The 117,500-nt window shown below is 40.5% G+C and overlaps 1 protein-coding gene across 4 annotated transcripts; it reads right to left on the reverse strand.

The window, feature by feature from the left end:
- Positions 1–36,882: 36,882 nt before the first annotated feature.
- LOC120302338 (single-strand selective monofunctional uracil DNA glycosylase-like) lies at positions 36,883–66,749 on the reverse strand. Of its 4 annotated transcripts, XM_039330547.1 has the most exons (6): positions 66,111–66,726; positions 52,771–52,904; positions 48,839–48,960; positions 48,168–48,323; positions 47,773–48,038; positions 36,883–38,932 (listed from the first exon to the last, which is right to left on the reverse strand). In XM_039330547.1, the coding sequence occupies exons 5-6, from the start codon at positions 48,022–48,024 to the stop codon at positions 38,405–38,407; spliced, it is 780 nt and encodes a 259-aa protein (XP_039186481.1). In that variant the 5' UTR covers positions 48,025–48,038; positions 48,168–48,323; positions 48,839–48,960; positions 52,771–52,904; positions 66,111–66,726; the 3' UTR covers positions 36,883–38,404. The 4 variants fall into 4 exon arrangements, with proteins under 4 accessions (XP_039186481.1, XP_039186483.1, XP_039186480.1 ...); XM_039330549.1 differs by lacking the exon at positions 52,771–52,904 and having other exon boundaries at positions 47,854–48,038; positions 66,111–66,749; XM_039330546.1 differs by lacking the exon at positions 52,771–52,904.
- Positions 66,750–117,500: the final 50,751 nt, after the last annotated feature.

Consider the following 117,500-nt stretch of genomic DNA (forward strand, 5'->3'; position numbering starts at 1 on the left):
AGCAAAATGGACATCGCCAACAAACTCGGAGTCCTTGGGTGTGGTTAGGATGGGAGTACTGAAATTTCTAGGCTGCCCTATCTATGTTTCCTGGTAAAATACATGGGAAAATCCCATTGGTGGAAAATTGCACTTAGGGGTTAGGGTTAAGTCACCATGAAGTCAGAGAGAAGAATGGACATCGCCAAAAAACTCGAAATGCTTGGGTATGCTTAGGAGAGCACTGACTTTTCTGCCCTGCCCTATGTATGTTTCCTGGTAAAATATATGAGAAAATACCATTGGGGGAAAACTGAACTTAGGGTTAGGGTTAGGTCACAGTGAATTTGGATAGAAAAAGGGATATCGCCAACAAACTCGTATTGATTGGGTATAGTTGGAGGTCACTGACCTTTCTAGGCTGCCCTATCTATGTTTCCTGATAACCTAAATAGGAAAATCCCATTGGGGTAAAATTGCACTTAAGGTTAGGGTTAGGTCACCATGAAGTCAGAGAGAAAAATGGACATTGCCAACAAACTCGAAGTGCTTAGGTATGGTTAGGAGGGCACTGACATTTCTAGGCTGCCTTATCTCTGTTTCCTGGTAAAATATATGGGAAAATACCATTGGGGGAAAATTGCACTTAGGGTTAGGGTTAGGTCACCCTGAACTCATAGAGCAAAATGGACATCGCCAACAAACTCGGAGTCCTTGGGTGTGGTTAGGAGGGCACTGACCTTTCAAGGCTGCCCTATCTATGTTTCCTGGTAAAATACACGGGAAAATCCCATTGGGGGAAAATTCCACTTAGAGTTACGGTTAGGTCACCAGGAACTGGGAGAGCAAAATGGACATCACCAACAAACTAGCAGTGATTGGGTATAGTTAGAGGTCACTTACCTTTCTAGGCTGCCCTATCTATGTTTCCTGGAAAAATACATGGGAAAATACCATTGGGGGACAATTCCACTTAGGGTTAGTGTTAGGTCACCATGAACTCAGAGAGCAAAATGGACCTCGCCAAAAAACTCGAAGTGCTTGGGTATGGTTAGGAGAGTACTGACTTTTCTGTCCTGCCCTATGTATGTTTCCTGGTAAAATATATGGGAAAATACCATTGGGGGAAAATCCACTTAGGGGTAGGGTTAGCTCACACTGAATTTGGATAGAAAAATGGATATCGCCAACAAACCCGGAGAGCTTGGCTATAGTTAGGAGGGCACTGACTTTTCTAGGCTGCCCTATCTATGTTTCCTGATAAAATACATAGGAAAATCCCATTGGGGGAAAATTGTACTTAGTGTTAGGGTTAAGTCACCATGAAGTAAGAGAGCAAAATGGACATCGCCAACAAACTCAGAGTGCTTGGGTATGGTTAGCAGGGCACGGATATATCTAGGCTGCCCTATCTATGTTTCCTTGTTAAATAAATGGTAAAATAACATTGGGGGAAAATTCCACTTAGAGTTAGGGTTAGGTCACCAGGAACTCAGAGAGCAAAATGGACATCACCAACAAACTCGGAGTGATTGGGTATAGTTAGAGGTCACTGACCTTTCTGGGCTGCCCTATCTATGTTTCCTGATAAAATACATAGGAAAATCCCATTGGGGGAAAATTGCACTTAGGGTTAGGTTTGGGTCACCATGAACTCATAGAGCAAAATGGACATCGCAAGCAATCTCAGAATGCTTGAGTATGATAAGGAAGGCATTGAACTATCTACACTGCATAATCTAGTGGTAGGTCACCAGGAACTCAGAGAGCAAAATGGACATCACCAACAAACTCGGAGTGATTGGGTATAGTTAGAGGGCACTGACATTTGTAGGCTGCCCTACCTATGTTTTCTGATAAACGACATAGGAAAATCCCATTGGGGGAAAATTGCACTTAGGGTTAGGGTTAAGTCACCATGAAGTCATAGAGGAAAATGGACATCGCCAACAAACTCGGAGTGGGTATGGTTAGGAGAGCACTGACTTTGCTGTGGTCCCCTATTTATATTTCCTGGTAAAATATATTGGAAAATACCATTTGGGCAAATTGAACTTAGGTTTACGGTTAGGTCAAAGTGAACTTGGATAGAAAATGGACATCGCCAACAAACTCGGAGTGCTTCGGTATGCTTAGGAGGGAACTTACTTTTCTAGGCTACCCTTTTTTTCCTGGTAAAATACATGGGAAAATCCCATAGGAGGAAAATTCCACTTAGGGTTAGGTCACTATGAACTCATAGAGAAAAATGGACACTGCCAACACACTCAGAGTGCTCTGGTATGGTTAGGAGGGCACTTACTTTTCTAGGCTGCCCTCTATATTTCCGGATAAAATACATGGGGAAATCCCATAGGAGAAAAATTCCACTTAGGGTTAGGTTTAGGTCACCATGAACTCTCAGAGCAAAATGGACACAGCCAGCAAACTCGGAGTGCTTGGGTATGGTTAGGAGGGCACTTACTTTTCTATGCTGCCCTATCTAAGTTTCCTGGTAAAATACATGGGAAAATCCTATTGGAGGAAAATTCCACTTAGGGTTAGGGTTAGGTCACCCTGAATTCACAGAGGAAAATGGACACCGATAGCAAACTCAGAGTGGTTGGTTATGGTTAGGAGGGCACTTAGTTTTCTAGGTTGCCATATATATGTTTCTTGATAAAATACATGGGAAAATCCCATAGGAGGAAAATTCCACTTAGGGATATGGTTAGGTGACCAGGAACTCATAGAGGAAAATGGAGATTGCCAACAAACTCGGAGTGCTTGGGTATGGTTAGGAGGACACTTACTTTTCTAGGCTGCCCTATCTTTGTGTCCTGGTAAAATACATGGGAAAATCCCATAGACAGCAAACTCGGAGTGCCTTGGTATGGTTAGGAGGACACTTACTTTTCTAGGCTGCCCTATCTTTGTTTCCTGGTAAAATATATGGGAAAATCCCAACTGAGGAAAATTCCACTTAGGGTTAGGGTTAGGTCACCCTGAACTGAAAGAGGAAAATGGACTCAGACAGCAAACTCGGAGTGCTTGGGTATGGTTAGGAGGGCACTTAATTTCTAGGCTGCCCTATCTTGGTTTCCTGATAAAATATATGGGAAAATCCCATAGGAAAAAAATTCCACTTAGGTTTAGGGTTAGGTCACTATGAACCTATTGAGCAAAATGGACACTGCCAACACACTCAGAGCGCTTGGGTATGGTTAGGAGGGCACTTACGTTTCTAGGCTGCCCTACCTATGTTTCCTGATAAAATACATGGAAAATCCCAGAGGAGGAAAATTCAATTTAGAGTTCTGGTTAGATCACCATGAACTGATAGACAAAATGGACACCGCGAACAAATTCGGAGTGCTTGGGTATGGTTAGGAGGGCACTTATTTTTCTAGGCTGCCCTATCTATATTTCCAGATAAAATATATGGGAAAATCCCATAGGAGGAAAATTCCACTTAGGGTTAGGGTTAGGTCACCATGAACTCAAAGAGCAAAATGGAAACCCCGAACAAACTCAGAGTGCTTGAGTATGGTTAGGAGGGCACTTACTTTTCTAGGCTGCCCTCTATATTTCCTGATAAAATACTTGGGAAAAACATACGGGCTTGCTTAGAGAAGATGAAAATCTTTTTAAACAAGTAAAAGATCAAAGGCGAACCCATATTAAGAGAATTTATGGGCTTCTAGTAGAACTGGATTCAGAATCAGAACTAATCAAAGACTGTATGATTAAATGGGCACAAAATTTTGGTGAACCAGTTCTATTGGATACCTGGGAAACTATCTGGGTGAGGAATGTTAAATTTACACAAGCCCAGAACTTAAGGGAGAATTTTTACAAGATGTTTTATAGATGGCACCTTGATCCACAAAAAATGTCTCTTATGTATCCTGACCTACAGCCTAAATGTTGGAGATGTGGTTGTTTGGATGCTACTTATTATCATATTTGGTGGTCGTGTAAAAATATAAAAGTCTTTTGGATTAAGATATGGTGGAATATTCAAAGAATTTTTAGAAAGAGGGTAAAATTTACCCACAATTGTTTTTGTTAGGTATTGTTACTGATTGTGATGCTAAGGAAGTTATATTGATGTTAAATTTGATTACGGCCGCTAGGCTGTTAGTAGGGCAATATTGGAAGAAGGAATCTTTGCCTACCTTGCAAGAGTGGTTTTTTAAAGTTTCTTATTTGGCGGAAATGGCAAAGATTTCAGCTTTCTTAAAGGAGTAATCGCAAGAGAAATTCTTTGCGGTATGGGAAAAATGGATAAATTTTATACAATATAAATTGGATATAAAAAATATCATTTAGCTTTTTAATAACTTGTATATAAACTTTAATATTTTATAGATTGTATTTTTTATATCTCTTTTCTTCTTTCTCTTTTCTTTTTTTTATTATCTGTTTTTCTTTCAAGTACTTTTTCTTTTTAATACTTATGCTTTTTTCTTACATATATTTTATTGTTAATTACTTTATAAGTTGTTTATGTAAGGTATTTAGATATATTTATGATTTATACTTTTTCAATCTTTTTAAGATTCTTAAAAATTTTAATTAAGCCTATATTCAGCTCTGGGAAGGTCGGGGGGGACGGAGAGGGAGGGTTGGGGTGGGTGGGTTAGGGTTGTTTTTTTTTTGTTTTTTGCTTTTTGTAAAAATATTTTAAAAATTTCAATAAAAAAAATACTTGGGAAAACACCATAGGAGGAAAATTCCACTTAGGGTTAGGGTTAGGTCACTATGAATTGACAGAGCAAAATGGACATCGCCAACAAACTTGGAGTGCTTGGGTATGGTTAGGAGGGCCCTTACTGTTCTAGGCTGCCCTATCTATATTTCCTGGTAAAATACATGGGAAAGTCCCATAGAAGGAAAATTACACTTAGGGTTAGGGTTAGGTCACCATGAAATCATAGAGTAAAATGGACACCGCCAACAAACTTGGAGTGCTTGGGTATGGTTAGGAGGGAACTTACTTTTCTAGGCTACCCTATCAATTTTTCCTGGTAGAATACATGGGGAAATCCCATAAGAGGAAAATTCCACTTAGGGTTAGGTCTCCATGAACTCATAGAGCAAAATAGATGCCTCCAACACACTGAGAGTTCTTGTGTATGGTTAGGAGGGGACTTTCTTTTCTAGGCTGCACTATCTATGTTTCCTGGTAAAATACATGGGGAAATCCCATAGGAGAAAAATTCCACTTAGGGTTAGGGTTAGGTCACCCTGAACTCACAGAGGAAAATGGACACCGACAGCAAACTCGGAGTGCTTGGGTATGGTTAGGAGGGCACTCATTTTCTACAGTGCCCTATATATGTTTCCTGATAAAATACAAGGGAAAATCCCATAGGAGGAAAATTCCACTTAGGGATAGGGTTAGGTCACTATGAACTTATAGAGCAAAATGGACACTGCCAACACACTCAGACCGCTTGGGTATGGTTAGGAGGGCACTTACATTTCTAGGCTGCCCTACCTATATTTCCGGATAAAATACATGGGGAAATCCCATAGGAGAAAAATTCCACTTAGGGTTAGGGTTAGGTCACCCTGAACTCACAGAGGAAAATGGACACCGACAGCAAAGTCGGAGTGGTTGGGTATGGTTAGGAGGGCATTTAGTTTTCTAGGTTGCCCTATATATGTTTCCTGATAAAATACATGGGAAAATCCCATAGGAGGAAAATTATGTGACCAGGTACTCATAGAGCAAAATGGAGATTGCCAAGAAACTCAGAGTGCTTGGTTATGGTTAGGAGGGCACTTACTTTTCTAGGCTGCCTTATCTATGTTTCCTGGTAAAATACATGGGAAAATCCCATACACAGCAAACTCGGAGTGCCTTGGTATGGTTAGGAGGGCACTTACTTTTCTAGGGATCCCTATCTCTGTTTCCTGGTAAAATACATGGGAAAAACCCATAGGAGGAAAATTCCACTTAGGGTTAGGGTTAGGTCACTATGAATTGACAGAGCAAAATGGACATCGCCAACAAACTCGTAGTGCTTGGGTATGGTTAGGAGGGCCCCTACTGTTCTAGGCTGCCCTATCTATATTTCCTGGTAAAATACATGGGAAAGTCCCATAGGAGGAAAATTCCACTTAGGGTTAGGGTTAGGTCACCATGAAATCATAGAGCAAAATTGACACCACCAACAAACTTGGAGTGCTTGGGTATGGTTAGGAGGGAACTTACTTTTCTAGGCTACCCTATCAATTTTTCCTGGTAAAATACATGGGAAAATCCCATAGGAGGAAAATTCCACTTAGGGTTAGATCTCCATGAACTCATAGAGCAAAATAGATGTCTCCAACACACTGAGAGTTCTTGATTATGGTTAGGAGGGGCCTTTCTTTTCTAGGTTGCACTATGTATGTTTCCTGGTAAAATACATGGGGAAATCCCATAGGAGAAAAATTCCACTTAGGGTTAGGGTTAGGTCACCATGAACTCTCAGAGAAAAATGGACACCGCCAGCAAACTCGGAGTGCTTGGGTATGGTTAGGAGGACACTTACTTTTCTAGGCTGTCCTATCTATGTTTCCTGGTAAAATACATAGGAAAATCCCATAGGAGAAAAGTTCCACTTAGGGTTAGGGTTAGGTCACCATGAAGTCATAGAGCAAAATGGACATCGCCAACAAACTCGGAGTGCTTGGGTATGGATAGGAGAGCACTGACTTTGCTGTGCTACCCTATGTATGTTTAATGGTAAAATACCATTGGGGGAAAATTGAACTTAGGGTTAGGGTTAGGTCAAAGTGAACTTGGAAAGCAAAATGGACATCGCCAACAAACTCGGAGGGCTTGGGTATAGTTAGGAGGGCACTGACTTTTCTAGGCTGCCCTATCTATGTTTCCTGGTAAAATCTATGGGAAAATACCATTGGGGGAAAACTGCACTTAGGGTTAGGGTTAGGTCACCAGGAACTCGGAGAGCAAAATGGACATCACCAACAAACTAGCAGTGATTCGGTGTAGTTAGGAGGTCACTGACCTTTCTATGCTTCCCTATCTATGTTTCCTGATAAAATACATAGGAAAATCCCATTGGGGGAAAATTGCACTTAGGGTTAGGGTTAAGTCACCATGAAGTCAGAGAGCAAAATGGACATCGCCAAAAAACTTGAAGTGCTTGGGTATGCTTAGGAGAGCACTGACTTTTCTGCCCAGCTCTATGTATGTTTCCTGGTAAAATATATGAGAAAATACCATTGGGGGAAAACTGAACTTAGGGTTAGGGTTAGGTCACAGTGAATTTGGATAGAAAAATGGATATCGCCAACAAACCCGTATTGATTGGGTATAGTTGGAGGTCACTGACCTTTCTAGGCTGCCCTATCTATGTTTCCTGATAAACTACATAGGAAAATCCCGTTGGGGTAAAATTGCCCTTAGGGTTAGGGTTAGGTCACCATGAAGACAAGGAGAAAAATGGACATTGCCAACAAACTCGAAGTGCGTAGGTATGGTTAGGAGGGCACTGACATTTGTAGGCTGCCCTTTCTATCTTTCAAGGTAAAATCTATAGAAAATTCCCATTGGGGGAAAATTCCACTTAGGGTTAGGGTTACGTCACAATGAACTTGGATAGCAAAATGGACATTGCCAACAAACTCGAAGTGCGTAGGTATGGTTAGGAGGGCACTGACATTTGTAGGCTGCCCTTTCTATCTTTCAAGGTAAAATCTATAGAAAATTCCCATTGGGGGAAAATTCCACTTAGGGTTAGGGTTAGGTCACCATGAAGTCAGAGAGAAAAATGGACATCGCCAACAAACTTGGAGTGCTTCAGTATGGTTAGCAGGGCACGGATATTTCTAGGCTGCCCTATCTATGTCTCCTGGTTAAATAAATGGGAAAATACCATTGGGGGCAAATTCCACTTAGGGTTAGGGTTGGGTCACCATGAACTAATAGAGCAAAATGGACATCGCAAGCAATCTCAGAGTACTTGAGTATGGTAAGGAAGGCATTGAACTATCTAGACTGTGTAATCTATCTTTCCAGGTAAAATCCATAGGAAAATCCCATTAGGGGAGAATTCCACTTAGGGTTAGGGTTAGGTCAAAATGAACTTGGATAGCAAAATGGACATCGCCAACAAACTTGGAGTGCTTGGGTATAGTTTGGAGGTCACTGACTTTTCTAGGCTGCCCTATCTATGTTTCCTGATAAAATATATAGGAAAATCCCATTGAGGGAAAATTGCACATAGGGTTAGGATTAGGTCAGCATGAAGTCAGAGACCAAAATGGACATCGCGAACAAACTCGGAGTGCTTGGGTATGGTTAGGAGGGCACTGACATTTGTAGGCTGCCCTACCTATGTTTTCTGATAAACTACATAGGAAAATCCCATTGGGGGAAAATTGCACTTAGTGTTAGGGTTAGGTCAGCATGAAGTCAGAGAGAAAAATGGACATCGCCAACAAACTTGGAGTGCTTGGGTATGGTTAGAAAGGCACTGACCTTTCAAGGCTGCCCTACCTATGTTTCCTGGTAAAATACACGGGAAACTCCCATTGAGGGAAAATTCCACTTAGAGTTAGGGTTAGGTCACCAGGAACTGGGAGAGCAAAATGAACATCACCAACAAACTCGGAGTGATTGGGTATAGTTAGAGGTCACTTACCTTTCTAGGCTGCCCTATCTATGTTTCCTGGAAAAATACATGGGAAAATACCATTGGGGGCAATTCCACTTAGAGTTAGGGTTAGGTCACCAGGAAACCGGAGAGAAAAATGGACATCACCAACAAACTCGGAGTGATTGGGTATAGTTAGAGGTCACTGACTTTTCTAGGCTCCCCTATCTATGCTTCCTGATAAAATACATAGGAAAATCCCATTGAGGGAAAATTGCACATAGGGTTAGTATTAGGTCAGCATGAAGTCAGAGAGCAAAATGGACATCGCGAACAAACTCGGAGTGCTTGGGTATGGTTAGGAGGGCACTGACATTTGTAGGTTGCCCTACCTATGTTTTCTGATAAACTACATAGGAAAATCCCATTGGGGGAAAATTGCACTTAGGGTTAGGGTTAGGTCAGCATGAAATCAGAGAGCAAAATGGACATTACCAACAAACTCGGAGTGCTTGGGTATAGTTCTGAAGGCACTGACCTTTCTAGGCTGCCCTATCTATGTTTCCTGGTTAAATAAATGGGAAAATACCATTGGGGGCAATTCCACTTAGAGTTAGGGTTAGGTCACCAGGAAATCGGAGAGCAAAATGGACATCACCAACAAACTCGGAGTGATTGGGTATAGTTAGAGGTCACTGACTTTTCTAGGCTCCCCTATCTATGCTTCCTGATAAAATACATAGGAAAATCCCATTGAGGGAAAATTGCACATAGGGTTAGTATTAGGTCAGCATGAAGTCAGAGAGCAAAATGGACATCGCGAACAAACTCGGAGTGCTTGGGTATGGTTAGGAGGGCACTGACATTTGTAGGTTGCCCTACCTATGTTTTCTGATAAACTACATAGGAAAATCCCATTGGGGGAAAATTGCACTTAGGGTTAGGGTTAGGTCAGCATGAAATCAGAGAGCAAAATGGACATTACCAACAAACTCGGAGTGCTTGGGTATAGTTCTGAAGGCACTGACCTTTCTAGGCTGCCCTATCTATGTTTCCTGGTAAAATACATGGGAAAATACCATTGGGGGAAAATTCCACTTAGGGTTAGGGTTAGGTCACCATGAACTCATAGAGCAAAATGGACATTGCCAAAAAACTCGGAGTGCTTGCGTATGGTTAGGAGAGCACTGACTTTGCTGTGGTGCCCTATTTATGTTTCCTGGTAAAATATACTGGAAAATACCATTGGGGGAAAATTGAACTTAGGTTTACGGTTAGGTCAAAGTGAACTTGGATAGCAAAATGGACATCGCCAACAAACTCGGAGTGCTTGGGTATGGTTAGGAGAGCACTAACTTTGCTGTGGTGCCCTATGTATGTTTCCTGGTAAAATATATGGGAAAATACCATTGGGGGAAAATTTCACTTAGGGTGAGGATTAGGTCACAGTGAATTTGGATAGAAAAATGGATATCGCCAACAAACCCGGAGTGCTTGGGTATAGTTAGGAGGGCACTGACTTTTCTAGGCTGCCCTATCTATGTTTCCTGATAAAATAAATAGGAAAATCCCATTGGGGAAAATTGCACTTAGGGTTAGGGTTAAGTCACCATGAAGTCAGAGAGCAAAATGGACATCGCCAACAAACCCGGAGTGCTTGGGTATGGTTAGAAGGGCACCGATATTTCTAGGCTGCCCTATCTATGTTTCCTGGTAAAATACATAGGAAAATCCCATTAGGGGAAAATTGCACTTAGGGTTAGGGTTAGGTCACCAGGAACTCGGAGAGCAAAATGGACATCACCAACAAACATGGAGAGATTGGGTATAGTTAGGAGGTCACTGACCTTTCTAGGCAGCCCTATCTATGTTTCCTGATAAAATACATAGGAAAATCCCATTGGGGGAAAATTGCACTTAGGGTTAGGGTTGGGTCACCATGAACTCATAGAGCAAAATGGACATCGCCAGCAATCTCAGAATGTTTGAGTATGATAAGTAGGGCAATGAACTATCTAGACTGTGTTATCTATCTTTCCAGGTAAAATACATGGAAAAATCACTTTGGGGGAAAATTCCACTTACGGTTCAGGTGAGGTCAAAATGAACTTGGATAGCAAAATGGACATCGCCAACAAACTCGGAGTGCTTGGGTATAGTTAGGAGGGCACTGACTTTTCTAGGCTTCCCTATCTATGTCTTCTGATAAAATACATGGGAAAATCCCATTGGTGGGAAACTGCACTTAGGGTTAGGGTTAAGTCACCATGAAGTCATAGAGCAAAATGAACATCACGAACAAACTCGGAGTGCTTGGGTATGGTTAGGAGAGCACTTTCTTTGCTGTGCTGCCCTATGTATATTTCCTGGTAAAATATATGGGAAAATACCATTGGGGGAAAATTGAACTTAGTGTTAGGTTTAGGTCAAAGTGAACCTGGATAGCAAAATGGACATCACCAACAAACACGGAGTGATTAGGTATAGTTAGGAGGGAACTGACTTTTCTAGGCTGCCCTATCTATGTTTTCTGATAAAATACATAGGAAAATCCCATTGGGGGAAAATTCCACATAGGTTTAAGGTTAGGTCACCATGAACTCATAGAGCAAAATGGACATCGCCAGCAATCTCGGAGTGCTTGAGTATGATAAGGAAGGCATTGAACTATCTATAATGCGTTATCTATCTTTCCAGGTAAAATACATGAAAAAATCCCATTGGGGGAAAATTCCACTTAGGGTTAGGGTTAGATCACAATGAACCTGGATAGCAAAATGGACATCGCCAACAAACTCGGAGTGCTTGGGTATGGTTAGGGGAGCACTGACCTTTCTAGGCTGCCCTATCTATGTTTCCTGATAAAATACATAGGAAAATCCCACTGAGGGAAAATTGCACATAGGGTTAGGATTAGGTCAGCATGAAGTCAGAGAGCAAAATGGACATCGCTAACAAACTCGGAGGGCTTGGGTATGGTTAGGAGGGCACTGACATTTGTAGGCTGCCCTACCTATGTTTTCTGATAAACTACATAGGAAAATCCCATTGGGGGAAAATTGCACTTAGGATTAGGGTTAAGTCACCATGAAGTCATAGAGCAAAATGGACATCGCCAACAAATTCGGAGTGCTTGGGTATGGTTAGGAGAGCACTGACTTTGCTGTTGTGCCCTATTTATGTTTCCTGGTTAAATATACTGGAAAATACCATTGGGGGAAAATTGAACTTAGGTTTACGGTTAGGTCAAAGTGAACTTGGATAGCAAAATGGACATCGCCAACAAACTTGGAGTGCTTCAGTATGGTTAGGAGGGAACTTACTTTTCTAGGCTACCCTATTTTTCCTGGTAAAATACATGGGAAAATCCCATAGGAGGAAAATTCCACTTAAGGTTAGGTCTCCATTAACTCATAGAGCAAAATAGATGCCTCCAACACACTGAGAGTTCTTGAGTATGGTAAGGAGGGGACTTTCTTTTCTAGGCTGAACTATCTATGTTTTCTCTTAAAATACATGGGAAAATCCAATAGGAGGAAATTCCACTTAGGATTAGGGTTAGATCACCATGAACTTATGGAGCAAAATGGACATCGCCAGCGAACACGGAGTGCTTGGGTATAGTTAGGAGGGCACTTACTTTTTTAAGCTGCCCTATCTATGTTTCCTGATAAAAAACATCGGAAAATCCCATAAGAGGAAAATTCCACTTAGGGTTAGGGTTAGGTCATCATGAACTCAAAGAGCAAAATGGACACCGACAGCAAACCCGGAGTGGTTGGGTATGGTTAGGAGGGCACTTACTTTTCTAGGCTGCCTTATCTATGTTTCCTGATAAAATACATGGGAAAACCATGAACTGATAAAATACATGGGAAAATACCATAGGAGGAAAATTCCACTTAGGGTTAGGGTTAGGTCACCCTGAACTCATATAGCAAAATCAATACCACCAACAAACTCGGAGTTCTTGGGTATGTTTAGGAGGGCACTCATTTTCTAGAGTGCCCTATCTATATTTACTGGTAAAATACATGGGAAAATCCTATAAAAGGAAAATTCCACTTAGGGTTAGGGTTAGGTCACTAGGAACACATAGAGCAAAATGGACACTGCCAACACACTCACAGTGCTTGGGTATGGTTAGGAGGGGACTTATTTTCTAGGCTGCCCTCCCTATGTTTCCTGATAAAATACATAGGAAAATCCCATAGAAGGAAAATTCAACTTAGAGTTAGGGTTAGATCACCATGAACTGATAGACAAAATGGACATCACCAACGAACTCGGAGTGCTTGGGTATGGTTAGGAGAGCACTGACTTTGCTGTGGTGCCCTATTTATGTTTCCTGGTAAAATATATTGGAAAATACCATTGGGGGAAAATTGAACTTAGGGTTATGGTTAGGTCAAAGTGAACTTGGATAGAAAATGGACATCACCAACAAACTCGGAGTGCTTCGGTATGGTTAGGAGGGAACTTACTTTTCTAGGCTACCCTATTTTTCCTGGTAAAATACATGGGAAAATCCCATAGGAGGAAAATTCCACTTAAGGTTAGGTCTCCATTAACTCATAGAGCAAAATAGATGCCTCCAACACACTGAGAGTTCTTGAGTATGGTAAGGAGGGGACTTTCTTTTCTAGGCTGAACTATCTATGTTTTCTCTTAAAATACATGGGAAAATCCAATAGGAGGAAATTCCACTTAGGATTAGGGTTAGATCACCATGAACTTATGGAGCAAAATGGACATCGCCAGCGAACACGGAGTGCTTGGGTATAGTTAGGAGGGCACTTACCTTTTTAAGCTGCCCTATCTATGTTTCCTGATAAAAAACATCGGAAAATCCCATAAGAGGAAAATTCCACTTAGGGTTAGGGTTAGGTCATCATGAACTCAAAGAGCAAAATGGACACCGACAGCAAACCCGGAGTGGTTGGGTATGGTTAGGAGGGCACTTACTTTTCTAGGCTGCCTTATCTATGTTTCCTGATAAAATACATGGGAAAACCATGAACTGATAAAATACATGGGAAAATACCATAGGAGGAAAATTCCACTTAGGGTTAGGGTTAGGTCACCCTGAACTCATATAGCAAAATCAATACCACCAACAAACTCGGAGTTCTTGGGTATGTTTAGGAGGGCACTCATTTTCTAGAGTGCCCTATCTATATTTACTGGTAAAATACATGGGAAAATCCTATAAAAGGAAAATTCCACTTAGGGTTAGGGTTAGGTCACTAGGAACACATAGAGCAAAATGGACACTGCCAACACACTCACAGTGCTTGGGTATGGTTAGGAGGGGACTTATTTTCTAGGCTGCCCTCCCTATGTTTCCTGATAAAATACATAGGAAAATCCCATAGAAGGAAAATTCAACTTAGAGTTAGGGTTAGATCACCATGAACTGATAGACAAAATGGACATCACCAACGAACTCGGAGTGCTTGGGTATGGTTAGGAGAGCACTGACTTTGCTGTGGTGCCCTATTTATGTTTCCTGGTAAAATATATTGGAAAATACCATTGGGGGAAAATTGAACTTAGGGTTATGGTTAGGTCAAAGTGAACTTGGATAGAAAATGGACATCACCAACAAACTCGGAGTGCTTCGGTATGGTTAGGAGGGAACTTACTTTTCTAGGCTACCCTATTTTTCCTGGTAAAATACATGGGAAAATCCCATAGGAGGAAAATTCCACTTAGGGTTAGGTCTCCATGAACTCATAGAGCAAAATAGATGCCTCCAAGACACTGAGAGTTCTTGAGTATGGTTAGGGGGGGACTTTCTTTTCTAGGCTGCACTATCTATCTTTCCTGTTAAAATACATGGGAAAATCCAATAGGAGGAAAATTCCACTTAGGATTAGGGTTAGATCACCGTGAACTTATAGAGCAAAATGGACACCGCCAGCAAACACGGAGTGCTTGGTTATAATTAGGAGGGCACTTACTTTTTTAAGCTGCCCTATTTATTTATTTATTTATTTATTTATTTATGAGACTTATATACCGCTTTAAGTGCAAGCACTCTCTAAGCGGTGTACACCAGTAAGCAATGTATATATATATTTACATTGTCCCCAACAATCTGGGTCCTCATTTTACCTACCCTGGAAGGATGGAAGGCTGAGTCAACCTTGAGTCGGTGAGATTTGTACCGCTGACCTGCTGAACACAGTCAGCTAAAGTGGCCTTCAGTACTGCACTCTAAGAGCAAAATGGACACCGCGAACAAACTCGGAGTGTTTGGGTATTGTTAGGAGGGCACTTAGTTTTCAAGGGTGCCCTATCTATCTTTCCTGGTAAAATACATTGTGAAATCCAATAGGAGAAAAATTCGACTTAGGTTTAGGGTTAGGTCCCCATGAATTCATAGAGCAAAATGGACACCGTCAACAAACTCGGAGTGCTTAGGTATGGTTAGGAGGGAACTTACTTTTCTAGGCTGCCCTCTATATTTCCTGATAAAATACATGGGGAAATCCCAAAGGAAAAAAAATTCCACTTAGGGTTAGGGCTTGGTCACCCTGAACTCACAGAGGAAAATGGACACCGACAGCGAACCCGGAGTGGTTGGGTATGGTTAGGAGGGCACTTACTGCCCTATCTATGTTTCCTGATAAAATACATGGGAAAATCCCATAGGAGGAAAATTCCACTTAGGGTTAGGGTTAGGTCACTATGAACACATAGAGCAAAATGGACACTGCCAACACACTCATAGTGCTTGGGTATGGTTAGGAGGGCACTTATTTTCTAGGCTGCTCTCCCTATGTTTCCTGATAAAATACATGGGAAAATCCCATAGGGGGAAAATTCAACTTAGAGTTAGGGTTAGATCACCATGAACTGATAGACCAAATGGACACCGCGAAAAAATTCGGAGTGCTTGAGTATGTTAGGAGGGCACTTACTTTTCTAGGCTGCCCTCTATATTTCCTGATAAAGTACATGGGAAAAACCCATAGGAGGAAAATTCCACTTAGGGTTAGGGTTAGGTCACTATGAACTCATAGAGCAAAATGGACACTGCCAACACACTCAGAGTCCTCTGGTATGGTTAGGAGGGCACTTACTTTTCTATGCTGCCCTATCTATGTTTCCTGGTAAAATACATGGGAAAATCCTATTGGAGGAAAATTCCACTTAGTGTTAGGGTTGGGTCACCATGAACTCATAGAGCAAAATGGACATCGCCAGCAATCTCAGAATGCTTGAGTATGATAAGGAAGGCATTGAACTATCTATACTGCGTTATCTATCTTTCCAGGTAAAATATATGGAAAAATCCCATTGGGGGGAAATTCCACTTAGGGTTAGATCACAATGAACCTGGATAGCAAAATGGAAATCGCCAACAAACTCGGAGTGCTTGGGTATAGTTAGGAGGACACTGACTTTTCTAGGCTGCCCTATCTATGTTTCCTGATAAAATACATAGGAAAATCCCATTGGGGGAAAATTGCACTTAGGGTTAGGGTTAGGTCAGCATGAAATCAGAGAGCAAAATGGACATCGCCAACAAACTCGGAGTGCTTGGGTATGGTTAGGAGAGTACTGACCTTTCTAGGCTGCCCTATCTATGTTTCCTGGTAAAATACCTGGGAAAATCCCATTGGGGGAAAATTCAACTTAGGGTTTGGGTTAAGTCACCATGAACACATAGAGTAAAATGGACATTGCCAACAAACTCGGAGTGCTTGGGTATGGTTAGGAGAGCTCTGACTTTGCTGTGCTTCCCTATGTATGTTTCCTGGTAAAATATATAGGAAAATACCATTGGGGGAAAATTGAACTTAGGGTTAGGGTTAGGTCACAGTGAACTTGGATAGCAAAATGGACATCACCAACAAACTCGGAGTGCTTGGGGATAGTTAGGAGAGCTCTGACTTTTCTAGGCTGCCCTATCTATGTTTCCTGGTAAAATCTATGGGAAAATACCATTGGGGGAAAACTGCACTTAGGGTTAGGGTTAGGTCACCAGGAACTCGGAGAGCAAAATGGACATCACCAACAAACTAGCAGTGATTCGGTGTAGTTAGGAGGTCACTGACCTTTCTATGCTTCCCTATCTATGTTTCCTGATAAAATACATAGGAAAATCCCATTGGGGGAAAATTGCACTTAGGGTTAGGGTTAAGTCACCATGAAGTCAGAGAGCAAAATGGACATCGCCAAAAAACTTGAAGTGCTTGGGTATGCTTAGGAGAGCACTGACTTTTCTGCCCAGCTCTATGTATGTTTCCTGGTAAAATATATGAGAAAATACCATTGGGGGAAAACTGAACTTAGGGTTAGGGTTAGGTCACAGTGAATTTGGATAGAAAAATGGATATCGCCAACAAACCCGTATTGATTGGGTATAGTTGGAGGTCACTGACCTTTCTAGGCTGCCCTATCTATGTTTCCTGATAAACTACATAGGAAAATCCCGTTGGGGTAAAATTGCCCTTAGGGTTAGGGTTAGGTCACCATGAAGTCAAGGAGAAAAATGGACATTGCCAACAAACTCGAAGTGCGTAGGTATGGTTAGGAGGGCACTGACATTTGTAGGCTGCCCTTTCTATCTTTCAAGGTAAAATCTATAGAAAATTCCCATTGGGGGAAAATTCCACTTAGGGTTAGGGTTACGTCACAATGAACTTGGATAGCAAAATGGACATCGCCAACAAACTCTGAGTTCTTGGGTATAGTTAGGACGGCACTAACTTTTCTAGGCTGCCCTATCTATGTTTCCTGATAAAATACATAGGAAAATCCCACTGGGGAAAATTGCACTTAGGGTTAGGGTTAGGTCACCATGAAGTCAGAGAGAAAAATGGACATCGCCAACAAACTTGGAGTGCTTCAGTATGGTTAGCAGGGCACGGATATTTCTAGGCTGCCCTATCTATGTCTCCTGGTTAAATAAATGGGAAAATACCATTGGGGGCAAATTCCACTTAGGGTTAGGGTTGGGTCACCATGAACTAATAGAGCAAAATGGACATCGCAAGCAATCTCAGAGTACTTGAGTATGGTAAGGAAGGCATTGAACTATCTAGACTGTGTAATCTATCTTTCCAGGTAAAATCCATAGGAAAATCCCATTAGGGGAGAATTCCACTTAGGGTTAGGGTTAGGTCAAAATGAACTTGGATAGCAAAATGGACATCGCCAACAAACTTGGAGTGCTTGGGTATAGTTTGGAGGTCACTGACTTTTCTAGGCTGCCCTATCTATGTTTCCTGATAAAATATATAGGAAAATCCCATTGAGGGAAAATTGCACATAGGGTTAGGATTAGGTCAGCATGAAGTCAGAGACCAAAATGGACATCGCGAACAAACTCGGAGTGCTTGGGTATGGTTAGGAGGGCACTGACATTTGTAGGCTGCCCTACCTATGTTTTCTGATAAACTACATAGGAAAATCCCATTGGGGGAAAATTGCACTTAGTGTTAGGGTTAGGTCAGCATGAAGTCAGAGAGAAAAATGGACATCGCCAACAAACTTGGAGTGCTTGGGTATGGTTAGAAAGGCACTGACCTTTCAAGGCTGCCCTACCTATGTTTCCTGGTAAAATACACGGGAAACTCCCATTGAGGGAAAATTCCACTTAGAGTTAGGGTTAGGTCACCAGGAACTGGGAGAGCAAAATGAACATCACCAACAAACTCGGAGTGATTGGGTATAGTTAGAGGTCACTTACCTTTCTAGGCTGCCCTATCTATGTTTCCTGGAAAAATACATGGGAAAATACCATTGGGGGCAATTCCACTTAGAGTTAGGGTTAGGTCACCAGGAAATCGGAGAGAAAAATGGACATCACCAACAAACTCGGAGTGATTGGGTATAGTTAGAGGTCACTGACTTTTCTAGGCTCCCCTATCTATGCTTCCTGATAAAATACATAGGAAAATCCCATTGAGGGAAAATTGCACATAGGGTTAGTATTAGGTCAGCATGAAGTCAGAGAACAAAATGGACATCGCGAACAAACTCGGAGTGCTTGGGTATGGTTAGGAGGGCACTGACATTTGTAGGTTGCCCTACCTATGTTTTCTGATAAACTACATAGGAAAATCCCATTGGGGGAAAATTGCACTTAGGGTTAGGGTTAGGTCAGCATGAAATCAGAGAGCAAAATGGACATTACCAACAAACTCGGAGTGCTTGGGTATAGTTCTGAAGGCACTGACCTTTCTAGGCTGCCCTATCTATGTTTCCTGGTTAAATAAATGGGAAAATACCATTGGGGGAAATTCCACTTAGAGTTAGGGTTAGGTCACCAGGAAATCGGAGAGCAAAATGGACATCACCAACAAACTCGGAGTGATTGGGTATAGTTAGAGGTCACTGACTTTTCTAGGCTCCCCTATCTATGCTTCCTGATAAAATACATAGGAAAATCCCATTGAGGGAAAATTGCACATAGGGTTAGTATTAGGTCAGCATGAAGTCAGAGAACAAAATGGACATCGCGAACAAACTCGGAGTGCTTGGGTATGGTTAGGAGGGCACTGACATTTGTAGGTTGCCCTACCTATGTTTTCTGATAAACTACATAGGAAAATCCCATTGGGGGAAAATTGCACTTAGGGTTAGGGTTAGGTCAGCATGAAATCAGAGAGCAAAATGGACATTACCAACAAACTCGGAGTGCTTGGGTATAGTTCTGAAGGCACTGACCTTTCTAGGCTGCCCTATCTATGTTTCCTGGTAAAATACATGGGAAAATACCATTGGGGGAAAATTCCACTTAGGGTTAGGGTTAGGTCACCATGAACTCATAGAGCAAAATGGACATTGCCAAAAAACTGAAAGTGCTTGCGTATGGTTAGGAGAGCACTGACTTTGCTGTGGTGCCCTATTTATGTTTCCTGGTAAAATATACTGGAAAATACCATTGGGGGAAAATTGAACTTAGGTTTACGGTTAGGTCAAAGTGAACTTGGATAGCAAAATGGACATCGCCAACAAACTCGGAGTGCTTGGGTATGGTTAGGAGAGCACTAACTTTGCTGTGGTGCCCTATGTATGTTTCCTGGTAAAATATATGGGAAAATACCATTGGGGGAAAATTTCACTTAGGGTGAGGATTAGGTCACAGTGAATTTGGATAGAAAAATGGATATCGCCAACAAACCCGGAGTGCTTGGGTATAGTTAGGAGGGCACTGACTTTTCTAGGCTGCCCTATCTATGTTTCCTGATAAAATAAATAGGAAAATCCCATTGGGGAAAATTGCACTTAGGGTTAGGGTTAAGTCACCATGAAGTCAGAGAGCAAAATGGACATCGCCAACAAACCCGGAGTGCTTGGGTATGGTTAGAAGGGCACCGATATTTCTAGGCTGCCCTATCTATGTTTCCTGGTAAAATACATAGGAAAATCCCATTAGGGGAAAATTGCACTTAGGGTTAGGGTTAGGTCACCAGGAACTCGGAGAGCAAAATGGACATCACCAACAAACATGGAGAGATTGGGTATAGTTAGGAGGTCACTGACCTTTCTAGGCAGCCCTATCTATGTTTCCTGATAAAATACATAGGAAAATCCCATTGGGGGAAAATTGCACTTAGGGTTAGGGTTGGGTCACCATGAACTCATAGAGCAAAATGGACATCGCCAGCAATCTCAGAATGTTTGAGTATGATAAGTAGGGCAATGAACTATCTAGACTGTGTTATCTATCTTTCCAGGTAAAATACATGGAAAAATCACTTTGGGGGAAAATTCCACTTACGGTTCAGGTGAGGTCAAAATGAACTTGGATAGCAAAATGGACATCGCCAACAAACTCGGAGTGCTTGGGTATAGTTAGGAGGGCACTGACTTTTCTAGGCTTCCCTATCTATGTCTTCTGATAAAATACATGGGAAAATCCCATTGGTGGGAAACTGCACTTAGGGTTAGGGTTAAGTCACCATGAAGTCATAGAGCAAAATGAACATCACGAACAAACTCGGAGTGCTTGGGTATGGTTAGGAGAGCACTTTCTTTGCTGTGCTGCCCTATGTATATTTCCTGGTAAAATATATGGGAAAATACCATTGGGGGAAAATTGAACTTAGTGTTAGGTTTAGGTCAAAGTGAACCTGGATAGCAAAATGGACATCACCAACAAACACGGAGTGATTAGGTATAGTTAGGAGGGAACTGACTTTTCTAGGCTGCCCTATCTATGTTTTCTGATAAAATACATAGGAAAATCCCATTGGGGGAAAATTCCACATAGGTTTAAGGTTAGGTCACCATGAACTCATAGAGCAAAATGGACATCGCCAGCAATCTCGGAGTGCTTGAGTATGATAAGGAAGGCATTGAACTATCTATAATGCGTTATCTATCTTTCCAGGTAAAATACATGAAAAAATCCCATTGGGGGAAAATTCCACTTAGGGTTAGGGTTAGATCACAATGAACCTGGATAGCAAAATGGACATCGCCAACAAACTCGGAGTGCTTGGGTATGGTTAGGGGAGCACTGACCTTTCTAGGCTGCCCTATCTATGTTTCCTGATAAAATACATAGGAAAATCCCACTGAGGGAAAATTGCACATAGGGTTAGGATTAGGTCAGCATGAAGTCAGAGAGCAAAATGGACATCGCTAACAAACTCGGAGGGCTTGGGTATGGTTAGGAGGGCACTGACATTTGTAGGCTGCCCTACCTATGTTTTCTGATAAACTACATAGGAAAATCCCATTGGGGGAAAATTGCACTTAGGATTAGGGTTAAGTCACCATGAAGTCATAGAGCAAAATGGACATCGCCAACAAATTCGGAGTGCTTGGGTATGGTTAGGAGAGCACTGACTTTGCTGTTGTGCCCTATTTATGTTTCCTGGTTAAATATACTGGAAAATACCATTGGGGGAAAATTGAACTTAGGTTTACGGTTAGGTCAAAGTGAACTTGGATAGCAAAATGGACATCGCCAACAAACTTGGAGTGCTTCAGTATGGTTAGGAGGGAACTTACTTTTCTAGGCTACCCTATTTTTCCTGGTAAAATACATGGGAAAATCCCATAGGAGGAAAATTCCACTTAAGGTTAGGTCTCCATTAACTCATAGAGCAAAATAGATGCCTCCAACACACTGAGAGTTCTTGAGTATGGTAAGGAGGGGACTTTCTTTTCTAGGCTGAACTATCTATGTTTTCTCTTAAAATACATGGGAAAATCCAATAGGAGGAAATTCCACTTAGGATTAGGGTTAGATCACCATGAACTTATGGAGCAAAATGGACATCGCCAGCGAACACGGAGTGCTTGGGTATAGTTAGGAGGGCACTTACTTTTTTAAGCTGCCCTATCTATGTTTCCTGATAAAAAACATCGGAAAATCCCATAAGAGGAAAATTCCACTTAGGGTTAGGGTTAGGTCATCATGAACTCAAAGAGCAAAATGGACACCGACAGCAAACCCGGAGTGGTTGGGTATGGTTAGGAGGGCACTTACTTTTCTAGGCTGCCTTATCTATGTTTCCTGATAAAATACATGGGAAAACCATGAACTGATAAAATACATGGGAAAATACCATAGGAGGAAAATTCCACTTAGGGTTAGGGTTAGGTCACCCTGAACTCATATAGCAAAATCAATACCACCAACAAACTCGGAGTTCTTGGGTATGTTTAGGAGGGCACTCATTTTCTAGAGTGCCCTATCTATATTTACTGGTAAAATACATGGGAAAATCCTATAAAAGGAAAATTCCACTTAGGGTTAGGGTTAGGTCACTAGGAACACATAGAGCAAAATGGACACTGCCAACACACTCACAGTGCTTGGGTATGGTTAGGAGGGGACTTATTTTCTAGGCTGCCCTCCCTATGTTTCCTGATAAAATACATAGGAAAATCCCATAGAAGGAAAATTCAACTTAGAGTTAGGGTTAGATCACCATGAACTGATAGACAAAATGGACATCACCAACGAACTCGGAGTGCTTGGGTATGGTTAGGAGAGCACTGACTTTGCTGTGGTGCCCTATTTATGTTTCCTGGTAAAATATATTGGAAAATACCATTGGGGGAAAATTGAACTTAGGGTTATGGTTAGGTCAAAGTGAACTTGGATAGAAAATGGACATCACCAACAAACTCGGAGTGCTTCGGTATGGTTAGGAGGGAACTTACTTTTCTAGGCTACCCTATTTTTCCTGGTAAAATACATGGGAAAATCCCATAGGAGGAAAATTCCACTTAGGGTTAGGTCTCCATGAACTCATAGAGCAAAATAGATGCCTCCAACACACTGAGAGTTCTTGAGTATGGTTAGGGGGGGACTTTCTTTTCTAGGCTGCACTATCTATCTTTCCTGTTAAAATACATGGGAAAATCCAATAGGAGGAAAATTCCACTTAGGATTAGGGTTAGATCACCGTGAACTTATAGAGCAAAATGGACACCGCCAGCAAACACGGAGTGCTTGGTTATAATTAGGAGGGCACTTACTTTTTTAAGCTGCCCTATTTATTTATTTATTTATTTATTTATTTATGAGACTTATATACCGCTTTAAGTGCAAGCACTCTCTAAGCGGTGTACACCAGTAAGCAATGTATATATATATTTACATTGTCCCCAACAATCTGGGTCCTCATTTTACCTACCCTGGAAGGATGGAAGGCTGAGTCAACCTTGAGTCGGTGAGATTTGTACCGCTGACCTGCTCAACACAGTCAGCTAAAGTGGCCTTCAGTACTGCACTCTAAGAGCAAAATGGACACCGCGAACAAACTCGGAGTGTTTGGGTATTGTTAGGAGGGCACTTAGTTTTCAAGGGTGCCCTATCTATCTTTCCTGGTAAAATACATTGTGAAATCCAATAGGAGAAAAATTCGACTTAGGTTTAGGGTTAGGTCCCCATGAATTCATAGAGCAAAATGGACACCGTCAACAAACTCGGAGTGCTTAGGTATGGTTAGGAGGGAACTTACTTTTCTAGGCTGCCCTCTATATTTCCTGATAAAATACATGGGGAAATCCCAAAGGAAAAAAAATTCCACTTAGGGTTAGGGCTTGGTCACCCTGAACTCACAGAGGAAAATGGACACCGACAGCAAACCCGGAGTGGTTGGGTATGGTTAGGAGGGCACTTACTGCCCTATCTATGTTTCCTGATAAAATACATGGGAAAATCCCATAGGAGGAAAATTCCACTTAGGGTTAGGGTTAGGTCACTATGAACACATAGAGCAAAATGGACACTGCCAACACACTCATAGTGCTTGGGTATGGTTAGGAGGGCACTTATTTTCTAGGCTGCTCTCCCTATGTTTCCTGATAAAATACATGGGAAAATCCCATAGGGGGAAAATTCAACTTAGAGTTAGGGTTAGATCACCATGAACTGATAGACCAAATGGACACCGCGAAAAAATTCGGAGTGCTTGAGTATGTTAGGAGGGCACTTACTTTTCTAGGCTGCCCTCTATATTTCCTGATAAAGTACATGGGAAAAACCCATAGGAGGAAAATTCCACTTAGGGTTAGGGTTAGGTCACTATGAACTCATAGAGCAAAATGGACACTGCCAACACACTCAGAGTCCTCTGGTATGGTTAGGAGGGCACTTACTTTTCTATGCTGCCCTATCTATGTTTCCTGGTAAAATACATGGGAAAATCCTATTGGAGGAAAATTCCACTTAGTGTTAGGGTTGGGTCACCATGAACTCATAGAGCAAAATGGACATCGCCAGCAATCTCAGAATGCTTGAGTATGATAAGGAAGGCATTGAACTATCTATACTGCGTTATCTATCTTTCCAGGTAAAATATATGGAAAAATCCCATTGGGGGGAAATTCCACTTAGGGTTAGATCACAATGAACCTGGATAGCAAAATGGAAATCGCCAACAAACTCGGAGTGCTTGGGTATAGTTAGGAGGACACTGACTTTTCTAGGCTGCCCTATCTATGTTTCCTGATAAAATACATAGGAAAATCCCATTGGGGGGAAATTGCACTTAGGGTTAGGGTTAGGTCAGCATGAAATCAGAGAGCAAAATGGACATCGCCAACAAACTCGGAGTGCTTGGGTATGGTTAGGAGAGTACTGACCTTTCTAGGCTGCCCTATCTATGTTTCCTGGTAAAATACCTGGGAAAATCCCATTGGGGGAAAATTCAACTTAGGGTTTGGGTTAAGTCACCATGAACACATAGAGTAAAATGGACATTGCCAACAAACTCGGAGTGCTTGGGTATGGTTAGGAGAGCTCTGACTTTGCTGTGCTTCCCTATGTATGTTTCCTGGTAAAATATATAGGAAAATACCATTGGGGGAAAATTGAACTTAGGGTTAGGGTTAGGTCACAGTGAACTTGGATAGCAAAATGGACATCACCAACAAACTCGGAGTGCTTGGGGATAGTTAGGAGAGCTCTGACTTTTCTAGGCTGCCCTATGTATGTTTCCTGATAAAATACATAGGAAAATCCCATTGGGGGAAAATTGCACTTAGGGTTAGGGTTAGGTCACCATGAACTCATAGAGCAAAATGGACATCACCAGCCATCTCAGAGTGCTTGAGTATGATAAGGAAGGCATTGAACTATCTAGACTGCGTTATCTATCTTTCCAGGTAAAATCCATAGAAAAATCCCATTGGGGGAAAATTCCACTTAGGGTTAGGGTTAGGGTTAGGTCACAATGAACTTGGATAGCAAAATGGACATCGCCAATAATTTCAGAGTGCTTGGGTATGGTTAGGAAGGCACTGACCTTTCTATGTTGCCCTATCTGTTTCCTGGTAAAATACAAGGGAAAATCCCATTGGGGGAATATGCCACTTAGGATTAGGTTTAGGTCACCGTGAACTCATTGAGCAAAATGGACATTGCGAACAAACTCGGATTGCTTGGGTATGATTAGGAAGGCTCTGAACTATCTAGCCTGCGTTATCTATCTTTCCTGGTAAAATAAATGGAAAAATCCCATTGGGGGAAATTTCCACTTAGGGTTAGGGTTCGGTCTCCATGAACTCGGATAGCAAAATGGACATCGCCAACAAACCGGAGTGCTTGGGTATAGTTAGGAAGGCAGTGACCTTTCTAGGCCGCCCTATCTATGTGTTCTGGTAACGTACATGGGAAAATCCCATTGGAAGCAAATTGCACTTAGGGTTAGCGTTAGGTCACCATGAACTCGCATAGCAAAATGGACATCGCCTTCAAACTCAGAGTGCTTCGTTATGGTTAGGAGGGCACTGACATTTCTAGGCTGCATTATCTGTCTTTCCTGGTAAAATATATGGGAAACTCCCATTGGGTAAAATTCCACTTAGGGTTAAGGTTAGGTCACCGTGAACTCGGAGAGGAAAATGGAGCAGTCTACAAAGTTCAGTGCCCTCCAACCACACCCAAGCACTCCGAATTTGTTGGCAATGTCCATTTTTCTTTCCAAGTTCATGGTTACCTAACCCTATCCCTATGTGGAATATTCCTCCAATTGGATTCTTCTATGTATTTTACCAGGAAACCTAGATAGGCAATCTAGAAATTTCCTTGCCATCCTAACCCTATCCAAGTACTCTGAATTTATTGGCGATGTCCAGTCCTTTTTTTTAAAGAAAATACGTGCCGGAACTAACATCTTGTTCATTTTTTATTTTAAAAAAAATACATTCTGTACTGAATATAAATTTGCCTTTCGCACGTAGTCAATCACTGTGCACACACACATCCACGTTAGTTGTGTAACAAAACATAATGGTCGTCATGCACAGTGAGCACTCACTGTGTTACCACACGACCAATGACAAGCCAAGCAGTGCCACAAGCCGAGCAGCGTCATCCCAAACTGTGCGGACAGAAGTACACATATATCGGACTCGACACATACACAGACCGCATACCCCATCTCAATGATTTTGCCACTGATGTACTATGCTGAACAGGGTGATTCAAGTTCACGTGGACCAAACAGCAAATTTTCAAAAGTTACCGTATTTTCCGGCATATTAGACGACTCGGCATATAAGACGACCCCCAACTTCAGAGCCGATTTTCATGCTTAGAAAGTCGTCTTATACGCCGGAAACTACCGTAATTTCCGGCGTAGAAGATGACTCGGTGTTTAAGACAACCCCCGACTTTGGAGCCAATTTGCATGCTTTAGAAGGTCGTCTTATACGCCGGAAAATACAGTACTTTTAAAACTTGGAAAATCCGGAGAAAAAAGGTGCATTCTATGACAAAAAAAAGCACTGCATATCTCCTAATATTTATTTCTCTGGACCATCAACCTAGCAGTCCCAAAATTCCTTCAAACATTGTGATGTTAATTAGTCAGTTTTAGATCAATCTCATTTCTAATTCAGTTCAACTCTATTTCACAGAGTTGTTTCGAGGGTAACATGCAGCACCTGATTAGGCTTCAATGGAGAAAGGAAGACAAAAGGGTGTAAAGAATAACCTAGCATGGGGTAGGACAGGAACATCTGGGAACATTCCTTCCCAATCTTTCTCCTTCTCTTGTTTGTCCTTCCTGACACTTCTGGACTTTTGGCGGGAGGAGTTACTATCTTTAATATTTTTTTCCATATATGTAGTCCCAGCCAAAAATCAGGAGTATGATAGCACCTCTGATAGCAATGGATGGAAACTAATCAAGGAGAAAAGCAGCCTAGAACTAAGGAGAAATTTCCTGACAATTAGAACAACTAATCAGTGGAACGACTTGCCTCCAGAAGTTGTTGATGCTCCAACCCTGGAAGTTTTTAAGAAGAGACTGGACAGCCATTTGTCTGAAATGTTATTGGGTTTCCTGCCTGAGCAGAGGATTGGACTAGAAGACCTCCAAGGTTCCTTCCAACTCTGTTATTGTTATTCTTTTCTAATAAATTTTATTAAAAGGTATAATGCATAAAATGGTTAGGCTAAAGTAGGATTCAAATTGGGGTGATATTTAGAGAAGGGGGGAGAAAGTTTGATTATGCAAATATAGACTGGACATGAGACAGATTACGAGGACCAATAGACTATCTTAGCTCTTCTTTTGCACGATATCAGCTAGATAAATTCCAAAATCAACATGATGATTTTATAGTGTGGCAGAAGCAAAAAGATTTGGCTTTATAACACTGCTTCATAATCCTTTTAATTTTTTTAATCCTGCCTTTAATATTTTTTTATAAATAATTCAAGGCAGTGTCATGCTGTCCGTCGTCATCCCGATGAAAGAAAGACAGGAACGCAGGAACGAAGTGCAAGTCAGGTATTTTAATCCCTAACAAACAAAGTCAGCACTGGGAGTGGTTTGCTCCCAGTGCTTCATATAATAGTGCTACACCCAAAACCCCACCCTCCACCCAGTAACCACCATCCACCCAGCTGCCTTTAAAAGTCCGTTTCTCCGGCCCAGGCCCTCCCCCTGCTGAACTCCACCCCTTTGTCCTGCCTCCTGGTTGTTCGAGATGGAGCCTTCCGCTGCCGCACAGCTTTCTGGCTCCTCTGGTAATGGTGAGTATGTTTGTGTCCTGCAGCTCTCCACATAGAGCAGTCAGCTCCCCAGCTGGCTCACCCCCCCCCCTTCGTTCAGCCGTCATACAGAATGTCCGTGTCATTGGCTTCTCGCCAGTCTGTGCACGTTGCCCAGGCTTTGCCACGGTCCTCTTCCGCCCAACGGCCAGTTGAGCGATGGGCTGGCAAGGCTTGGGGCTTCCGGACGCCGCCCAGCTGAGTTCAATGGTGTCTTGCTGGTTTCTGACGCCCAGCTGGTTGGTGGGGCGTCGAGGCTTGGGTTGCGCTGCAGCCAGTTGAAGCGAAGGGCCGTGCAGCTTCGCGGCCTGGGACAGCGGCGGTGAGCTATCTTCCAACTTCCCCCCACCAGTGAATGGCAAGCCCCGTAGGGCTTGACAATATCTAATTCCCCCATCTCTTCCTAGTTTCCCCAAAACAACAACCCTGTGGGATGGGATGGGCTAAAAGAGAGTGAACGGCCCAAAATCTCCCAGCCAGTTTTCATGGCTGAGGTGGGATTAGAACTCAGAGTCTCCCGGTTCCTAACCACTAATGCTTTTTGCCATTACTCACATTGATTGAAAACTTTGGACCATTTAACTGCATAATAATAAATAAGTTATTAAAATGAAAATAAATTGGATTATACAAAGTGTTCCCATTTTTCTTCAGCTGTGGTAATTAAAAAAGAGTTGTCATATGAATTTGCTGACAAAACTATTCCCCTAACACTGTGAAGACTCACAATGATCAAATAGTGTGTTGATCTTAAATGTCCTGCAGAATTTGTGTGATTTTATGAATTCCATGAAATCAGAGTAATTGAATTAACAGTGAAAAGACAAGGCTATGTAAAACCATACCAGTAATAACTTTCAGTAGCATTCTAAGACAGTAAACTCAAACAAACCATCTCTAACAATTATCTTTTACAATGGCACTGAAAGCCTGCATACCAGAATCAATTTACAACACTTCCTGAATCTTGTAGGGTCAAGTTTAAATGGAATCCTTTCAGCATGGAGTTTCATAGTGTTATCTAAGGACAACCAATCACATGTTCAAAACATGAGTCTTCTAGCAAAGGGTTCTCCCAAAACCAGTTTTTATTTTTTTTAAAAAAATTGTACTAAACTGAGAGAATTAAAACCAGAGAGAATGAAAAGAAGAACACACATTGTGGAAAATTCAGACAGGTTTCCAGAAATGGGTGAGGCTAACAGTGGTTTATGTGTCTGAAAAGGAGGAAACCCACTGTTCCAAAAAAATAGCACGGAAAACAACTCTTTTGCCATACTTTCTATGTGGCTTTTCCAACGTTTTTGTCCTCCAAATGGAAGACTTGCCTGCTGCATCAATCTCAAATTTCTCTATTTTGGTTAGGCCAGAACAGTGAATTCTTTCATCACCTCAGCAGTTAGAAGTCAATTTTTCTTGATCCCCAAAAGTGATTCTCACCGGATGCTGAAAAAAGGCAGACAATTCCATACAAAGTGATTTTTGATGCAAGTGAGAGGTAGGGAATTGCTTTGATTGCTTCCCACCCTCCATCAACAAGCCTGAGGCTTCCCCTCCAGCTTTCAGAACCATCTTTTCATTCCGAAGTAAAATCTCAGATTCCAGGTTAATGCAGCAAGAGATCGAAAGCTGGATGGGACAGGTTGGTTGGGACGGAGAAGATGGATGAGGTGATGATGTCAGACTCCAAGAAAGGAATGCCTTGGAACTTAGAGGACCAACAGGAAATAGCCACACCTGACAGCCACTTTCTGGAAGCAAGCTGGGGCAGTTTTAGTGGCCCATCACTGGCCAGGGAGGAAAGAGACTTGCATTATTCCAAACTCCTTTATTTACAAATATACAAAGCAAAGCGGCATCCACTCTTCAAAGAAAACAGTGCATTCTTAAAGTTTTTAATTTTTTATTACAACTTCTCATCAGTCAGCTACAAAAATCTGGACTTTTACTACTATGGGTAGCTGCGCTGCAACTGTTATTTTCCGTTTGCTTGTGGACGACATAACCAGGAGCTTCCATCTATCAGGAATGTCAACACGTCTTTTAGTGTCTGCTATTTTTAACATCCCTTCATCTATTATTCTTTGTTTTGGTTTGGTGTTTATACTTTTTAATGTATTTATTAGCTGTTTTTAACTCTGTTGCGTGCTGCCCAGAGTCACTTGTTTGTGACAAGGGGTGGTTATATAAATTGGTTTAATAAACAGTGCTAGTGGAATGCTATTAGTCATTAAAAAAAGTTGTATTTCAACTTTTCCTAAAAATCAGCTGGGGGGGGTTAATGTATCAAACGTGTTTCAATTTTAAGAACCCCAGTACATAAGCCAGCTATCTAAGTTAGGGCAAAGGCTATAGCTTTCACATCTTCTTCAGGCTCTCAACTATATGAAACTAGACTCTAGTGGTTAAGGCACCAGGCTAGAAAGCAATAGACCGTGAGTTCAAGTCCCACCTTAGCCACAAAAGCCAACTGGGTGGTCTTGGGCCTATCCTTCTTTTCAGCCAAACTCTGAGTGGTTGTGGGGGAAACAGAGGAGGAAAGAGGATTAGATGTATTCGCCACCCTTGAATTATTTGTAAATGTAATAAAGGTGGGATATCCTAACTAAACCTGATTGCATCTTAGCTTATGTCAAGCTTCTCTTGAAGCCATTTTGGCAGTAGCATGTTACTAACTCTGTACCAGCTGGAGTGAAATGTCATTTCTATACCCACTGCTTTTGTGAGAATCGTCTGAAGCATTTTTACAAATGCTTTAATAAAAAATGTAAAGGTAGTAAATATATTTTTCTTGAAAAAATTAGTCTTACACTCAGTGGTGGGATTCAAATATGTGAACAACCGGTTCTCTGTGTGGATGCCTCTTCCAGAAGTCCATTCTGGGCCTGGGCAACAAAAAATTAGCTACCGGTTCTGCCGAACTGGTGCAACTGGCTGAATCCCATCACTGCTTACACTGAAATGTATTCAGAATTAATTTCTTATTTATTAGAATGTGTGGCAACATCTTTCTTTCTCCAAAACCTCTGTGGGGTATTTTATGTGGATGAGAATCTGTACAGAAGGCTTGTGAAAGAAGACTATATATGCTCATATATAGTGGAAGACACGAGGGGAGTTACTTTGAATAGATGTTGATTCCCTTTCAGCCATAAATAAAATCAAGAGGGTTTCCATTTGGAAAGATACTTGGAGATACAGTTGGCCATCTGTATTTTAGAATAATTCTGGAAAGGTTCTACCAGTATGAATCCATAGTGATATTAGAATATCAAATTTATTATTATTAGGTTGGTGGCTCAGTCAGCCAAGTGTTTAAACTGGATCTGGCACTTTTTGTCCACCTATTAAATCCTTTCCAAGGACTTGGGATAGGCAGATGTTGTTTAATAATATTAAAGGTATTGTTGTAGGATATAAGCTGTTCTGCCTTTTGCAATTGACTGATGGTGATTTTATCAAAGCCGATGGTGTTCAAGTAGTGCTCCATCTTCCTGAATTGGTCCCTTTTACTTATTGGTACTACCTAAGCTTTCTTCTGCCAGAATTGTTCTACTTCTATTTGCAGGTTTTTATATTTTGTGATTTCTCTCCAGCCCTTTTGTGATTTCTTCCCAGCTCCAGCTCTCCAGTTCTACTCTGTCTCCAGGTATTGCAATGTACATTATCATATACACAACAGGGTGAAATCACAGCTGCCAATTTTTTGTACATTGAGTTCTTCCTAAAGATATCCTTAGCTTCTTGTAATATGTCGGCATAGTGTGTTCGTGGATCCAGTGTGGCTTTTTGTAATTGACAGATGGAAATGTTGTCAATGTACAGATATACTAAGTATTGTCCAAGATATTTTCAAAGGTATCCAGTTTGCTGCTAACCATGGGACTATTACTGCTGTAATCTTTCGACTTCAATTTTCAGACCTTGATACTTTATGATCTTCTCCAATTCTTTGTCTTCTGTTCTACTATTCCCTGGTTTTGCCATATCATTTATCCACACTTTCTTCTTTTCAACTACAGTTAAACCCCTATATTCATGGAGGGTTCTCCACAATTTATGGAGTGGTGTTACCCAACCAACAATGAGGATTATAAACTTTCTCTTGTTATTATATGAAAGCTTAGGTTCAGAGGAATCCATCACAAAATTTTGGAGTGATTAAAATAAAACTGTATTCTGGGTGCCATTCTGACAAACTGAAAGATGAGTATTGTTCATGGGTGCCCATTTCTAAATAGGGTGCCAAAATGACATTGTGATATCACACTACTTCTTTCCTATTTGTGTTGCAGCATTGCACACTAGTACTTAATGGGTGGAGTTTGTATTACAAGATATTTCGCCATTTGCTCTCTAGCACAGATGCCTATAGTTCTGTTGCGGAGAATATCCCCAATGAAATTCTTCTTTCCCTACGAGCACAAAGGCAATGTGGGTTCCCCAGGCCTTCTGATGATATGTAACAAGCTGATAAGAGATAGTAACAGCTGTTCTTGGAGCTGGGGATTGAGTTACAAGGAAGCCCAGACTTCTGTGCTGGTGATCTGATGGCAGTTAGACCAGTGTTTCTCAACCTTGACAATTTTAAGGCATGTGGACTTCAACTCCCAGAATTCCACAGCCAGCAATGCTGGCTGTGGAATTCTGGGAGTTGAAGTCCACATGCCTTAAAATTGTCAAGGTTGAGAAACACTGAGTTAGACCATCAAGAGTACAATGAGCATTGGGTTAGCGGCCACATTACATCTAAAAGCAAAGGATTGTGGTGCCTGTCTGATGGCAGAAACTTCAAAGTTAGAGAGAGGCAGGAGAGCTCTCTGACACCTCTTTATGTCACCAAGGTATAGAAGCACTGAGGCAACAGAGGTTATAAACCACAATCTTTTAATGTTGGGGTTTTTTTTATGTTAACATGAGGATGGAAGTCATGAAGAGTTCTTCCCACTTCCTTTAAAAAGAAAAGAGAACCTCACCAAATAGAAAGGAATTTACCGCTCAAAACCAACCCACCTGTTGGACAGATGCCATAGTAGGCATACCTGCAAGCTATTATAAAGAATGTTTATTCTTTCAGTACTGGCTATTTATCTAAATTTCAGCTCCTCTGGCTCAGTACCTCTAAGCATATGCAGATTTCTTTCTGTCCTATAGGAAAATAAGATAGACTTACCATCCATTTTTTTTTATTTTTCACTAATGGCAGGCAAGCTTCCATTAAAAAAAAAATGTTACAAGGCTTATACTATCTCAAGCAATACACACTAGAAGGCAAAGATGGCACAGCTGGATTGGTTAAAGCTGTTCTAACTCTGCATTTTTCAATGTGACAGGTGGCTGAAAGGATAAAATGAGAGTCAGGACTGTCCGCTATGGGTTGCACAAGCTTGCTTCCTGCTGATTATGGCTCAAAATCTGTAACAGATGCAAGACAATCTCAGCATGAAACATAGGAAGGGGATGGCACAAGATCATCCCAGTTGCCAAGCAAAAGCAGGGTAGAATCTTGACCTAAACGTGGAACTCTTGAGTTGTTGGCTAAAGCGACCCATTGCTCTAGGCCAGGAGTGTCCAACCTTGGCAACTTTAAGACCTAGTGACTTCAATTCCCAGAATTCCTCAGCCTGTCATGGCTCTTAGGGTGCTCTGGATTGCCAAACTCCATCTTGGTCTCTCTCTCTCTCTCTCTCTCTCTCTCTCTCTCTCTCTCTCTCTCTCTCTCTCTCTCTCTCTCTCTCTCTCTCTCTCTCTCTCTCTCGTGTGTATGTGTGTGTAACCTGCTGATTTTTAGAATACGCTTTTCTGCCCTTTCCTCTTCAGATGCTCACAATATTCAGCAACACTTAGCCCTGGATGCAGCCCCATCCAGGGAGGATACAATTAAATCCTCCTTCTGTGTAGCAGAAAGACTTGTTGGAAAACATGGGTGCCTGCTTTCAAACCACCATGTAACATCCATCCTCACCTGACTCCATCAAAGTAGGCAGAAAACAGTCCTTCCCCCCACATACATATACATTAATTTGTGCTGAATTTTTACCCTCTGCAAGACAAAGAAATCAAAGAAAATATGAGCTACAAAAAAAGGCAACAATTTGTTTTAAAAATGCACAACTATGAAATCGTGCAATACAGCTAAGTAGTTCTGGGCAGTGGAGGAAGACCAAGGGACAAGTTGGGGTGAAGTAGGATTTTCACCCCAATGGAAAAACCTGTCCTCAAGTGTCAGTGCTGTAACAACACTGGTAGCCATCTCCTCTGCACCGCAGCAGATCCGGGCCTGAATGGCTTCTGTTCCACAATGGAGACAGCTGCATTTTATCAGCTGTCAATCACTCCTCCTGCCCCCCAAAATAAGACTCTTAGCTGGTTACATCAATGTTAGAAATAAAATGGGTGCATTATTAATTAACCATAATACATTCCAGTAAACAGTAAATGAGTATAATTTTTCTTTTTGAGTAGGTAATCACTACCTACTAATAGTTAAGAGAAGCAAATACCATTCAGGGTTCCAAAGTAGCATCTTATTTGACATTTTTCATCATAGCAATGCATAATTCACAATAATAATGCAGATTATTCCTCCCCACAGTAACCCGCTAATATTCTCCATCGTAGGAATGTGCCAAAAGTAATCTGGACTGAAAATAGCATGAAAAAAACCCCAGCAGTTCTACAGAAGATCCAGATGCTTAAGTTATTAAGCATCTTAACTCTTAAGATTCTTAAGTTACGATTGTTATTCCTAGTAGAGAAGCCATATTGATTAGCTACAGATACAAATGGGAAGACCTCAAATCTGTGTGCAATGCAGTGTTTAGAATCAGTATTACTGTTAGTTAGAAGAAAGATAGGGAAACAGTGGCCTTTCCCAAATCTTGTTGGCCAATGCTAAATAAAGGTTATTGAATCAGTATTCAGCCGGATCTGAAGGAGGACAGGTAGGAGAGAACAAATGCAAAAGCTAAAATAAATGCAGATGGAATTCAGTAGTTTCAACTGAAAAGGAAGTATATCTTCAAACAGACCACTAAATACTACTCTATTAATTTAGTACATTTGGAAGCCATTGGCAATATCTCAGTAAAAGCAATGTCTTCTTCTTTCCTAAGGTCAAATAAATACAGTAACAGCAGATCTTTATTTAAACCTAGGTTGCCCTTCTGATATGGCACAAGATTTTTTTATACAGAGGGTAATAACTGCTTGGGTAAAGGAAGCAAGGGTTCCATAGCTTCTCCAATCATTTTTGTCCAACTGAGTTCACTGTAAGTACAGATACACCTCAACTTACAACAGTTCATTTAGTGACCATTTGAAATTACAACAGTACTGAAAAAAGTGACTAATGACTGTTTTACACACTTAGGACCATTGCAGCATGTTCACATGATCAACATTCAGTTGCTTTGCAACTGGTTCATATTTATAACAGTGATCCCCTTTCACAATCTTCTGACAAGCAAAGTCAATGGGGAAGCCAGATTCGCTTAACCGGGTACCTAATTTCATAGCTGCAGTGATTCACTTAACAACCATGGCAAGAAAGGTTGTAAAATGGGGCAAGACTCGCTTAACAACCATCTCACTTGGTTGTGGTTGTAAGTCAAGGACTATCTATTTTTCTGTTCATTTGAGGCAAGGGTGAGATGTTATTTCATCCCACGAGTGTTCTTTTCTTGATTAAGAATACCTTCTTTACTTTAAATGTGATCCAGATTTTGAGTGGGCGGCCCTGCTGCTAGTGCATCTAGCCTGGCTAACATCATCTCCCTGGACCTGCCCCAAATGATATCAGGATCCTTTCATTCACAATACATATGCCCTACCACTCACTTCTCAAATCAGCAAAATCACTAGTACTGTAATCCATTCTATTGGCTATGTGATAGCACTATCATCGTATTTTTGACTTGGAGGCTACTAAAGGAAAAGGGCTCAAAAATAATGCACCAATTACTAGCTTAAATATGAGATAGTAGATATTAAAAAGAGAGGAAGTATTAAATGTTGAAATAAGAGAAATTTTGATTACTAAATTTAAGATATTTGGAAATTACCAGAAAATAAGAATGTTATATTGTATTATTAATTAGTTGATGTAAGATGGTGAGAATTCAAATAGATAAGACATGTATCCTGAACATTAGATCTTGTGATGAATTGTGATAAAGGGAATTGGGGCTATTTAAAACTTGGAAATTATAAATGTTAAATTTAAATATTAATGGGAAACTAAAATTGGGAAAAACTAACTAGGACATTGATTGTCTAAAAGACTGAATGTTAAAATAACTAAGATATGTATAAACTAAAAATTATTGATAAACGTAAGAAAGTTATTTTTATTTAATCGATATAATAAGAATTGTATTAGTTTAAAATATGAGACAGTAAATACCAAGGGGAAAAGAGAGGAAATATTTAATGTAATAGTTTGAGACCTGTACTAAAGATATTTGTTTGTTATTGAATTATTGATCAATTCAGCCACCATATTGCTTTTCAAATATTTAAATGTAAAACTAGAAAATCAATAAAATTTTCTTTAAAAAAATAAATAATACACCATTATTTTAAATATTCCAGACTGGCCTAAAATAATGCATTCTTATCTATTTATATGGCTCCTCAAAGCCACAGATGGATTGTTGTATTGCGGATATGCCCAGCTTTTAAATAATAAACACCTAAAGTCACGGCAGATAGCAATACCTAGTGAAATTGCTAATTGAGAAAGAACCAAATAAACCTAAATAGAAATGAACTAAGATTAGTAGCTGGCTAAGAGGTGACATGAAAATCGAAGGATGTCAGACTAGGATTTTTTTTTTTTTTAATCCTGGAAGAAAACAAAGAAAAACTGCTTGTGCGTTATTACAAAGAAAACTAGAAGTCAAGCTTGATATAAGGAAATATGTAACTTACACAGAATAGCACAAGAAATGTAGGTTGAGTGGCAGAGTTGGCTTGCTTCTGAACCAAGTTCAACTCCGTAATGATCAAATTCCATTCACATGCTCAACATATCCATTTTGTTGGGCTTTAGTGATGGGGCTACACGCAAAAGCAGAGTAGCCACATTGAGGCAGTATGGATAGAAGAGAATATTTGTAGCTTACGGTTGAACTGTGATATCCTTGGTACTTTCTGAGCTTGGTTGGATTTATTTTTTGTAAACATTTCATTACCCAATTACCCTACCAGGTAACATCATCAGTGCACTGATAATGTTACCTAGTTGAATAATTGGTAATGAACTGTCTGCAAGAAAACTCAGAAAGCACCAAAACTCCCATGTTCAGACAGTGTTTAATCCAAGCCTACTTCATACAGCAACAGTAAAGGAGTGTTTCTACAATTAGTTTCCCCCATACACATCGTATTGCAGGCAGTTGAGAAGACTGCAAGATAACTTGGTCTACATGGAATACACCTGCATTGTTCCTTCCACTTCCTGAATAGATATTTTCAGAAACGCTGCTGCTTCTTACTCAGCAGTTGGCTAAGAGTAGCTAGTTGCAATTTTTAATTAAAAACAAAACAAAACCAAGAACTGAAGAGAAGGAGGGGAGCATTCTTTCCTTACCCTTTCCTTTTCTTTGTTCCTTTCCCAAAAATCCACAGATCAAAAGATAGAAAGGAACCAGATGTGAACTGCTCATGTCAAAGGATACAGTAATGCAGAAACATACAGAATCACAGTTCTTATTCCTCCTACTTCTAATTAGAACTTTCCTAGTGTTCTAGAACCCACTTAGTTCTTCCTCTGATATGCAACGGTGAATTACAGCAGCATTAAAAGCAATGAGGAGAAGGTAGTTCTCACAGTTGCCATGAGGCACACTTTGGCTCTGGGTCAGAGCTTCTGCTCTGTATATAAAAAAACTGAGCATATCTAGGCTTTAAAGAGATGTAAGTGGAATAGACAATACTGGGCTAACTCAATTGGTAGCCCATCAGCATAAGTAGTGTTAAGGAGCCATGCCATTCCAAAAGGGCAAAGATCTAGGCAAAATCTCAACTGGAATATTGTTGCACAAAACTGCAACATGAATAGCTACTGTGAAGTATACGAAGACACAGATAGCCAGCTGAATACAGCTGCCTAAACAAGTGTTAGCACCAAGGAAAATATGTGTATGTGTGTGTATGTATGTATGTATGTATGTATATAAGAGTAGTGAAAGTAAAAGCGTAAAAAATATGTAGATCTAAGGCTAGAAGATTCTTAAGCCAAATCAACGAGCCCAGTAGAAGAATTAATGCTTCCGATCCATTATCCAGAAGTCATGAGAACCCAAGCAAGAGCTCTTTGCTTTCTTGAACATGGAATTCTCAGTTAGTCCGCGATGAGAGCCATCAAGCCTAGCTCTTCCAGTTTTGCTCGGATGATGGCATCCCAGCCTTTGTTCGCTTTGGGATTGCGAGGGGACGGATGCATCACCCCCTCCACGCATACCGGAATACCAGCGGCTGACAGAGCCTTGCGGGCACGCTGTTCAGCAAAGCGTCCAATCCCAATGACTGTTGCAACACCCAATAATTTCACAGCTTCACACAGGGCATCATCACATATCTGAAGAAGCTGTTCACGCTGAGCAGCCGGCAGGTCAGCCGGTGTCAGATTGCGCCCGCTTTGATTGATAAAGAGCAGCGGGCAATGGTTGTGTACAAAGCAGCGTTGGAAGAACTTTTCAGGCTTGGTGCACACAGAGCGGAAGAAGCCCCAGAAGCGGGCTCCGCTCACCTCCATATGGGGGCACTCCAAGCCACGGATGGGCCTCTTTGGGTGTTCGCACGCTGGCCGAGACACCTGTCCGCTTATCTGCAGCCAGTCTCGAACAAGCTGCACTGCTCCAAAGGGCACCTGGAGGAGAAAGAGATGCTGTTATGAGAAAGGTTTCTTGGTGTGGGCATGAGGTGAGGTCTGAATTTGCTTCACGACATTTGCAGTGGACATTTAACCCCCAAGTTGGAAAAAAATCATCCTCCTGAAAGTGGAGAGGGGAAAAAACACATTGGAAACATATTTTCCTCTCAAAATATTCCACCCTTCAATAGGGAGAGATTCCTCCATCAGGGTGCCACTCTATTCCCTCTTGCTTAGCTCCTTAGTATCCTTTCAGAAAACAGTTCAGGCAACTCACATGCCAAGAAGGTCTCAATACAGCCCAGTGCAGATGAGAACTCCCTAGGGGTTGCTTTGAAATTCACAATGGAAAGAAAATGGAAAAATGTGAGGAAAAGGAAGGAAGGAAGGAAGGAAGGAAGGAAGGAAGGAAGGAAGGAAGGAAGGAAGGAAGGAAGGAAGGAAGGAAGGAAGGAAGGAAAGAAATGGAGCTTGAAGCTCCAAGTCAGAGGACTACTGAGGAATGCACTTTATCTACCCCATGCTTCAAAAACAGTTGTGATCTCACCAAATACAGTGTAGCTTAATATTGTAGCTCAGCTTTAACATGCAAAACACGTTGGACTATCATTTCTCAACATCTCACACAATATTCTATTTTTCTTTATTCAACACTTTTGGTTGTTGTTTCCCATTTAAACATCTCAAGAACATTTATGTGTGCTGTCCAGGTATTTCAACAGCTGCTGTCCTAACACACTTGGAGTTCACCAGCTTGGGTAGTCAGCATCATCGTATCTAAGTAAAAAGACCTATACATCCTGTGAACGTCAGCATATTGTTCTCGCATTTACATTTCTCAGTTTGGGTCTGTAAAGATGGCCCAGAACGGACTGAAAAATGGACAATGCCTAGTGGACTCTCCTATCTCACTCTAGAGCAGTTTGAAAAACACCAGCTATAGAGGTCTATGGAGGTTCTCAAATTCTCTGTGGAAGTCGTGGTTGTCCCAAAGGTGCTTTTTCAGGAGGCAACTGGACTTCCTTTTTTCTCTTTGAAGACGTTTCACTTCTCATCCAAGAAGCTTCTTCCACTGAAGAAGCTGAAGAAGCTTCTTGGATGACAAGCGAAACGTCTTCAAAGGAAAAAAGAGAAAGTGCAGTTGCCTCCTGAAAAAGCACCTTTGGACAACTAGCTATAGAGGTTTGTTGGAAACAATGAAATAGCTGAGGTCCGGCCAACGGCTGTGTTTGGCTAAGCAGCTCAGATTCCACAGAGCTAATTAAGGCTCCAGAGTGGTGCTTGCTAAACTAAATGGAAGCTTTTTGGGGGGGGGGACTCAATTCATCCAAGCTCTTAGTGGACATGTCTGATGTTGCAAAGAACAGATATACCCACCGAGGATCTCAGTTCTATAGCAAAGTGTTTTGTTTTTTTTTCACTTTGCACTTTTGTTGCAACCGGTTTCGGACAATGTTCACTATTTTTCTTTTTTAAAAAAAGAAAGGTTCAGAACAGCAGTTATAATAAAATAATAAATAAATAACAATAGAAAGACAGGAATCCTAGGCGAAGTTGAGAGATGCCCTTTCCATGCCTCTCTGAAGCATTAGCAAATGGTTCCAAGTGCACCTCTCTGAGCCCCCAACTATTATTATGTCTCAAGAGAACTCCCAGGTCTCAATTAGCATGGAGACAATAGGCTTAATGTGTTATTGATGTGGTTGTACATTAATGTTGCTGCTCCCTCTGACTTTGATCCGGGGATAATGGTTTCACTGAAGCTCTTCTCTCAGGGCCCTCATCATCCACAGGGAGCCTGGTGGGGACTGGAATAAGAGCCATTTTTCAGTGGAGTGCCCCACCTTTCAAAGTCCTCTTCCAGGAAACCCCATTTAATGTCTACCATTAACCTTTCAGCATTTGCCAAAGTTCTCCCAGGCCTTTACAGTCTTGTTCCCTTTTGGCTTAAATTTCCTCTGTTATTGTGAGGTTTGTTTTTGCTGTTTCGCGGCACTATTTCTGTTTTAGGTTTGCAGACTACATGGAGAACGCTGTTGTTGAAAGTGAGCTGTATACTTTTCTAAATGATCATTAAAACCAAAATAGGAGCATATGGAGAGGAGATATAGGGTGTTTCTATGCCTACAATGCACGGAGCCTCCAGAGGTTCCTGTAATACAAGACCCTTCATCTCCATAACCTTTCTCACATATAATTAAAGATGACATGTACTAGGATGCTAGCCAAGGAATATCTATGCTCCAGCATTTATATTGGACTCAAACCAATTTAGCTGTCATGACTTCCCCTAAACAATGTGGGAATTCTAAGGAAGGCCTTAAGGTTTTATCATTGGCGGCTACAAGCAAGGCTGGGACTCTTCCCTGTCTGAACCCCTGGAAACAGCGGCCAATCAGCCTGCAGTGTTGAACTAGATCAGGGTGCCATCCTTTGGAGGGGGGGCAGTTGAACTCATTTCAGACTTTTAAGATAATCAAAGAAAATGTCTCCTGTGAGGAATTTATCATTCATAAAATAACTGCTATGGCATCTGATTTGCTAAATGGCAAATGGACGGAACTGCTCACTGCTATTCTTGCTCCAACTTACCTTCTCCACAGACTTTGTCTATGAACTCCTCACTTACTCCCAGTCTTTGTGCAAAGGTTAGATGATGTGCGTTTAAAACAGTCCAACTGCTACGGAGTCTATGTGAAAACCACAGGCATTCTTAGAAAGCATTCTGGATTGTGTTTTCTCTTACAGAATGCTAAATTCTTTTTTTTTTTTTAAATTAAAAAGAAGGTAGTCTTTAAACTAGAGAGCCAGTCTGGTGTAGTGGTTAAGGCATCAGGTTAGAAACTGGGAGACAGTGAAGGAGGCAAGGGCAAACCACTTCTGAAAAACCTTGACAAGAAAACTACGGGGATTTCTCATGATAGCCTTCCAAAAGGACACATTTAAAGTAAGAGGAAAAAAATATATATTTTTTTTAAAAAAATTATATTTAAATATTTTTGGAGTAAGAATTCTCTCAGATACACTGGCGTAAAGGAGTGTCAAGGTGGGAATCCCAGTACTAAATGGATCTAGATACAGGAAACAAATATGTTTAGTTCACATTTTATTGTGAACTCATCTAACATACTTTCTTAACTAAGCAAACCTCGAAAGGTTATCTGGAAGTATCAGCTCTTCTGTGAATTTTACTTCCCTACCAATAAAAAGGTAGACCCTGTAGAAACAATGCAGTGCATACAAAAGGGTTTTATTGCAAATATTATACTAGGGGAAGAAAACATTGCACAATTCGTCTGAAAATATATGCTTCAGTAAATAATCCTAAAACCAAGTAAGGAATTTGGAGAGGACTTCTTAAAAGACAAGATTACAAACTGATGTTGAATTAGAACAAGACAAATGGATGTTTGGAAAATAAAACTGTAGCTGAAAGAAATCTAAATTGGTAGATGAGTCAGTCCCCAGTGATACAAAATATGCTTATCTGCATAGATTGAGTGTGTGTCTTTAAACTGAATGCACAAAGCACATATGCAGGGTTTTGGGGTGTTGAACTATGAGCACCTAAGTTCTGATAACAAGAGCTAACGTGAGTTCATAGCACCTCTGAGAAATTAGAATCACAAAATCAGATATTAAATTCCATATGTGGGAAGGCTTTGCCACTGTAATGATGGCTTGATTTGAAACAGGAACTTCTTTTAGATTGTAATTTCAACTGATACACACGCAAAGAGATCCTAACACCTCTTGTAATTCTATTTTTGGAACAGACTGAAGAATTTCAGATGCAATTCTTAGTAATAAGCAAGGACCCCAAGGTAACTCTTGCTGTTGCACAGTTTGTTTTCTTAGCTTGTAACATTCGTATATTGCTGATGGCAAAATAGTGCAAATATGAATATAAATCCTTTACCCTGTAGCTTTTTTTTTTGTTCCACCTTGTAGCTCTAATCTGTAGATTTTATTTAGTAAGTTTTATTTAGTCTGGATCATTGATCTGTAATGAAGAATTTGATTTGATTTGAAATTCAGATGTTACTTGATCCAGAAATTTGCATTTGAGAAAAGGTTTGGCTAGAAAATAATGTATTTTCCACTTGTAGCAAAGATACCTATCTGTCTCCTTTTAAAAATGAGGGGGTTTATGGAAAAGAATAGCAAAGCCAAGGTCTGTTTGGTTTCTGCAAAAGATGAAAAAAAGACAACTATTTGAAATTAGGTTATTTAAGAATAACCTAAAAACAGAATTAGCAATAATTCCTATGCTCCTATACAACACTGGATGCAAATTTCATGAACACTGAAAAGGTGGGTTTGTGAATCTCCCATTGGTTTTTAGCTGCATTGTATAGACTACACTTTGGGGGCTAAATGCTTATATATATATATTTAAAATGAAGATAAAACTAATATAAAGAAAGGGAAAAAAGGAAAAGAAATTGAAGAGAAAGTTAAAAGTGCAAGAAAAGAGAAAAAGAAAATAGAAAAGAAAGAAAAAAGATACGAAGAAGTTAACAGAAAAGAAATGTTAACAGTATTGTAAGAGAAATGGAAATAAAAATGAATTGTGTAAAGGAAAAAAAGTTGAGTTTGCAAATAAATCAGGGAAAGGATTGGCATATAAATTACAGAAAGGAAAAGAAAGGAGGAAAGGAAAGGAAAGGAGAAACTAATATTGAAATTATAAGAGAGAGATACCCTATTAATGGATATCCCATTAATATAAATGCTAAACAAAAATATTTCATCAATATTATTTCAACAATATTATTTCAACTTGTATAAAAGAAATAACATTTCTTTGGAAAAAAATAGATGAATATTTAAAGAAATAAAATTTATTGAGGGTTACAGAGAAATAGAGACAGATCGTGAATGGACCTATAATTATAAGGAAAGTTTCTGAAGCTATAAGAAATATTAAACCAAGGTGGAAGGACCAGATGCATTATCAGGCTCTTATTATAAATGTTCTGAGGATTAACTTTTACAAGTTTTATAAAAGGCAATGACATAATCTTACAGGGACAAACCATGCTAAAGAGTTGAAAAGACGCCAGTATAGCACTAATGCTTAAAGAGGGACAAGATCTGATTTTAACAAGAAATGATAGATTATTGTTATTGAATAATGATAGCAAGTTGTGATTCTAGCTTATAGACTGAAAATACTTTTGCAAGAATTTATGCTTGTGGATCAAGTGTGGCTTCTTACCTAAAAAGTTAGTTAAAGGGCAATCTTAGAAATGTGCTGAACATTTTGGAATATTTGGAGCAACATAATGAAAAACAAGCTACGTTGATCTTCATGCATGCAGAGAAGGCCTTGGACATTTTGAATTGGGCTTTCTTGTTCAAAATTTGCAAGATAAGGATTTTGGAGAGGGTAAAATGGGTAAAATCAATTTACACTTCATGGAAAGCACAAATCATAAAAAAGGAACATGACAGGGATGCCCACTGTCTCCTCTCTCCTTTATTTTGGTTCTTGAAATACTGAAGAGTTATAAAACAAGATGAGAGGACTGTGGGAGTAAAGTTTTAAAAAAAGCTTATAAGTTAAATTTTGCAGATGAGTTTATGTTTGTTTTGGAAGATCCTTTAAAGGGAAATAAAACATTAATGGGCAAATTCAAATAATTGTATGCTTTAGCAAGTTTCAAGATTACAAGACAAACACGTTAACAAAAATAATAAAATGGAAAATCAAACAGAACTAATGAATAAAGCAGGTTTTAAAACCGAGAAGAATGTAAAATATCTGGATTATCATCATGACAGATCGAACTGCGTTGTTTCAAAACAACTACATTATGGAATTAAGTTTAAAAAGACAGGTTAACACCACAAAAACTACAACTGCCATTGCTGGGGAGAATTTCTGTGGTAAAAATAAATGTCTTAACTAGAATGGTATTCTTGTTTCAGAAAATATCTGTTTTGAAAACCAATGTACCATTTAAACAGTGGCAGAAGGATATATCTAAACTTGTGTGGCAGGACAAAAAAACCCCACAAGTTAAATATAAGGTGTTAGAAGATGTAAAGGAAAGAGGAAGATTGGGCCTACTTGACTTGAAACTGTATCTTGCAGCTTGCTGTTTGGTTTGGATGAAAGAGTGGGTGCTATTGAGAAATAGAAGGACATGACCTGAAATTTGAGTGGCACGGATACTTGTCGTATGACAAAGTCAAGGTTAACGTGGATTTTAAAAATCCTTACATTAGATATGCTATACTGAGAATATGGGATAGATACAAACTCAGGGAAAACACTTTTGTGGCTCTCATCACAAGACACATTTTATATGAAAAATATAATAGGCAAACATGAATGGCCAACTTACTGTGAGTTACTAGAATTTTTTCAATGGGGGGTATAAAATAAAATCAAGAGAAGAATTGGTAGCAGAGGGATCTAGTTGCTAATGGTTTTCCTATCTAGCCATGCTGGCTCAGGAATTCTGGGAGTTGAGGTCCACAAGTCATAAAAGAGCCAAGGTTGCCTACCCCTGTGACCTATCTACAGTTGTTAGAAAAATTTAAAGTGGACCAAAGAATTTATGGTTTTGAACATTGTAAGACTGAATTTGAAATAGAATTGTGTACAAATGATGAACATGCAATTGCTAAACATATTTTATTGAAATTTGAAACAGAAGAGCAAGTGGAAAAATGTATGGACTAAAATGTTGGTTATAATATACAGTATAGCTGAAGTGGGAAAAAAGTGGTTGAAAGGACTGAAATTTACAATCTTAAAGAGAATGTTTATAAAATGATTTACTACTAATATACATCATGAGAGAATTTTTCCAGAATGTGGAAAGGCACTTCATGTTTCTATTGGAAATGTGAACACCAAGAAGGGGCATTTTATCCTATTCGGTGGAGGTGTAAAAATAACTGGAAAAACTTGGATTCAAATACACACTCTGATTCAGAGGAATTTAAAGATTAATATAACATTGAGACCAGAAGGGGTTTTTTGGGGGGAGGGAGTGTTTGACAGAAAAAAGTCATAGAACTTTGTTTTTGTATAGGACAACTGCAGTGAGATTATTATGCGCACACAGATGGGATGATTTGGCATCACCCACAATGGAGGTGAAGATGACGAAACTTGCTGAGATGGCTAAAATGACTTCTTCATTCAAGGAAAAGACAGTATCTATGTTTATTGCTGACTGAAAACCCCTTATGGACTTAGGGCAGGGGTAGGCAACCTTGGCTCTTTTATGACTCGTGGACTTCAACTCCCAAAATTCCTGAGTCAGTGCTGGCTCAGGAATTCTGGGAGTTGAAGTCCACGAGTCATAGAAGAGCCAAGGTTGCCTACCCTTGACTTAGGGCAAACTTAAGGTTTTATGGTTTTGATGATTAGATAGAGTAGATTATAAAAAGAAGAGAATTACATTGTAACCATAGAATAAGGGGTAAATTTACAATTGTACTTAAAACTGCTTTGTAAAGAAAATCAGAAGGCATTTCTTTGGCGCTAAATGCTTCTGACATTCAGAGAACAATCAGTCAATTTACACGTACACTCACACATGTTTAAATCACAGTATCTCAACAAGCACTCTGCCATACTTATCAACTCTCTACCCATTTCCTTTCCTGGCATAGCATCAAAGCAGAAACTGAATTATCTGTCTAGGTGCTAACCAGTGGGAGGAGACAATAAATGCAGATACATGTCACATATAGTAAATTGGGGAGACAAGAAAAACCCACTTAGCCAGAAATATGGACAGGTACAGACCTTCTGCAGAAAAAAATATATAGCAAAATATCTTCTGTATGAGATGTTTTACTACAATAACCTCACTACAATAAAGATACTTTTCAGGACTCAGTAATCTGTGAGAGAGGGTCTAAACTTTTTATGTTACTACATACTATATACACCTACTTGGAGTATTTCCTATAAGAATGAACAAAGTAGGGCTGAGACTATTGTGAATGGGAGAAAAGTAGAGCCATACTTGACTCTCTCACCCATTCACGTTCATCGACTTGCTCCTGCTAGTACAGCCATGCAAAAAGGACTACAAAAGGTACTAGCCTATTGCACCTCTGTGCTAGACACAGAGAGGAACACAGTACTAACTCAGTATGCATATAATTCTTTCTCATCTGAGTTTATTTGATTAGCACTCAAAGAGAATGGTAGATCCCAAGAGTTGGACTACAATTAATATCAGTCCCAACTTCAAGGAAGAAAAGATTACTGTAAAGAAGGATCCCAGCAAGTTTCTTTTTAACCTCTACTTCTTCCTTGTTGGCCCTTCCTTCTGCTCATTCCAATAAACTACCTGTGCTTTACACAGATACATTACAAATTACATTTCCATTAGAAATTGAGAAAACAAAGATAGGTAAAAAGATTTTAAGGAAAAGTTGAAAGAGTTGGCTACCTTTAGTATCTTAAAGAAGGAAATTTTAAAGGTTCCCACTGCCATTTTCAACTATTTAAATAGCTATCCTGAAGAAAGTGGAGCAAATTTATTTCCAGTAGAAATAAATTTGTAAAAAATCAAATCAATCAATTCAAACTGCAAGGGGGGGGGAATAGACTAAAAATTATTGTGCAAGAACTGGACAATGAAAGAGACCCCTTTGAAGGCAATAATCTTTTTTTCTTAAGGAGTTTTCTTTAAGAAGAGGCAGATTAGGGTAGATTAGCTGAATCTGAGCTCCATCTGAGCTGAAGGCATATACAGGGGCATTCGGTATACATGCACAATCCTAATCCATCTTTTGCTGCATATTCAGTTCTATTTTTGTAACCCTTATCTTCCCAGCCCCAGACTTGGTTGTTTGCTTACCCCAGTCTGAGCCATGCCAAAAGGCCCGGGATTCATCCCGAGAAAGAGCACCTCCTTCTGGGAATGGCAATATTTACGTACATAGTCCTGATGGGGCTCCCAGGCATAATCCAAAGGGTTGTAAACATAGTGGACAGGATCAAGAAAGCTGAGAGCATTCAGGCGGACTATCTGCTCTCGCTCAATGTGAAGAAACTGTTCAGCCAATCCACCTTCTTCCAGAAAGTTCATGGGAGCCTCACAGGAGTTCATTGGTGCTGTTCCACCTGGCACAGGAGAAAAGCAGCATCAGTTCCCGAGATGTATGTATGTATATAAATATACCTCTCTCTTTGAGGGAGATGGGCAGTTCAGAAATATGATAGATAGACAGATAGGCAAACAGACAGACAGACCGTTAGATGGATGTAAATGATGATGTTATCCATTCAGTCCTGTCCAATTCTGGGTGATTCTATCGGCCAGGTCTCTCCATATCTTGTGATCTTGCATAGATCAATCATTAGACAAATAGGCAGGCAGGCAGCCAGTCTGTGTATGTTAAGGTAAATCTGATATGAAGAAAGGAAAAAGACCTGTTCATGAGTAAACCTAAGCCACACCACATTCTCACTTTTGCTGTTTATTTCTGATGTTCTCCAACCTCCATACCTTAAACAGGGACTAGTTTATACATGTATAACGTCAACACTAAGTGGATTCCTGCTTAATTCATCTGCTGGCTATAATTTTCCTTTTCTCCAAAATAAACATGTAAACATTCTTTATACTAAAAGAGTGTGGAAAAAGCAAGACTGCGCACACAAAACATCAACTCATTTTTCTCAGCATAATTTGAATGCAAATATTGCATTTGGACCTTAAGCTTGATTAAACCTCCTCAGAAAAAGCAGGATGCTAAGATAGTTGTGTTCACACAAGCCCACATGCTAATCATGGAAGACATGGCAGCGCAGACTGGTGCAAATCTTGGCCTGAAAAATATTTGAACTTTCTCAAGGAAAATGAATAAGGCACGGCAGACTTCAGATATAATTTTTATGGTGAACTTTTATTTCTTTCTTACCAGACTGATTCTTTTGCTGAAATGTCCGAAAGTATTTCTAATATCCCACGTAATATTGCCTTTCTACAGCCAGCCTGTAGTGATAATGCAGCTTTTCTTACAGCCTTAGGAAGCACAGCTTGCTGAAATGAAAGGAAAAAAATCATAATGTAATTATGGAAACTATTTTGGTTCAGACACTTTAATCTATGCCCTAATTGAAAAATCTAAATTCACAAAAGCAATGTGGGTTACCCAGGAATTGCTAAACATGGGCACTGATGATTTTGCTATGATAAAAAATGTTTTTTTTCCAAAGCCAGACAGATTATCAGTTACAAAATTGAACATATTTTCCTGCAAAATTTCAGTAGTTTGACATCCAAAAATTCAACAGGAGGCATGTTTTCTCACAGCAGGCGAGCCTTCACCAGTTGAATTTCTGTTCACCATGTAGGCAGCAACTACCTGAGAGGAAAAAATTGGTTGCTTTCATTGGGCTTACATTTTCACTAAGACCTCTCAGAGACTGAGTGATACTAGGCCACTTTCCAACCATTTGAGGGTCTTGGCCAGGGGTAGGTAACCTTGGCTCTTTTATGACTCGTGAACTTCAACTCCCAGAATTCCTGAGCCAGCATGGTTCAGCTTGGAAACCTCTCCCTTTCCCCTTAGCATGGCTGGCTCAGGAATTCTGGGAGTTGAAGTCCACAAATCATAAAAGAGCCAAGGTTGCCTACCCCTGGTCTTGGCTATCCTACAAAAAAATAATAATAAATAGCAGCGCTTGCAAAGCTGTTTAAGACCCAATGTCACTACAGGTAATCCTTGACTTACAACCTCAACTGAGCCCCAAATTTCTGTTGCTAAGTGAGACATTAGTTAAGTGAATTTTGCCCCATTTTGTGACTTTTCTTGCCACAGCTGTTAAATGAATCACTGCAGTTGTTATGTTAGTAACATGACTCCCCCCCCCCATTGACTTTGCTTGTCAGAAGGCCGCACAAGGTGATCATGTGACCCCGGGACTCTACAACTGTCATAAATGTGAACCAGTTGCCAAGCATCTGAATTTTGATCACATGACCCTGGGTATGCTGCAATGGTTGTAAGTGTGAAAAATGGTTATAAGTCACTTTTTTCAGTGCTGTTGTAACTCTGAACTGTGACTAAATGAACTGTTGTAAGTCTACCTGTACAGGCAGTCCTGGACTTACAATCATTCATTTAGCAATCATTCGGAGTTATAACGGCACTGCAAAATGTGACTTACAACCGTTCCTTAAACTTATTGACCATCACATCACCCCCACAGATATTGCAAACCGGCTTTGCTTAACAGGAAAAGCCAGATTTACTTCACTAATAACTGCATGCTTAACAACTGTGGCAAAAAAGGATTTAAAATCGCATGCAACTCACTTAACAATCACATTACTTAGCAGTGGAAATTCTGGTCCCAGTTGAAATCTTAAGGTGAGGACTGTCTGTATTTTTAAAACGAAAATGAAAAAAAAAAAAAAAATCCAGTGCTTAAGATTAGATCCTGCTTTGTGCACAAGGACCAGGCCAAACACCCTCCTAATCCCCCCCCCTGCTTAGCTATATCTTGACCCATTCCCCCTTAATCACCACCACTCAGGGAGGGGTTCAAATTCTGCCCCCTTCCCTTCCTTTCAATCCATCAAAGCACCCCCTTCCTCATGTCACACCTTGATCCATGGCAGCTCGCTCTTAACGGCTTGATTTCTTCCACCGCTGAGCGGGTGGGCAATTTCTATCACAGCTCCACTTATAAGTGAACCAGGGAAGGCCTCCAAATATATTCCTCCACCGGGAACGTGCCTTTTATTGCCTTTTTTATTACCATAATTAGTAAAGCATTCACTCAAGATACAAAACATTACTGTAAATAACCTATAAAGGCTTGGTGCTGTGATTAAAGACAGACAGCCACCTCCCAACATGTGCTCACTTGCTGTCCTGAAAAAAGATAAAATAAAATTCAAGAGCCGTACTTCAACAGGAGAATATTTATTCAGCAAAGGCACTTCAGTGGCTGATTACTCAGAAGGTGTACTAAGTGGGGCATGGAGACGTCATGCCTCGGTCTTACCCTCCAAAATAACCCCAAATCTGGATTCAGAAAGATCTCATTTAGCAGGTTAAGAGACTGAGCCTTCAATCTCTGAAAAGCAACTCAATCAGTCAATCTGAACTGAGCTGGAAGGGACCTTGGAGGTCTTCTAGCCTAACCCCCGCTCAAGCAGGAGACCCTGTACCATTTCAGACAGGTGGCTGTCCAGTCTCCTCTTAAAAACCTCCAGTGATGAAGCACCCACAACTTCTGAAGGCAAGCTGTTCCACTGGTTAATTGTCCTCACTGTTAGGAAGTTTCTCCTTAATTCCAAATTGCTTCTCTCCTTGGTTAGTTTCCATCCATTGTCCTACCTTCTGGTGCCTTGGAGAATAAGTTGACCCCTTCCTCTTTGTGACAGCCTCTCAAATACTGGAATACTTCTATTACATCACCTCTAGTCCTTCTTTTCTCTAGACTAGCCATATCCAATTCCTGCAATGAATCGAAAACTCGGGAATATTGGCAATGACACAAACATAACTCATCTGATATAAAACTGTATTAAGCCTTAAATCCATGAATGCATTTAGCCCCCTCTCGGAAGAGGTGCAAACTTCAGCAAAAGCTCCTTGGCACAGCACAGTTAGCCTGACAAAACAAGGATCAAAGCTATTGAGAAAATTTGATTGTGCAAACTGTTTAATAAGGCACAGAAAGAGGTTCACAGCTCATCCAAAATTAGGCAAAAGAGCTGCTGTCCTTACAAAGGAGTTCCAGTCAGGGGGCTACCACCAAAAAGATCCTCCCTCCCCATTTCATGATTTTGAGATACAACAGGATCTAAAAGCAGATTATAAACTACAGACGCAATGTAGAGAAATTGCAGACAAGCCCCCATCCCTAAGTTTACTCTCACCACTGTCAGTTCCGGCATTCAAAAATTACATGTTTATTTTCTCTATGTAAATGTAGTTATTATACATTTGATGCAGCACAGCCTCCTATATTAAGCACAGATCCATTCCGCCCTGTGATCTTTCTCCTCTGTGGCATTCTGTGACAGGTTCCTTTAAGACTCTGTCTGCAATTTTAGCACCACTCTCTGTTTTTTTTAATTTCATATTCCAGTGTAACTATTGGAGATTTCTTTTTACATTCTTACTCCTCTTAATGTTCGGTTTTAATTGTAATCTGAAATAACAATCTGATTCTAACAAGAGGAGGGCTGACCACCTCCCTAATCTTGTTACCAAGCTAGAGAATTTATTTACTTTTTCACATGTGTTTTCTATTTGCTAGTAAAGTAACTAGGCTGTGGAATCTGGATGGGAAGGAGGCAGTGGTAGAATTCAAATATGTGAACAACCAGTTCTCTGTATGGATGCCGCTTCCGGAAGTCCATTCTGAGCCTGGGCAACAAAAAATTAGCTACCAGTTCTGCCGAACTGATGCAAACTGGCTGAATACCACCACTGGAAGGAAGGCCAGAGTATGGGCTTTTAGAAGTAGACATGTGAAAATTCCCATCTTCCAGGCTTGTCATTACAGAAATGTTTGTATCAGAAGTATCAATATTTTGCATATAATGACTGCACACCATTACCGTATATTCCAGCGTATAGGGCGAGCCAGCGTATAAGACGACCCCCGAGTTTGACGCCGAGTCGCAAGACAATCGACGTCGAGTCGCATGCCTAGAAAGACGTCTTATACGCCAGAAACTACCTTATTTCCGGCATATAAGATGACCCCCGAGTTCGGTGCCTGTTTCAACGCTCTCAAAAGTCATCTTATACGACGGAATATACGGTATTTATTTTTATGTTACAACCAGCAAGCTGAATTGGCCCCAGAAACAAAAGTGCAAACTCACTGTGCCAGATTGAAGCTTTGTGCACATGTAATCCGGGGTTTTAACAACAATCAAGAGGAAAAGAAACTTGTAGTTAATTCAGAAAGTTCTGCTGCGGTCTATGCTTTTCCATTGTGCACCATCACAGATATTTTCTATAGTTCAAAGACGGGAGGGAGAGAGAACAGAGAGTAGCCAGAATCAATCTATTTTTTCATGCCAAATGAAAATGGGGCCTCCGTCTCTTGGCTTATTTCAAACCCTCAAAAGAAACTTTGTCTCATAAAATGCTACGGCTGCTGAGAAATTTCACTACCCTGCCAATTGCACAGAGTGTAAATCTACGAAGCTCTGGACATTAACAGCCTGAGAACTCCATGCTCCCAAAGTACAAATTAACAACTTCCCATTTGGCCATCAGTGGCATCCCAGGGTGTGAGAGTGCTTAACAAGTGATTTGGGAGGAAAAAAAGTGAGGAAGTCTAGGGAATCCTACAAATCGTAATTTACAGACGGCAGTTCCTCAGCAGACAGGCAGAACTATCCTAGCCACGAATGTCTAGGGTACAACTTTATTTGTCCTTCTGAAGAAAAAGTACTCTCAGAAAAACGTATACCCTCCATCTCTGGGATGGAGATGGAACGCAGAGTTGGAAAGAAACTGTGGCTATTTTGGCCATGTTGTATTGGAGAACTGAAACAAATCCCCTCCAAAGACTACTAAATATTACCAAAAGAGAATATAAACCTGTCAGAGCACCTTCTCTTTTTCATACTCACTAGAGAATTACATTCCACAAGGGATACACCCTCTTGAGAGAGTCCATTGTGTCAGGGGTTTGCTATGAGAAGGAGCCTAATACAATTATTGTTAATACAAGGCCCTAATTTTGGAATTAACTTCCTGTTCAGTTGTGATTGATACTGAGCCATGGAAGCTTTCAGGGACAATTTGCCCAGCCCTACATTTCTGCTATTGTGCCATCTATTTGTTATTGATGTTTTTGTTCCATAGTTTTGTGCGATCGAATTCTAGTTGTTTTGTCTTTTTGAAGATGTGGGAATTGGGGAAGCAATGTACTACACGATGGCAATTTTACGGAGGTTACCGCAAAGTTATTTTATTGAAATGTGTTTTAATTCATGGCTTCCCTTGCTTTGGGATTGTTTTTTAATAAGTGAAAAGTTGTATACCTTTGATAAATTAAAAAAAACTTATTGGATGTAACAAAATAATGTGCTCTGTGAGTTTCCGTCAGTTGCTTCAATCAGGGGGGCGCCTGCCTGTTGATTTATTGTAGAATAACAAGATTATTTGAAGAAATCAACAAAGGATTCTGACTAGTATTTTCATAACGGGAACAATAAGAAATAGTTTTGTCTCCAAATGAAGCACAGCATGCTAACTAAGATGGCAGTTTCTTTTCATATATACGGATCAGACCAATACTGTATACTGCTTGTGGGAGCAATCAATAGTTGGTTTCATCCTGTTTGGTATCTATCTGCACACACAACAGCTACATTGGCTGAAAATTATAGTAGTTGAAGAGTCTACACATCTGGAGAACATCTGATCGGCTTTTTATTTTTTTGCACCTGTGTCTTATTGTTGGACTTTGTGCATCTAGCATTTTAAAAGCCCAAATTCTTCCAAATGGGATTTGAAGATATTGGAAGCTAAACTAAAAGAATCAAGGTAATTCCTCTTGAACTTTGCTTTTCTGGCAACTTCTGCAGGGATCACCCCCAAAGAGGAGCAGCTACATATGGAGACATCCCCAGGTGACAGCCTTTGAAGTGACATAGCAGCCCAAAGACTTCAGGAGATATTTCATTCATGCTAACATAGTTTGGAAAGCATCCCTTTCAAATACTTTATCTGGTCTCATTGTGCAATTGGTTTACAATTCTCATTTTCATGCATATGTGCACTGTTTCAACATAGCTGTGCCTTTTCTCATTGTGTTCACATAGGCTTGATTGTGTTCTGATATTCTAGGATAGCAAGACAGCTTCAGGGTGAAAAACAATCTTTAGAGGCAAACAGAATGGGAAACAGTGCCAGAATTCAGAATTTTCTAAGCCAGTGTTTCTAAAGGCAATGAGATCTGCAGAATCAAAATTATTTTTCATATACTGAAAATATTTGCAAAAATTTAATATTATTATTCTATTATTTTTATTTGTTAAAAAGGGGGGTTTCATGAAAAATATATTATGTCATATCTAAACAGTTTAATATTGTTATTTTTAATGATTCAATAAACATTCTATAAACACATCAATTTTATTTTTAATAAAATTGATGTATTTATATAATATAAAAATATAATCCATACAAGCAAAAGCTCTTTTGGGGTCCTAAATAATTTTTAAAAGAGGGATCAAAAAGTTTAAGAAACTGACATGCTTGGTTCATCTAATAAATCAGACATGTCAAACACAAGGCCCGCAGGCCAGATGCGGCCCGGGGAGGGCCCAGATTTGGCCCCCGGGGCTGTCCCAGAAATGGCAAGGGACCGACCCCTGCTGCCCCAGCCCTGGCCCACCACAACCCAGCAGGGTGCCTTGGAGCACGTGCAGGAAACAGCGAGCTACAACGAGAGCGCTCCGGGCTGGTGGCGTGCAGCAGCAGTAGCAGCTCATTTGCTTTAGCCCACCTCTCCCCTCCCTGCTTAATCCTGTCAGGCCCAGTCAGGAGTGGAAGAGGAGGAGGAGGAGGAAACTGAGGTGTTACAAAAAAGGAGAGCTTTCCCCATTCTTCCATTCCATTCAGGTGCAGCTGAGGAAAAGGACGAGGAGGAGAAAACAGGAAGGGTGTGTGTGTGTGTGTGTGTGTGTGTGTGTGTGATAGAGAGAGAGAGAGGGAGAGAGAGAGAGAGAAAGAGAGAGAGAGAGAGAGAGAGCCAGCAGGGAGTTGCAGAGTAAGCAAACTTACAAAAAGGGGATCTCTCTCTCTGTCTCTCATACACATTATATTATAACCATTAAGGACAATTATATATTATATATAATTATATACAGTAATTATATAACTAAAAATCAAAAACAGCAGCAGTACATTCAGGGCAAGTGCATCTGAGATTCCCTGTATCTAAGAATGTCTGCCTTAGTTCAGTGCAACACTTGCTTTGCAGCTGTCTTCCGCAGTACCCTTTTCAAACTTGGAAACTGTCTTATCTATAAACAAATCACTAGCCTACAAGGACAGATTATCTATCTAGGGTCTGTAATCTCTGCTCTTCAGGCAGAAATTAGGTGTCCAGTTCAGCCCCTCTACTCTAGTAAGCCTGTGCTATCAGCCCCCTCTACCACAAAGATCCTGCAGGAGAAGGGCAGTGTGGACAACCGTGGGATCTGGCAGGGTGAGAGCTTTCGTTGTGTCCCTGCACAACAGTTACAGTGCCCTTGCTGACCTTAATAGGGACATTAAGGAGACATGTAAAGGTATTTGTGAAGATAACTCAAATAAGCAGGGGATTGTGGTCCAAGATGAAGAACTAGATTTCGACAGGGAGAAGTGTGAATCAGATATTACACATCAGTCATGCAAGAACAGAAAGGCATCCAAAAAGAGAAGCTACCTTCTAGTAGGTGATTCAATTATAAGGGATGTAAATTTAGGAAAGGACACAGAGGCTTTGAAAGAGGTCAGGTGTCTTCCAGGTGCTACTGCCAGTAGGGACAAGAAGCATATTTCTAAAATAATCAAGAATGGGAGCAAGGACTGTGATGTGGAGGCTATCGTACATCTTGGCACTAACAATCTATCCCAAAAAGATGTACTCTCTGTGAGAACAATTTCCAGAGCTTGGGGAAGGAACTTTGCAGAATAGACTGTAGGTTTACTTTCTCAGAGGTTTTACCAGTGTACAAGGAGCAAAATGGAAAAGGCCAGCGCATAGCACAATTCAATATGTGACTAAAGGAGTGGTGTAAAGGGGAAGGCTTTCAATATATTAGTCACAATGTCTGTAGCTGGTCCAATGAAAAGATGTACAAAAGAGATGGTTTGCATCCATAAAAGAAAGGGACTGAGTTACTCGGCTATAAATTCACAGATTTTTCTGGAGGAAAATTTAAACTAAACAGCAGGGAGTGAGTTAATTGATACAAAACAACCCTGTCCCCGGTAATCTAAACACTATAGGGCTATCAGTGCATGTAAGAATACCAACCTTGCTGTCAAGCAAAATCAAGCCTCTAATAGTGAGTGCCACACAAAGTGCACTAACCAATTACGTGGTAAGACAATAGGGGAACTCAGGCACCACACAGGTTACGTAGAAAGTAAATAAAGGACTCAAATGTCTATACACCAATGCACAGAGTAAGAACAGCAAACAGGGTGAACTAGAAATTCAGGTTAATGAGGGCAGATATGATATTGTTGCCATTACGGAAACATGGTAGGATGAAACCCACACATGGAACACACAGCTAGAGGGATTTAAATTATTTAAAAGAAACAGACCAAATAAAAGAGGAGGTGGAGTTGCTCTCTATATAAGAAATAACTACATCTCTACAGAAATAGAGCACAACAATGATAAAAACTGTCTTGAATGCATTTGGGTCAATATAAAAGGTGTATACTACAGGCCACCCAGCCAAACAGAGGAAATAGATGAACTTTTTGCTAGTCAGTTAACTAAGGTATGTAGGAAGCACATCACAATAGTAATAGGGGACTTTAACTACCCTGAGATCAACTGGGAGACAAGACAAGAGATGAAATGATAGAAGGTGTTGAAGCCATAGGAACCTTGGGAGGAAGTGATCATGCAATATTGGAATTCAACATTATGGAAGCACAAGCAATAGAACACAGTCAAACTAGAGTCTTGGACTTCAAGAAAGCTAATTTCAATAAACTTAGAGAGGGCTTGGGAAGGATTCCATGGATGAGAATCCTCAAGGGGAAAACAAGAAGCTTGGGAAATTTTGAAAAATGAGATAATAAAAGCCTCGTCTAGCACAATACCAACGAAGAGGAAAAATAACAGCTCTCAAAAGAAACCAGCATGGCTGCATAAAGAACTCTCTGACAAATTGAAAGATAAAAAGGACAAGTATAGAAAGTGGAAAGAGGGGCACATAACTAAGTCAGAATATCAGCAAATAGCCCGAGCCTCCAAAGATGAAGTGAGGAAAGCCAAGGCTCAAAATGAACTAAGGCTTGCGACCAAAGACAAAGATAACAAAAAAAGTTTCTTTCATCATGTAAAAAACAAGAAAAAAGTGAAGGAAATGATTGGTCCATTAGTGGGTGAAAGTGGCAAGAAGGTGACAAGCAATAGGGAGAAAGCAGAACTATTTAACTTGTTTTTTGCATCTGTCTTTACACAAAAGGAAAAAACAAACCAACCTATCGAAAATAGTGCCACAAAAACCAGAATAAAAACGCAAGTTAAGATAGGCAAGAAAATGGTAAGTGAGCACCTGTCCAGCCTAGACGAGTTCAAATCGCCAGGACCAGATGGATTACACCCAAAGGTTCTCAAGGAACTGGCAGATGTGATCTCAGAACCACTGAACTATGTTTTTCAAAAATCCTGGGGCACAGGGAAACTACCAGAGGACTGGAAAAGAGCCGATGTAGTTCCCATCTACAAAAAAGGAAAAAAAATGGACCCAGGAAATTACAGACCTATCAGCCTGACCTCAATACCTGGGAAGATCCTGGAAAAGATAATCAAACAACGAATCAATGAACACCTAGAGGCAAACAAAGTCATTACTAAAAGCCAACATGGGTTTGTCAAAAATAGATCATGCCAGACAAACCTTATTGCATTCTTTGACCAAGTGACAAAATTAGTGGATCAGAGGAATGCTGTGGACATAATTTACTTGGACTTCAGTAAGGCATTTGATAAAGTAGATCACAACCTACTACTTGACAAGATAGAAAAATGTGGGGTAGAAAGCACCACCACCAGATGGATCCGTAGCTGGCTGACCGGCCGTACTCAGCGTGTGGCCCTCAATTGAACCACATCTACATGGAGGGAAGTGTGTAGTGGGGTGCCCCAGGGCTCTGTTCTCGGCCCTATTCTCTTCAATATCTATATCAATGATTTGGATGAGGGGATAGATGGGGAACTCATCAAATTTGCAGAAGACACCAAGCTGGCAGGAATAGCCAACACTCCAGAAGACAGGCTTAAGATACAGAAGGACCTGGACAGACTTGAACACTGGGCACTATCTAACAAAATGAAATTCAATGGTGAAAAAAGCAAGGTTCTACATTTAGGCAAGAAAAACCAAATGCACAGGTATAGTATAGGGGGTACCTTGCTCAATAGTAGTACCGTACTTTCCGGCGTATAAGACGACTTTCGCAAGCGTTAAAATCGGCGAAAAGTTGGGGGTCATTTTATACGCTGAGTCATCTTATACACCAGAAATAACGGTAGTTTCCAATGTATAAGACGACTTTCTAGGCATGCTACTCAGCGCCAAAGATGGGGGTCATCTTATACGCCGAGTCGCCTTATACACCGGAATATACGGTAACTGTGAGAGGGACCTCGAAGTCCTAGTGGACAATCACCTAAATATGAGCCAGCAGTGTGCTGCAGCTGCCAAAAAGGCCAACACAGTGCTAGGCTGCACTAACAGAGGGATAGAATCAAGATCACATGAACTGTTAATACCATTTTACAATGCCTTGGTAAGGCCACACTTGGAATACTGCACCCAGTTTTGGTCATCGCGATGTAAAAAAGATGTTGAGATTCTAGAAAGAGTACAGAGAAGAGCAACAAAGATGATTAGAGGACTGGAGGCTAAAGCATATAAGGAACGATTGCTGGAATTGGGTATGTCTAGTTTAATGAAGAGAAGGACGAGGGGGGACATGATAGCAGTGTTCCAATATCTCAGAGGCTGCCACAAAGAAGAGGGTGTCAAGCTATTTTCCAAGACGCCTGAAGGCAGGACAAGAAGCAACGGGTGGAAACTAATCAAGGAGAGAAGCAACCTAGAACTAAGGAGAAACTTCCTGACAGTTAGAACAATTAACCAGTGGAACAACCTGCCTCCAGAAGCGGTGAATGCTCCAACACTGGAGGTTTTTAAGAAGAGACTGGACAGCCATTTGTCTGAAATGGTATAGGGTTTCCTGCCTGAGCAGGGGTTGGACTAGATGACCTCCAAGGTCCCTTCCAACTTTATTATTATTATTATGGATCATCGCACAGTCAGCCAGATGTTCAGACTGGATTTGGCATTTTGTCTACCTATCGAGTCCTTACCCAGGACCTGGGATAGGCAGATGTGGATGTTTGATGGTATTACAGGTATCGTCGCAGGATGGAAGCAGTTCCTAATAAGGCCGCCTTTTGCAATTGACTAATAGCGAATTTGTCAATGCCAATGGTGTTCAAGTGGTGCTCCAGTTGTTTTGGGATTGCACCCAAGGAGCCTATGACTATTGGTACTACCCTTGCTTGCTTTTGCCACAGTCTTTCTATTTCTATTTGTAGGTCTTTGTATTTTGTTATCTTCTCCAGTTCTTTCTCTTCTATTCTGCTATCTCCAGGCACTGCCACGTCCACTATCCAGACTTTTTTGTCTTTCTTATCGACAATTGTTAAGTCTGGGGTGTTATGTTGCAGGTGCTTGTCTGTTTGAATTCTGAAGTCCCAGAGCAGTTTAATTTTATCATTTTCTATGACTTTCTCTATTTTATGATCCCACCAGTTTTTGCTTACAGGCAAATGATATTTTTTGCAGATCTTCCAATGCACCATTGTTGCTACTTTGTCATGCCGCTGCTTGTAATCAGTCTGTGCAATCTTCTTGCAACAGCTTACCAAGTGGTCCACTGTTTCTTCAGCTTCTTTGCATAGGCGGCACTTACTGTCTGTTGCTGTCTTCTCAATTTTGACTTTGTATGCATTTGTCCTTAAGGCTTGGTCTTGTGCAGCCAGAATTAGTCCCTCGGTCTCTTTCTTCAATTTTCCTGCTCTTAGCCATTGCCAGGTTTTATTATTATCTGCTTTCCCAGCTATTTTTTTCATGTATTGGCCATGTAGTGCTTTGTCTTCCCATGCCTCTATTCTGTTCTTCATTTGGTCTTTCTTGTAGGCCAGTTTGGTCTCTCCAGTAGTTAGTAAGCCTTCCTGATATACTAATTTCAGTGCATCTTCATCATTGTTCTTCAGATATTCTTCCAAAGCCATTTTTTCTTCTTCAACCATCTGATGTACTTGTAGCATTCCACGCCCACCTATTTGCCTTGGTAGATAAAGTCTATCAATGTCACTGCGTGGATGAAGGGCATGATTCATTGTCATTATTTTTCTGGTCTGCCTATCCATTGCTTTTAGTTCTGCTTGAGTCCAGTATTATTATTATTATTATTATTATTATTATTATTATTATTATTATTACATACACGGGAAGGTGGTGTGCAGGCAGCTAGAGAGCAAACTTGCAGATTAGCTTTGTGGTCTATTCTTGCCTCCTCCCCTCCCTAAAATCCAGGTAATAATAAAACTCTTTGGATTGAATGGGAAGTTAGGAATTGGTGTGAGTTGAAATTAAAAAGCCGAGTCAACTCCCCCCAAAAATTATTTTGTCGGAGACAAAAATACTTCCCTTCATCTGCTCTTTTATAATTTAATCCAGCTTTACCCAAACTAATATATTTTGGGTGTCATGAACCACAGTTCCCATCATCCTGTGGCTATGTTGGCTAGAAATGCATGCCTCATTTTCTCTGCAGTATGCGCCTAGGAGGCAGTACGTCTGTGGGATTTAGATGTATTTAAATATTTGTTTCTTCTGCCTAATTTATAAAATCAATATCTAATTTGAAATTAAAATTTCTGAGAAATTCAGGGTGGTTTACAAGAAAACTCTCAAAGGCAGCTATTGTAAAGCATCACTAGCACTGCTTAAAACAATATTAAAAGTATGTATTTTAAGAAAGAAAAATAGTAGTAGTAATTTACTAGTGCTGTTCGGCCATAAAATGTGTTTTTGTTTTACATATGCCTGGCTGAACAGTGTGTTTGAAGTTGCCTCTAAATGGGTGAGGGTTGCACGGTTCATATTTTCCTTGGGAAAGTTCTATAATGGGGGTGCTGTCTCTGAGAAGGCTCTGCTTGTGGCCACTGTTCTATAAACCAAACCAGGGGGACCATCTGGTCTAAATGGATGGTAAACATAGATGATTAGGGTGTCAACGCTGCAAATATTGTATATTCTTGCTTTTAACAATATGCAGAATTGTCTGGTAATTATGGGGTTAATACAGAGCAGAAGGGGGGGTTGGGGGTAAAGCCCGGGAAAGAAAGAGGAAGAAAACATTTGACCTTCACACTAACTGGATAATGTGAGATATGACAGTTAGTTTGGGGATGGAACATGCTGATAATTTAACTGCTCAGAGGAAGAGAACTTAGATCCTAGCATCCCTCCGTTATCCCTGTGCTGACATTTTGTAACAATAAAAGACTTTTAGGAAAATAATGCCTGGAAGTTCTTTGAAATGTTTCATTAGCCGGAACCATAACATAGGGGGCTGGAGGCTAAAACATATGACAAATGTTTGTGGCAATTGCGTATGTCTAGCTTAGTGAAAAGGACTAGGGGTGGTGACATGATAGCAGTGTTCCAATATTTGATGGGCTGCCACAGAGAAGAAGGGGTCAACCTATTTTCCAAAACATTAGAAGGCAAATAATAGAAGGAAACTAATCAAGAAGAAAACCAACCTAGAACTAAGGACTTGTGAAAACAACTAACCAGTGAAAAGCCTTGCCTTCAGAAGTTGTGGATGCTCCATCACTAGAGGCTTTTAGTAGAGATTGGATATTCCATTGTCTGGAATGGTATACGTCCCCTGCTTGAGCAGGAGCTTTGACTAAAGACTTCAAAGGTCTTTTCCAACTCTTATTATTTGAGAGAAGTGCTGCCAACCTCTCCCCTCTCCTCGTCCCTTCCTGGGCACAGATAGAAGGAGGGAAGGAAGGAGGCGAGGGAAACAGGAAAAAAGTAAGGGAAGGGAGGAGATGGGAATGAAAAGGAGGGAGGCAGGGAAGAAGGGGAGGGAGGGAGGGACGAAGGGAGAAAGGAAGGAAGGAAGGAAGGAAGGAAGGAAGGAAGGAAGGAAGGAAGGAAGGAAGGAAGGAAGGAAGGAAGGAAGGAAGGAGATTGGAATAAGGGGGAGGGAGGGTCTGAGGGAAGTCCTGCTTTAGCACTTGGCCACCAGCAGCCCTTTTGCCTTCCCCTGGTTGTCTCCCATCCTATTGCTGAGGATGCTTTGGTTACAAAGCCAAGTTTCCTCACATGGAGAGGGAGTGGGCCTCCCTCTGACCCACGCACTTTGTCCTACTGCACCCACTATGAGCAACCTGGCCAAGGAGCGTGAGCACAGCAGCAGCAGCATTGAGGAGAAGATAAGTGCAGCTAGGCACCCCCTTGGGGAAGTGCGGCTAGGCTAGGCAGGGCTGTGGAGTCCTGGGAGCTCAAGAGCTGGGCTGGACACTTGACCTCCGCTGCCCAGGGCTCTGGGCAGTCCATGCCACTGTCCAGGGGCCTCATGACAGCCTGAGGCTCAGTGAGGCTCCTCTAGCGGACCATGCCCTGGCGCTCGCCCCGTCCCACCCACCCTTCCCCACCCTTCCCCACCCTCGGATGCACCTCATTCCTGCCCAGGCTCACACAGGTGCCCGATGTGAGGGACATGGATCTGGCCATGCCCACCCAGTAGGCCACGCTCATGCCAGCCACACCCACCCAGCCCCCCAATGGCAACCACGATGCTGATGCGGCCCTCAATGAAATAAATGAATTAATAAATGAATTAATAAATGAATTAATCCCAATCCTAAAACTGAAGCTATAATGCCATGCTCAAATACAAAATATGGGTTAGTGCAAAAAACTGGTTCACACAACAGGTTAAATAAGTGGCTGGATCTATGGAAAAACAGTCAATTTGGTATAGTGATTAAAGCAGGGGTCTTCAAACTTGGCCCTTTTATGACGCTGGCTGAGGAATTCTGGGTGTTGGTCCACAAATAATAAAAGGTCCAAGTTTGAAGACCCCTGGATTAAGGTGTTGGCTTAAAAACCAAGAGACTATGAATTCTAATCTCACTTTAGGCAGGAAAACCAGCTGGGTGATCTTGGGTCAGTAACATTCTCAGCCCAACCCACCTCAAATGTTGCTGTTGTGGGAAAAATAGGAGGGAATATAGGATATGTTTGCTGCCTTGAGTTACTTATAAAGTAACCAAAGTGGGATAAAAATCTAAGAAATAACTAAATGTTGAGCACATTTAATGTACTATGCAGTTCCTTTCTAGCTGTTGAGGTATCCTAATCTATGGGATTTTTGCACCTCACAAGACTCAGCAAAATACTGACAGCACAAAACGAGGCACTTTCAGGCTTAAAATAGAGAGTTTGGGTCTTCATCTATGATGCAAACATGCCAGGCCACATCTTTTTTTTGTCCCCAACCCATGGGTAAGCAGCCAACTGCTAAAGACAATTTAAAGAAATCTTTTTCCTCTTCTTCCAGCACCATCAAAGGACAAATGCAAGGTGTAGGAAGCCCATTAGAGTTTGTCAGCTATTATTTTGGAGGATATGCCAGTTGACCAGCATTGGAAAAGAGATAATAGAAACAGGCTAGGGATCAGCAGTGGGATCAGCAAATTTCATGCCATTCATTTTCTACTAACTCAAGGAGGGCAGAGAGCATGTTAAACAGAAGTGGGGAAAGGCCTCTACATGTTCAATTCTGTGGGCTTGAAGTGTTTAAAAAAGATGTTTTTTTTTTCTGAATAGGAAGCAATGGGTTAGGGCTTTTAAAGATTTCAGTGTTTTGATTTGTTGTTGGGTGGCTTCGAAGAAAATCAAATTTATTATATATACAGAATTATAATAACTTTACAGTCTGCAGACATAAAAACACCAAGAGTTGGTTTCTCATATGCAAAATTGAAGTGTTCATTTTTTCTTGGAAATTTATATTTGACAAATCTTTAAAAAAACTCAGTGAAGTTTGTTTGCATTAAGAACCAAGTGGACCAGAGTATCAACCTGCATCCCATAAACCTTACTGACAGCTTTAGCTATCAGTAGCTAGCAAGGTAAGACAATAGCTAACAGGCTAAGAGCCCACCCTATAAAGCCAACAAAGCTACAGTTAAGCCATTTCAAAGGATCATGTCACAAGATTATTTTGTAGAGCGTTACCAGGGTCCGCAAACAGTCTATTCCTATCACAAGGCAGTATAAAACTGTCCATTAAAGAACTGGTGCCTGAATTGTCTTTTTTCATTCTTCCCTTTTCCCTCTTCATCATCTCTCCATAAATCATAAACCTAAGAGCAGGAGTAAATTATTTTGGATATCCAAGAGTCAAAAAAAATAAAATAAAAGAGCTTCCTAGATTTTTGGCTGAACTGAGCAAGAATTGAAAAAGTGGTTGCTGTGACTTTTTTTTTTTCCTGAATAGCTACTGTACTGAGTAAACGCTCTACTGTATCATATAGAGCAATTTGAATCAAAGTTCACCCAGAGGAAAATTCAGCTAAATTCAATAAAGCATTGGGGGGGGGCAACCCTCTCAATCACCACCCATATTGAGGCTGACTATGGATAATGGGAGTTTTTTCCAGTAACTTTGCTGTAGTGTATTTATACTGCTGCTCTGGACCATATGATAGCACCTTGCAAACTGGGATGATTCTTATATTCAGTCAGCAATTTCTCCCACCTATTTGGTTTCTTGGTATCTTTTCCTTAACCTTGACGGAAGAGCTTGGACTAATGCAAAAATATGTAATAGTGACATATAATGTAAAACGCTGATCAAAGAGGAACAATAAATAATAGTTCATCTGCAAGGCATTTTGAGGAAGCATTTCAGGACACCTGAGCATCCAATAATCAAATTTAAGGAGATGGCCAGCCACCAACTACCTACTTGTATCCCTGACAAAGAAGTTCAATTTTCAGAGCCATTTATTCCAAATTAATAGGTGCCTGAGATAAAGAACATAAGTTTACCATCGCCTTCCTGGATTTTCGTGTGGAGACAAGACCCAAACGCCGGACTTATAATCATGGGATGTATGTGTGTATAGTGTTGTGTCAAGATAATTTGCTCGGCAAAAAAACACACCTTACGTTCTTTCCGTACCCAGATTTTCCAGCCCACCCAGTAAAGAAACAACTTTGTCAGCCACGAACAAAAGTAAAGCAACAGCCGAGAGAGGGGGAAAGCAAAAATCGCCCTCCTCCTCCCCGTGCCGCCCCTTGTTTCTCAGAGCCGCCCGCCACTCTTTCCCCCCCTTTTCTCAGGGCCGTCTTCTAAGGACACTCACCAGCACTCTCTGCATCGGGCCATCTACGTATATTTCCTGGGCGGGGACGACGGTGGCTGCTGGGAGTTGTAGTTTAAAAGAAAATAACAATTACGACCAGTTAGGAGTGCTGGTCCTTCTTTACACTACAACTCCCAGTATACTCTAGTGGAACAAAATAAAAAGGAGCTTCCGACATTTCCGGAGAACGTCATCTTTCCAGTGAATGAAACCTAGAGGGGCGTGTAACATTTGAACGGGTGTTCTTTGAATGTGCAAATGAGCAGGGCTTAAACATGTGCAGAGTACCTTTTCCATATTTTTTTCATTCCTTGCATCATTGTGTATTTTTTATTTCCCACCATGATATCCCCTTTCTTATTCATTCAGTTTGACAAAGAATTGCTCTTGGAATCTTTCAGAATCAGATCACTTTAAACAACAGTCTGCCCTTAGCCATCCATAAATCTGATGGTCTTCAGTGTGAAACTACAACTTCCATACTGCGGAGCATGCAAGCAGAACCAATGGAGTTGTACTCAAGCATAGCTGGTAGATGATGGTGATGTATAGAAAGCTGTTATTGTAAATTCTATCTATGGGCTTTACTTCTGAGTAGTGCTAGGCTTACCATGTTTGTTGGCCATAAACTCTCAAGTAGCTTCCATATACAGATTGCTTTAATTTCCCATGTCGTCAATGAAAATAATAAAAGAGTTTTGAAATAAGAGACCTCTTAAGTTTTCTGACTATAGATGATTCTTTATCAGGACTGAACTTGAGGAAATTAAACCAGCTTCTGGTCTAATTCATTAAGAACCACAGTAACGGAATGTTCTTGTTTAGACTATAATCTTACATATATGTATAATCAACAATAAATGTGAAGTCACATTGAGCAAATGCGAGTTTACTCCCAAGTGAGCATATGTAGGCTTCAGCTCTGCAGCCTGACATCATTCTTTTTATTCAGAATTCCTGCAGAGAACCATATGGAATTGCTGCTACATTTTATGCACATAAACTTGGATTCAATTCAGCAGTTTGACATCTGAACACCCGGGCTGCTTATGGATGCTATATAACATTGTTTGTATTTGTCTGTTCCTGAGTCTCTCCTTCTATGCATTCTTCGATACCAGCAATCTGTTGTTTGATTTTGCCCACTCCCATACATTGGTATTGATAGATTTCATTATTTTAATCATTATTTTTATCAGAGTATATTTATAGGGAGTCCATTTCCTATAGTAGTGATGTTCTAGTTATCTCTACACACTTTTGTTGGCAACAGTATGGAAATGGATTGCCACTGTCCTTTTTTTCAACTTCTCAGTCCAGCCTATAATCCTGTGTTCTCCCCTCTAAATTTCCAAATCCAGACAAAATCAACTAACTCACTGTGTCTCAACCTGGGGCCTGAAAAATTATTATGGGTGGCCCCATGTTCACATGTTAACATAAAATAACTGTTTTATAGGTATCAAAAATATGCACAAGGTTTTGACATCCTCATTTAGACTCACAAAAGTTGGAGCTAGGAAAATTAATGAGATTTAGCAATCAAACCAAATTAATCTTGATTTTTATTACTAAAGATGGTATGGGAAGAAATGCATGTGGCAGGATATCCAGCGACACTATATTTTCAAACTGGCCTTAGGGTATTCAAATACTTTCAGTAAAGATAGATACAGTGGTCCATGTAAAGGAAGAAGTTGGGAATTTCTGCAGTAACAATGAAAATAATCTGAATTCTGTACAGATTACTCAGTATTCTGATATCACTTCATCTTTCTGCAACTGAAATTGTAGAGGAAATGTTGATTAAGTACAAAATATGTGGCAAAGCCTCAGGATCAGCTTTTTTGAAAGAAAGGAAATGAGGCAAGCATCTTGAACCAAGAAATGGGGAAACATTGAAATTTTGCATTCCTGGACCAAATTGCTCCTTCCAAAACTGGCTTTAACTTCACACATTGCACTAAATCATATTGTACTGTAACTGTCTTATTTGGTTTCATGAAAACCCAGCCACTATAGTTTGAAAACTACGGTTTATTACTTAGCATGTGTGAACACACAAATGTGGTTTATTCAGTAAATTATAGCTAAACAAGGCATGATCAAATAGGATTGTTGTGGGAAAAGAAGATATGTACTCTGCTTCAAGCCCCTGAAGGAAAAGTGGATTAGAAATCAAGATTAAACAAACTGTAATGTAGCCTGATGTATGGTTTATGATTGTATTAATATTGTTGTATATGAACTCACTTGTGATGTAGGGTTAACTTCTTGGTTGCAAAGTGGATTAGAGGATCCAGTGGTTAAATCCTTTGGGGCCAAAATCCAACCCCAAACTGTTTATATTTAACTATTTATATTTTATGTAGTTATGATTCTACATAAATGTTGGTTATAGTTTATGCAAACGTATAAGAAATGATTACAAAATCCAACTAGAGGAAAAATGATTAATGCAGTCGCAAGTAATGGCAACTCATCTGTTCGGGGACATACTTCCTGCTCTGAGTGAGGACTATGCAGTCAGTTCTCCAAACATTCTCTTCCCAGAGAAACTCCAGAGAATGGGAACATGCTGATCCATACATATCACCTCCCTCTCCCTTGCATTCCTGAGAAATCCCCCATGCCGCCTGATAATGAGCAGAAGCGACTGGCTCTCCCTGCTGTTTCTGTCGACAGTCAGGCCTTATCAGTTCTGTGTAGTAACAGACTTTGGCTTTCCCCACCCACAGCACATTGTGTGTGGGTTGCTTACCGCAAGTAGGTGTTTAAAGGATCAGGGCTGCCATTCATTCTGAGACACAAATATTTTGAAGTGGCAGATAGCCTCTTGGCCTCTGGAGAGCAGCTTCTCCCAGGCTGGGCCAACCCAAGGTAATGACAGCTCCTATGAGCAGAAGGCCATCTGCTGGGCTCCCAATGCTTCAACAGATGCTTTGCCTCTTGAGCCCTGCTGACTTGGATTAATAGTGCTTATTCAGGGGCAGCAATGTTGGGAAAGACCTCTGTCTGAGACCTTAGGATGCTGCCCAGTCCTCCTCTATCTATTCTCCCACAGACCTTGGGCTACAGCTCCACAGTCCCCAGCCAACAAAGCCAATCCATTTGGTGTTATGGGTGTTCCAGTCTAAGTCATCTGGAGGACATCAACTGGGGGAGGAGTAGAATATTAACTATGTAGAACCAATAGGCTGATTTACTCATTTAAAAAAAAATCATATTTAGCTTTTCTATTCCATGTATTTCCTTATTCTAGATTGAGGAATTGAAGCAGTCTACTGCCTAAATTGCCCTTTTTTAAAATCTGCTTTGGTCATTTGAATGCTGTGAAAGGCAAAGGAGGAAGCTGACAATTTCTGCAAAGCTCAGGCATTTTGTTTTCTATCTAGGAGGAGACAGGTTGTTCCATTTTGTTCTCAATAGCAAAAAGAAGTACGTGCCCATCAAAATTAGGAATCTGTCATTCTAGAACAGAGGTGGGGAACAATGTCCCCTTTATGACTTGTGGACTTCAACTCCCAGAATTCCTGAGCCATCGTTCTCCACCTCTGGTCTAGAGAGTTGCCTGCTAGAGCTTCTTTAAATCTCCCCATAACCTTCATCTTGGCGCTACCATCCTTTAGGCCTCCGTCTAGATTCATTATGCCAGTGATTCTCAACCTGTGCCCCGTGGACCCCAGTGGGTCCATGAAGGCTTGAAGAAATGTTACAATTCAAATCTTGAGTTATGCCTTGGGGGTCCATGGGCATGGTCCATGGCCACAAGCGGTATTTAAAGGGGGTCCGTGGTGAAGAAAAAGTTGAGAACCAATACGCTATGCAATGCTATTTCCTATCAACATGAAAAACAGCTTGCAATCATTTCTTCTAACTTTTCAATCTGATTTCAGAATTCATACTGCAGAAAAGATTTTGAAGTTTGATAGAAAGATTAGATTATAGAGGTCAAGTGACACGATAAAATAGCCTGCTGGCTTTGGATTAATGTGATGTGGGAGTCCAGACTATTGTGTGGCTTTTCTAACAAATCGTGGCTTAGCACAGTATACTAAACCTACCAATGTTAAGTTCCCAATTTAACTGAACTGCATAAATGAAAGCAGTTATCTGATATGAACTAAATATGTCTGTAGCTAAAGTCCAGGAACTGGCTAAAAGCATGTAAAGGGTAACTAAACTATCATTCTCATTCATTTTCATCTCTCTAATGCCACCTTCTACCTTGACTGGTTACCCACCGCAAGGAGTCAAATATGTGTTAAACCACCAACAAAGCTCTCTTGCTGTCACTCACTACTCCCCCCCCCCCAGTTCTTTTAAATAAATCCCACATCTCTTGCTCTCTCCAGCAATTCCCAGAAACATCAGGATGAAATGACAGGGTGAAAGTTCAACTACCCAATGGTTATAAATGAACTGCTTCCACAGATCAATACAGCATCCTGAAAGCAGCTGACGCCAATCCAGCTCTGCAGGGAAAGACTGGACCACTGACTGATATATGGGCCAGGCACTGGACCTGCTTAGAGGATTTAAGCTGCTCTCTTTGCAATATAAGGAACTAATCCTATGCTGACCACCCTCACAGAATTGTTGTAAGGATTTGAAGCTAATGCATGACAAGTGCTTTAAGGGACTGTATAAATCCAGTGGTGGGGTGAAGGAATCCAGATTAACAAGAAGGCTTACCCCATTCATGCTGTCTGGCCACAATCAGATTAAAGCTGTCTCCAAAAATGTGTATCCAGCAAGACTGAGAGAATAAACTAGGGTGTAATCTGTGGCCATTGATGATGTTGGCAGCTTTGAGAGGAATCTGAACCTAGCAACATGTGGGAGAATACTGTTCCACTCCCCTGCTGAGAAAGAGTCCATCAGTTTATCACTCTTGATAACTTTTGTGAGAGTAAAAAGATGACTGAGATGTGGTAAGAGTTGTTTGCAAGACTACATTAAGTGGCATTATGATGCCACCCTCCTTCAAATCAGTGCCCTAATGATGTGGTGAGGTATCATGGAATTATCACCTGTAGCCATGCTGACTATTCAGTAGAATAGTGGCAGCTTGATAAAGATGTTTGTGTGAACTAGGCAAATCTTGACTCACTTTTGTGCATGGAGAGACAGAATGCATCTCAGTCGACATTGAAATGGCTTAGATTATTCAATCACTCTCCAAGCAGATGCACAGTAGGGAAACCCCTATTTGAGGAAGCGTGCTGTTGCATCTCAGCATGTGAGCATTGCCATTCTTCCAATTGGAAAACATGCACCAAGGAAGAACTCATTAGAAACACAGGGAGCGGGGGGGGGCTTCATTGAATATGGGCAATTCTCATATTTGCACACTCTAAGAATAAACCTGTCAGTGCAGTTAAAACTGAAGTAAAAATACTCGGTTTCCTAACTCCTAGAAATCTAGGAAGGATTACTCTAGGCCAGCGGCTCCCAACCTTTTCTGTACCCTGCACCCTAACCGCTTCTGGAATATTCTTGCACCCCTTACAAAAGTTTGAAATAATGGCAACAAATTATGCATATACATTATAATTTTGAAAACTCAAGTTTTTGCACCCCCTGGAATATCGTCTCGCACCCCCAGGGGGTGCGAGCACCCCTGGTTGGAAACCCCTGCTCTAGGCCCACGTAATTGCCACACTAAACGGATTCTGGCAAGTGACTTTAATCAACAATCAGATTGCAGCTGGAGGACTACATTTACTTAGCTTGGAATTACATAACACATCAAACCATAATACACTTTGCTGAGGTTAATTTTAATGTGTGAAACTGTCCTATTTTGTTTTACGCAAGGAAACATTTTAAACAGACCACAGTTGCTAGCGCAATACATGAACCCTGATTTCAAGTTAAAAAACACAATGCTTCCTACCTCCATGTCTTCCAATGTTCTCAAAGTACATCCCTTTCCTTCCTTTCTTCATCGGCTGACCAAGCAAATCTCCAATTTTGGGCCACAATATTTGGCAGGAATTCTCCTGAAAATGCTATCTTGAAGAGAGTTCACACAATTCTATCTGATCCATGGTAATCTTGAAGCAATGGTCATTGGCAGGGCTTTTTTTTGTCATAGAACACCGAGAACGGAGTTCCAGCACCTTTTTTGGATGGAACTTTGTAGGGTAGGCAAGCGGGTTGTATGACATGTGAGTTCCGGCACTTTTTTTTTTTTTTTTTAGAAAAAAAGCACTGGTCATCGGTACCAATAAAGGAGATTATTTGTAGCTCAAGGTTGAAAGGAGGGATCCTTGGTGGTCTCTGAGCTTGGTTGTTTTCTTGCAAATCTTTCATTACCCAAACTAGGTAACATCATCAGTCCTAGTGATCAGTGCTAGCATTGATGATATTACCTAGTTTGGGTAATGAAATGTCTGCAAGATAACAACCAAGTTCCAAAAGCATGACAGAGCCTACATAATGGTCTTTGGTACTGGTGTTTTTCCCAGAGAAGGCTGCACTAACAAGTTTTTCTCAAAGTTGTGGCTTTTGGATCAAATTTGTCTCCTCCTAAAGCCTCACAATTTGGTCAAAGATTGTGTGGTTGGATGTGATAGGATCTGATACAATTGGAAGTCAACTAGATTGAAGATGATGGCCAATGTGTAGGTAATTTTTTTTTAAGTATTTGAGCAAAGTTTGATTTTTGATGACTTCATGGATAAATCCATATAATTTTCTTGACAACATTATGTAAATAGACTGTCACTGTCTTCTTTCAAGGCCAGTTTTTTTTTTTTAAAAAAAAAAAGACTTTCCATTTTAAACCCTCAGATTTCCTGAAAAGCTCTTATCTGACTGCTATCATCTTGTTTAGCTTCTTAAGATTAGGCAAAGTTAACTAAAATGCTGCCACCTAGCTGGGCAGCAAATCAGGCAATTGTCCAGGGCAGGGGTCTGCAACCTTAAACACTCAAAGAGCCACTTGGACCTGTTTCCCAGTGAAAACACTGGGAGCCACAAAACTTGTGTGCGCATGCAAGGGGTGGGGAGCTTGATTGAAGAGTTTAATTAAAAAGAAATAGAGGCTGCTATGCATGAATTCTCTCTCTCTCTCCCTCCCTCTCTCCCTCCCTCCCTCCCTCTCTCTCCCTCTCTCTCCCCTGTCTCCCTCTCTCCGATCTTCTGCTCACCTGGCAAACTGGCTTCAAGCTCTTCTCCAACAAGCTGACACACATTATTGGGCTGGCTCTCTTCTGCCCTTCCTGCTTCCTACTTCTTGCAGAGATGCAGCAAAGGGAGGAGCCCTGCCCAATAAGCTTGTCAGCTCATTGGAACAGCATGAGACTACTCTCTTTTTTACACACACACACACACACACAGAGAGAGAGAGAGAGAGAGAGAGAGAGGGAGAGAGAGAAAAGAGGGAAGCCCAAATGCCTCTCTCTGTCTATCTCTCTCTCTGCAAATGGCAGAGGAGGCTGGGAGCCGCAGGAGAAGGCTCAAAGAACCACATGTGGTTCCGGAGCCATGGGTTGCTGACCCGTGGTCCAGGGCATGGGGGTATAGGGTAATTTTGGCTTAATTTCAGAAAATCAAAAAGAAAACATAGGGCAAGTATTTTTCATTTCATTATACACATATCATTAAGTGATGTGCTTGTATTCCTTTTTTTAAAAAAACTCGATCTTGCATCATTATCCTGGGACACATATATTTGCCTTCACTTGTTTGTATTCTCTTATAGTATCAGATGAAGATCCATGAAAATAGGGTAAAGTCTTCATCATACGATAAAGAACAGAATTTAATGTTGCGTTGTTTGCTTTTGCTTATGAATTGTGATAACTGTAATTTCACAGCTCTGTCATGGGTTGAGAAATCTTAAAATGAAATGACACATCAGCATAGATAAGGTTACTTGTAAAGTTATAAAAACCAATCTTCCATCAGGTCCTCCAGTGATAACCTCACCTGAGCCTCAAAAATTCTGAGGCCATTACTGCATGCCGCATAGGTCTATTCTCAAAAAGTGGATTCTTGCGCTATTTTAAACATTTTACTGGGTGAATGCTAAAATTGCTAGTGAAATTTCGTTTTCTAGATGGGCTGTAATCTTCCACTGACAAAGTCACTTGAGATAATGGATTCAGTTCTTAGGTGTCCTCTCATCCAATGACTTCCAGAGCTTCAGGAATGGAAGGGATCATGGTGACTTGCTGTTAGGGGAAGACTTTGGAGTAAAATCCAGGACCCAACTCAGATGAAAGGCTCCCAAATACTGTAATCTCCTACTTTCTGAAATAAATATATTACCATTTAAAGGGGAAAGATATCATTGTTAAAATGCCCCCTACTCTTAAAATTATTATGTCCAGAATTTAGAATTATCTAGCTGCACCACAGGGCTCTGATGCCAAAGAAGATACGGTATGCCGAGGTGCAGCATATACAGAGGGGCAACTAAATTTCATTTTTGATGTGTGCCATTGTGCCCACAGTATAAAAATGACAATAAAGGTTATCTTTTCTTGTCTAAAAAGCCTTGAGCATACCCATCCCCATTCAACCCCATTCTTTAAAATACAGGATCCTGTCTAATGTCTGCACTGAGTCATCACCATGCCATGAAAAAAGGATGTCATTTCTGCTGGGCTCTGCTCTAGCGACTGGAAGGGTTAAGATTTTTTCTTTCATTAATGGAAATCTCTTCCCCCACATTTTTTTTTTCCCCCTCACAAAGCAGTCTTGTGCAAATGGCGCCATCTATTGGCCTAAGCAAGGAAAGGGACAAGGCATGCTTGGCATCTGCTAGCTAGAGCTAGAAGGTTAATGCAGTGCAGCACCGCATTCCAGGGGACGGGCTCTCTGCAGATGTGCTAGAGTTCACATGTAGAAGGGTTACATGAGGAATATGTAGGCATATGTGCATGCAATATGTCTGAAATAGCACAGGGAGAGCTCAGGTAGAGACACGAGAAGGACGGAATAAAACCAGAACCATTAAGGTGGGGGGGGGGAAATGGAGAAAAGATGAAAAAGCTGGATTAATTGGGAGGAAATGTGCTCTTCTTCATGTTCCATTCCTATGACTTCACGTATGTCCTGGAAAAAATGTACAATGGTTATTGTTTCTTTTTCCATCGTATTTTTCCTACAAAAAGATGAAAATGACCATTGTTATCATCTGGTATTGGGAAAACTGGACTGCTCAGCACTGACACAGGTAGTCCTTGATTACGACTGGTAACTTAGTGACTGTTTGAAGTTACAACAGACTCCCTCCCAAAAGATACTAGTGACCTGGTTCAAAGTTCTGCTTTGAAAGGCTGCTTCCCTGGCCTGCAATCACTTGGTAACTGACCCCACTTATGGCCATTTGCAGTGTCTTGCGGACATATGACTGTGATTTCTTAAAAAATCTTAGTGCTTAGTTCCAGTTTTTGGCAAAAAGCGTCCCATAACAAACAATGAGTTGACTTAATGACTGCAGCAATAGCTTTGCAACCACAAAAGTTGCTTATCAACTGCCACAAAAAAATTGCAAAATAGGGTCCAGTCATATGGCAACCTGCTTTACAACCATCTTGACTTATGACCATAAAGGGCAGGCTCCATTATGGTCATAAGTCAAGGATTACCTGCAACGTGTTCCTTCAAGTTATATAATTATTCTTTCTATAGCTCTATATAGGCTGTCCGAAGAGACAGGCCCCCTCCCTGCCCAGGAGAATCTAATGCTGGCAAGAGCTAACAGAGAGGAGTAAGAAGCTGGAAGAGCAAAAACTAGATGAAGGTTCAAATAATTAGTTAATAAGGTATTAGTTACTCTCCAGAGCAGAACATCACTTTTCATGCTAGTGTAGATGAGATAGCATCACTTCCAGGATCCTTTTGAACCAAAGCAAATACAGCAGCAGTAGTTCAGAGATGATTGTCTACTTCAGTGGTTCTCAACCTTTTTAATGCCACGACCCCCAACTGGTCGTAAGTCGAGGACTAAACCGGTCATAAGTCGAGGACTACCAACCGGTTGTAAGTCGAGCACTTTCCCTGCCCAGGAGCGCCGCACATGCGTGATGCCGCCCCCTGCGCCAGCCAAGGCGTAGCTGGCAAGCGGCAGAGACGGAGCAGGCCGACCACCAGCTGGGCCACCAGCTGGCCCAGCCCAAAGAAGGTAAGGCACCCTCCGGGCCCCACGCGCACCAGCAACCCTCCCTGTGCCCGCTGGCCTCTCACCTCCCACTCCTGGCCCTCTTTTACTTACATTTTTAGTAGTTGTTCAGCAGGGAGGGGTGGAAACTTCCAGACAGCTCGTCTTCGCTGCAGACAACTTGCAGCACCGTTTGCAGAATGGGACTTTTGGCGGACTCAGCAGGGCAGAGACAGCCTGGACAATTCCTATTGGCTTTTGAAAGCCAATAGAATTAGACTCTATTCAAGAGAGTCTATTCTATTGGCTTTCAAAAGCCAATAGAATAAAAGGGAGTAGCATAGCTAAGGAAAAGGGGAAAAAATGGCAGACTGCGTTGTTTGGCGACCCCCGTGAAATGGTCGTTCGACCCCAAATGGGGTCGTGACCCACAGGTTGAGAACTGCAGGTCTACTTGCAGTAACTCTACACTATCCTATAGTTCTCCTCAACCACGTTGTAAAATCTAAGTATATGGATTAGGATTGCATACCTCCCAGCAAGCAAAAATCAACTGAAGACCATTATTATGATTTCCAGGGCCAGCCCTTCTATCAGACAGATGGAGGCAACTCTGAAGGAAAAGGATTTTGCTTGCCTTTTCTAGCCAATAATTTAAGGCAGAAAAACTCCCAGCCAATCAATACTTCCTTTCTTTTCAAGCTGGTCAATAATTGAATGATTTTTTTTTTAAAAAAAACCCTTCCAGCTATTCACAAACCAAAAACAAAACTGTTAATGTTCTTTCTTGTCTATGCTCCATGTGTTTTTGTGCATGTGTTGGTGAACAGCTGGCCTTATTTTGTAATAAAATCCCAGGAGCAATCTGAGGGGAATTATGCCAAGGGACGTGAGTTGTTAAAAGGATATAAAACAATGTGGCAAACTTCTATTGCCTTCCAAATTCCTAATGATGTACCAGCAATTCTGCACTTGAGCTCTGCTAGCACATGGCCACAGTAGGAAACCAGGAAGTGGGATAAATGGAAAATATCATTGCAGAGGAAGCACAGACCCAGGCCTCCAAGTCCAAAACAGCAATCCATTGTTGTTTCGGAAGTAACATTTCATTTTCTTGAAAATGCATCTCCTTGACTATGGATACAACACTGTCACATGGGGAATATATAAAATTATTTGCAAGCCTCTAGTTTCAACGTGGTGGGATTAATGAGTGAGGAGGATGTTTCAATGTGCTACCAGGAATATACTATTGTTTAGAAGACTTCATTGTGAATTAAAGACAAGATGCTTCCATGTTTAAAAGCTTTCACAGGGAGAGAAAATAAAAGACATCACACCAAATAAAAGACACAAAAAGCAATTATGCAGCCCAGTGAGTTGTTTTCAGATTCAGTGCACATAGAGCACTGGTCAGACTTAAGCATCCTGCATAGGCTGAGAATGCAACCATAAATATTTGACGTAATTCTCTTGAAATTGCCCACTGTAGAATAGGTTTTTTTGAGTCTGAAAAAAGCATCACCTGCTGTGATTTCACTGAATTACTTCCTCTTGGCTTCCAAGAGATCCTAGGATTTCTAAGAAAACCACTAACCCCAGTCTATATACAGTCTTGCTTTTGGTTATCTGTCTGATTTGTCTATCTTTTTAATTTGCCAATGAGAACTTTTTCCTGATCATGCTGTAGCTAGTGAACTTACCCTAATATTAACTGCCAAACAGACATTCACACTGTGAGGTGTCTATGTAATCTCAAATCCTAAATTTGAAGCTTTTACGTATGGAGTGGGGGTTTGTAACGCTAATACTTCTAGAATTCAGCTACTATTTCTCTTTATTGTAACTTCAACATTTCCGGCTATATTTTATATGAATGAAAACCCAAATTACAAACCTGTGCATTTTTCTATTTTAGATTCACTTCAAGCAGAGATCAGGACTCCGTTGAGGAAATCAATACCCAATAAACTACAACTCCCAGCAGCCGTCAACAAATAGATAGTTCAACATCATTAGCAGGTACCCCATTCTTCCCTGAAATGGAGGCACCACCTTGCTGACGTCAAGAAACATTTTTTTCCTGCACTGACACTACAAATATAGAGGAGCACATACAAAAAAATGTTGACATATTGACCCAATCTTCTATAAACAGATACTTGAGAGGACTGACTGTTCAAAGTTACAATGGCACTAAAATTAGTAGCTTGTGACTTTTTTTCACACCACATTGCAGCATCCCCATGTTCACATAACCAAAATATGGACACTTGGCAACTGGCATATATGAAGGTTGCAATGCATTCCTTGGGGTCATCTGATCACCTTTTGCAACCTTCTGACGAGCAAAGTCAATGGGGAAACCAGATTCAGTTAACAACCATGTAACTAAACAACTGCAGTGAGTCACTTAACAACTGTGGCAAGAAAAGTCATAAAAAATGGGGCAAAATTCACTTAACAACTGTCTCACTTAGCAACAGAAATGTTGAGCTTATTTGTGGTCATAAGACGAGGACTACCTATAGAAACAAAACATTCCTCTGGGTGTTTCTAGGCATTTCCCCCCCCCCCATTCATCTGGCTTGCTGCATCCATGGAAATTTAAGGGGGTCCTGACAATCATGTTTTTCATTTGACCCCTCCTGTGTTTTCCCATAGCTGCTTCGGTCATTTTTCTTAGCAGGCCAATAAAGTTTGTCAAGGAGGAAAAAAATATAGAATATTCTCAAGGTTGCCTCAAGAAAGGATAAATATAACTCTTCTCCCTCCACCCACAATGAGAAGTCAGCCAGAGTGGTTCTGGAATCTTCCTTGGATGTTACCTGAGCCTGCCTCGTGGTAGGCCTGGTCAGCAGCCACTTCTTCCCCTGGCCTTGGCCTTCTCTGCCTGGAGGTGGGAGGCAGGCCAGAAGCAAGCTGAATGTCTAAAACAGCTCCACAAGGAGGAGATTCATGGCAGCAGGGAGAGTTCATAATTCAGCCCAGATAGGAATCAGCTGGTAAGAAACAGATGCTGGGTTCATTCTAGTTAGAAATAAGGTTGTAAATGTTAATATGGGGGCCAATTAACCATCAATCTAATGCCAGGTTAGATCTCTAATTTAGGGCAGGGGGAAATTCATCTATGCAAACTCTAATGAAATGAATGGTAGCTAAACAGAGATATGCATACACACATTCATATACCAGAAGAGAGTAGAGGGAACCAACAAGCGGTGAAAGTATAATGGAAGCTTTTTGCTTTACGTTGTTTTCTGCTGTAAAAGAAATCATCTGAGTGTTTTCTCTTTCGCAAGCACAAACACTAATACTGCTGATGATGATCATACAAGAATGTATCAAAAAGTCAGTGCAAGTTTAACTTTGATTACAAATACGTAAGCTTAAATTTTAAATGAGATTTAACATTAACCCAATATTTTTTGGAAAAGAAAGATGTGCTGCATAGGATAGTATCTTCATGAAGAACAATGTGGCCCCTAAAAAGTTGCTGTCTACTCAGCCACCCCAATTCCCACCACACTCGCAACTCCAACACTTTCTTTCCCATTTTCATCTTTACACAGCGTTGCTGATAATTCTAACAACCACACAGTTCATTCCCAATGATTAAGAGGTTGCTTTGGGCAAATGGAAGAAACTGCTGTGATATATAGAAAATTAGATCATTCCTAAAACAGGCAGTCCCCTTATTAGGAATCCCTAAGATATGATATATGATTGCTGGACATGCAAGAGATAGGACCTCCTTCTGTGTGCGGAAAGGGTAAAGCTACAGGTCTTGTGAATTCCTATGTCGATTCCCTAGTGAGCTCAATTTAAACCAGTGCTGTTTCAAATGGGATATGAAATTGCCACCATCCAACCCTGCAGAGGCCTGATATTCATAATTAAATGTCTTTTAAGATTGGAGGAATGCAGCGGTTAAAGCCTCCAGCCCTCCTATGACTTGTCTATGGAGCAGACTATAGGCACTTAAAAAATTATTTGTGGTCACAAGCCAGAGCAGAGGCAACTAGTTAGTCCTCGGCTTACAACCATTCATTTAGTGATTGTTCAAAGTTACAACAGCACTGAAAAAAATGATTTATGACCGTTCCTTGCACTTACGACCATCGCAGCATCCCCACGGTCATGTGATTAAAATTTGGGCTCTTGGCAACCAGCTTCTATTTATGGCATTTGCTGCATCCCAGGGTCATGTGATCGTCATTTATGACCTTTCCAGCTAGCTGCTCACAAGCAAAGTCAATGAGGAACGCCAGATTTGTTTAATGACTACCTGATTCACTTAATTGTAGTGATTCTCTTAACAATCATGGCCAAAAAAAAGGTTGTAGAATGGCATGAGTCACTTAACAACCATCTTGCTTAGCAATGGAAATTCTGGTCTCAGTTGTGATCGTAAAGCAAGGGCCACTTATACACAAACATCTGCTTGGCTAATTCTGCTGTGATGGATGGGAGGGATAACGAATATATCATCTGGGATGATGCAGCAATAACAGCAAGTAATAATCAACCACCTTCACTCTTGAAACTACTAAGTGAGGTTAGACCTGATTAGTATAGGGATGGGAGACTGGTAGGAAATTCCAGGGCGATAAGACCACAAGTCTGAAAAAGCTTTCATATTGCTAATAAATCATGGGATCCATGTGAAACTCAGTTTGAGTAAGATTTAACCTTTTTGGTGTTAACAGTGTCCCTTGAAGTAGGAGTAAGATTTTCTGGAAAATATTTTTTCAGGCACTGCTTAGTCAAGCTGATTTAGATTAAAAATAATAAATCCCTTATTGGAACCACATCAACAAAAGAAAAACACATTTCAAGAAATCTTCACCAGATAAGGAAGGTAAAAAGAACGAAGTTGTTACAAGCTTTTTTTCAAATGCGTATGGGGTGGATGGAGAGGGGGTCTACAAACATGCAGATCGGATCCTAAGAGAATGGTTTAAGATAGCATCTTTGTTTCTCCCAAAATTGTGGAGAAGGAAAAAAACAAGGAAGTACTTATTGGAGTTCAGATTTTGGACATATAAAATCTAGCTTTAAAATCCAGATCTGTTCCCATTCAAGATACAGAGATCCCTGAGTAAATGGGAAACACAACTAAAACCCATAATATTTCTTTACATACATGAACAAAGCTGAAGATCATTTAAGAACAATTATCTACAATTCTTCTTCTTCTTCTTCTTCTTCTTCTTCTTCTTCTTCTTCTTCTTCTTCTTCTTCTTCTTCTTCTTCTTCTTCTTCTTCTTCTTCTTCTTCTTCTTCTTCTTCGTCATTTTTAACCTCCAGAGCATTATTATATTAAACAGGCAAGGGTTAAAGAATTGCTTAAAAATATATATTGGCTAGTGGCATGAGATTACACTAAAATTCAAAAACACCCATGAGGCATCCTCTTGTCTACCCCAAATTAGTTAATGAAAGATTGCCTCCCAAGAAAAAAGAGATTCCTCTTAGAGCTATATAGTTTGTTTCCTTATCTTCTTCTCCAGAGTGGATAATTTTATCTCTACAATGAATGTTATTTTCTTAATTTGAAAAATAATTCTTTAAAAAACAAGTGCCTTCCAATATATGGGTAAATGACTGGTTTTTTTAAAAGGAACATACAGATCTGAGAGTGAGATGGTGGTACTTAAATTTGATAAATAATTAATACAGTATATCAGCCAAAAGTGTAAAATCGTATACAGAGATGATACAAATCAATACTTGCATTCTATACCTGTAAAAAGAATTGTATCCAACTTTTTACCAAGTTCTTAATAATCTTATTATTTTAGTACCATAAACATCCATATTATTATTGTATACCCAACATGAAATCACAGTTGCCAGTTCTTTAACTTGTGTTTGCCTTCATATGCACTGAGCTCATCCCAAGAACGTAGGATGTTGTAATGTATTGGCATAGTATGTGCGTGAATCCAAGTAGCATGCCTTTGTAATTGACAACTGGAAATGTTTTCAACGTGCAGATTTTTAAAGTGCCATCCCAGATTTTTTGTGCATCAATACCACTGGGACACACACACCCCGGCTAGTTTATGAAATAATCTTTCAACTTCAATTTTCAGAACTTGATGCTTTGTGAACTTCTCCAGTTCTTTGTATTCTATTATTTCCTGGTGTTGCCACATTGATTATCCACACTTTCTTCTTTTTGTCCACAGTTAAATCTGGTGTTTCATGAGCCAAGACTTTATAAGTTTGTATTTGGAAATCCCACAATATTTTAACTGGTTCATTTTCAATTACTTTTTCAATTCTATGTTCTCATCAGTTTTTCATTACTGACAATTGATAATTTTACAGATGATTCAGTGAATCATTTTGGCAACTGTGTTATGTTTTTGTTATAATCAGTTTGTGCAATCTTCTTGCACAATATGAGTATATAATCTACTGTTTCTTCTGCTTCTCTGCACATTGAATCATTTGATGGTTTTTCAATTCTGGCCTTGATTGCATTTGTTCAAACATCTTGTTCTTAAGCAGCCAAAATCAAGCCTTCCATTTCTTTTTTTAAAGCTCTAGTTGTAATCCATTGCCCAGTTTTATCTTTATCCACTTTCCCTTCAATCTTTTCTAGAAAGTGACCATGTAATTCTTTTCCTTGTCAGCATTCTATTTGTGTATTTGTTACATTATTTCAGTATTTATGTTTTGTTTCCTGTATATTCAGTAACTTGTCATTTCTAACTTGCATCAATGCTTGTTTTTCATTGTCTTTTACATAATCAACCAATGCATGCTTTTTTTTTCTTTGATAGTTTGTTTAACTTGGAATATATCTCTGCTTTCATTTCTGTGGGGCAGGTATAATCTATCTGTATCACTATGGGGATGCAGTACATAGTGAATACATTAACTTACTTATTTTTTTGTGCCAACTGCCCAGTTCAGCTTTTGTCCTGTTAATAATTTCAGCAGAATATCCTATCACAGGTATGGCTCACGTATTGATGACTTTGATGGTATTTTTACCATTCAGTTCTGTTTTTAGCAATTTTTTTTTTCAGTATTTGGATGTATTCTTTACTAATCACATTTTTAATTTGTCCATGCTTGATGTTGTCCAACTGTAAAAAGCCCAAGTACTTGGTGGTTTAGCATTCAGCACTTCAACTCCATTTTTTGTGATTTTATCTTGATTTATTGTTATTGTAGCAAGTTTCTCTTGGCCAAATTCCATTACATTATCCATGCTAAAAATTCTTAAATGTTTATTATGACTAAATTTCAATTTCTAATTTTCATAAAGCTTCAGAACGTGTAAAGCAAATGTGAGATTTTATTGGCATTTTTTGCAGTTTGATAGCCAAGATTTGCCTTCTTCAAAAATCACTGAAAATGGGAGCATAGCTGTGACAAATAAGAAGGGTGATAATGACTCACCCTGGAAATTCACAACCCCTTAGTTTTCATTTCCAACTGCTAATTCTGTCTTCCACCATTTTATTATTTTTTCTGTAAACATTATTATGTTCTTACTGACACCAATTGTTTTCAAACATTTGATGACCCCCTAACTATGTGTTAATGAATCAAAGGCCTTTTTGTAATCAATCCAGACAATATCTTAAATAGTTTTATCAGCTTTTGCAATTCTCTAAAACCAGTTTATCAATCAGAAGTTGATATTTTGTACCTCTGCTTTTCTTTTTATTTCCCTTCTGTTCTACTGGAAGGATGTTATTTTTTCTAAATGGTTGCTCCTACATTTTTGGAGAAGGACCAATATGTGCCTTAATTCAATATATGGACCTTGCAGGTGCTTCCAGCTATTGTATATATTCTGGCATAGTTCTGCATAATGCAATTTATTTCCTTAGCTATGTTATTTATTCAGCCACCCATATCACACAAGTGACTCTGGGCAGCATACAAGAATAAAGCAAGCATAACTCTCATCTCCAACCCCCATTGCTCAAAGATAAACTGTTGACCCCACCTCCATCAATAGCAGCACAGCTCGTTACTCACTGATCTAAATGCTTGGGGAAACAGCCAGGTCTCCAATGCCTTCTAAAAGGCTAAAAGGGTTGGGGCCATCCATATATATTTAATATTATTGTATAATCTTATAATTTATTATTCTAATAAATGACAAACATGATTTCAGAGAAATGATAGGGATCAGCAATGGGGATAACAAATTATATACAAGTCTAATTTTTTGGTCATTTTTGGATTTTGGCTAATCCACTCAAGGATGATTGGAGAACACTTCAACTCAGCAATATGGAAAGGTCCAGAATCCACTTCTGCCATCTTTTGGTGAGATACTTCTGAAAACCTCCCAAGTAGGGTATGCACCAACTCTTTTCTGAGTCAAGACCACAGGATTTGAGGACCTTCCAAGTGCCAGAACAAGTAGAGGAAGCAGGATTTAAAAGATATGGACTTCCAACTGCACTTTTTTATTGAAAAGGAAAGTCCTTTAAAAGTAGCTTTTCATCATGGGTGCCCAAGGCCTCTCGGGGCTTTCAACAGAATGACAAAAGCAATACTGAAACATTGAACCAGAAATATCCAAAAATGAAAGTGCGTGAACTTGTTGTCTTTTTCCTCATCCCAACAAGACCTTTGAAAAAGGTGTAAATCATTCAGGTCTTGCTTTCCTGATTGTTCTATTCTCAGAACTTTAAAGAACTATCCTGGGAAACAAAGGATGAAAGGGCAGCTTCCATTTATTAAGCCTGTTATTGTCTCCCTCTTTCCACCTGATTGAACTGCCTCAAGAGAGGTGCAACCTGGGAGCTACCTTGGAAGATTTAGCTGCAATTGCTTCTATGTTAAATGAGAAGGGGACTTCCGGAAGAAAAAGCTTTTCTATTTGGAAATCAAATATTGGGCTGTTTGGTTGAGAGGATGACTCTCAAATCAATTGGAGACATCTGGATGGCAGTTTTATTTAAATTAGAAAGGAAGGGACTGAGATGGAAGAAAAGTGTGGAAGAATATATAAAATGGATGGAGAAGCTGTTTGCTATTGTATATTGCGTTCCATAATAATTTGCCAAGACTATGTGATGACAGTGGTGGGACAGAAGCCAATGCTGCAATGATTTTTGAAGGTATAAACTCAAAATCCTTGGAACTCCAAGGCTTCAGGTTATATACCAGTGGTGGCGAACCTATGGCACTGGTGCCAGAGGCAGCACTCAGAGCTCTCTCTGTGGGCATGCGCGCTGTCACCCCAGTCCTAGGCCTTTAGCTGGGTTTTATAAAACTTTTTCACTTTAGGCCTCTGCCGCCGTGTGCAAAAAAAAAAAAAGGTCCAATCAATCAGTCAATTTCAACTTCTTGCAGGAAAAAAAAGATCTTGCAAAGTTGGAATTGATTGATTGAACCTTTTAGTCCCACCTAGTCTGCCGTTACCATCGCAGCCACACCCACCCAATGGGCCACGCCCACCCAATGGGCCATACCCACTCAGTTGGCCACACCCAGCCAATGGGCCACACCCACCCGGCACCTGATGATGCGTAAGTGGGTTTTGGATTGCAGTTTGGGCACTCAGTCTCTAAAAGGCTCGCCATCACTGTTATATACTCTGCTGTATTGCATACTATACAGATAGTCCTCAACTTATGACTGGTTGATTAACAACTGTTCAAAGTTACAACAATCCCTGAAAAAGGTACTTATGACCCAGATTTGAAATTCTGATAGCCTGGGCTCTCTTTGTGGTCACATGACCATATCTTGAGAATTTGGCAACTGGCCCGCATTTACTGTAGTTATTTGCCACGTCCTGTGGTCACATGACCTGAATTTACAATTGTTTTTCTGGAAACCAGGGGTCATTTCCAGTTTCTAATAAAAAAAATCCCCATAGTGAACAATGGGTTCGCTTAATGCTTTATGACCACTACATTTGCTTGACAACAGCTGCAAAAAATGGTCATAAAATCAGATGCAATCACATGATGACCTGCTTAATGACTTACAACCATAATTGTGGGTGTAACTACAATTATAAGTTGAAGTTGAAGTATATACCTGCACATATATGATTTGACTTGCCTTTCCTTATGAAAATTGCCTCAGGATGGGGAGTTTAAGACAGAGGAAAAGTGGTGGTCCAGTTTTTATTCCCCTTCAGCCATGGAAACTCACTAGGTCAAAGGTCCCCAACCTTTTGGGCATCAGGGACCGGTTCCATGGAGAAAGGTTTTTCCGCGGACTGAAGGGTGCGTGGTTTTGTGTGCTACCTGCCCCACGGATGGGGCTTTGGTTGTTAGTGGGGACCGGTTGCTGGCATGCCGCAGCCCGGTATGGTCCACGGACCAGGGGTTGGGATCCCTGCACTAGGTGACTTTGGACCAGTCACTCTCTCAGCCCAACCCACATTTTGTTTCCAGGTTTCATATGGAAATATTGGAGGAAAGATTCCTATGTATGCTGCCTTGAGCTCCTGGATGAAATGTGTGATACAAATAAAATATACAGACAAATAAATAAATGGCAAGGAAGGCAACTTCTAAATTCTCCACTACAGCAGCTATCAGTCGAAGACAAACTGCTTCAACTCATGCCCATTTGCATCCCCACTGGTTTCTCTATAAGGCTTATGTTATGCTGCCAAGATCTCCCATCTTCAATGCCACCTTTGTTGTGCCTGAAAACTGCCTTACTTGTGCAATCCAGATCTTTCCTATTACAATTTCTCTCTCTGTGCCCCCCCCATCCATATCACCAAATTGGGAATTATTTGAATTCTGGGGTCCCAAGCAGCCTTAATGCTTAAATGACACTTCACTCTGATGCTCTTCTGAGAACAGGGCCATGCCTGATAGGATGCACTCATGGAGGGAGGGGTTTTTTTCATCTCTTAAGACCCCAAGCACTGTGATGATATGTCAATCAATTGATCGATCAATCAGTCAGAATATAGCTGGAAGGGACTTTGGAGGTCTTCTAGTCTGACCTCTTGCCCAAGAAGGAGACCCTATACAATTTGAGACAAATTGTACATGTCACCTCCATGCATTGGTTGCCTATTTGCTTCCTGATCCAATTTAATGCCCTGCATGGCTTGAGGCCAAGTTATTTGAAGGACCACATTTTCCCAACTACATCTACCCAGCCCTGGGATGCAGATTATGTTATAGATTCCCTTTATTAAGGAGGTCCATCTAGTCAGACTTAGAGGAAGAGACTTCTCCTTGGTGGCTCCCTCCTTGTGGAACATCATCCCTGTCATCTGTCTGAACCATGACACCCTGCAGAGATAAGACTGACCCCTGCTTTGATGCGCTCTTGTGAATGGCCCTGAAGAAGGATTTTGCCAGCAAATATGGGGACTCCAGGCTGATTTAGAGCCCATTAAGTGGTTTGTTTTATTGTTATCACTGGGGGAGGAGAGGTTAAGGGTTTTGTGTTTGGGGGCCTCTGTAAGCTGCCCAGAATCACCATATGTGTATTGGCCAGCCACATACATTTTCTTAAATAAATACATTTCTAAAACTACTTATATTTGGAGTGGCTGTAATAATAGTGTCTTGCAACACATTGTGCTGTATCTTCTCTCTTTTCTTAGACTCCTGAGGATCAGGGAGGTGTCTGGGTCTCTTCCACATATGTTCTTCTGTCAATTTTGGACTTATAGTATGTTTTTCCCCTCATCACTTTGGTAACGGGCCTTGCATGTGTCAGTCCCCTTCTGTGCTTTCTACATCTCCAGAACTTTTGTAAGAACTCCATCACCAAACATCCAGGTTGTGAAGGCCCAAAGTATACCATTCAGTTATCATCATAACGGCATACAGCATCCTTCCAGGCCAGTGTTTGAACTTTTTCATGATTAAAAAGGAAGGCTTTAATCCTATGCATGTAGTCCTCGACTTATAACTATTCATTTGGTAACCCATCGAAGTTACAGTGGCCCTGAAAAAAGTGACTTACTTACTGGCCCTCACTCCTGGCGACCATTGCAGTGTCCCCACAGTCACATAATCAAAATTTGGATGCTTGGTAACAGGCATATAGTTACAATAGTTGCAGCGTCCAGGGTCATTGTGATTGCCATTTGCAACCTTCCCTGCCAGTTCCCAACAAGTAAAGTTTCTGTTAATGTCCACATGAATCATTTAACTGCAGTGAATTTGCTTAGCAATCAAAGAGGTTGTAAAATCAGCTGTGACTCACTTTAGCCATTACCTTGCTTAGCAACGGAAATCCTCGTCCCAGTTGTGGTTGCAAGTCGAGACATTAATCTCATACTGAATTCCACTGAATTTCAAATAGCTTTCTCCTGAGTGGCTACAGACAGGATGGCCCCCTAATAGGCACTGAATAGTTGTTTGGCGTCTTTCGCAGAGATATCTTTTCTATGCCTACAAATATTTCAGATCTGAGGTAATTCAAATGCACCGTTTTTCAGAAGGAACACTATGCCAGCACAGTTCTTTGCAGCCCTCATGTGGGCAAAATATCCTCTAAAGCGAGACGCAGAGGTTCTTTCTTTCCTAGTTCTAAATTTAAAGGAAAGTGGACATCTACCCATTCAGAAAATAAGAATGGAGTGATTATGTATTAATCCTGCACACCTTCTTCATTTCACTTCTATCTCTGTAGAAGGGCATAATCCTCTTAAACAAATTTACCTATAGCCCAAGAGCATTTCACACAATCCCTAATCCTGTAGCTTCCCCTAACCTGGGTGCCTTCCCACTGGGTTGGATGGCAGCTTCCATCTCCCTCATCCAACTTTTGCTATATGGCAGGAAAAGGATGGGACATCCACAACTGTCAGGCATTGGATGGAGAAGATTGCCCAACGGCCATTTTCTGCAGTACATACAGTATACAAATGTCTGTACAGGTAGCCCTCGACGTACAACAGTTCATTTAGTGACCATTTGAAGTTAAAACAGCAGTGAAAAAAGTGACATATGACTGTTTTTTACAACTACAACTACATTGCAACTACCTGGTGGTCACGTGATCAAAATTCAGACATTTGGCAACTGGTTTATACTTATGATGGTTGCAGTGTCCTGGGTCACATGATCTCCTTTTGCGACCTTCTGACAAGCAAAGTCAATGGGGAAGCCAGATTCACTTAACAACCATGTTACTAAACAACTGCAGTGGTTCACTTAACAACTGTGGCAAGAAGGGCCATAAAATGGGGCAAAATTCACTTAACAATTGTCTCATTTAGCAACAGAACTTTGGGGCTCAATTGTGGTCGTAACTTGAGGACTGCCTGTACTTCAAATTACACTATTTTCAGTTGAGGGCAGAATATTTTATCATATAAATTTTTATTTGTTTATTTATGCAGATAGTTCTATGCTACTTCATTAAACTGAACTGAACAACTTTATAAATTTATTTCTGCCCAACTCACCTCACAGGGTTCTTGTGGTGGGGAAACAAGGATGAGGAAAGAATATTAGATATGTTCATCACCTTGAGTTATTTATAAAAAACTAATAAAGGTGGGATAAAAATAATTTCATACAATAATATAAATAGAATAAAATGGATTACAAATAAAAAATACATAAGCAATATATAATTTTGTATATGCACTTCCTTTCTCATACAGGCATATCCATCAGGGTTGAATGTTTGTTAAATAAAAGTGCATTTTTGCTACTTCCAACAAGGAATGGGCTTCATGTGAATATGGGAGTTACTGCTGGTGTAAAATTTTATACCAAAAAGATGGCATGAAGAAGGCATGAAGAAGTATCACTAAAGTTCATGATCAGGCAATTTGCTAAGAGATAATCCCTTACATCAAGGCTTGATTTTTTTAAAAAAAATAAAGGGGGGGGAGGAGGAATTGACCCTGTTTATGGATTAGTGTTTGAATAAACTGCACTCAATATGCACAATTTCAATTTCCACATTTACATTTTGTTCACTGAACCCTTTCTAAAATGCATGCTGTGGGCATTTCTAGATATTTCACCCTACATTATTACATTTTAAATAGTAAATGAACTGTTTAATGAATTTTAAATAGACGTTCAGTGGACTCATCTATTCTCAAGCCAGGCCTACCGCTAGCAATCTCTCTAACGCGCTTCCATTTGCAATCAGGAAATGAAACTTATATGTCCTTCAGCCTTTCCTCAAACTGGACGACCTCCAGATAAGTTGGATCACAAGTCCCATTATCCTCGGCCACCATGTACTTGATGTCTGAGGATCAAGGAGTCATCCTCAGCATGCTCATCATCGTCTTTACGCCTACATAAATAGCAGCAGACACCCCACGGAGGAACTCGCTCTCTGAACAGGAGGTACCACGGAGGAATTTTATGTGAAATTTTATGTGATGCATCAGATTGGGGGAGGGGGAGGTTTCTCGAGCGCATGACGTCACGCTACAAACAGGGAGACTCCACTGAAAAATGGTCGAGGAATAGTCAGAGAGAGGCCCTGCTCTTTTGCATCCCGGCGCAAAATTTCCATTCATCCGGATTTTTTCCAAGGCATGCCTACCTGGGAGGACCAAGGCTTGCTGTTTTTACTCACATTGAAGCATCCCTCCCCCTCTATAAAATACACGCATCGTTGATGCTCGGGCAGAGCGTTTATTGCTTTCACGACCATTCACATCTTCGTAGTCCCTTTTCGTAGGCAGGGACCCCTCTGACCGCTTTCGCAACCTCGTTTTTACATTGCCCGAAGCTGTCCTAAAACATGCATGTGCTTTCAAAAGCAGCGGCGCTGCCCTTTTTTTGTGCGTGTGTGCAGCTGCAAAGCAGGATGGCACGCCTTCCCCGATCGGGCTGCGCCCGGTACGTCCTTTCCGAGCATCTTCCCTAAAGCCCATGCGCCGCCGCCTCGTCCTCCTTGCGTCATCGTCTTTCCCCAGGGCCGTAACGATAGATATTAAGCGCGCCGGCGGAGGAGACAGCCAGCGCAGCGCTTGGCGCTCTCAGCAAATCAAAGCCCCATTCAGTGGCATGATGGATAGGCCTGCCCTCGTGGTGAACCCGCACTTTAATACAGAGGAAGTTATGGAAGCGCTATCCATCAGCGGCAGCCGCTTGCTCGCTCCTCTTCGTTTGCCCGACCCGTTCGCCGCCGGCTTGGGGCTGCTGCCGCGGCTGCTTCTGGCCATAGCCCTCATTCGCGGGGGGCACCGCTTTGCTGGAGATCCATGCCCCCCCTCCCATCGCACTCCCTTACATCTCCTATTGTGATCCCCTACCATGCAGAAATCCCCTCCCGCATCTTCCTCCCCCCCCCCCCAAAAAAGCAGGAGGAGAGTGACACGTGAAGAGCCAAAGAGAGGCCAGACCCCACCCTCCCTACCGCGCATTCGCTCCAATTTAAGAATCTTCCCTGACATCTGCGGCTCGTGCATCACCCGGGAGGGGAGAGAACGGGAGGGGGCGCTCTCGCGGACAGCGTGGGCTCTGTCCTGATGAGACAAAAGGAGATGGGGCGGGGCAGATAGAGAAAGGTGAGCTGGGGGAGGGGAACTGGGGTGATTGTTAAAGGGAGATGGCGGAATTTCCCTGTAGCAAATCTGACTGCGCTCTTTGGTGGGACGCTGGGGTTAGTGCTAGTCAGTCCTTGGTATGGTGAATATATGGCTGGATAAAGAATTATAGGGAAGGGTAATATGGCTTTTCACTCATGTATTTCCTTCACTTTCCAGCCTTGGCATGTTTGGCTTAATGTTGCCCGGATGAAGGTGTGTACACAGCAAAATACTCTTGCATGCCTACTCATTACATTGAAAAAAGCACCTTTGAGACAACTATGACCTGAATGATTGAGAATCTCGATAGGCATAAAGAAGGGAAGGACTCAAAAATTGCAGCTCAATTTAAATGGATTGCTGAGAGTAAGAGTAAAGATAGATGTGAAGACCAAGGAGTGTAGATGTGCCCAAAATACATCCCTGACTGGGGGGGGGGGGGGGATTTGAAAGTTGAGAGACAAAAGTTTGGGCAAGGGGAGAATTCCACTTTCCCAAACCATCCTACTTTCCAGTCTCTGCTTCCTTTTTATCCTTCTGGATTTGAGAACTGGGCAACCATTGCTGAGAACTATTGACATAAGCAAAGCCTAGCACCTCACTAGTTATACTAACTACATTGTACCAGGAGGAGATTCCAAGAGCACTTATCGTGTATGTGTATACTGGTATAGGTGTGTAGGTATACATATAGGTGTAAGCATGTCCCTGTGGAAAAAGGCAGAAGGAATCAACCTCAGATTAGCAGATTAGTCATTAAGTGAGGATTATTTGTATGTTTAACTGGATATCAAAGTCTGAGAGGGAAAAATCTGAATGTATTTTATAGCTAATAACATCTTCAGCTCTGTTAGCTAGCACCTAACTAGCTTCATCCAAATACATTGTAACTACATCATATCAGGAGGAAATGCAAAGAACATGTAGAGAGTGTTTGTATATGCGTGGAGTGTAGACGTCTCTGTCTGTCATAGCACTGATCCTCTGAGAACACTTTCTCCTGGTCATCTGAATGCCTAAAGATGATCTGTAAGGCACTGAAAAACTTAGCTATTTTCTCAGGCCTTGAAAAGGGTAGTAGATGAAACCCCTGTAAGATTTTGCTTGACATGTTTTAATTTTGTCTCACATGTACTTTTCGAATGTGCATATTTTTTCCCGTTGTTGTGCTTTGTGTAGAGTGCTCAGAGTTGTCTGGAGTCGGGTGTTTTTAAATCTATGTAAATAAATGGATGTTGATGGGTTTTCTAAACAGTTAACATTATCACAGAATTCTCAAGGCTAATTGAGAATTGGGTCTTTATGTTTCGTGGCCTAATGCTCTTTACAAATGGTCCAGTTTGGTCAAGAGTGTTAGAGATGTCACCTTCAGATTTCGCTTTGAGAGACCCTTTTGCCCAAATTAAAAAAAAAAATCTTTCCAATTAAATCAGAATAGGGTGACAACATTTTGTCTCATCTACAATCACAGGTTAGAAATTGCTTCCTCCCTCAAAGTGGGTACAATTTCAACCTACACAGCAGTGGTTGCTAGGTTGTGAGGTGCCATCAGGACCCACAAGAAGAGGTGCACAACATTTATACACATTTATCTCTCTCTGAGATATCCTGCTAAAGAATCCTAGTTCCTCTCTACTATTAGTATGGCCTTAGCTGGGAGTTCTAATCTCAGCACATCTGGAGGGCAACAGATTGGAGAAGCTGTTTAATTACCTAATTATGCTAGTAAATTTGTTGATTTTCCACCCACATACCCTTGTTTATCAGTGATCTGGAGAGTCTCCCATTTAGAGTATGGATTGGAGGATGGAGGCAAAAAGAAGCTTTCCATATTAATTGATGTGGAATAGAAAGAAATGAGTGTGAACATGTGTTGCTTCCTATTGGATTGATGTAATAAAGAAAGGATTGGATTAATATAATCCATGTAGAGAAAGCAGGCCAGGTATATGGGGATGGATACAAACTTGATTTGTAGCTGTTTCTTGGTGCCACCATCATGTTTTTCCCTCTGTGACGGTATGCCCGGAAAACATTACAACCAAATCTATGTTGCTGAGGGAACGAGGGACAAGCTGTTGTGGCAATAAGCCCTTTGAGGTCCATATGTTTTTTCTCTAGTAATGTTTCCTCCAATTACAAAGCCCAAAAGGAAGTAAAACAAGAAAGCAATGGTGAAATAAGGAAGACCAGGAATCAATATAAGTAGTCCTTGACTTACGACAATGGAGCCCCAAAATTTCTGTTGCTAAACAAGACAGTTAAGTGACTTTTGCCCCATTTTACAGCCTTTCTTGCCACAGTTGTTAAGTGAATCACTGCTAAGTTAGTAACGTGGTTGTTAAGTGACTCTGGTTTCCCCATTGACGTTGCTTGTCAGAAGGTCACAAAAGTTGATCACAGGACCAGTTGCCAAGCATCCAAATTTTGGTCACGTGACCCTAGGGATGCTGCAACTGTCACATGAAAGACGGTCATAAGTTACTTTTTTTCAGTGCTATTGTAACTTTGAATAGTCACTAAACAAATGGTTGTAAGTGGAAGGCTTCCTTTGTGAATTATCAATTAGGAAATGTACACAGTTAATAAAAGAGGTGATAGTTATTGGTCAAAGGCTCAGATGTGTCAGAGAGAAAAGGTCTTTGAAAAGTTTGATTAAAAAGTAAATGAATTAGGAGCATTCCTCCAACAGGGATCAGGGAAAAAAATTGTGATTAATGGTGCAGAAAACGATATTCAGTATATATTTCTACTTCGTATTTGGGCAGAGTGATAATGTACTTTCTTATCTCGTAATAATGATGAACCATCTTCCCTTGCAACTTGCACTTGGCATCCACCAGGAATAAACATTTTAAAATCAGCAGGCTGGGATAAAACACACCCAAGGGTTCAAAAAGAGTTGGCAGAGGAGATCTTTGCTCTGTTGCTTTTAATTTTTATCAAGTGCAATAAGGGCAAATGAAACTCCAAAAGGCTGAAAGAGAATGCTCATGGTCTGCAAACATTTGCAATATTTAAAAAGAAGTGGGGTGCAATTCAACGTTTTGCTGGCACTGATCTAAACAAGAATCAGAAATCTATGCCATCTTGTCCATAAATGCCCATCAGATATATTTGAATACAACAGCCATCCCACACAGCCAATCGTAATTGTAGAGCACCAAATTGGGCAAAGTTACATAGGATCCAAATTGTGTATTTTTTTCCCCAATATGCAATATCACTGGCTCACAAGGCCTCCTAGCAGTTTATAATAAAATTGATTGCAATAATGAGCATTTCTTCCAAATGCATTCAAGTGCCCTGAGTGTTCAGGTCAAAAGCAAATTGCTCTGAAGTTCAGTTTTCTCACAATCCCCTATCATTAACCTTGCTAGCTGGGACAGAGAAGAACTGAAATCCAAAATATCCGGAGGGCAGATTGGCGCATGGCTTCAACAAATCCGTTTATTGTAGTTATTGTTCTCAATTCCTTCAAGAGCCGAGGAACAGCCAGTTTTGCTCTGATTTTAAATAAATTACAGTAGAAGCCGAAAAAAGGCAACTCAGATCTCAAAGCCCTTTTACATCCAACAACCGTACATATCCAGAGCTGACATAAAAGTCATCTGAGCCAGCCTGGGTCCTTATTATTTCTGTCCCTGTATTTCAAGCTTCTAATAATACATAAAATAGATTTCTTCAGCCTGAAGCCAATTCATGTACCTTTTCTCTCATGGAGTATTTTATCTGGAGTCTGTTTATTTGGTATACATTGGAGTTCCATTGTTTGCAACGAAAATTATTGGGATGCTGCATCTGCTCAGAGTTGCCATGCAGAAAATTGCACTGACTTCCAAAGCAATAAAAATAGTAAAAAAAATAAATAAATCCTGACATAGGAAATTATTGGGTAATTTTGGTGGAAAATTATGGAAATTGCTGTGCAGAGGGAAGCAATATGGGAAGCCCTCCCTGCTCATCCTATGAGAAGAGTCCTTATTTATGAGGTTGATTATACTTGTAGCCCATTTCAGGATTGCCAGGAAAAAGGATCTAGATCATAATACAGCAATTAATGAGGGACAGACCCATCATGGTTTGGGGTATGATTTCAAATGAGACTTATAATTTGATCTGGCTTCAGAGACTTTGGGCTATTCACAAGCTCTTGGCCTAACCTGCCTCTTATGATTGCTGTAATGTAAGAGAGATGCAAAGAACCTGGTCCCTGAGGAAAAGAAACAGGACATGAATGCTACTAATATTACCACTAGTATTATAGTACTGATGGCAATGTGTAGTGGTCAGTTGGCATTCACAGGGGTGGAGGTGGGGTATCAAAAAAATTAAGATGTATGCTGCCATCTCTCCAAATAATTGACTCTGGGAAACTTGTGAAATAATAAAAAGATAAATATAAAAACAAAAAGGCAAATAATAACTAAAAACCAAGAGGACAGACAGCACAGAGATGGAGGGGGTCTTCTCCTTTACCCCATCAACCACCTCCACTTGGGGCCCCAAACCAGCCAATAAAACCAGGTGTTAGGTTCCCTGCCATCTTTGTTAATTTGTAAAGTAATTTTAATGTTAATGTTTACTGTTTTATTGTTTTACCGTGTGGCTTTTATTTGGTTGTAAGCAGATTCAGCTATCTGAACCACTGGTTCTCTGTATGGATGCCACTTCCGGAAGTCTGTTCTCGGCCTGGGCAACAAAAAATCAGCTACCGGTTCCATCGAAGTGGTGCGAACCGGCTGAATCCCACCACTGGTTGTAAGCCATCTAGAGTCATCTCTAGGCGAGATGGGTGGCATATAATTTTAATAAATAAGGTGGAGGAGATCTTATCTCTGGGGGCAGAATGTTCCACAGGGTAGGGGTCACAGTGGGAAAAAGGCTTTTTTCCTGGACCCCACCCACTGAAATTCTCTGACAGTCTGAGTTTGTAGCAAGTGGGGTGGGCCAATCCTAATGAGAATAAAAATTCAACAACAGAGAACAGAACTTCATAGATATGTAAGACTCACCCCAGAACCAGCCAAGGGAAGAGCCAAGGCTGAGGAGTCAGCTGCCACAGCTATGTATTGGGAGCTCTGCTGGCTGATTTATAGGTCTGGCTCCTCAGGAGAGGACATGGGGCAGAACTTTTCAAGCCTCAGTTCTTCTATGTTTACTTTGCTGTGCCAGGCTTTGAACTCTGGATGCCTCCTCACCCATGTCTCCTGACTTTTCCCTTGGATTCCTTACTTGTTTGTTGAATTCCTGCTCTTAACCTGTGCCAAGTCATGCTTACAGTTGCCATTTCAAAATACTGGTTAAATGGACTCTTTTCTTCTAAACGTTATGCCTGAGCTCTGCCTGGACTGTGGCTGGCATCCAGCTTGCTCTCTAGTTGGCTGGCAGCCAGCCGTGCTGACACAGAAACCAATCCAGGTTGGATGGAAACTACAGAGACCCTGCTGAAGTTCTCATTGATTCATGGAAATCACTGAATGACTATGAGATCTCCCCTTCCTCAGCTCCCTTTCCCTCACAGGCTGTTTTTTATTTGGGAATAAGGCCTATTGAATTAGCCAGGGTCAATGGTGGGATTCAGCCGGTTCATACCAGTTCAGCAGAACCGGTAGCTAATTTTTTGTTGCCCAGGCCTCAAATGGACTTTCAGAAGCGGCATCTGCCCAGAGAACCGGTTGTTCACATATTTTAATCCCACCACTGGCCAGGATTTATATCTAAGCAGATGTTTTTAAGATCTCCTGGATTACTTCGTGATCATATATCAAGAGGGACTTGCTTCTATGTGTAAGCAATATTTGTCTGACAGTCTGTCTATCTAATTAACTATCAATTTCTATATTATTCATATTTGTGACTCTGGGCAATTTACAGATAAAATGATAAAACCATGTAAAAGCCATAGTTAAAAACACAGTTATTAACAAAATTTAAAAAAAGAACAACTACAAAGTTAAAAGGCAGAGAGAATGCCTACAACCCAACAACCATCTCCAGGCCACTTGGCAGATCCAGGTCTTGATGCTCTTCCGAAAGGAAAAAATGGGGCCCTGGTTTGCCTCTGAGGCCAAGATGTTCCATAGGGCTGGACCTATGTTGCTGCTGGGAAATAGGACAGGACCCCAGCAGCAACATAGACCCCTTAGCCACTTTTAGCCTGTATTAACTTACCAGGAAGAAATCAGTCCAGAGAAAGAGAAAGATTCCACTGCAGCCGGTGTTGGAGCCATTCCTTTATATAAGCTTAACTATGATTTATTGAATAAACTATAATTGTCTGGGTTCTCTTTAGGAAGGCATTCCCCTCCACAGGGAAAGTCAAAGTTTACTTGAAAATGTCATCTGCTATCTTTCTTCGCTCTTATTAAATAATCTAACCCAGATTTTTAATAGTGTGTCCTGTTTTCATTTCTCTTTTCTATAATTTTAACGTTGAGTAAAATGATTGAATAAATAAATGAATTCTTTATTATGACCAAAGGTTCAGTTGTTAAAATAAAACATAAGAACGAAAACATCTGGACAATAAAGCAGTCCTTAATAAAACAGCCCCTACCATAAAAGCAACAGGAGATTATAAACTACAAGCAGAAAGAGAGATGGATAATCAGTATTGTTGGCTACATTCTATTGCTGCATTCAACATGCAGATGTGCCAAATGTTGCTACTTGTGACTGTCCACAAGTAAAAGAGTGAGAAAGAATTCATCTGGATGCTCTGGAAAAATGCTATAAAAGAATGTAATAATTAAAAAGGATTGTATAGCAGAAAATCATGTATGTTAGTTTCAGGTTAGGGCATCTGAATGATGCCCTATCAGGACTCTCTGATCTAGGCTGATCTGGATGATCACCAGAGAGGAGCAAAGAATATCTTTTAGGATCTCTTTGCTGCCATCTTGTGGTTTTGCAGATTTTTGCAGCCCAGATCTAGAAATCCTAGATATGTATTAGAAGGGTTATATATGAAAGTTTACATAAATAATCACATAACTACCTATAAAGTCTGATTTACAAACCATGCTGCCTGTGGGAAAGAGAAATATCCCCAAATCTCTGAAGACTTGTCAATTTCATGGCACTCCTTTATGCAATCAAGTCAGTTTCACTTTTGTGTAGTTTTTCAAACCGTGAATCCCCCAAATAAAGGAGGTCAAGTCCAGGCAGCTTTGCACAAAGCAGAGCAGGTGCAAAAGTGAAATACTGTAGTGTAACTAAAAACACATGGGGGAGAAGTGGAATCTTGATTTTCCTTGTTACCGACTTCCTGAAATCAGATGATACTGACAAAGGGGAAGGGAGGCAAAGAAATCCGTAATAAAAGCAGCATAATTCAGTACTGAATAATTATAAAGCTAGGATGGAGCCGATGATCCACACAACTAAAGTTATGGCAGCAATGTTTTTTCTCGACAGAAGGAAGAGTGGGAGGCATTTTAAGCCAGAAGTAGAAAAATAGCCATGGTCTTAAGTGGTTTAACACAAACACGTCAGCTGAACTGAATTGTGGATTGTACTAAGAGTTCTTAAATCACTGCCTACTGGTAAAATGCATTGCTCTTGCAGGAACCCAGCTGCTGCTATAGAATCTGACACCTGCCCAACAGCAGTTCTACCTATTGCTGGAGAGAAAGTGAAGCTACATCTAATTCTTGGCCAGGTGAAACTGGAAGATTTGAGAGACAGCAATTTCACAGCAACTTAGGTACTATAAGCACTTGTGTTGGGAAAGCTTTCAAGGCTTCCAAAAGACCTTAGTTTTATCTCCTAGCCACAAAGCCATCCTTATCATCAGCAACAATTCCATTTCTGAAGTTCCTTTGAAGGCAAGAAAGAAGCAGCCATCACCAAAAAAAGTCCCTTCCCTGTTTGAGGAGCACCCAAGAGGAAGATTCTTTATTTTTTTAATTTGTTTATTTATTGTATCCCTTTATTAATTTTACAAATAACTCAAGGCAACAAACATATCCTCATGCCTTCTATTTTCCCCACAAGAACCCTGTGAGGTAGGTTGGGTTGAGAGAAAGTGACTGGCCCAAAATCACCCAGGATCACTAGCATTGCTGCAGAAATCACAAGGAGACAACTAATTGAGGCCTAGACAATACACGAAAGGACTTCCCAATTCCTGTTGCATGCTATTAACAGCAAATCTCAGGTGAGGAGCTTTTATCTCATTGTAATGAGTGCTGCGATGCTTCCAGATTTGATCCTAATGTTATCCCCAAAAGGGAAGTTGTAACTATACCTTTTTTTTTTTTTTTTTGCAGACTTCTTGTAGTAAGAAAATAAATAACTTTTCAGCCCCCTTAAAAATCCCTAAATGTGATAGGGTGATGGTACAATGGAAGTCTCTCAGAGGGAAGCACCTAAAATATCTTTATCAGGGTAAATATTGAGAAATGCACATTCACACATAAAGATTGTATGAGGAGAGCTGGGTTAGTCTACAGTAGCCAAGGTTCTGAACGACTCTAGTAACACCTTTTCAGATTCATAATTTTATGTGAGGCATATGTTTTCCTGAGCATCGTGATGCATGCAGTGGCTTGAGTGCTGTGATTTAGATACATTGGGTTCAGATGAGTAGGCAGGGAAGGGAAGCCAGAGTAGGTACGTAGTTGAGGTGCTTTAGGAGACAGATTATAAACATCAACTAACAATTATATTGCATTAAGAGTGCACTGTATTTATTAAGTTCTTCTGAGGTTGCCTGAATACTCTTGATATATAGTTAAGATCAGCCATTTCCTGCTCAACTGGGCTGGCAATGTTTCTTTGCTCCAAAACCGTTTCTTGGAGATCTATGAAGGAATGTCCTGAGTGGTTAAAATGCTTTGATATTTTGTCCTTGTTTTGAGTCCTGATGTCAAACTTGTATCCATTAATCATTTTGTGCAACATCTGTCCTGTTTGACCTACATAGACTTCAGAGAGCATTGCTAGCAGATGCTGGCATATATTACTCTACAGAAAAGCATGTGAAGGCCCTTCTAACTTTATGTGTGACGTTGTTGGCGCTCATGATGGTAAAGTTGGTGTAGTTATGACAGAAAAATGGACCTTGGGGTTTGTTGCCGAATCTGGTTTCAGTGTTTCTATCCCTGTCCTGTTGTTTCTTGTTAGATTCTATTGACCAGAGAAAAGAAGGGGAAGTTCACATCTCCTTTCATTTATCATCCACAAGCACACGGTGGATCATATTCACTAATAGTCACCTAATTTTATCTACAATTCATTGAATGATGAAATAGAACAAATTTTGCACATCTCAGAGTGGTGTTCTTCACTCAAGAAGGAACTATTTTAATACTGTTCCATCTAATGCTGATTTAAATTTGTTTTGTCCATGGGCTAGCGAAGTGCAGCAGAGAAACCACAATAGCAATACCACTTAGACTTATATACTTTACAGCCCTGTCTAAGCAGTTTCCAGAGTCAGCCTATTGCCCCCCAAAATCTGGGTCCTCGTTTTACCGACCTCGGAAGGATGGAAGGCTGAGTCAACTTTGAGCCAGTGAGACTTGAACTGCCAAACTGCTGGCAGTCAGCAGAATTAGCCTGCAGTACTGCACTACTGCACCACCAGGGCTCTTATATAAGGAGGGAGATTGGAGTTGTTAGGATACAAATGTGCCATGATTAAAAGCAAGATGGGTCTGGGATTAATACCAAACCATACTGCTTGTGAAGAAGGCGGCATTGGGATTGCCTTTTTGGAATCTGAGTTCTTCCCATTTGACTTCACCTCTGCAGGTGCACTTGTGGTGTTATAAAATGTGTGAAAGGAAAAAGGGATTGGTGAAGCTCCCTCTGTCACTGAAATCTCTAGCCATTCCTAAGACTCTGTGCCATGTAGTTGAAATGTCAATGTGCCACTTCTCTATTTTAATAGTATGAAGAAAACTATTCAAGAAATGATCCTGTAGTCACACCTAGAACAGATTCAACAGTATCTTTACTGTACACCTATAGTTCCAATCAAGAAATAGACAGTCCTGATAAGTGTGTAAAGGCTTTTCCTTGCTGATGAGTTGAAGTGCTAGCCTTCTATCCTTGAGTTGGTAGAAAGTTATAACAGATAAGGGTTATGTGCTTTAAAACTATTCACATAACTATAAACAAAAAAACAGCTTCAGCATGAAATTGGCTGCTCCTGTAGCTGATCTTTATCCTGCCTTTATTGTGTAAAAAACACTGCCGAAAGGTATTATCCCAGAGGTGATATTTAAATTAGTAACACAGAACAACAATTCTGATGATAACTTCTCATGACCAATAACCAGCCACATGATAGCAAGTCTACCAACACAGAAGTTTGGCAATCTGTTTTGTTTTGTTTGTTTACTTTACACTTAAATGTTGCTTTAAGTTATAAATGCACAATTAAATGTTCTTCTAGAATATTTCTAGAAGTGTTTTAACGTAGATCAGAAAGTAATACAGTGTTTAATAGAATCCCTGAAAAATCTAGAATAGCTTATTTATTTTTTAAAAAAGTCATCACTATGTACTAGATAGAACACCTTTTATTTTACTGATACTTTGCATATAATTCAGTACTGGATCTGTAGCTTTTGATGAGAAACAATTTGGCATACTGGTTAAAAGCACTAGGTTAAAAACCAGGAAACTGTGAATTCTAGACCTGCCTTAGTAAGAAAGCCAGCTGGGTGACTGAGCAAGTCACTCTTTCTAAGCCCTAGAAAGCAGGCAAAAGCAAACCAGTTCCAAAATCTTGCCAAAAAAACTGCAAAGACTGGTCCAAATAGTAGTCAGGAGTCAAAACTTTTTGATAGCTGAAAATACAAATGATCTTGGGTCATAATAAGAGCATCAGAAGTGCTCCGTGACTACTAATTCATTAGCCCAGGGGCCATAACACTAAAGAATTTTCATTACAGTGATACAACAACTATGTGAGTCAAAAACAATATCATAGTATGTCAATAAACATAATTTTATTAAATTTTTAAAAGCCTTAATCTTAACTAAGCAAACACATCCTGTTATGAAATCCAGATCAGGATTAAATGGGGATGCCACCCCAATATTTATTTTAATGTTGTTTCTTAACAAATCTTCAAATTCATAGGTATATTTAAATGTACCCCAAAAATGCATGCATTCTGATTGGATAAATGAGTAAAGATGGTACTAAATCTGATATCTATTCTAAACAGGAATGAATTTTGCTCCATCCTTCTGTACTTTTCATCAGCAATTTTAAAGAAGGTTGTCTGAAAAAGAATGCTTTATTTCAAAAGGATTTCCTCACTTTTTACCTCATAAACAATTAGCTTTTCTGAGATGGTATCAATGCAAAGCTTAAAGGAAGAAAATATGTCTGCCAAATCCAGATGCCTCTCTACTACATTTCCCAGGATGCCATTGGCAGCTGATGAAGCAGGATGACTGGGCAGGATAGCAGTAACTCAGATGCTTAGAGCTTGCTGGAGCCTTTGGCTGACTACTGAACTTCCTTTGTGTTGTGCAGCACAGTGATAAAAACAGGCTGACCAAGTGCAACTGCAGGAGCAGGTGTGTGTGCGTGTGTGTGCGAGAGAGAGAGAGAGAGAGAGAGAGAGAGAGAGAGAGAGAGAGAGAGAGAGACCTTGCCTTGTCCCATTTCTTACTTTTCCAAACAGAATTGATATACCAGAACTAAACTGACTCTATAACTGTCCTGTGTTGTCCTAATTTTGCATGAGCAACGCATGATGAGCAAAGTGATTGCTTGATTCTTCTCTCTTTGCTCTCCTTCCTCTTCTTAGGAAAATATCTGCCAGTTACAACACCATTACAGGAGTGTAATCAGCTTGGCTGAAGGGCTCCTCCATCATCTTGCTGACTTCCAGATTCCTCCATGGTCTGTTTTAGAGACAATTGTGCATAGGGGTGGTCCCCATCATTTCATTGCTTTGCTATTATGGTCTAAGCTAAGGATCTAAACTGAACTAAGAAAAGCAACAGAGCACTAAAAGCTGACAGCCAATTGTATAGTACTACGGTATCCAGCTGTTTAGGAAGAAAGCTGCAGAATGGTAGCAAATGAGGCTGACCAGAGACAGGTGGAGATGCCTATATGAGCATGTAACAGCCAAGAAGATACATTGGAATCCCATATATTACTGTCACCTGACTTCCTACTTCATCTTTCATTGCACATAATTCATACATAGTGAGATGTGAACTTGTAAATTGGTTTAAAAGATGTTTTCTGAGATCCTACCTTACATAAAATAAAATTCATGTACTTGGGATAAAAGTGGACTTTAGCTGTAGCATATTGCCCAAAATGTATTAGAAAGTGACCATCTTTGTCCTTAATCCATTAATGTTGAATGTGCCCTGAGTTCAACTGAGTTTGGTAATGTAGTCTATTTGCTGAAATTTCCATGTCAAAGCTTTAATTGACCAAAATTGATGGGCAATGGAGATTGGCATCAGCTCACCTGGTAATGACAATGGGACAAGGAAGATTGCAGCTTGGAAAATAAGGTAATAGTAGTAGTAGTAGTAGTAGTAGTAGTAGTAGTAGTAGTAGTAGTAGTAGTAGTAAAAATAATAAAAAGTTGGAAGGGATCTTGGAGGTCATCTAGTCCAACCCCCTGCTCAGGCAGGAAACCCTATACCATTTCAGACAAATGGCTGTCCAGTCTCTTCTTAAAAACTTCCAGTGTTGGAGCATTCACCACTTCTGGAGGCAGGTTGTTCCACTGGTTAATTGTTCTATCTGTCAGGAAGTTTCTCCTTAGTTCTAGGTTGCTTCTCTCCTTGATTAGTTTCCATCCGTTGTTTCTTGTCCTGCCTTCAGGCGCCTTGGAAAATAGCTTGACTCCCTCTTCTTTGTGGCAGCCCCTGAGATATTGGAATAGTGCTATCATGTCCCCCCTCATCCTTCTCTTCATTAAACTAAACATACCCAATTCCATCAACCTTTCCTTATATGCTTTAGCCTCCAGTCCCCTAATCATCTTTGTTGCTCTTCTCTATACTCCTTCTAGAGTCTCAACATCTTTTTTACATCGTGGTGACCAAAACTGGATGTAGTATTCCAAGTGTGGCCTTACCAAGGTATTGTAAAGTGGTATTAATACTTCACGTGATCTTGATTCTATCCCTCTGTTAATGCAGCCCAGCACTGTGTTGGCCTTTTTGGCAGCTGCAGCACACTGCTGGCGCATATTTAAGTGATTGCCCACTAGGACTCCGAGCTCCTTCTCACAGTTACGGTTAAGTTACAGTTACAGGTAAATGGTCAAGTGCATGAATTAACAAAGGAAAGAAAAAAATAGAGATATGACTGTCAAACCAAAAGAAAGGGGAAGGATGCAATAAATCAAAGTGATGGTGATCTGATTTTGTGGAGTGAAGCTGTTGATTTAATCATAAATGGAAGAGCTGAAATTGTATCAGAAAAGTATGAACTAATGTCAGAGTTTTTCTTCAAATGCCTCAAGTTATTTTTTCATGTCACTCCAGATCTTTTAATCCATCTTCCCATGCCTAGGATCAGTTGTCCAATTTGTGTTAATGGCTGTAATTCCTCACTTCACAGTGACTTAAATCCAGATATGTTCTGGCTCTTAGACAAATCTAGTGCAACTTAATCCAGAAAGATCCCAGCAGTCCCCCCACAAAACATCTGGGGAATCCCCAAATAGAAGATGAGATTGCTGGGCATCAACAGGCTATTAGAAGCAGCTGAAAAACACAGCTTTTTATCTTTATCTTAGAGTTCCTTACCATTTCAACGCTCTCTGGAATCAGCATCTGTTTCAAGCTCAAAGGATCTTCAGTGCATTTCTGTGTACATGAATCAATTCCATTAGTATGGAATATACTATAATAAACCTATTTTGTATTGGAGCATCTTAAGTTCAGCTGCCTGTTAAATGGGATTCAAACATATTTTTATCTCAAGAAAACAGAATGGTCACCTGAGTTAATCTGGGTGCATATGAAGTTAAAAACTGTAGGTTTGTGGTTCTTGTATGTTACACACTAGTGATTAGAGATAATAATAGAACCAGATATTATTTCTGAGAAAAATTGCAATTACAGAATTACAACATTCTGAAAGAATGCAATGCACACAAAAAATTATTCTAAGTCACACAAATGGATGGGTGGGATCAAAATAAAGGAGTGCAGGAAAATGAATTGAGCCAGGAGAATGGCAGCTATTGAGTGAACATTTGCTTAGCAAAAGGGCTGTTTTGAATATGTTTAAATGTGTTTTCATAAGTCCACATAGAACACGGGTGTCAAACTCGCCACATCATGCAAGGTATCAGGATGTATCACAACTTTTTTTGCATCGCCGCAGCTGGGGTGGTTAGCATGATGCAACTGGCCCACGGGCCAGCAGTTTGACACCCCCGACATAGAAAAAGAACAAATATAAATCCGAAAGTGTGATTTATTTGATGGCTTACTATGAGTGATTATGAGAACCAGTGAAGAAAACGAAGATGACAGGGATGCTATATGTGGAACAGATCATATTTTGGATAAAGTCAAGAATCAAGATCTTTGGGGAAATGGACAGAAAGAAGGGAATGAAAGTAAAATGACCACAGGAAGGGAATAAGTCTTATATGAAAAAGTATTGGTAGATAGTGAATCTCTCAACAGAATGAATAGAAATAGGATATAAGGAACGGGGTTGTAGAAGTGATAAGAATAATATTCCAATATCTCAGGGGCTGCAACAAAGAAGGGGGAGTCAAGCTATTCTCCAAAGCACCTGAAGGCAGAACAAGAAGCAACGGATGGAAACTAACCAAGGAGAGAAGCAACCTAGAACTAAGGAGAAACTTCCTGACAGATAGAACAATTAACCAGTGGAACAACCTGCCTCCAGAAGTGGTGAATCCTCCAACATTGGAAGTTTTTAAGAAGAGACTGGACAGCCATTTGTCTGAAATGGTATAGGGTTTCCTGCCTGAGCAGGGGGTTGGACTAGATGACCTTCAAGGTCCCTTCCAACATCATCATTATTATTATTATTATTATTATTATTATTATTATTATTATTATTATATCACAGAAATGTCTTAGATTTGTGAGGAGTTATGGTAAGAAAAGATCAAGAAAATTGTGGTTGGGTGGAGAAAATAAGATCCTCCAAAAAAAAAAAAGAAGTAAGGAGTTGAAAGAACAAATAGTAATGTATTAACCAATATGTGGATATGGTGAAAGCAAGGATGGTTTGCAAGGGTAGAAAGATATGGAGAGGTACCATGATATAAACTGGTTTTAGAAGTGTTCCTTTTTTTAAATTGCTTTGCCTTTATCTCACTCCCTTTCTCTAGGTAATAATCTGATGGAATGTGTTATATAAGTATGTATGCTACAAATCTTGGGTGGTGTCAGAATAAGGGGAAAATGCTATTTTAATGTTGGTACAGATAAATATGACTTAAGACCCACCTCACCGAAGTCTGGGGATAAGACAGTGCCTGGAGATAGCTGTACCATGTTTATGTGCACGTAGGAAAAGGCTCAAAGTGACATTAGCAGAAGACTTCCTCCAAAAGTTAAGCCAGTGTTTCTCAACCTTGGCAACCTTGAAATGTGTCAAGTTGAAGTCCACACATCTTAAAGTTCCCAAGATTAAGAAACACTGATTTAGACTACTGACTCTTAGGACGATATAGGGTTGAAAAAAATTGTCCTGGAAGAAAAAACAACACAGTACTCCTTAAAATTTGAGAATTTCTCACACTGCTACACCCCAAATTCTTCTTTCCTTTGAGGAGATTTTACAGGTGTTTTCTTGTTTATTTTACATACTGCTGATTTACTCTGTTCTTGTTTTATGTGTATTTATGATCAAATGCACTTTTAGTTTTGTACTGTGGCCACCTTGAGAGCACTTAACATGCAGAAGGCATAGCATATAAATTCAGCAACAGGGCCCTGTAAATAAATGTTGCTAAGAATTAGCAGCTTCCCAAGGGTTACCTTAGATGCTTTATGGTTACAGTTTGTATTCAGATGTTTCCATCCTTTAAAAATAAAAAATAAACGGTGAAAATTTAAGGGGCGGGAGTGCTTGGCAGATGCCCCCTGATACCATATCCTATATTTGTTGACTGCCGCTTCTGCTCAAAACAAGCTTTGCCATCAGGCAGGATGAGGTCAAAATGTCAGGACAGTGGCCATGACACATATGTAAAATGACCCTGATTTAGCATTTCATGAAAAACCAGCAAATGTTTTTAATGTACCATTGAATTATTTTCTGGTCAGAGATGAAGAGAAACATTGCGATTTTCTGTCTTGTATCTATGCCTGGTAACATCTCTAGCTTTGGCTGCTGTAGATCTTGACTCGGGGCTGAGAGGTACCACCTTATTCTCCATTTCTGGCAGAATATAGCAGAGGCCAGCCCCATGGCCTTCATTTCCTCTGTTGTATGTCATTTCTTTACCTATTGGGTTTGTTTGAAGCAGCTAGCCACAAAGTACTATTTAAAAAAAAACAAAAAAACAAGCAGATCGTAAATTTAAAATTGACCTCCACCATTAAAAAGGCACATATAAAACAGAGTCATACATCTTTGCCAGGGAATCAGCTTTCTCACCAAAAGACCTGTCACATTTATTTGTTTGCTTATTTATTTAGCCTGCCAGGAGAAGAAGAGAGCTGGCTGATCCTTGACTTGTAGGGAGGAAAATAGATCAGTCTAAAAAAAAACCACCCAAATTTGCACCAATAGCCCTGTCCTTATGAAATCTACCTCATGATGCTGCACCCATGTCCAAAGGGTTGGAGTTTGTGATGTGACAGAAAAATGCTACCTCCAAAGCCTGGGAGCAGCCACTGAGAAGACCCCCTTTCCCATAGAGGTCATTTATGCTCTTCCATTATATAAAGCAGTGTTTCTCAATCTTGGCAACTTTAAAATATGTAGATTTCAACTCCCAGAATCCCCCTGCCAGCAATTTAAGACATGTGGATTGAAGCCCACACATCTTAAAGTTGCCAAGGTTGAGAAACACTGATATAAAGCATTTTGGGGGGAGGGGGGTGCCCTATTTGTATCTACACCCTTTGGGCTATGGGAGAGTGTGGTTCTTTCAAACTGGTTTCTTCCTGTTCCCAGTTTGGAGGCTTGGATAGCCCAAACAGCAGGTAACTGGAGGAGGCAAGAAGAGGGACTGTGTAATAAAGTGGAAGAGAAAGAATTGGCTTCACAGCTGCTTCTACCAGATGTTGTTTGGCCTACTTTTGTATGTGAGTGTAACATTCTTTGTCAAACAGTGCTAAAACAGAGTCCAAAACACCCCCAAATCATTTCTAGGTTGGTGCAATCTTTTATATCAGGGGTCTTCAAACTTGGCCCTTTTATGACTTGTGGACTTCAACTCCCATAATTCCTCAGCTGAGAGTGCCTGGCTGAGGAATTTTGGGAGTTGAAGTCCACAAGTCATAAAAGGGCCAAGTTTGAAGACCCCTGTTTTACATGGTTGAATTCAAAGATGACAGTTCATTAAGCTTCTTTGGGACCTGGGAAGTTGAAGAAAACACACACACACACACACACACACACACACACACACACACACACACACTTCTGCATTATTGTAAAAAAAAAAAAAAACATAGATAGGGTCACTTTTCATTCACTTGGTATTCAAACAAGGACCTGAAATGTCCAGACAGGAATAACAGCTGTGAACCACCCCCACCATATCCTGCCCTTGATTTACTACCTAAGCCACACTGCTCAACTCTCTTTCATTCTGCTGGGAAGGACAACTTGCCCTTGGACTTCACCCTCTTCGTCTCCTCCTCCTGGTGCAAATCTCCCACACCTTTAAATGCACACAGATTACATTAGCGATGCAGAAATATCACTTTGGGCAAACGTTGGCTTTATTGTAGCTGCCAGTCAGCCCAGTGTCAGTTCTGCTTCTCTCGCATGGGGTTGGGAGGGTGGACACTTGAAGCTCAGGACTCCTCCCACCTCTTTGGAGGAACTGGTATTTTCTTTCCCGCAACACATCAATCCCAGATGACAGACCCACATTTCCTGCCCTGGTCTTCTCACTGCAAGTAATAATGTGTCCAGGAGATGAACAGCAGCTGGAGGTTGCCAACACAACAGGCTGGTGCATGTCTTCCATCTCTCTTTCCTTTAGGGTTTCTACACTTTTTAAAGGCAAAAATTCAGAGACAAGGAGCCACTGTGTCTGACTTAAGTCTGTGTGACACTCTGTTCAGAACCAAAATAAGGAGCATATACATCATTAACACTTCACGTCTTGCTCAAATTTGAGGAGGAACTCCAAAAACTATTGAAAATAGAATGTGTGTTTTATAGAATTACAATATTTCCAATGGATAAGCTCAGTCCTTGTGGCTTATACAGGTAGTCCTCGGCTTACGAACACAGTTGAGTCCAACATTTCACTTGCTAAGTTGTTAAGCGAGTTTTGCCCCATTTTACGACCTTTCTTGTCACAGTTGTTAAGTGAATCACTGCAGTTGTTAAGTCAGTAACACAGTTGTCAAGTGAAACTAGCTTCCCCATTGATTTTGCTTGTCAGAAGATCACAAAAGGTGACCCCGGACATTGCAACCGTCATAAATATGAGTCAGTTGTTCAGTGTCTGAACTTTGATCACATGACCATGGAGATGCTGCAATGATCATAAGGGTAAAAAATGGTCATAAGTCATTTTTTTCAAATGGTCACTAAATGAACTGTTGTAAGTTGAGGACTACCTGTATGAAAAGAAAAGATGAAGCATATGCATGGTTTCGGTCCAAATGTGGTTGTAATAAAAAAAAATAACAAAGATTCAGAATACAAACATTTTGTAAATAGACAATGTGATCTTAGGACATGTTTGACTAATTTTAGCTTTGGCTTCTGTTTGAGTATAGTGTCCAGAATACCTCCATGTTTTCACAGCATTGGGAAACCTCCATTTCTTAGTCTACTGAAAAAAAACAAAACAAAAAAACAGAACAGTATCTCAGTGAACATGGTGATTGTTATTCCAGATAATGCATGGCTTAAATTTGCCTCGTTTAGGCTGGATGAGAATTGAAGGAAAAGGAGGATCCCACCACAGAAGTCTGGAAAAGAGCCTCAACCAATCTCTAACGTCTTGCAAAGATCAGGCTGATCAGTCTCAGTGATTAAACTAGACCTAGGATATGCTGTCTCCCTCCCAGGGCCCACCCCTTGAACAACTGGCATGGCAACCATATGGTGAATGGGCTATGGCCTCCTACCTTCACCCTGGCCTGCGTGCCTCTCTGCTCTTCGTGCTTGTTTTGTTATGGGAGCCATGTAAGGCGACTCCCCAAAAGGGTTATTCCTTCCTGTCTTTTATGGCTTTGGCTGAGAACTGCAAGGCAGAAGAAGCATAAAGCAGGTCAAGGAGTCATAAAACATGGTGTCTGCTCAGGGGAAGCAGGCTGTCTCAGGCAGGTGTCCGGCCCACTTATGAGCAGCCAGTCTGTGAGAGGCTCCCATGGAAAGGAACTGGGCTCCATAATTAGCCCCAGCTAAAAAGGAAGGGCAGGGTAAAATTATTGCGGCAGAAATCTGTTTATGCAGGCCATTCTCGACTTAGGACCACAGCTGAACCAAGGATTTCCATTGCTAAGCAATGCAGTTGTTAAGTGAGTCACGTCCAACTTCATGACCTTTTTGGCCATGGCTGTTAAGCAAATCATGCAGTCGTTAACTGAATCTGGCTTTCCCCATGGATTTTACTTGTCAGAAGCTGGCTGGGAAGATCACAAACAGCAATCACGTGACCCTGGACACTGCCACTATCATAAATACATGGCGGCTGCCAAACGATTGAATTTTGATCATGGTATTCTGGGAATACTGTGAAGGGTATAAGTGTGAGGACAGTGGTAAGTCACTTTTTTTCAGTACCACTGTAACTTTGAACAATCACTAAACAAATAGCCGTAAGTCAAGGACTCCCTGTATTGCCCCAAGGCAAGAAAACCCTACATTTAGACTTCTGGATAGGTAAAGAAACACTGGAATAATGCCTTGGTTAAAAGTTGCTTCCTGGTGGCCCCTGAAAGACATTCTACTGGCTTTAAGTAGAGCAGAGGTAGTGCAATAGTCTTCATATGGGCAGGGAAAGAGAACATGTATAACTACAAATTAAGAGCCAGTCTCATGTGGTGGTTAAAGGCACCAGATTAGAAATCAGGAGATTGTGAGTCTCAGTTCTGCCTTAAGCAGGGAAGCCAGCTGGGTGATTTGGGGCTGGTCATTATCTCTCCACCCAAGGAAAGAGGCAATGGCATACCACTCCCAGACAATCCTGTAGGGATTTGAGCAAGCAGTCACAAGCAGTCCAGGCTGACTCACACATATTCACACACACAAAAAAAGGTAAATTACAGTGACTCTAGGTTTCCAAAAATATGTTGCTTGGCTTTCTGATGAAATAATTTAGTACATCCGTCCCCGCATCTTTCTAGGTTTCAGAAATCTTTAGTTAAAACACATAACCTCAAAGAATGCATTCTTCAGTGTTGCCTGGTGGAAAGGTCACTGCATTTTTTTCTTCTGTTGGAGCAGGGAGAAAGTCATCAGGGTCCTTTTCTACCATACCACACGGCCAATGCAATGGTGATTTCAACCAATCTCTCCCATAGATACAGTGCCCTATGTTGCTTTGGGGCATGCACCTGATGGCCACATTCCCCATTTATTTACTTGATGGATAAAGGATTATATGTGTTTAATAATGTAGAGGTGCCTGGTGTCCCATCATAAGAAGTCACAACACCTTGTATGGAGGAGTCTCCGCGTGGATATCATTACACCTGCAAAGCCTTTCAACCGAACTTAGTTGGGGAGGGATAGTCCATTTAATCATGAAGCTTCCAAAGCCTCTCTTTCAAAAGACTAAGTTACCTAACCACTTCCTTTAAGATTGATGCAATCCATCATGTTATAGCTGTTTGACATCTGCAGCTGATTTCCACATATTCAGCTAATTTTTCATTGTTGTTTTAATGTGTTGTCAACCCATTTGGAAAACTTGGGTGCAGATGTTTTAGTTTTGGTTTAGCACAATATTTGAACCTAACTAATTGTGACTTGCTCAACAATTCATAATTGAACAAAGGCACCAGCGAAACTATTGCTTAAATTTTAAAAAAGTATAGCTATCCAGGTTCCTTAGCCTGATTAAGGCCAAGGTTTCCCCCAGGTTTTCATATGGAACTCAAGTTTGGGCCTTAAAAGACATATCACGACTAGAACAAAATCATGGCACTTGAGAAGTATCTTGGGTGTAAATAAAAGGACTTCAGCTGCCACAGTCACAACTGAATTGGGGATGTACACAATTTGTTATTTGCCTAATATTGAGACATGTAATTGTTGATGCAAAATTAATGCTATGGAAACTGACCGAGCCCCAAAAATGTTAGAAGAGACAAAATTTCAACTGAAGACTTCTTAGATTGTACAGCTAATAAATTATTTTAGGAGCTATGGTCTCCCTGTCTCTTGTACAATTGGAAACAAGCTAAAATGTTTGCTGCACAAAGAATTTTGAATATGGAAGCACAGAAAGATATAGCCACTCTTAATAAAATTGGCACATTGAAATGAATGAGCCGCTATAAATGTACCTTCCAAATTGCCAAGTATTTAAATATCTTATTTGCTCAAGCAAGATTTCAGTAGTTGGACACAAAGTTTAAGTATTGAAGATTTAACCAAGTCCCTTAAACTGAATGTACTTGTATTTGCAGAGTTCCAGAGACAGAAGACATGATACATATATTATTTGAATATCAGAAAGAGAGAGAGAAAATGGTATCTCGGACCACACATTAAACAAATGACCTTGGGATCCTTATGTTAAAACAGCTTATTTCAGATACAGTCAGAACTCAAAAATTACATATAATATAGCCTTATATTTGAATAAAACAGTTCAGTTGAGATCTAGATAGGTATATCTGACTGAGGTAAATTGTAGGGATGATACAGAGATATGGTTTGCATTCTTTATTCTTGTGTTTTTTTTAAAAAAAATTCTTTTACTCTATTTTGATATACAATCTTATTAATGTTCTGTGTTTTGTATTCTGTATTTTGATATGGCCTAATGGCCAACCCACAATAAACTATTGTCCTATCAGTAACAATCCATAATGGAAACATGAGAGTAAGGACTGCATGTCACTTTTGAGAAGAATAGCAGTGATGTAGAATAGGGAAGTGATGTAAAATCAGTGGTGTTAAGATTTTCTGAGATAGATTCCCCTTAATCTAAATAATAGAGGTTCCTTTAAGCACTTTATACAGGTAGTTCATGACACCTGACCGTAACTGAATCCACAATTTTAGTCATAATTCATGATGGTCATAAGATGGATCACCACGTGCCTGGACCTGATTTTATGACTTTTTTGTGGTATTCATGAAATGAACATTGGTCATTAAGCGAATCCATTGTTTGCTATGGGGTTGTTTCTGTGAGAAACCAGAAATAAATGTGGGTTTCTGGCAAAAATGTCATAAATTGTAGTCACATGATTTCAGGGTGCTGCAAATAGCCGTAATTGTGGAGCAGCTGTCAAGTGCCAAAAGAGTAGTCACATGACTATAGGGACGGTGTCCAGACCTGGGTGTCAGACATTGAAACTTTGAAACTGGGTTATAAGTCCCATTTTCGGGGTCCATCATATCTTTGAACATTCACTAAGCAGCTGGTTGCAAGTTGAGGAACGGATCCCAAAACTGGGACTTATAACCCAGTTTCAAAGCTTCACAGACTCTGTACAATGCAAAGTGGGGGTGCATTGTAGAAGGAAGTCTCTGGTGTCCAAATCAAGAGCCAGGTAACCCTTTTTCCCCTGGACTAATTTTATTCAAAAGCCTATGTTTTCATGATTTGCAGGCTGGTAATACACTACAGGTAGTCCTCAACTTATGACTTCACCCCATTGAGACCCCAATGTTTGTTGCTGAGCAAAACAGTTGTTAAGTGAGTTTGGCCCCATTTTACAGCCTTTCATGTCACAGTTGTTAAGTGATTGCTGCAGTTAAATTAGTAAGTTTGCAGAGTTTGTGAACAGAAAATCTGTGAGGATGGAGGGCAGGGAAGACAATGATGAAATTAGGATTGTAGTGTCATGACACAAGTCCTTGATTGTTTGATTGATCGATTGATTGATCGATTGATTGATTGATTCAATTTGATTTGATTTGATTTCTGTAGTCTCCCATCTCAGCAAGTGATTCTGGGTGGCATATAGTATATCACAAATCTTTGTATTTTGTGGTACTGCATGCCCATACAAAAGGGATGACATGCCGCAATGTTGTTTTTATCCTTCTGATGAAAGCGACAAGCTCCTGCAGTTACCCATGTCTGTACAGCAGTTCAGAAATGGTTCTAGACCTCAATCACATCCTGCCCCATACATACAAACATTTCACCAATCCTTTATAGGGAAAAATGACACAGATGCTAGAAAATCATTGTCATAACTTTAATCGTCTTGCAATCTCTTGCTAGATTCCCTGAATTGGTTTGTTTCTTTGGTTGGTGCCTGGTTCCACACCTATCCATAGCCTTTTCTCAATCCCTACTTGGAGTGATTACTGAGATTACAAGATACCATGGTAATTACACCTTACAGGAAAAAAAATGTTTTACATTAGAAGTTTTCTATGGGACCTATTGGGCTTAGTTTCCACTTATTTCAATGTACAAAGTAGTTAATGTCCAAAATCAGAGGACAAGCTTTGAGAGCATAAAACCTGACAATAGGGATCAAGAAAGTTAAATAAAGAAATAATACATATTGTAAGAATTGATGCGGTTTGATACTACATACCAATTTCTAAGTCTCGACCTAATTCCACACCAATATATGCATTGTCTCACCTATTTCAGAACAATTGGGAAAGTTAAGATGTTAATTTTTTTTGTATTGGCCTCTTTCTGTGTTGGATGTACATGTTCTATAAATATGTTTCTGGGAGAGGACTTCAAAAGCTCCTTGCAAGTCTTCACCAAGGGGATAATAGTGGAAAATACCTATGTGAGAAGGTTTTGCCCAAAACTGTTTCAGAGAGCTTAGCTCATGGAGTTTTTGGTTTGAGTTGGAACTCCCTATTCAGCTATTGTACTGTATGTCTCTAATTAGAGATCTCCTCTTAGCTGTTGGTTTTCAGATAGTTCCATATATGCTGAGAGAAATACACAAAGTCACAATCTTTCCAGAAAATTATATTAGCATCCCTTTTCTTAGAAAGCTAGCATTTAGTGATGGTCGGTGCAATTGTCTTTTTAATGATCTCTTGGCACTGGCATGGGACAAGGGTGGCATGCTGCAAAGTATCTAGACTGGTGTCTTTCAACCTCAGCAGCTTTAAGATGAGTGGACTTCAACTCCCAGAATCCCTCAGCCATTGTGCTGCCAAAACAAATGGTCTCCCCAAAATACCTCTATGCTGGGGGGAAAAATGTGATCATAAATTTTATGGTCTTAAGAAATTATTAGCTAATCTAAAAGTCTGTATCTGTTCAATTTGGGTGTAGCATGAAAAATGTAATCAAGTGGACCATTTTCTAGAGGTGCGGGGAGAAAAATGAATGAAGATCATTAGATTTTAAACCAAGAATTTCAAAAGAGGCCTCCATTTTACCAAAAAGCTGGTGAAGGAGGACCAAGAGTATAATCTTGTGATCTCTGTGATCCCATCCTAAGTTTATGAGATATTACATATTTATTTCTCTATCCACAGAAATGAAGGTCTTCTCTGGATGTTAATGAAACATTCTGTTGGGTTACCTGACTTCCCTATAAAATCTCTGGATTCCTCCAAGTGAGAGTCACCCCAAGAGAACATAAGAAGACATCCCTCATCCCAGAAAAAGTCCTCGGTCTATAGGTCAGGAAGTTAGGATAATATTTCGACTTTTCATGACTGCACACATCTGTCTAGAAAGTCAAACTTTCACCCAAACCTCCTGGCTTTGGATTCAGTGAGACCTAATTATTTTACTTATTTATTAATCAAATTTTAATTTAATTAGCCCCATGGGCTGCAAACATTCTTCTCAGGATCTATTAGGAGAAAAAAATTGATGATCAAAATCTTTGCCTTGGCTTTTGTCAAAAAGAATACTGTATTACTTTCCATGTAGAGTTAAAGTTTCTGCAGCAGTGAGGTTTGAATAGCTCTGTTTTCAAAGCATTTCTTGATGGTTTACTAGCAGGTAATTAGAATCTCTTCACCAGCTTAAATAACTGAGCATCATCCAGCTTTCATTACTCAGCAGTAGCCTGAGCTACTTGGGATAATGGTCCAAAGTGCCACCCAGTGGAGATGGTTGAAATTTCATATTACTTTAAAAAGACAGGGTTTTTTTTTCCTTTCTTCTATTCAATTGTATTGGATTCTCCGAGACTGCCTGGACAAGTCCCTTCCGTTTTCTTAGCAAGGTTTTTCAGAAGTGGTTTGACATTGCCTCCTGCCTAGGGCTGAGGGAAAATGACTGACCCAAGGTCACCCAGTTGAGAAAGACAACTTCATCTGGAAGTGCCCAATGGCAGCCCTTTCTTTTGCCAAAGTTGATTGCCAAAGTCAGATAAAACAAAGGGAGATCATGATGTAAAAAAGATGTTGAGACTCTAGAAAGAGTACAGAGAAGAGCAACAAAGATGATTAGGGGACTGGAGGCTAAAACATATAAGGAACGGTTGCTGGAATTCGGTATGTCTAGTTTAACAAAGAGAAAGATGAGGGGGGACATGA

This window comes from Crotalus tigris, unplaced genomic scaffold (assembly GCF_016545835.1).
Source record: "Crotalus tigris isolate CLP2741 ecotype Arizona unplaced genomic scaffold, ASM1654583v1 scf7180000024429.2167931701:2281839, whole genome shotgun sequence".
In the NCBI taxonomy this organism is placed as follows: Eukaryota; Metazoa; Chordata; class Lepidosauria; order Squamata; family Viperidae; genus Crotalus; species Crotalus tigris.

Excerpts from the sequence above, each read along its gene's own strand:
- LOC120302338 (XM_039330546.1), bottom strand. The coding sequence starts at position 48,024 with ATGAACTCCTGTGAGGCTCCCATGAACTTTCTGGAAGAAGGTGGATTG. Across the intron at positions 38,933-47,772 it reads TTGGCATGGCTCAGACTGGG|GTGCCCTTTGGAGCAGTGCA; the intron begins GTAAGCAAACAA and ends TTTCTCCTCCAG.